The 144179-nt window shown below is 44.2% G+C and overlaps 3 protein-coding genes and 3 long non-coding RNA genes across 13 annotated transcripts in view; 2 read left to right on the top strand and 4 right to left on the bottom strand.

Moving 5' to 3' along the window:
* Nucleotides 1-4415, bottom strand: part of LOC106560248 (cytoplasmic polyadenylation element-binding protein 2) — a 30498-nt gene extending 26083 nt beyond the window's left edge. For 3 of the 4 annotated variants that reach the window (XM_014122909.2, XM_014122910.2, XM_014122911.2), the window contains exon 1: nucleotides 2893-4414. In XM_014122909.2, the coding sequence (XP_013978384.1) occupies nucleotides 2893-3414 (522 nt within the window). In that variant the 5' untranslated portion in view covers nucleotides 3415-4414. Of the gene's footprint in view, nucleotides 1-2892 lie in introns of all 4 variants that reach the window. The other variant, XM_014122912.2, reaches the window with a different exon arrangement.
* A 21652-nt stretch (nucleotides 4416-26067) lies between these two features.
* On the bottom strand, nucleotides 26068-30539 carry LOC123724399 (uncharacterized). 2 transcript variants are annotated; one of them, XR_006756934.1, is made up of 2 exons: nucleotides 29659-30539; nucleotides 26068-29270 (listed from the first exon to the last, which is right to left on the bottom strand). It is a non-coding gene; the product is annotated as an uncharacterized lncRNA (long non-coding RNA). The 2 variants fall into 2 exon arrangements; XR_006756933.1 differs by having other exon boundaries at nucleotides 26068-29182.
* Nucleotides 30540-31400: 861 nt separating this feature from the next.
* On the bottom strand, nucleotides 31401-41357 carry LOC106560252 (uncharacterized). Of its 4 annotated transcripts, none has more exons than XR_006757149.1 (7): nucleotides 41318-41357; nucleotides 40933-41027; nucleotides 39587-39726; nucleotides 39352-39443; nucleotides 38192-38356; nucleotides 32211-32340; nucleotides 31401-31694 (listed from the first exon to the last, which is right to left on the bottom strand). It is a non-coding gene; the product is annotated as an uncharacterized lncRNA (long non-coding RNA). The 4 variants fall into 4 exon arrangements; XR_006757148.1 differs by having other exon boundaries at nucleotides 40965-41027; XR_006757147.1 differs by lacking the exon at nucleotides 41318-41357 and having other exon boundaries at nucleotides 40933-41311.
* Nucleotides 41358-42859: 1502 nt separating this feature from the next.
* Nucleotides 42860-44752, bottom strand: LOC123724606 (uncharacterized). The gene is made up of 4 exons (XR_006757146.1): nucleotides 44649-44752; nucleotides 43352-43396; nucleotides 43204-43264; nucleotides 42860-43056 (listed from the first exon to the last, which is right to left on the bottom strand). It is a non-coding gene; the product is annotated as an uncharacterized lncRNA (long non-coding RNA).
* Nucleotides 44753-64800: 20048 nt separating this feature from the next.
* Nucleotides 64801-77665, top strand: LOC106560250 (protein NDNF). Its single transcript, XM_014122915.2, has 4 exons — nucleotides 64801-65302; nucleotides 71544-71747; nucleotides 72461-72585; nucleotides 75551-77665. Exons 2-4 carry the CDS (start codon nucleotides 71548-71550, stop codon nucleotides 76948-76950), a joined length of 1725 nt encoding a protein of 574 aa, XP_013978390.1. The 5' UTR covers nucleotides 64801-65302; nucleotides 71544-71547; the 3' UTR covers nucleotides 76951-77665.
* Nucleotides 77666-87165: 9500 nt separating this feature from the next.
* LOC106560247 (PR domain zinc finger protein 5) lies at nucleotides 87166-138154 on the top strand. Its single transcript, XM_014122908.2, has 16 exons — nucleotides 87166-87434; nucleotides 88236-88319; nucleotides 90483-90605; nucleotides 91790-91958; nucleotides 93109-93286; nucleotides 93538-93636; nucleotides 93767-93888; nucleotides 96639-96718; nucleotides 98559-98643; nucleotides 98760-98917; nucleotides 101260-101353; nucleotides 104562-104722; nucleotides 113824-113917; nucleotides 130151-130236; nucleotides 135599-135703; nucleotides 137085-138154. The coding sequence occupies exons 1-16, from the start codon at nucleotides 87336-87338 to the stop codon at nucleotides 137247-137249; spliced, it is 1902 nt and encodes a 633-aa protein (XP_013978383.1). The 5' UTR covers nucleotides 87166-87335; the 3' UTR covers nucleotides 137250-138154.
* Nucleotides 138155-144179: the final 6025 nt, after the last annotated feature.

Below are 144179 nucleotides of genomic sequence, written 5' to 3'. Positions count from 1 at the left end.
TACTACGACCTGGTCCTGTGTTTCTCCCTCTACCACAGTCTACTACGACCTGGTCCTGTGTTTCTCCCTCTACCACAGTCTACTACGACCTGGTCCTGTGTTTCTCCCTCTACCACAGTCTACTACGACCTGGTCCTGTGTTTCTCCCTCTACCACAGTCTACTACGACCTGGTCCTGTGTTTCTCCCTCTACCACAGTCTACTACGACCTGGTCCTGTGTTTCTCCCTCTACCACAGTCTACTACGACCTGGTCCTGTGTTTCTCCCTCTACCACAGTCTACTACGACCTGGTCCTGTGTTTCTCCCTCTACCACAGTCTACTACGACCTGGTCCTGTGTTTCTCCCTCTACCACAGTCTACTACGACCTGGTCCTGTGTTTCTCCCTCTACCACAGTCTACTACGACCTGGTCCTGTGTTTCTCCCTCTACCACAGTCTACTACGACCTGGTCCTGTGTTTCTCCCTCTACCACAGTCTACTACGACCTGGTCCTGTGTTTCTCCCTCTACCACAGTCTACTACGACCTGGTCCTGTGTTTCTCCCTCTACCACAGTCTACTACGACCTGGTCCTGTGTTTCTCCCTCTACCACAGTCTACTACGACCTGGTCCTGTGTTTCTCCCTCTACCACAGTCTACTACGACCTGGTCCTGTGTTTCTCCCTCTACCACAGTCTACTACGACCTGGTCCTGTGTTTCTCCCTCTACCACAGTCTACTACGACCTGGTCCTGTGTTTCTCCCTCTACCACAGTCTACTACGACCTGGTCCTGTGTTTCTCCCTCTACCACAGTCTACTACGACCTGGTCCTGTGTTTCTCCCTCTACCACAGTCTACTACGACCTGGTCCTGTGTTTCTCCCTCTACCACAGTCTACTACGACCTGGTCCTGTGTTTCTCCCTCTACCACAGTCTACTACGACCTGGTCCTGTGTTTCTCCCTCTACCACAGTCTACTACGACCTGGTCCTGTGTTTCTCCCTCTACCACAGTCTACTACGACCTGGTCCTGTGTTTCTCCCTCTACCACAGTCTACTACGACCTGGTCCTGTGTTTCTCCCTCTACCACAGTCTACTACGACCTGGTCCTGTGTTTCTCCCTCTACCACAGTCTACTATGACCTGGTCCTGTGTGGGGGGCGAGTGGCTAAGAAGATTTAGGGCTTTATGACTAATACTAAGTATCCCGTCCACACTGACACCACCAACGTCCATTACTCTCTCTCTGTCTGTCTCCACCATACATCCACACTGACACCACCAACGTCCATTACTCTCTCTCTGTCTGTCTCCACCATACATCCACACTGACACCACCAACGTCCATTACTCTCTCTCTGTCTGTCTCCACCATACATCCACACTGACACCACCAACTCTCTCATGCACACACTCAAATGCTGTCATGCAGCAGTCTCCAGCCCTCTACCCTATGCTGTATGTATGTACAGCTCTTGATGTCAATAGCACTTTGGAGCCTGCAATAAGGAGTCCTGAAATCTCCCTTGTGACTGAGAGCAAATCTATTGCTGCAGTGGGGATGTTCTTTCTAGCTGACACAGGCAAGCCACAATATAGCGTCATCACCCCACCCCCATGATGAGGGCTATGTGCATAGCCTCTGGTTATCAGATATACCCCCCCCCCATCAAGTAAAATCCCATGACCCCCAATGTCAGTACAGCCTCTCTCTGCCTCTGTGACTTCAGATAGAGAGCATCAGCCTGAACCAGTGATATGTGAAGCCTATACCCTGCTCTGTGCCAGCCTCAAGCAGAGAACAAAAGTCAGATTCAGTGATGCTCCCTTGTTCGCCTCTCTCCCCTCCCTCCCCTTCAGCCTCCCCCGCCCTGCTACTGAGGGAGAAACTATGCCTACAGATGTAGGATCTTAATTTGATCACCCTGTTGCAGGAGTACTTTCCTGCAATGCAGCACATTTAAAAGTTGTGGTGTATTTGAAGTTTAAAAAGGCTTCAGAAGTTTGTAATTCCCACTTTGAAAATTCAGACTTGATTTTCCCTTAAGAAAAATGTATCAAGCCCTATAAAAATGTCCATAAATTATAATCCACAGAATAATTCCCATTCCCTGTTGCTGCAGGATTATTTTCCTGCTGTAGCAAACTGGCTCAAATTAAGATCCTACATCTGTATAGCAGCAGTTATCTGTATAACAGAGGACACGACACATGCATTACAGATAAAACCTATTTGCCTTCTATGATCATGGGTTTAGATTGATAAAAGGTGTGCGCACACACACACACACACACACACACACACACACACACACACACACACACACACACACACACACACACACACACACACACACACACAAAGAGAGATAGCTGCTTTTCAGGTCATGCCTTATCTCAGCAGTGTCACATGAGAAGGTCCTAGCCATTAGGAGTGCTGGTTGGCAGTTTCTCCATAATGGTGTTGGGGGTTGAGGCAGGCCTGAAACTGTTTGCTGTAGGTTAACTGACAACTGGAGAAGTCAAGCCAGTGTGGGGTTCGTCTATGAATAATGCAGTCAGTCCCTCCCCTGCCCTGCCCTGGCCAGGCAGCTCTTCTACATGGACCTTCTGTCCCAGGAGCACAGGGCCACATTTGTTTTCATTATCATAGCTGGGTTTATGCACTTCTGCATAGTAACATGTAATAACATATATGTATAACCATGGCTTGAACCCAATACAATCTAAGAGGTGTGTATAAGCCTAGTAGCCTATATCAGCTTTACAAAAATGATGACATTAATATCCCCACCTCTTTAACAGCTTCTTTCTATCTGTCATTTTAAAGGCTCAATCCTCTATTCTATGAGGAGGCTGATGTGGGGTTTCCATGTGAACAGGTGAATAGAGAGCAGCTAGCTCACCTGGTGGTGGTGGTTGTAGTTGTTCCTCTGCTGCAGGAAGGCGCCCTGCTGGTGCTGATGGTGCTGGGGGTGCATCTGGGGGCTTACGGGGGACCTGCGGCTCTGCTGCTGCGGCTGCTGGTGGGCGTTGATCTGGGGTGAGAACTGGCTGCTGAAGCCCTGCACGTTAATCCCTGGGCATGGATTAGTCGACACCGGAGAAAAACTCTGGAAGAAGGCCGGGTTGATAGAGGAGGGGATACCGGGATAGAAGCTGTTGTCTGGGTCGGTATGAGGCATCTGATTAATCGCGTTTGAGTGGTGGATAGGGTTGGCCGAGTTGGAAACGGGTGGTGGAGAGCTGGTCTGAACGGACCACGGGGTTCCAAATCCAGGGAGGGGAGGTGAAGCTGAGGCGCCACTCGGGTTCTGCATCTCTTGGTTCTGGAGGTTCGGAAAACCGCCCCCGAGTCCTGCGGACAACATATTGCCGGTGCTACTGCCATTGCCGTTATTTATATGGTGGGTGATGGGGGAGTCCATTTGGATCCTAACCTTGTTTGGATTTACGGAAGTGGGCGATGGCAACGCGGCAGTCTCCACATCGGCTTCAATGTCCTCCACTGGCGAGCGGCCGATTTGTCCCGGTCTGGAGTAGCGCTGCGCTCGGGTTCGGTGGAGACTTGAGCGGTGAAAGGCTGCCTCTGCCGCAGGTGACTGAATTTTCCTTGGGGTGGGGGCGACTCAGTGCAGCCAAACTCAGCTCGCTGACTTAACTGCTGATGTATTTTCCGGTCGTGCTGAAGGTCACTGATAGACTGCGTCGGGCAAAAATGACCAAAATCTGGAAAATCTGGATTCTGGTTCAGGTGGTTGTGAGGGAAGTGAGGGTTCCCAGCTGGTTGTTGGTTTGGTTTGGTTGCTGTGTCCCGGTTTTATTGATTGTGTTGTTGTTGCTGCTGCTGTAGTTTTCCTCTGTTGACTAGGGTCGTTGTTCGGTTGTCACCCCCACAGACTCATTCTGCATGTTTTGCTGATGCGCAGCAGCTGACAGGAACAGTGGGGACAAGGCAGCGAGGCTACTGCGCGAGACCAAGGGCGAGCCGGGGCACAACTGGCCGATGGAAACCGCAGAAGAGGAGGAGCATTAGGATCAGAAAGCTCGTCCTTCGAGAAGGGTAGAGTTGTGTCCAATGGTCGCTGTCTGTAATAAACCGAACCCGTAATCATCCATTTATTTGTGTAAAAATATTAATTTGAACGAAGTTTTTCAATTCTCCGCCTAGAAGAGAACACAGTGCATAATAGATGCGTCGACAAAGTAGCCTAACGAGAGAGGAGGGGTTTGTCTCTGTTCAGTCGGCGTGTTCTACAATTAATATTATTTTCTTATTTTAAAATCGATTAATATAGGCCCCTATTTATAAATATATCCGGTTATATTGTAGCCTGCGCAATCCAATCCTGACTGACCGTGTACCCCTCCTCTCGTTACCGGCCGGGCTGCTGCGGCAGCGGATTAAAGGTCCCCAGTGAATGACGCCTACGTCACGTCCGCATCATGTTCTTTTCTGACCCTCGCTTCGCCCTTTGTAGTGAATGCTGCTGAGCGCTTCTACCGGACCGAGCTGTAAAGAACACCGCATTGTTTACGTCATTCTTTCCTTATTCACAAGGTCCAGTAGTTCATCATGATGTCCTGAATATTAAGCTTTAAATTGCATTTCTGAGTTTGTTTTATCTACTGCAGGTTTGGGCAGAATGAGCACATTCAGTGTAGCTTGACATGGGCAGGAGCTCACTGGAGCAGAGTACCGGCACCTCAAATGTTCTACTGCTTGAGCTCCTATTAATCTTATAGAATATTAGCTCAAAAGTATTGTGGAGCTCCTGCACCTAAATATAAACAGTAGGCCTACCAGAACCCAAAATGAGTACCAGCACCTATTTCAGTCCAAGTCAAGAACTAATCCAGTCCCCTATGTCAGATACCCCAACCCCACCACCGTTAGGCCAAATTCCGGCAGATGGCGATATTGAGTCATTTAATTTTACTGTCCAAAGGGAATATGCAGCTGGCTATACATTCTCCATTTAGGCTGCAAAGGCGTCGATTTCCTCCTTAACTTGATTTAATGGCTAGAAGGGAAAATATGCATACTTTCTTTCTTTAACACAACACACATGATCATAATCATAAGTGGCTATACCTTTTCAAAGCTTTATAAAGTGCTGTTTAATGGATTTAAACATTAAAGTCTGTGTTGATCCAGCCACTGAATGGAGCGTTTCCCTGGGTCAGTATTTGCATTCAATCTCATCAATATGTAAATGATTGCTGGTAGAAACTCTATTTAGTTACTACATCCAATACTGATGGTTTGTATTGATGAAAGGGACCAAGAACTCAAAGGATTGTGAAGATCATTGGGTATCTGTTGCGCTTAAACCTGCATAGAGACTGCATTTAACATGGTATACACACAGAATATGGACTTGGTATTTACCAAATAGGGCTTTCTTATGTATACCACCCCTACCTTGTCACAACACAACTGATTGTCTCAAACACATTAAGAAGGAAAGAAATTACACAAATTAACTTTTAACAAGGCACACCTGTTAATTGAAATGCATTCCATGTGACTACCTCATGAAACTGGTTGAGAGAATGCCAAGAGTGTGCAAAGCTGTCATCAAGGGAAAAGTTGGCTACTTTGAAGAATCTAAAATCAATTTGTATTTGTTTAACACTTTTTTGGTTACTACATGATTCCAAATGTGTTATATCATAGTGTTGATGTCTTCACTATTATTCTACAATGTAGAAAATAAAGAAAAACCTTTGAATGAGTAGGTGTGTCCAAACCTTTGGCTGGTACTGTATATATCTACAGTATATATCATCTGACATAATGAGGAGGGATATCACTGAACCACACTGGTGTGTGTCATAGTCAACGTTCCATTTGCTCAGCACCTAACAACCACCTACATACACATACGTACATACAGGGCTAGTTTCTTAGGTAAACATCTGTCGTTCTGCCCCTGAGCAAGGCAGTTAACCCACTGTTCCCCAGACGCTGATGATGTGGATGTCCATTAAGACAGCCCCCCACACCTCTCTGATTCAGAGGGGTTGGGTTAAATGAGGAAGAAACATTTCAGTTGAATACATTCAGTTGTACAACTGACTAGGCATCCCCCTTTCCCCTTTCCCTTTCTCATTCCATGACCTTTCACCACAAACATGTATTATATCCATGTAATAAAAGTATGAAATCTGCAATAAAGATTTTGTGACAGATATGCAACCTATCAGAATCTGAGGAACTCTTGAGACCAACACAAGCAATGGCTGCCACTACAACACATTGGTATCGGACCGGACCGGACGTATGATGCGTCACTCATTATGTTTTTTTTTTCAAAACAAAGAATTTCTCTCCAGTGATCTCTGTCCTCATTGCACTTTCAGCTGTTTTGTTGGTAAGTAGACACCATATGTACCCCCCCCCATGTGTCCCAGATGGGACATCCCACCAGTGAGAGAAGGGGCAGGTGTGGCAGCCACCGAGGGTACTGAGCAATCATATGGCTGTGATTACCCAGTCTGGGGTAAGTGGTGGGGGAGTGATGATGGGGCAGGCAGGCTGCCAGCTGTTAGTGCATGCCCTCCTACACACACTGATTAGACAGGACCGGGGGAGGGGACCATGGCTGGGGCCTGGAGGGTGCTGTTGCAAGGGTGGCTGGTTGGGGTTGTTCTCTGAGGCTCAGGCCTCCAGCAGCCCTGTCCCTGGGCTGGCAGTGGCACATGCACAATATGACACCTAAATCCCAACCTCTAACCTACACATCTTATTTATTTTGTATTTTTATTTAACCTTTATTTAACGGCAAGAAAGTTCAGAACAAATTCTTATTTTACAATGACGGCCAAACCCTCCCCTAATCCGGACAACGCTGGACCAATTGTGCGCTGCCCTATGGGACTCCCGATCACAGCCGGGTGTGATACAGCCCGGGATTGAACCAGGGTCTTTAGTGACGCCTGTAACCCTGAGATGCAGTGCCTTAGACCGCTGCACCACTCGGGAGTCATCTTAACACAGACAGGCACAAACAACTAACCTGGGATGGCTCACACACAAACTCACATTTACACACAAACTCAGTTTCGCACTGGCACAGTCGTAAAAAAACTAAATTGAACAACATGTAAAAAGCACTTGGTATACTCATATACACCATCAACACTTTCTATTCACACAAACACACACACACGTGTGCAAATGCGACTTACAAAACCAAACAGGTCTTAACATGGTTACATGGTTGGTTATAACGCTACCTTTGGCCATCACAGTACACCTGTCATGTTGATCTAGACCTATCTCAGATTTCATGGTGTGTGTTAGGCAAGCTCAAATTAGGCCTTGGTCTGGGTGGGTTCACTCTGTGACACAGTGCAGCTGCTGTAGTCACGGCAACAGGTCATCTGCATTTCCCTTTGTCAGTTTGATTACTGTATTTGACTCAGGGCTGTGTGTTTGTTTGTGTTGTAAGGGGTGGGGCGAGGTCGGGCATTGATCAGCTCATCCTGACAGACCTGTCCATCAAGCCTGATCACTTTGTTCCTGCATTGAAGTAGCATACCCCATCATCTCTCAGATCCCTCCCCCAGAAAACAATAAGTGTGTCACTTGTGTATCACTCAACACTGACATCTTGTATTTCAGTTATGGTGCTATACTGAACAAAAATATTACTGCAACATGTAAAGTGTTGGTCCCATGTTTTATGAGTTGAAATAAAAGATCCCAGAAATGTTCTATACACACAAAAAAACCTATTTCTCTAAAATGTTGTGCACAATTTTGTTTACATCTCTGTTAGTGAGCATTTCTTCCTTGTCAAGATAATCCATCCAACAGACAGGTGTGACATATCAAGAATCTGATTAAACAGCAGAATCATTACACAGGTGCACCTTGTGTTGGGGACAATAAAAGGCCACTCTAAAATGTGCAGTTTTGTTACACAGTACAATGTCACAGATGTCTCAAGTTTTGAGGGAGCGTGCAATTGGCATGCTGAATGCAGGAATGTCCACCAGATTGGATGCCAGATAATTTTATGTTAATTTCTCTAACATAAGCTGCCTCCAATGTCATTTTAGAGAATTTGGCAGTATGTCCAACCGGCCTCACAACCGCAGACCATGTGTAACCACGTCAGCTCAGGACCTTCACATCTGGCTTCTTCACCTGTGGGATCGTCTGAGACCAGCCACCTGGACAGCTAATGAAACTGAGGAGCATTTATCTGTAATAAAGCCCTTTTGTCTGGAAAAACTCATTCTGATTGGCTGGACCTGGCTCCTCGGTGGGTGGGCCTGGCTCCCAAGTGGGTGGGCCTATGCCCTCACTGGCCCACCCATAGCTGTGCCTCTGCCCAGTCATGTGAAATCCATAGATTAGGGCTTAATGGATTTATTTAAATTGACTGATTTCCTTATACGAACAGTAATATAATTTTGTTCAGTATATATTGGATGGAGTAATACTACACGTATCTGCTTTCTAGGTTTGTTGAGGAGAACAGTATACAAATCGACTGGGAGAATGATGGCGTCAGGGTCTGAATCAGATGATGCATACCTTCCTATATAAAAGCCTACTGTAAATAACTGTACGTTTCTCCTACACCGAAACCCACTCAGTATACACCGTACCAAATATGACTCAATTTCATCATTGCGGTTCCAAAATTGATAAGCATTGGTGTGTTCCTGTGTGTTGCTCAGGGGCAGGGCTAGGCAAAGGCTATATAATACAGTATGTTATGTTCCCTGAAAGTTTGTAAGGTCATCTGGTGGTTTGTGGAAGTCTGTCTGAAGGTTTGTTAAAGGTCTCCTTAGGGTTTGTGGGAGGTTGTGGGAGGTTTTGTTCTGATTTGCAGCCAGCATGGCCTGCAGGAAGTGACTGCCTTTGTTCCTTTAAATTGTCCCTTTGTTGTGTTTCTCTCGCCACTGAATAGTGTCTCTGTGCAGCTGACTGATAAAGCCTCTGCAAACACTCATCCCGCACACACACTGCTGTCCTTCTGACATATTCTCAGCAAAATCTTATTTAGTCAAATATGTGACATTGTAATTGAGTTCATTCAGAAGCAGGATTGTTTTGTCAACAATTTTACAAAGAAACATTCTACAGACATTCTATTTACAAACAATAAGGAAAAGCAATAACAAGATCAGTGATTTTCTAAATGACACATTTTTACAGCAGTAAGGTCTGTCAACTTCAGGGATGTACATTCATGGATATTAAAATGTTCATGTCATGATTAGAGTGAAACATATCCCATCAAGTCACCCAGTTGTGTTTGAACAGAAGTGTGACTTCCCTGAAGACTCAGTTGTTCCTCTGGGACACAGAAGGCTATTCTACCTGACACAGAAACACTGAGTAGCTAACATCAAACCTTGAGTAGAGGGGCCCAGTGAATGTAGAGTGGAATGTGTGTATGAGTGTCAGAGTAGACGTCAGAATTTAGTAACCCTTCAATAATCAATAACATTTTATAAGTACGTGTATAACAGAAAGGTCTTAATTAATAAATAAATTGATTAGAAACTTGTGCAGAACTGATTGGTCGAGGAGTGGCTAATGAGTCAAGTCCCTGGGACCGGTCGAGTGTCTCTGTGTCTTCCAGAGAAATAAGACTAGCATTTTGGTGTGACACACTGAACATGACCCTTCACTTTCTCTCCCTCACCTCTTGTCCTCCTCTCCTTCTTCCAGGGGAGAATGACTGCCCCCTTTCATTTAGGATTTCAGGTTGAAGGCAAACCGGAGTACTGAAGGCAGTATTTTCAGAAGGCAGGATCCCCAATTATAGTCAAAGGTAGTATGGCAATCTTCGTAGTCAATATTTGTGTATAATTTGTATTTATTTTTTAAACACAATCATGGTACAAATACTTGCTTCTATTTCACCAGATGTATATCCTTGAACATATTATTTGATAATTTAAGGATAATTTGTCGCCTGCAGTACCCTTGAGATACTCCGTGAGAGGTAGCAGCACTGAGCTAGCCTGCAACATCACTTCCTAGAGCAGCTCAAACTGCTCATGTAATATTTCCAAAAACTCCTCCATGAAGCAAGATATCTACATGCTAAAATGACATTCCTGATCTTCAAATGCGCCACTGAGACTTCACATAGGAAACAATGGAGAGATGTCCTCTTTGGCTTTGTCCATTCTTTTTAAAGTCAATGTCTTCCTCTCTCCCCTCTTCCTCTTCCCCCATCTCTTCCTCTCTCTCCCCCTGGTTAGTTGTATGTTATTTTATTGTGTAAGTGCTCCCCCTCTTCTCTCTTTTTCTCTCTTCCCCCCACATGTATTTTTATTATTCTTTACATTTTATTCATTTAGCAGACACTCCTATCCAGACGACTTACAGTAGTAGTGAGTGCAGACATTTAAAATCAAATCAAATTTTATTTGTCACATGCGCGGAATACAACAGGTGTAGACCTTACCGTGAAATGCTTACTTGCAAGCCCTTAATCAACAATGCAGTTTTAAGAAAATAGAGTTAAGAAAATATTTACTAAATAAACTAAAGTAAAAAAAACAAACAAGTAACAATAAAATAACAAGAATGAGGCTATATACAGGGGTACCGTGGGGGTACAGGTAAGTCGAGTACATTTTTGTACTTTTTCATACTGGTCCCGTTGGAAAATCGAACCGGTAACCATGACATCCACCAATCACTTAATCATTAGTGGTACTGAGAGGGTGACGTGTAATTGACCTTGACCAACTGCTGTCTATTGGTTAAAAAGATGGTTCTATACAGAGAATGGTTTCATACTGAATGTACTATATATAAGTAGGTTAGGCAAAGGATGAAGTGTAAACCTATAGGAGGATAGCGTTTTACGAGGAGGGTTGGGCATGAAATGATACCAGGCTGTTCAATACTGAGCCATACTGACTGACGAGTGGCATACTGACACTTTTCTTGAGTCTGATTTAGTGCAGTGTTTTCTGACATCTCTCTCTCTGTCGTCTCCTCAGATGTTTGGTTCTCCCAAAACCAATGTGTTTCGAGGCAGGGATGAAATACACTGTTCGCCTGAGCTTGTCCCTTTACTCTGCACTCAGTGATGTCCAGTCCCCATATACAATCATCGACTTGGTTAGTTCCCACACACACACTGTTAAACACCTAGACACAACTGAGACCTTTGCGTTAATCATGCAGTGATGTCACTTGCATAACATTTTATGCTACAAGGATCTCAAATTAGGATTTAGCCCTTCGACGAAAACTAATTCCATCTCCCTTATCTTTCTGCTGTCTCTATAGATTGTGCTGATGCCTCACTGTAAAAACCTGGAGATCTTCACGTGTTCTGAGGGAGGTGACGTGGCCAGAGCAGTGCCTGGGACACATTCCAGCATTACCGCTGTCTGGAGAACAGCCAGAGCGTGGCCAAGACCCCCTCCACAGACATCTGCCGCAACTTCATATTTAGTGCGCCAGCTCTTCTACACCAGGGAGCTAAAAGGTATGGCACCGCACTCCTAACAGTCACGTATGACTGCTTAAACAGGCTTAAACATACAGTACTTGTATTCTAATTTATGTGTTTCTTAACTAAATTTTAAAGAGGGTTTCTTATGGCTCAATGCTGACGAATGGTGTGGATTGTACAGCTCGACTCAGTTCCACGTCTGCCATTCCATATTGAGGCAAACATGCAACAGCTCTGTGCCATTTTATCTTTCCTCGATTCCTTGCATCCTTTTTCCACGACTCAATTGGAGGATCTCAGACCTCCAATGGGTTTTGAGAAGGATGCGAGTAGAGAGGAAGTGAGGATTTGAGCAGAGATGAATTGGGACAAAGCTCATGTCATTGTTTTAGGTGGAATGTTGAATGATACATTTGTTATGTTTTCACGTAAATCTTTGTACTACTTGTGCTCTTTCCACAGATCCCACTGGGCGCAGATGTCAATTCAACGTTTATTCCACGTTGGTTCAATGTAATTACATTGAAATGATGTGGAAACAACGTTGATTCAACCAGTGTGTGCCAAGTGGGATGCCTCTGGCTTGCTGATAACATCTGATGAGACTCCCTATGCGATTTGACTCCTGTATTACTGCCTGACTGTACTCAATAAAACTTCCATTGTCTCAAATTATTTCACTTTGGCAATGTAATTTGATAGACTGTGGCTAGGATTCCATTCAATTGGTGAAAAATTACCATGTGAATATTCAAAAAACTACATTAAGAAAATATGCGCATTTTCCCACCAGTGATGTTTGCACCAAACTGAATTGTTGTGGATAGAAATCAGTGTGTGATAACATAGTACACACAACATGTACCTTTCCTGCAGTCAAATAACCAAAGCGCCCACTAGTGGGTAGTGGGTAGTGCGTACATCACTGGGGCTAAGCTGCCTGCCATCCAGGACCTCTACACCAGGCAGTGTCAGAGGAAGGCCCTAAAAATTGTCAAAGACCCCAGCCACCCCAGTCATAGACTGTTCTCTCTACAACTGCATGGCAAGCGGTACCGGAGTGCCAAGTCTAGGACAAAAAGGCTTCTCAACAGTTTTTACCCCCAAGCCATAAGACTCCTGAACAGGTAATCAAATGGTTACCCAGACTATTTGCATTGTGTGCCCCCCCACCCCAACCCCTCTTTTATGCTGCTGCTACTCTATGATTATCATATATGCATAGTCACTTTAACTATACATTCATGTACATACTACCTCAATTGGGCTAACCGGGCTATCTGCATTGTGTCCTGCCACCCACCACCCGCCAACCCCTCTTTTACGCTACTGCTACTCTCTGTTCATCATATATGCATAGTCACTTTAACTATATCTACATGTACATACTACCTCAATCAGCCTGACTAACCGGTGTGTGTGTATAGCCTTGCTACGTTTATAGCCTCGCTACTGTATATAGCCTGTCTTTTTACTGTTGTTTTATTTCTTTACTTACCTATTGTTCAATACCTTTTTTGCACTATTGGTTAGAGCCTGTAAGTAAGCATTTCACTGTAATGCTGTTGTATTCGGCGCACGTGACAAATAAACTTTGATTTGATTTGATTAGTGGCCTCATGGGTGGAACATTATTTATATTTTTCATAATTTCATAATTAATAAAAACATTATTTATTTTTAAATGCCCCAAATCCATTGTTTCCATATCAAACGCTTTTGTTATATTTCAATCTTCTGTGATGTATATAAAGTGTAATATTGTAATACATTTCAACTCTATATCTGACATGGTACATGCATCTTCTTTTTTTAAGCACATAACCATGTGTGTGAGGTGTATACTTTGTTTCAAAGTAGATTTAAGACTACGAAGAAACACTCTGTGTGACCCTGATTCAGCCCACTGCAGTAAAAGGTTAAGTGTTCATGTACCGAATACAATTCTAATGTTCAATGTGTTTCCATCGCATTTTCAACTCTACCAATAGTTTTGTGTGCACGGTGCATGGTATGTGCCTACTCTGGTCTTGGTTTCCCGAGTCGTAATGGGGGGACCACACACCATGTCATTGTGTGACTCCAAGTTAACTTCGATGTAATGGTTAATATTCCACCGCTATTTTTACCGACACAAAAAGATCCCACCATGTCGAACTAACAAATTATCTGTCAGCATTTCTAAAATTGTACTGAAAACAGCTGTTCTGATGTATTTTTTATATGGTATGACTTTACTGACATAAAAACTGTAGATGGAAACGAGGTTAATGGTAGTTCCCAATCAGACAATTACTACAAAACACATCTGTTTTCCTCAGTGAAGTGTTTGGTGAATGCACGGCGTTGCCTTGTCCTCAGTCCTCCTTTGACTGCTGTGTGTACCATGATGACATGTTAACCTGGTTTTAGCTGGTTAATCATATACATTTCAGTCTACATTCTATTATTTGACACTGGTTATGTACTGTTATAATGTAGCAGGTTCTCCCCTTTGTGTCTCCATACAATTCAAAATCCCCATGTGCTGCCTGTGTGTGTGTGTGTGTGTGTGTGTGTGTGTGTGTGTGTGTGTGTGTGTGTGTGTGTATACCCTTGGGCCTAATAAATACCCTAAATATTGGATCCTGCCTTCATCTCAATTCCTGCACTGTCTTTTAACTAGCCCACTAGTCCTTCCATTCTTTAATGTTATCATTGCTATGCCATTATTATGTACCCACATGTTATTCCCAACAATATATTTTGATGTCCAGAACCTAATGTGTGATCAATGAACTTGTTAGATCACAGCCCCATTATCCCCATACTCCACCTATTCATTGACACATTGGGGTTAACTTGCTCATATCAAGCAAACACATACCAGTCACAAACATTTCTTTGTATACAAAACATTAAGAACACCTGTACTTTCTATGACATAGACTGACCAGGTAAATCCAGGTAAAAGCTATGATCCCTTATTAATTGTCCCTTATTAATTGTCACCTTAAATCCACTTCAATCAGCGTAGATGAAAGGGAGGAGGCAGGTTAAAGAAGGATTTTTAAGCCTTGAGACAATTGAGACATGGATCATATGTGTGCCATTCAGAGGGTGAATTGGCAAAACAAAAGATTTAAGTCCCTTAGAATGGGGATTGGTAGTAGTTGTCAGGGCCACCGGTTTATGTTAAGAACTGCAACACTGCTGGATTTTTCACGCTCAACAGTTTCCCTTGTGTATCAAGAATGGTCCACCACCCAAAGGACATCCAGCCAACTCGACACAACTATGGTAAACATTGGAGTCAACATGCTTCCGACACCTTGTAGAGTCCATGTCCCGACAAATTGAAGCTGTTCTGAGGGCGGAATACAAATTGAAACCCAAACGAGAAAAAATACAAATTGAAACCCAAAGGTGCAAAGACTTGATAGGCATTGCTGTTATGATTTCAGTTGTCCTTGATGTCCTTTGTTTTAAATGTATTATTTTTTAATGTTTTTTTTTTGCATTGTTGTTTTCTGTTTTCTTCTGTCTTTTCCTTTTACTCTTTAGTTCATTCTCTTGGTTGTTGATGCATTGGGGGGGTTCTTGGGGTTGGGGAATGGAATGAATTGTATTTTTTTTTTTTTTATCTTCCGGGGGGGGACTGTGGGAGGGGTCTTGAATGGTTGAGGGGCAGCTATTGGGGAACTTTGGAGGGATCGGGTTTCACAAGATTGTGATCATGAAAAAGGAAACTATGACATATATTTTATATCACTATCATGCACACGCACCCTCACACATGAGGATGGCTCTGTTGCGGAAAGACTGATACATGTTTGATAGTGTCTTGATGCTGTATTGATTGTCCTTCATGTTCTAATACTTTATTGTTACCCCTTCCTTGTGTTTTTTGTAATAAATAATTATACAAAAATATTTTAAAAAGACTTGAGAGAGCAACTTGAGAAATTGGGAGCGAAAACTTGACACAGATATGTGACTATTGTTGGCAGACAATTGAATGCTTTCAAATAAAAAATGTACAAATTTGAATCACGTTTCCTTGCTTACAGTTCTTCATTTTTTCTGTTTAAGACATTTTTCTTTTTGATCTGCAGCAATGATCTTCTGCTCGCTCAAAGTCAAGTTTTATATGCGTGCCACCCGCTGGCCTGTGCACTCGTGGGACTCCTCTCCTTTGCTTGCTCTAGCAAATTCTGTGCTTTCGACTCGAGTGTTTACTTGCAATGGTTAATCTTGCTCGACAGCGCCATCTCGCGCACGCTTGACTTTAGAGTCTGATTTGACTCCATATGCGTGTGTGTGTGAGAAAGTTATAATGCTGTTCTCAATATCTAGTGCATTATGATATTCCATAGTAACTGACCTCAGTGTCTCCAGTTTAAAGTGTATTCTCCAATCCAGCAGAGACCAGCTTCACTCCTGAATCCTGCAGGTCATTATTACTCAGGTCCAGCTCTCAGGTGGGAGGGGTTTGAGCTGAGTCCAACACTTCACAGCATCTCTCTGTGAGTGCGACGGTTTTCGTAAGGAGGAGACCAAGGTGCAGCGTGGTAAGTGCTCATGATTCAATTTTATTTATACTCAGAACACCAAACAAAATAACAAACAAAGGAAAACGAACGGCACGTTCTGCAGGCTTTCACTGAGCTGTACAAAAACAAGATCCCACAACTGAAGGTGGGAAAAAGGGCTGCCTAAGTATGATTCCCAATCAGAGACAACGATAGACAGCTGCCTCTGATTAGGAACCATACTCGGCTAAACACAAAGAAATAGAAAACATAGAATACCCACCCCATGTCACACCCTGACCTAACCAAACAGAGAAAAACGGCTCTCTCAGGTCAGGGCGTGACAGTGAGGTTACACTGATTCAGCCTAAATAAGAGTAAATACATTCTAGAGGTCCTGACTCGAGTCAATGAAACCAACCATGGAAGAATATTGTAGTGAATTCAGGGGGTAGCCCCGATCGGGACTCAAACCCAGGTCCAACGACTGTCAAGTTGGCATTTTATTCTTGTTACTAAGTATTGTTTGTATTGTTTGTACTGTTTGTTTGTTTGTTTTTTCATTTGGATCCTTGAAAACAAGATAGTGTATCTCAAGATATTTCCTCCTGCAAAATGTCTAATAAATAAATACTCACAGAGCTGTTCTGGAGGCTAAGACCACTGGCAGCAGTCTCAGAAGCTCCTCCTCTGATCTGGAGTATTTCTTCACATCTAGCTCCTCTTCCGATGTCAGCAACACAAAAACCAGAGCTGACCACTATGTAGGTGAGAGTTTGTCTTTTGAAAGACTTCCTGAGCTCAGGTAGCTTTGGAACTCCTCCACTAGAGAACGGTCATTCAGCTCATTCAGACAGTGGAACAGATTGATGATTCTCCCTAATTGTCTTCTTGATGTATTTTACTGTTTTCTCATTGGTCTGTGAGCTGCTTCCTGTCTGTGTCAGTAGGCCGTGTAGGGCAGTCTGATTGGACTCGAGTGAGAGGCCCAGAAGGAACAGGTCCAGGTGTCCATTGTTACTCTGTAAGGCCTTGTCCTAATCATAGGTTGGTGTTTCACACATTTCAAAAGTTTGACAAGGGAGTTTTGGTTTGACTGGGTTCTCATTGCTGTTTATGAATGTGAGAAACACATACACAGCAGTAAGACACTCCTGGATGTTCAGATGATCAAAGCTGAACATTGTCTTCTGACTCATCTTCCCTTCCACCTCAAACAGCTCGGTGCACAAAACTGAGTACACTGATGTCTCTCTGACATCAATGGCACACTCTCTCAGGTCATCCTTGTAGAAGATCAGATGTCCCTTCAGCAGCAGGCAGAATGCCAGCACTCAACGTTTAAGGACTTCCTAAGGAACAAATATCTGTTCTCATCCTGTCTATCTGAAAGATCAGGATGTGTAAGAACGCCTCAATCAGTCTTGGGGAAACTTGGGGAAACTCTCCACTCTCTGCTTCAACATGGCTTCTCTAGAACAGTGGCTAAAATCCAACAGAAGACTGTGACATGATGTAGAGGCTCCTTGAGGACTTGAAATGGTTGAAGATGCTGCTGGCCACATCACTGATTTTTTTCCTGAAGTAACCCCTCCTTCTGTGGGTCATTGAACCCTCGTACCTCTGTCCATTGGTGAATGTGCTCACGAGGGATATGATTGGCTGCTGCAGGTCGTGAGGTTATCCAGATGAGAGCAGAGGAGAGGAGCTCTCCTGTGATGAAGTTCGCAATCAGTTTGTCCAGCCAGGCTGGCTTTTTGTTGTCTTTCAGAGCTTTCTTTTTTTATTTAAAGTTTAACGTTTTTCAAACAAACAAAACACATTCACAGATGTGGAAGACATATATAATATAATAAAATATAAAAAACAAAACAAAAAACAAATTTGCAGCAGCACTATCTGTGATCATGTTAGCTATTTTCAGCTTTAACCGAGACAGGTAAATAATGAGTTTTTACAGCACTTTACACAACATGTACAGTTGAAGTTGGAAGTTTAGATACACCTTAGCCAAATACATTTAAACTCAGTATTTCACAATTCCTGACTTTTAATCCTCTGAAAAATTCCCTGTTTTAGGTCAGTTAGGATCACCACTTTATTTTAAGAATGTGAAATGTCAGAATAATAGTAGAGAGAATGATTTATTTCAGCTTTTATCTCTTTCATCACATTCCCAGTGGGTCAGAAGTTTACATACACTCAGTTAGTATTTGGTAGCATTGCCTTTATGTTGTTTAACTTGGGTCAAACGTTTCGGGTAGCCTTCCACAAGCTTCCCACAATAAGTTGGGTGAATTTTGGCCCATTCCTCCTGACAGAGCTGGTGTAACTGAGTCAGGTTTGTAGGCCTCTTTGCTCGCACACGCTTTTTCAGTTCTGCCCACAAATTTTCTATGGGATTGAGGTCAGGGCTTTGTGATGGCCACTCCAATACCTTGACTTTGTTGTCCTTAAGCCATTTTGCCACAACTTTGGAAGTATGCTTGGGGTCATTGTCCATTTGGAAGACCCATTTGCGACCAAGCTTTAACTTCCTGACTGATGTTTCGAGATGTTGCTTCAATATATCCACATAATTTTCCTCCCTCATGATGCTATCTATTTTGTGACATGCACCAGTCCCTCCTGCAGCAATGCACCCCCACAACATGATGCTGCCACCCCCGTGCTTCACGGTTGGGATGGTGTTCTTCGGCTTGCAAGCCTCCCCCTTTTTCCTCCAAACATAAGGATGGTCATTATGGCCAAACAGTTCTATTTTTGTTTCATCAGACCAGAGGACATTTCTCCAAAAAAGTACGATCTTTGTCCCCATGTGCAGTTGCAAACCTTAATCTGAGCGACCTTTCAGGTTATGTCAATATAGGACTTGTTTTACTGTGGATATAGATACTTTTGTACCTGTTTCCTCCAGCATCTTCACAAGGTCCTTTGCTGTTGTTCTGGGATTGATTTGCACTTTTGCACACCAAAGTATGTTCATCTCTAGGAGACAGAACGCGTCTCCTTCCTGAGCGGTATGACGGCTGCGTGGTCCCATGGTGTTTATACTTGCGTACTATTGTTTGTACAGATGAACGTGGTACCTTCAGGCATTTGGAAATTGCTCCCAAGGATGAACCAGACTTATGGAGGTCTACAATTTTTTTTCTGAGGTCTTGGCTGATTTCTTTTGATTTTCCCATGATGTCAAGCAAAGAGGCACTGAGTTTGAAGGTAGGAAATACATCCACAGGTACACCTCCAATTGACTCAAATGATGTCAATTAGCAGAAGCTTCTAAAGCCATGACATAATTTTCTGGAATTTTCCAAGCTGTTTAAAGGCACAGTCAACTTAGTGTATGTAAACTTCTGACCCATTGGAATTGTGATACAGTGAATTATAAGTGAACTAATCAGTCTGTAAACAATTGTTGGAAAAATGACTTGTGTCATGTACAAAGTAGATGTCCTAACCGACTTGCCAAATCTATATTTTGTTAACAAGAAATTTGTGGAGTGGTTGAAAAACGAGTTTTAATGACTCCAACCTAAGTGTATGTAAACTTCCGACTTCAACTGTATATACACTCATTTCCCAAATCTCCCCATTCACTCAATTTGAAATATAGTTGAGTAGTGGAGACCAGAGTCTATCAAACCTGGGCTGTCTCTTGCGGAGGTCATAAGTGAGCTTTTCAAGAGGAAGAAAGTCAACAATCTGGTCAATCCATATTTTAAATGTAGGAGAAGAATTAGAAGCCCACAGTAGGAGAATACATTTCTTAGCAAAGTATGTGATAGTCATAAACACATTTTCTCTGTCTGGATCAAGAACAAAGTCCTGCTGGGCATTAAGAAGATAGAGACAGAGGTCATACCAAACTGTACATCTAGAATTTTGTATGCAGCAGTACGTATAGATTACCAAAATCTGATAATCTCTCTACAACTCCAACATACATGCATACAGGTTCCACTTTCAAAAGGTACATCTTTTACAATCAGGACAAATGTCTGTATTGATTCTGTGGAGTCTCACTGGTGTGTAATAACATTTGTACAAAGAAATTGTAATTAGATTCTTTCATTTTTACATTAGTAAAGGAGCAGTATACCCTGTCGCAAACATCCGCCCATAACTCATCACTGATAGTCAGACCAAGATCCTTTTCCCAGATTATTTTCAAAGGAGTAAAGGAGGAGTCCACATTCTCAGAAAGGAGTCTATAGATATAGGAGATTTTGCCTTTGCTGGGTTGTGCTGTAACAAGAAGGGTCTTAACTTCGTTCAGCTGAGCTCTAAACCTCCCCTTGGAAGTGAATGAGGAATTTACGTGTCTAATTTGAAGATATTACATTGTTTTGGATCTTGGCACATTGAATTCACTGCAGAGCTCTTGAAAGGATTTCAGTGTAGTTGTGTTCTGATGAAACGGGTCTGAAAAGGTCCTGATCCCTAAAGTATGCCAAAGATGAAAGTTGGCATCACTCAGGGATTTTGGCAAGTCTGGGTTGCATACTATAGGTGAGTGAGAGCATATCTGGGAGGAAATGCCACAATATTTCCTAGTCCTTCCATGCTAGTAGGGTGTTGTAAATCACAAAGGTATTGGCTATGTTACCCACTTCACTAAAGTTATTCATGAATCCACATTGAGTTTTGCCTGTTTGTGATCCATGTTAGCATGTTGCGGATTTGGACAGACCAGTAGTACAATTGAAGGCAGGGAAGGGCAAGACCACCCTTAGATTCAGGTTTCGATAAAGTGGAGAACTTGATCCTAGGTTTTTTATTGCCCCATATAAATTTGGTGATGCTTTGGTTGGTTGTTTTCAAAAAATTAACTGGGAGTGTCACAGCTGTCTTCAGGAAAGGACCAAAATGCAGCAGAGTTAGTATTCATCCTTCAATTTAATTGGAAAGAACACTATACAAAAACAAAAAAACAAGGAAACTGACAGCCAACAGTCCTGTCAGGTGCAACCACACTAAACAAGAAACAATTACCCACAACCCCAAAGAAAAACACACACTCCTATATAGGACTCCCAATCAAAGGCAACTCAACACACCTGCCTTCATTTGGGAGTCCTAATCACCAACAACCATTCACACACACACAAAAACCCTGTCACATCCTGACCAAAACTAATCCAATTGCTCCCTCTGCTGGTCAGGATGTGACAGTACCCCCCCCTTCAAGGTGCAGACCCCGTAATGCACCTTACAAAAAGAAAACACAACAAAAAATCCCCAATACCCCAACAAAACCAATAAACAATAACCCCTAAACAATAAGGGAGGGAAGGGAGGGTGGCTGCCGTCAACGACGGCACTGTGCTACACCCTCCCTCCCCAACCCACCTATCCTGGAGGTGGCTCAGGTGTGGGACGTAAACCTTGCTCCACCTTCGGCATCGTCCACTGCGCCGGGCAGATGAGCCACTCGAGCTGACCCTGGCAGACGGGCCGCTCGGGCTGGGCCGGAGGACAGGCGGGCCGCTCGGGCTGGGCCGGAGGACAGGCGGGCCGCTCGGGCAGACCCGGAGGACAGGCGGGCCGCTCGGGCAGACCCGGAGGACAGGCGGGCCGCTCTGGCAGACCCGGAGGACAGGCGGGCCGCTCTGGCAGACCCGGAGGACAGGCGGGCCGCTCTGGCAGACCCGGAGGACAGGCGGGCCGCTCTGGCAGACCCGGAGGACAGGCGGGCCGCTCTGGCAGACCAGGAGGACAGGCGGGCCGCTCTGGCAGACCCGGAGGACAGGCGGGCCGCTCTGGCAGACCCGGGCAGTCGGGCCGCTCTGGCAGACCCGGGCAGTCGGGCAGCTCTGGCAGACCCGGGCAGCTCTGGCGACTCCTGACTGGCAGGCAGCTCTGGCGACTCCTGACTGGCAGGCAGCTCTGGCGACTCCTGACTGGCAGGCAGCTCTGGCGACTCCTGACTGGCAGGCAGCTCTGGCGACTCCTGACTGGCAGGCAGCTCTGGCGACTCCTGACTGGCAGGCAGCTCTGGCGACTCCTGACTGGCAGGCAGCTCTGGCGACTCCTGACTGGCAAGGCTGGGCTGACACACTAGACGCCTGATGCGTGGGGCTGGTACTGGACGTGCCAGCCTGGAGACACGCACCTCCATGCTAGTGCGGGGAGCTGGCCTGGGGCTCCATTCTTGCCCCGCAAAACTGCCCTTGTGCCCCCCCCCCCAAAAAGAAATATTGGGGCTGCCTCTCGAGTTTACTAAACTCTTCCATCGCCCTGGAAACGCTCCTCCTTAGCTCTGCCCATGTCCATCCTTCCTCCTCGTTCCTCTGCTGCTTGGTCCTGGTTTGGTGGGTAATTCTGTCACAGCTGTCTTCAGGAAAGGACCAAAATGCAGCAGAGTTAGTATTCATCCTTCAATTTAATTGGAAAGAACACTATACAAAAACAAAAAAACAAGGAAACTGACAGCCAACAGTCCTGTCAGGTGCAACCACACTAAACAAGAAACAATTACCCACAACCCCAAAGAAAAACACACACTCCTATATAGGACTCCCAATCAAAGGCAACTCAACACACCTGCCTTCAATTGGGAGTCCTAATCACCAACAACCATTCACACACACACAAAAACCCTGTCACATCCTGACCAAAACTAATCCAATTGCTCCCTCTGCTAGTCAGGATGTGACAGGGAGATAGCATGGGAGCATCTAAAATAAATAATTACATCTAGGGCGGATGTTAATACGGATAACATTGATTCTTCTGACTAAGCTAATTGAGAGGGAGATCCAGGTTCGGAGATAATTCCCGATTCGATTCAGGAGTGGGAGATCATTTTCCTTGAAAAGGCAATTCAGATCTGGTGTTACAAAGATCCCAAAGTGTTGAAACCCCTGTGTCTTCCATTGGATCGGGCAGAATGTCTTCATAGAGCTGGTGAGTGGAAGATTGAGAAGACAAACAATGGATTTGTTCAAATGTATCTTATATCCTGACAACTTGCCGTTCTCATGGTTGGATATGTAGAGCAAGACATTATCCGCATAGAGTGAAATCTTGTGCTGAAGGCCGCCTGCAGAAACACCCATAATACCTGGATTGCTCCTTATCAACTCCGCCAAAACGTAAAGCAGGGGGGACAGCGAGCATCCTTGTCTTGTGCCCCGTCCCAAAGACCGTTAGTAGACACCATGGCATTTGGATGAGAATATAGCGACTTAATCCATTTAATAAAGTTTGGGCCCATATTGAACTTTTCTAAGACTGAGAACAGAAAGCTCCACTCCATCCTGTTGAACGCCTTCTCAGCATCCAGTGAGGACAGCAGGACAGGGGTCTTCTGTGAGTTTACTTGAACTATAATATCAAAAAGACGGTGAATGTTATCAGAAGAGTACCGGTCTCTAATAAATCCAGTTTGGTCCGCTTTTATTATTTTGGGAAGGAGAGTGTTTAGTCTTTTGGTGAGCAATTTGGCAGTTATTTTATAGTGGAAATCCAACAAGCTTATGGGCCGGCAGGATGAGCAGGATAGAGGGTCCTTGTCTTTTTTGAGCAACACTAATGTGAGCTGTGTACATAGTCTGGGAGAGCTCCATTTTAACAACACTGTAATGTGGGCTGTGTACATAGAGTCTGGGAGAGCTCCGTTTTTGCAAAAATCATCCAGCATTGGCATAAAAATAGGGCTAAACTGGGGCCAAAAAGCTTTGTAGAACTCTCTGGGCCTGGGGACTTGTTAGGTGGCATGGAGAGAATTGCCTATAGGACTTCCTCAGGAGTGAAGGGGGAGTTGAGATCTTCTTGGTCGGTCTCTGATAGTTTTGAGAGCGAGATTCCCTCTCGGAAGGAACCGAGTTCTGCAACCGTATGTTTTCTCTCAGAAGTATCTCATTTGCTGTAAAAATCATGAAATGTTATTTGGATCATAAATGTCCTCGTCGTCTGCTGTTTGGATGGCCTGACTGCTCTGACTGCTTTAAAAAAATGCGTAAGCAAGCAATCTGGTAGGCCTATTGCTATACTCATGGTATCTGTTTAGTAAATACAACTTTTTTGTTTTTATCCCCAAGTATAGTTTGGCTTTGGCTGCTTTAACCTCTCTAGGGTCGGCGGGACGAAATCGTCCCACCTACGTAACAGCCAGTGGAATCCTGTGGCGCGTTATTCAAATACCTTAGAAATGCTATTACTTCAATTTCTCAAACATATGACTATTTTACACCATTTTAAAGACAAGACTCTCGTTAATCTAACCACACTGTCCGATTTCAAAAAGGCTTTACAACGAAAGCAAAACATTAGATTATGTCAGCAGAGTACCAAGCCAGAAATAATCAGACACCCATTTTTCAAGCTAGCATATAATGTCACATAAACCCAAACCACAGCTAAATGCAGCACTAACCTTTGATGATCTTCATCAGATGACACACCTAGAACATTCTGTTATACAATACATGCATGTTTTGTTCAATCAAGTTCATATTTATATCAAAAACCAGCTTTTTACATTAGCATGTGACGTTCAGAACTAGCATACTTCCGGTGAATTTACTAAACATTTACTAAATTACTCACGATAAACGTTCACAAAAAGCATAACAATTATTTTAAGAATTATAGATACAGAACTCCTCTATGCACTCGATATGTCCGATTTTAAAACAGCTTTTCGGTGAAAGCACATTTTGCAATATTCTAAGTAGATAGCCCGGCATCACAGGGCTAGCTATTTAGACACCCAGCAAGTTTAGCACTCACCAAAGTCAGATTTACTATAAGAAAAATGTTATTACCTTTGGTGTTCTTCGTCAGAATGCACTCCCAGGACTTCTACTTCAATAACAAATGTTGGTTTGGTCCCAAATAATCCATAGTTATATCCAAATAGCTGCGTTTTGTTCGTGTGTTCAAGACACTATCCGAAAGGGTAAATAAGGGTTACGCGCACGACGCATTTCGTGACAAAACATTTCTAAATATTCCATTACCGTACTTCGAAGCATGTCAACCGCTGATTAAAATCAATTTTTATGCCATTTTTCTCGTAAAAAAGCGATAATATTCCGACCGGGAATCTGTGTTTAGGTTCAAAGACGATAGAAAATAAAAACATGGGGTCGACTCGTGCACGCGCCTCAGCCCATTGTCCTCTGATAGAGCACTTGCCAAAAGCGCTAATGTGTTTCAGCCTGGGGCTGGAATTACATCATTCAGCTTTTTCCCGCCTTCTGAGAGCCTATGGGAGCCGTAGGAAGTGTCACGTTACAGCAAAGATCCTCAGTCTTCAATAAACAGAGTCAAGAAGCTCAAGGAATGGTCAGACAGGCCACTTCCTGTAAGGAATCTTCTCAGGTTTTTGCCTGCCATATGAGTTCTGTTATACTCACAGACACCATTCAAACAGTTTTAGAAACTTTAGGGTGTTTTCTATCCAAAGCCAATAATTATATGCATATTCTAGTTACTGGGCAGGAGTAGTAACCAGATTAAATCGGGTACGTTTTTTATCCGGCCGTGCAAATACTGCCCCCTATCCCCAACAGGTTAAATTGACTCTAGGAGGCGCTGTCTGGGGATTGTTTAGGTACTTTTTCGCAGCGTTCCAGCTCCATCAAGATCTAACCTGTGTGCTTCCATTGCTTTTTTCTTAGAGGAAGCATATGCAATTAGATGACCTCAGTGTAGCTTTGGCAGTGTCCTACATTGTGGCCAGAGAAACAAGAGAGTCTTTGCTGTCTTGTGTGTAGTTGTCTATCCATGTAGTAACCAATGTTTGGAATGCTTCGTTTGACAGCATGGAGGTGTTGAATTTCCAGCTCTTTGACCTCGGGATATTTTTACAGAGGTCAAAGCAGACGCAGACAAAGTGCTATGGGTCATATTGTGTAAGTGGTAGAATTAATGAAAATCTTTTGGATAAAAATGTAATCTATACGAGAGTAGGTGTTATGGACATTGGAGTAGTATGTATAGTCCATAGATGAGCTATTAGTCTCTCTCCAGATATCTATCAGTCCCATCTCTTTAGTAAGAGAGTTCAACATCTTCGCTGATCTAGGGTTTGTGGTGGGGACTTGAGATGATTTGTCCAGTTGAGTTGAGGGTACAATTAAAACCTCCAGCCAGCACTCCAAAGACAACACAATGCTCATTGAACAGGGTTTTTATTTTCGACATGAAAGCAGGAGTATCTGTGTTAGGGGCATGTATATTTAAGATAGTAATTGGTTGCCCATACATTGACCCAGAATAAATCTCTCCTCCGGATCAGATATGTTTTTGTCAATTATGAATGGAACATGCTTATGGATAAGTATGGCTGTGCCTCTACTGTTTGATTTGAAAGATTAGAAATACACCTGTCCCACCCAAGCTCTGCGGAGTTTAGCATGTTCAGCACCACAGAGGTGTACCTCTTGTAATAGCGCAATGTCCATTTTTTCCTTTTTATACCATTTTATTGCATGACCTAGTCCATGGCAGTTTCATGTCAGTAGATTTAAGGTACTAGTCACCGTCATCGAACAGTAATCGAACTCTAGTGCAAGTCATCTCTGGGAATATATCAGGTATCAAGGTAAGACCCAGATGCAGACCGTGTCGAAGTAACAATGTTTATTACAGCAACAGGGGCAAAGGTACAGGACGGCAGGCAGGCTCAGGTCAGGCAGAGGTCGGTAATCCAGAGGTGTGGCAAAGGTACAGGACGGCAGGCAGGCTCAGGGTCAGGGGTAGGCAGTGTGGTCAGGCGGGTGGGTACAGGGCCAGGACAGGCAAGGTTAAAAAACCAGGAGGACGAGAAAAGAGAGACTGGGGAAAAGCAGGCGCTAACACAAAAATGCTGGTTGGCTTGACAAACAAGATGAACTGGCAACAGACAAACAGAGAACACAGGTATAAATACACAGGGAATAATGGGGGAGATGGGCGACACCTGGAGGGGGGTGGAGACAATCACAAAGACAGGTGAAACAGATCAGGGTGTGACAGTATAGGTGAATAGTTACAGCTGCGATCACATAAAAGAAAAAGAAACAGTGTACATAAAATAACCTTCTCTGAACACCTAATCCAAGTTCCCAAACAACAACTCGACATATCCTGTCGGATCTGTTAACAATTCTGTGTTCCTGTCGGATCAGTCACAATTCTGTGTTCCGAAAAACATGAACGGTTCGCAACGCACAACGTCTTCTGAGAGAGAGAGAGAAAAAAATGCCTCATCCTCTGTGTGACAACATAGCCCCCATCCACAGTAAAAAAGAAATGGAGAAATGAAGTGAATAAAATCAATAGCCTAGCCTACAAATACATCCCCCAAAGGACATAGGCCTAAATGTTTGGACTAATAAAACAGAAATGAGAGAGCAAATCCCTAAATGACATCTATAGGATAAGTTGTTTGTTATTATTAAAACAAAATAATCAACAGGATAAGGCGGTCATAACCATGGGCAAAAAATTCACACACTGAGCCTTTCGTTACGTCTGTAGATGTGTCGTAATTGACAGGCTATCAATGGTGAAGGCCTGTGTGAAAATGATGAATACAAATAAAAAGAATAGGCTATAGGCCTAATATAAATTGACAGTATCTGATCTCTATCTCTGCCAATTAGCCTATATGTTCTACAGACAAGATAACAGGCTGTAAATGCTTAATTTTCTCACTTGACCTAAAAGAGGAAAAACAAGTAGGCACAAACATTAGAAGGCCTAGGATAAGCTATAGGGCCTATCCATCTTTCAGCTAAAATAAAAAAATAAAAAAAAATAGACATTAGCGGGGTGGGTGGGTAATTGGATGGGGGCTATATGTCGTCTTACCTCCATTAATAATAACAGTAAATCGCTTTTAGTCGTTGGTCCATTTCTCAGTGGCCAGGATTGTCCTTCAAAAAACATTTTGCCTCTTCGGGAGTTTTGAAGTGTCGCAGGGCTCCTTGGTGAAGAATCCTGAGCTCGTTTTGGTATTTGAATCCCCTGAAGATGCCTCGGTCATTGAAGTGTTTCTTCACCTCGTCAAACTCTCTGCGTATTCCAGCTGACAGGTCCTGGTGTAAAGTGAGTTTGGTGTTTCCCACTGTAATGGTGTTGATTGTCGCCGTCTGTAGGACTCGTTCCTTGTTGGTGAATCTCAGGAAATGTATGGTGATTGGGCGCGGTGGTTGTCTGGCTGCTGGTGAGGGCCTCAGTACTCGGTAAGCTCTCTTGAGATCCACTCGGGAAGTTTGTCTTGCAGGTAGCGGATCAGTGGTATGTTTCCCTCTTCTTTTACAGTCAGGTTTAATAGAACAGTTATTCCTTCACCCTCTATTTTCCAGGTCCTCTGTTTTCTCTTCCAGATGCTCTATTTTCTTTTCAGCAGATGCTGTTGTTTCCATGGTAGCAGATGCTATTGTTTCCATGGCGTCTGCCAGATGCTGTTGTTTCCATGGCATGTACCATTGAGTTTTCCATGGATAGGATTCACCCTTCTGCCTCATCCAGGCGCCCCACGTTGATGGTTATCTTGTTGTTGATGCCAAGAAAGGCATTTTCCAGGGTTGTCGCCTTGCCCCCTATCCCACTGTTCTGAGAGTTAATGGCATCTAGTTTGATGTTGAGTTATGTACGTTGGGATCTAAGCTAAGAAAGGATGTCTTCGCAAGAGGCGCTAGCTTTTTCTGAAGCTAGCTATTTCTTGGAGGCTTTTTCCGCAGATATTGCTCGAGTCCAGGTAAAAATGTCACATGTAATGTCACCTTTTGTAGCCGCCATGTTTTTCTTACTAAAGCTAATGGGGTTTAACTTGAAGTGGAGGTAAGATTAAGAATTGGAAATGACTTGTGCGGAGCTCTCAGTTTGTGCAGAGCTTTCAGTTCATGCGGCCATCTTGTTCAAGGGTCACGTGATTCCAAGAGCCTTTTTTTTAAGTCCAGAGAGAGTCGACACTCATCCAGACCATCAAATATGAACAGAACTTTAGAATTTCTCGTCATAGTCTTGATTGGTTTCATTTTAGGGAAGAATTCATGAAGCAGTTCAATCACAGTTGTTTTCCCCTACATAATGATCTTTTTTTGTGGAAAGATCTTTTCCTTCTGCCCAGTCGTGAATAAACTTCTGAACAGAGGCAGTCTTTCCCATGGGCTTGAACATCGGCTGGCTTCAATAGCGGTCTCTCCTGTGGCTGGTGTTCTGGATTCCAGATGTATGACCTCATGCTCATCTCTGACCCTTCCCCAGGCCCTCTCAATCACATGGAGATCACTGTATATCTGGTTTAGATAGATTTAGACAGATTCCCCTTCTTTGAAGTCCCCTCATATACAACCATACTTATTTAGACTTTCAGTTTGTCTTTGTCTGCAAGGAAAATCAAAGTTTATTCTTTATTTTACGGTCATGATTACTATATAGTATGTGTTTGTGTGTGTCTGGATTGGATTAGTCAGAGTGCAATAATAGGGCCTTGCAATAATATCATTATTATGTGTTTTGGTCAGGTTGTTTTTAAAATATATTTTTGGCCAACAGAAAATAATCTGGTTATCTGACCAGATAACAACCAAAATATGACTTCTTTCCCATGATGTCTTGATGTTGTCATGAAAAAATCCATCTTTACCTGGTTGATATCTGGTTATATGACGTCTTCTGAACCAGAAGTTTGCAACCATAATATGGCATCATAATGACGTCACCTGTCAAATTCTGCCTTCTGGGTGCTGTTGTGTTAATTCATACGGCTTACCTCTGACATCTAGAACCTCTGAAGCACTCTGGGCTGAGAGAGAAAGAGAGAGACAGCTTGTTTAGTTCAAATGTTCTTGTTTGGTTGTCTAGTCTGAAAAATCAGTGTCCTGTTATTTGTTTGTGCAGTTGTCATCTTACTTTTTTTTTAATCCTCTAACCTGCTGGTTCTGTTGTCTCACCCTCATCGTACTGATTCTTTACTGTTTCAACCAGTTGGTTCTGGTTAATCTTCAGGATTTCCAGTGAGATCTTCACAGCTCCCTCAATACCTTGGTCTCCACCATCTTATCCACTGTAGTCTATCTGTTAGCATTCTCCAGCTGGCCTTTTGTGATGCAACAAAAGCCTTCTAAACCTTTCAGGAACCACTAGACTCTCTTCAGCTCTGTTTTGAGCAGATCATCCAGAGTGGCCAGCAGCAGCTCAGGAACGGGAGCCATGAGTACAGTAACTGAGGAGAAGACCTCTGCCATTGTAGTCATAGCGTTCTTAAAGATGTAATGCATCCAGGCCACACCCCCTACTGGGGAAAACATTAGTCTCACTGTCTTAGGTAGTAGGTGTATTAGTACTGGGCTGAAACAAGCCTGCACACCTTGTAGCTCTCCAGGACCCAGATTGGTATTTACCTGAGACTTTACAATAATATTTCAAGCTGAAGAGTGTATATAGCTGCCATTACAGGCTAACTGTGAGAGTAAAAACATAACACTTTGAATATACACTACATTACCAAAAGTATGTGGACACCTGCACATCGAACATCTAATTCCAAAATCATGGGAATTAATATGGAGTTGGTCCCCCCTTTGCTGCTATAACAGCCTCCACTCTTCTGGAAAGGCTTTCCACTAGATGTTGGAACATTGCTGCAGGCACTTGCTTCCATTCAGCCACAAGAGCATTAATGAGGTCAGTCACTGATGTTGGGCGATTAGGCCTGGCTCGCACTAGCCGTTCCAATTCATTCCAAAGGTGTTCGATGGGGTTGAGGTCAGTATGGACCTTGCTTTGTGCACAGGGGCATTGTCATGCTGAAACAGGAAAGGGCCTTCCCCAAACTGTTGCCACAAAGTTGGAAGCATTGAATCGCTTAGAATGTCATTGTTTGCTGTAGTGTTAAGATTTCCCTTCACTGGAGCTAAGGAACCTAGCCCGAACCATGAAAAACAGTCCAAGACCATTATTCCTCCTCCACCAAACTTTACAGTTGGCACTATGCATTGGGGCAGGTAGTGTTCTCCGGCATCCGCCAAACCCAAATTCGTCCATCAGGACTGCCAGATGGTGAAGCATGATTCATCACTCCAGAGAACGTGTTTCCACTGCTCCAGAGTCCAATGGCGGTGAGCTTTACACCACTCCAGCCAACGCTAGGCATTGCACATGGTTTGTGTTAGGCTTGTGTGCGGCTGCTCAGCCATGGAAACCCATTTCATGAAGCTTCTGACGAACAGTTATTGTGCTGACGTTGTTTCCAGAGGCAGTTTGGAACTTGGTAGTGAGTGTTGCAACTGAGGACAGACGATTTTTACACACTACGCGCTTCAGCACTCGGCGGTCCCATTCTGTGCGCTTGTGTTGCCTACCACTTGGCGGCTAAGCCGTTGTTGCTCCTAAACTTTTCCACTTCACAACAGCACTTACAGTTGACCGGGGAAGCTCTAGCAGGGCAGAAATTTGGCCAACTGATTTGTTGGAAAGGTGGCATCCTATGATGGTGCCACGTTGAAAGTCACTGAGCTCTTCAGTACGGGCCATTCTGCTGCCAATGTTTTCCCTATGGAGATTGCATGGCTGTGTGCTCAATTTGATATACCTGTCAACAAAGGGTGTGGCTGAAATAGCCAAACCCCCACTAATTTGAAGGGGTATCCACATACGTTTGTATATATACACAGTGTACAAAACATTAAGAACACCCTCCTAATATTCCAGAGCGGCGCTCAAGCTGGAGGTCAATGATGATGACAGGTGTCCTTGAGCTCCAGATGCTCTGTGTGGTCTGGAAGAGCAGGTGCTGCTGGGAGAACACTGAAAGGTAATGGAAAGAGTAATTGGCCTTTGTCATTTACATTCATCCTACAAACAGAGATAGATTTCAAACCAATAACTACTGTATGTACATTACATTGTATAGGGAGGATGCAGCAGTGTTACTCGGGCACATTTTTGTCTTACATCGACATGTAGCAGACACTTGGTGCTGGAGCTCTCACTGAATAATGTACACACACACACACACACACACACACACACACACACACACACACACACACACACACACACACACACACACACACACACACATCTGGTTTTCCATGGAGTAGATATTTACTGTAGGCAAAAACAGACTGCCTATTAGTCTGGCCTGTCAGCAGCAGACACACATATGGGAGTGTCTGTAAAACACCCACCCACACAGATACACAAAGACAGTGTCACACACAACCCATGTTCTCTGATTCTGTCTTTCAAAACCATTGTATTAGCCTCTACATTACACGATTATAGCCAATTAAATTTGATTAGTGTGTGTGTGTTTGTTACCGGCAGGGCCCTCCCCAGTGTTTCCAGAGCGGCGCTCCAGCTGGGGATCGGAGGTCAATGATGATGACAGGTGTCTCTGAGCTCCAGATGCTCTGTGTGGTCTGGAAGAGCAGATGCTGCTGGGAGAACACTGAAAGGTAATGGAAAGAGTCATTGGCCTTTGTCATTTAGATTCATCCTACAAACAGAGATAGATTTCAAACCAATAACTACTGTATGTACATTACATTGTATAGGGAGGATGCAGCAGTGTTAACACTGGGGTGAGTTTGACAAAACATTTGTGGCAATAAGATCATTGTTCATCCATTTCCTACCAATGGATTTAAAATGACCTCAGTGCTACGTAGGTTTTAGGAATCTCATCTCTGGACAGGTTGTCTCAACATGCAGCAGACCCAGCTATTAAAGCACACATGCTGCACAACTCGGATGCAACTAACTAGCAACAACAAACATTATGCTAATGCCAGAGGACTGTCTTAGATCATTGATGATCACTTTCATGACAGCTAAGGAACATTTCAATAATGTTGCAAGTAGCTGTACACAGTGAATGAGATATGAGCGAGACTATGTATTTATTATTGATGTGCTGAGAGGGGTTAGCTGAGGTCAACATCTGGTGTCCAAGAGGTGATGTAACAATACATCTCACCTCACCCAACATCTGTCAGCTGTGCTGGGAATGGTGATTGTGTGTTAGAAACAGACGGAACAATTGTTTAGCAACCCTTTCAGATAGTCATTCACTTTTCAGCTTGAAAGTATACACATTTGTATTGTTAGATAGCTCTGGGTGATTCTAGCCATCCCTTCTGGTTAGTTCTAGTCTGGCAGCTTAGCCTCCCATTCAGATGACCCCCACTTCTGTTAGTGTCTTATTGGTTAAGGTCACACCGACTACTTATCACCACATCTCCTTCAGCCTATCAGTGACCTAGATTCCTGGGACTTCTGTTTCAGTTAGTGTAGGACCCCAGCACACTGTGTGGTCAGAAACGTGCTTTCCCCATCCTGATGAGCACTACCAGTTTTTCTCTCCTGCTGAGAAAGAAAATCCTGTGGGCTGACTCCCTGTCTGTCTGATATATTATTGTGTGTGCTTTTCAATAACCACAATTACTGTCAGAGTGGTGTTGGATGTTCATGTGTGTGTGGATCATTTATTAAACCTCCTTAACATGGAATACTGCTTCCTCCTGTTCTGGACAGACACACTGTGGTGGTTGCTACCGGCCTAAAACCAGCACCTACAATTTCCCCCTATTTTAATGCTCCTTCAATTCTACAACCGACCCATATTTTAATGCTCCTTCAATTCTACAACCGACCCATATTTTAATGGTCCTTCAATTCTACAACCGACCCATATTTTAATGCTCCTTCAATTCTACAACCGACCCATATTTTAATGGTCCTTCAATTCTACAACCGACCCATATTTTAATGGTCCTTCAATTCTACAACCGACCCATATTTTAATGCTCCTTCAATTCTACAACCGACCCATATTTTAATGGTCCTTCAATTCTACAACCGACCCATATTTTAATGGTCCTTCAATTCTACAACCGACCCATATTTTAATGCTCCTTCAATTCTACAACCGACCCATATTTTAATGCTCCTTCAATTCTACAACCGACCCATATTTTTCATGGTCCTTCAATTCTACAACCGACCCATATTTTTCATGGTTCTCCGAGCCAGATCCAGTAACCACTACAGCCCAAGGATGCCCGTTAACAGAGAAGATCCTCCAGAAGATGTGGTCACATGCCACAATATCTCAATAATTACAGCGATGGCTACGAGTCAAGGCACAGACTACCACACACACCACTGCTACGAGGGACAGCAGTCAGATTTTTGATTGTCTTAACTCACTACCACTATTAAGCTGAGCTTCTCAGTCTTTTTTTTCACACAGTTAGTCAACAAAGTCAGTTTTAAAAAATGACCTTGATAATCACCAGGCCTCAGTGTGAGAGAGCAAAATGTAATGCTCTGAGGAACCCATATATCATAAAATACCTGAACACATTTCCCACTGGCTCCGTGAACTCTGAGGGCCCGGAATAGGCTAGTTGATACAATGTTGCGACAGCTTCGGCAGGACCTTCATACGGTCATTGGGTCGGACCTAGTTGACTGATTTGATAGGCTACAATGTTGCACTTCACTAGTGATCGCTCAAGTCAAGACAGATAGAAAGGGAGGTAGACAGGCGGAATTGGGAGATGAATGCAATTGAAAGAACCTGCATTTTCATCTGGATATTTTCTGTTTTTCTGTATTTTTATTTAGTTGACAATGGAAGTTATAGGCCTACTGCTACTTTGGCCTAGGCTCTTAGTTCCATGCCCTCATTTCTTTAGCTGTCAATGGCTCAAGGTGAATCAATGTGTCCAAATGGCAGAGGCTGGTGCTCTGGCATTAGTGGAAATTTTACAGTTAGACTTTTATCATTTTAATTCAGATTTGTATTATTAACCATGTGACAATGATTGAGAAACAAAAACATTATATCATTAAAATGAAACACAAAAATGCCCATATGAAAATCATAAACGGCACGCAGATCAGTAGAAATGGTAATATAAATTGTAAGCGTTCCCCAACTTGAAACTCACATGCCACCTAGGAATACACCATTTTTAACAGAGCGCACATTTCTTTGTACTGCATAATTACAGTGTGTGTGTGAGAGAGATAACGAGATGAGTGTTGTCTAGTAACTAAGATTGTGCCTATTAAAACTGAGCACAAATGGACAGCTATGCGATCCATCGTGGACCACTTACCTCAATCCAGCACCAGCAGGTGGAAAGCACCACTCACTGGACCACGTCCAGCACTGTGTTCCTTGCTAGACTAGTGGGCTAGTACATCTACGTGTTTGGCATGGGCAGGAGCAGGCCTGTGAGCCGAGGGTGAGAAAATGACACGTTCCTAATTTGATATTGTTCCCATTCCTTTTCGCCAAGTTTAGAATTATAAACTAATAGAAAATAGAAGTGGAAAAGTATTGCGAGCATTGCTCCAGATCACTTGATAGCCACCACAAGGGTGAGAGAAGAGGGAGAGAGGGCTAGAGGGATCTTACAGCAGAGCATGTGTCCAACTCCAAATCCCCAACTGAATAGATAAGAGCATATTATGAGCGCACCACTTACAAAACAGAGCTGAGAACTCTCCATGCAGAACGTGGCCCATATATTAATATCCCATGTTTTTTTCTCTCACCTACCCAAATCCCATTGTCATATATATCAAGAATGCAAATTTGTGCCGTTTTACCACCTCACCAACAGGGGGTGCTGCAGCACCTCTATCAGCCATACTTCGTGCTGCTATAAGCTCAGGTGACGGTTAGCTGAGGAACGCTCAACTCCACTCTCTTATATAGAGGCAGAGTTGAGTTTTGATAACTGGTTGCGGGATTTGATAGCAACAACATCGAGTCACCATCAGTTGATTCTTGTAAAAATTTATATTTGGAACATGCTTACCTGTAGCCTAACCTATGTTTGTCCTGTACAACTGCGGTCCTTCAGCAGGGTGTTGAAATTCATGCTTTTAATAAAAACTTTTAGAACATACCAGGCATTTTCACAATAATCGTTTGATGGTAACTCAATGTTGTTGCTAGCAAATCCCGTGACCAGTTATCAAAACTCAACTCCGCCTCGCTATAAGAGAGTTGAGCGTTCCTCAGTTTATGACGGTGAAGGTGGACATAGGACAATCGTCACAGTGTGTTTACTGTAAATAGATACCTCGAGAGACCTCAACTTCACTAAACACTAACCTGCAGTCTCTTGTTTCACATGTTTTTTTGTTGTAAATAACCCAAGATAGACCGCAGCGTGTCATTTCCAATTTGAGCATATTAATCATAGTGGGCAGAACCAAGCAAGAGCTAGCGAGATCGTATTGGTGCATTCTAGCATGTATTTGAATATTTACATTAGAGAATGCCTACTCTGTGAAGTGCGCCTGTACAATAACTAACTGAAACTTTGGCAAAGGGCAAAGCCTACAAAAAGGTGTCCACTCTGTAACAGATTTTAGTTCTGGGTATTGAGATCAAATGTTTCATCTATGAGAAAATTAGCAGAATTTCAGGAGTCATGTCATCGGGAGAGATTAGCCAATCGCGAAGAAGAAAATTGACTACCTTAAAATCAGTGAAGGCTGGTGGGAGGTGCTAAAGGAGGACGGGCTCAATGTAATGGCTGAAATGGTATAAATGGAACAGAGTCAAACGTGGTTTCCATATGTTTGATACCGTTCCATTAATTCCATTCCAGCTATTACAATGAGCTAGTCCTCCTATAGCTCCTCCTACCAGCCTCCACTGCTTAAAATGGAGATAGCCACAATTGCACTGCCCATTTTGTCACAGACGCGATAATGGCACAGATACAAAGATGAGTCCTCTATCTATCTCTATGGGTTGAACAGCGTTCCATCACTAGGACACAGCAACCTTGGTTTGCTTGATAGCATATAATCTTTGACTGCCCTCAGGTGTTTATTAGTGTGTATTACACCAACATGCATCTTGGGTTTAGCGGGTGCAATATACTACTCTGGCCACAAAAGGGTAGTCTCTGTATTCATGACAAAAATACCCTCTGAAAATCTTTGGATATTGACTTCTGGAACCTGGTAGTCATTGGATTCTTTAAGTAATATTGTGTAACACTCTAAGTCTTTGATTGTGTCATAAGAACATGATGTACAGACAGAATTACATGTGGCTTCATACAGTTTGTAGGGTAAAGGTCATGGTTTTTAGTTTGACCATTTGAATGTATTTACTTTTATGTTTCCATATACTGTAGACCTGATTAAAAACTCCATGGACCTTTTTTAGACTGTGTGTGAGTAGACTTATGCGTGTTCATTTCTACCCATTCATATAAAGTAATCCTTCTAACCCCCCCCCCTGGATATCATAAGGTGAATGCACCAATTTGTAAGTCGCTCTGGATAAGAGCGTCTGCTAAATGACTTAAATGTTAAATATATTCCTCAACCTCTTCTTTGACAAGCTATAATGTGCTGTTGATTCTGGACATCTCTCTAAGAGGGTTTTATGGGGCTTTTCCTGTACAGCCTCTCTTTGGGATGGACTGAAAAACGTCTGGCTGAAAAAGATGGACCTCCAATGTTTTGGCTTGACATTTCCCCTGACTGCGACAGAGCAACTCTAATAAAGACTACTGATCTCCGTGGGATCTCAGATATCTTAATGACAGTAACATACTACTTGTTCCTCAAATGACCAGTAGCATATGTGTCCTTCAAATAAACAGACCAGTATTTTTTATTTGTACATGTACACTATGTAGCTTTCCCCTCATGATGCATACTGTATTGTATACCCCTCTGTGCTTCATACTTCAACATACTATATGCACCCTGGGCATCTGATACATCATCACCGTGCTAACTAGTACAGATAGACCTGTTAGTTGCATAGATCTGGAGTTTCATCCAAACTCAGTGTAAGTTCTGTTTGCTTAGTTAGTGCTGATCTGTATGATAGTACAGTATAGTAAGTCCTCCTGCTCTTAAAAAGGTTTCACAAGAAACCGCACAGAAATACACAGTATAGCAGATAGAGAAGGAGCCTCAGAGGAGCCAGAAAAGCACTGTGACCTGGAAGAATGGTTTCCTTTTATTCAAATACTTTTCCGGTTTCTCCACAGCAGATCTCACTTTAAGGGCTGGTTACATTCCTGTCTCTACGCAGAGCGTGTTCTACAGCTTGTGTTATGGGTCTTTGTGTCTGTCTGTGCTTATGTGTGCATCGTGGGGGCTATACGAGATCGTATCTGTGTGTGTACACAGGGATTACAGCACATGGCCGTGTGTGTTGGGGAACGGTCACAGTTCCTGTGTGATCGTACATGGGTCGTTCTCTGTAAGCTTAGAGACTAATATTTGTGTTGAGTGTTTGTGCTGACCTGGTGTGGTCCTGCTCTTCCAGCTGTAGAGGATGACCTGATCCAGTCCAGTTGTCCAGCTGGAGATAATGCTGACCTGGTCCAGGTCCAGTCATTGGCAGCTGTTCTGACGATCAACTAGCAGGGGGCACTGCTCTCCATACACTGCATTGGATCAGAGCTGGACTACAAAGAGCGAGAGAAAAAGAGATAGTGATGAATTACTATAAAAATATTTATCCCACATTAGATTAATCTTGACCTCATTTATGATAATGAAAACTTAAATATTGTTACATGTAATGTTATGCAGTAATGGAAAATGGTTAATGGTTCTCCAGAGATTAACAGTTTATTTACTTACCCTCTGTGTTTGAAATGAAATCATTAATCATTCTAGATCTCATCTCAAATGTTTTTCTCTCCAGAAAACAAAATAAGAACTGGTAAGCTAACTCCCTTATATCTTATTTTCTATCTTCCAAAATATCCTGCTTAGATCAGCCAAGCACAACATGCTCATGTGGTTTCCTATGTACACTACCATTCAAAAGTTTGGGGTCACTTAGAAATTTCCTAAGTGAAGGCTATTCCAGAAATGAAGGCTATTCCATGTGAGAAATTGCCAAGAAACTGAAGATCTCGTACAACGCCATGTACTACTCCCTTCAGAGAACAGCGCAAACTGGCTCTGACCAGAATAGAAAGAGGAGTGGGAGGCCCCGGTGCACAACTGAGCAAGAGGACAAGTACATTAGAGTGTCTAGTTTGAGAAACAGACACCTCACAAGTCCTCAACTGGCAGCTTCATTAAATAGTACCCACAAAACACCAGTCTCAACATCAACAGTGAAGAGGCGACTCCGGGATGCTGGCCTTCTAGGCAGAGTTGCAACGAAAAAGCCATATCTCAGACTAGCCAATAAAAATAAAAGATGAAGATGGGCAAAAGAACACAGACACTGGACAGAGGAACTCTGCCTAGAAGGCCAGCATCCCGGAGTCGCCTCTTCACTGTTGACATTGAGACTGGTGTTTTGCGGCGCGGAATACACGGAGACGTCAAAGTGTGTTTAAAAAAAAAAAAAAATCGTCAAAGAGTAATTATTTTAACTTAAAGCATTTAATAAAGACATTTATAGTACAATATTATGAGGAATGGGAATGAGAGGGCTACTTACACCGTTTTGGGAAGGGACCACAGCAGTGATTGAATGAGGGTATGAGGCATGAGTTGAGGTGTTCAGAGTTTTGACTTCAATGCAGGATTTGACTGGGAAGACAAAAAACAATAACACTACACAGTTAGACAAAATACCTAAGAATGAGTTAGTCCAAGCAAGGAGTAAAATCATTGATGTGCAATAATATGATTGTGTTTGTGTACGTGAATGACTTGAAAATTGATAGGGGTACCCATAGTGCTTAGAGAGGAAACATAAAATGTGCCAGTGGATGAGCGGGCACATGAGACGTGGCTTCAGTTCATGGCAGGAGAGAGTTGATAATGGTAGTGGAGTGGTCATCACTTAGTCAGGGAACAGGAGGGGACTTAGCTGTAAATACAAATACCAGATACATTTCATTACAGCTGCGCCATTGTAGGTTTGAACAACGAGTTTCTCTATGAAGTTAAACACAGACTATGCTGACTAAGTTAAACACAGACTATCTCGCCCACTTGACACATCAAAGTAGCCCAAGAAATGTTCCTGAATAAAGCCCTGATCATCCACATAACTGACGATAACTGACAACTGGAAGCAGACTGGGTCCCAGAGTGGAGGGGGCCATTTTTATCCCCTTGGCCCAAGAGTTTTTCCTTATCTGTTAACCTAACCAGGAAAACTCTGGATCCTATAAGGTATGACAGTGATTAATCAGTTGTAAAAAGGTTTTATAAGGGCTATGATGGGATTAGTTTTTCCTAATCAGGTCACATGGTATAAAACTGGAAAAAACTCCTGGCCCTGAATGTCATGCAGGCCAACTGCATGCAACTGTAGAACCTTCTAAAACATGTACTCACATCTGTCATCATTTTTATGTTGATGGATTCATTCCAGTTAATAACTTTAGATTGAAAACATATAGGCAGTATACCAGCCCAATTTTTATCACATTTTCTACTGACACACAAATTGACTAGAAATACATAACGTTACCCTGACCAAATAGACAGCGCACATAGGCTGTATGCAGTAGCCTACAGTTGATCAGACCTAAAAATGGTCTCGTTTTCATCCCATACAGCATGTTAGATGTCTAATGTTTAGGTGTAGCCTAGGCTGCTGCAACATTTATGTAACGAGCTTTTGCTTGTCTGTCCGGAGCGATTATCTAGTATCATCTTTGCTAAATAAATACCGGAGCAAAGTGAAAAGCCTACTTAAGCGCGCGCGGAAAAATGCGCTGCGTCAACCTCTTTAATCTAACTATTAATGGATGATGCGATGGAAGCAATCAAATCATTCTGAATTGATTTCTACATCCCAGAAAATACAGTAGAGCGTTCCATATGTTCAGCGAGTAAAGCATCGTAACGTGCAATTACCGCTTGTTAACGGAACTTTCCCTCTCTTCGTGTCCTCTAAATGCCAGTTCTTGCATGCCCCAAAACGCAGGGGTGTTGATCCAGTCAAAAGTTTGGACACACCTACTCATTCAAGGGTTTTTCTTTATTTTTTACATTGTAGAATAACAGTGAAGACATCAACACTATGAAATAACACACATGGAATCATGTTGTCACCAAAAATTACCTTTGATACCAGTTGGTACTGAACGCCCTCACCTTTTCATCCTTCTTCATGAAACTAATCCCAGGCAGAGGTCAACGCTCGGTTTTAAATCGCACCTTTTCCGTGTACCCAAGAGAATTAAATACATTCTTCAACAAAAAGTCAACGAAATTTGTGGTAGTGTTGGCGGCGAAAACTGCACACTCGAGCTGGTAACTGAAGTTAGCAAGGCAAATTGAAATAAATTACACTAACTGGACACAAAAAGAAAGTTACAAAACCAAGAAAACTATTTATAATCTACATCCTCCGTCTCCTGTAATTTGAATAAACGAATTTGAATAATATCAACAACAAAAATGCTGAACTATCACTTTTCAATCTCTATCCAATGTCAACAACTCACCAAGCTTCTCAACACATACGTTCGACCTCGCCCACCTTGTTGTCCATCTGAGGGTTGACAGTCACACACTGAATACAAACACACACGTTTGCGCAAGGCACACGTTGAATACAAACATATTTCATTTTTGAAGATCATAAGAAATATTATATAAAGTGGTACTAGGAGATGTGTTGTAACACTTTTTGCTTCATGTTATATTTGAGACAAGCTGATATTGTTGCAGTGAACAACATACTTATTATGTATGTCATGTACTGTTAAAATTGTGTTGATAAATGTTCTAACTTTGTAATTATATTATTTCATTGAGCATATATATACACACACACACACACACACACACACACACACACACACACACACACACACACACACACACACACACACACACACACACACACACACACACACACACACACACACACACACACACACACAGTTACTACCTATCCTGATTTATAATGCTATTTACTTTCCTCATGAGAATGGAGACAGACTATACCATATTGGTACCATATACCATAAGCTGAATGTGCTTTGTACATTAAGTTATACCAGCTCCAGTAAAGAGATCAGAGACTTGGGTGACTTCTACGTCATCTTTACTAAACAACATAACACAATTAACAATTAACACAGCAGACAAAAACAAGGTTTGACCACTCCTCAAAAATGGCTTCACTCCTGCTCCTCAAAAGAGGCAAAGACAGTGATGTTCTTCTTGTTAACTGCCTCCACATAGAACATCTCATAATCTCTCTGGAACTGGAACATGAATGGTTCCTTGAGGATAATATTTTCCTCTTCATCCAGGCCATCATACAACCGTAGTTCTTTAAGGGTTGTAATGCTGTCTTCCCTGTCCATCATACAACCATAGTTCTTTAAGGGTTGTAATGCGGTCTTCCCCCTCCATCATACAACCGTAGTTCTTTAAGGGTTGTAATGCGGTCTTCCCCGTCCATCATACAACCGTAGTTCTTTAAGGGTTGTAATGCTGTCTTCCCCGTCCATCATACAACCGTAGTTCTTTAAGGGTTGTAATGTGGTCTTCCCTGTCCATCATACAACCGTAGTTCTTTAAGGGTTGTAATGCGGTCTTCCCCCTCCATCATACAACCGTAGTTCTTTAAGGGTTGTAATGCGGTCTTCCCCGTCCATCATACAACCGTAGTTCTTTAAGGGTTGTAATGCTGTCTTCCCCGTCCATCATACAACCGTAGTTCTTTAAGGGTTGTAATGTGGTCTTCCCTGTCCATCATACAACCGTAGTTCTTTAAGGGTTGTAATGCGGTCTTCCCCCTCCATCATACAACTGTAGTTCTTTAAGGGTTGTAATACGGTCTTCCCCGTCCATCATACAACCGTAGTTCTTTAAGGGTTGTAATGCGGTCTTCCCCCTCCATCATACAACTGTAGTTCTTTAAGGGTTGTAATGCGGTCTTCCCCGTCCATCATACAACCGTAGTTCTTTAAGGGTTGTAATGCGGTCTTCCCCCTCCATCATACAACCGTAGTTCTTTAAGGGTTGTAATGCTGTCTTCCCCCTCCATCATACAACCGTAGTTCTTTAAGGGTTGTAATGTGGTCTTCCCCCTCCATCATACAACCGTAGTTCTTTAAGGGTTGTAATGCGGTCTTCCCTGTCCATCCCAATTACACTAGGGAGGGAAACTGTGCCTTTAAATGTTTGGAGTTGCTGTCTCTAGGGTGTCCCTTAGAAGAACATCTGCTTCCTTGAAGAAAAAGACATCAGACCTTAGTGAGTGAATGACATACATTACATACATTCAATATGAACATATATTCAGGTCAGTCTGGCTACAGTGAAAAAAGTGATTTTAAGGATGCAAATGAAAAGTTTTATAATGTTCAAGACTTACGGCATGGGAAAGTTCTGCAGAAGAACTAGGCACCACCATCACCCAATTTGCTGCATGTTTTCTTTTGAAAAAGAAAATCACACAATCAGATGAGTATCCAAAAAACATTATATCCACTAGTGATGAGAATTTCATAATTTTTACATACCTCAGGGAAATCACACGATGCTTCCATTGCAATGTACAGAGCGTACTGTAAGTTAAGAACGAGTAGGTTGTTAAGTTTGATAGTTATGATAACAACAATAATGATACTAGTAAATAATAATAATACCCCCCCATATATTTCAATATGTAGAAGACCAAGTATTTTTCACAACATGTATGGGTGTTGCTGGACCATAAAATGTATTTTCGACTGCAAACACACCATATCTCACATCAATGTAGTCACATGCTGTAACGCCCTGGCCATAGAGAGGGGTTTTTTGTTCTTTATTTTGGTTAGGCCAGGGTGTTACATTGGGTGGGCGTTCTATGTTCCTTTTTCTATGTTTTTGTATTTCTTTGTTTTGGGTCGTGTGTGGCTCCCAATCAGGCACAGCTAAAGTTCGTTGTTGCTGATTGGGAGTCACACATAAGGAGCATGTTTTTCCTTTGGGTTTTGTGGGTAATTGTTTCTGTTCAGTGTGTTACCTGTCAGTACTGTTTGGCTGTCGGTTTTCCTGTTTTTTTTGTATAGTGTTCTTTCATCAATTAAACGTCTATGATGAACACTAACTCCACTGCACCTTGGTCTACTCTCTCTTCAGACAGCCGTTACACATGCCAATGATCTTTCCTTGGACATTGTTTATAAGCTTTCTTCGTAAATGTGTTTTTAAGTTTCTTATTTAACATCAGTTTGCAGTGTGGACATGTTACAATGCCTTTTCTTGACTTGCCAAGTATGTTGGGACCAGGTGATTTCATTATTGTAAATATTATGTGTAGGCTGTGTAGACTCGCTGTGTAACTGGGAATGGCATCAACGATACACACTTATAGTCAGCCAACCATAAGGCATACATTGAAGAAACACAGAAAATCAACATTCAAATCGATTACATAACGGTACATGTAAACCTAAGCTTACTGCTCAAGTAGGCAAATTTGTCCATAAGATTCCCTCATTGTGAGCAATTAGCTAGCTCACGTGCAAATGGGTGCTAATTAACATCGGTGTGTTAGTTACATTTTAGTCATTTAGCAGACGCTCTTATCCAGAGCGACTTACAGTAGTGAATGCATACATTTCATAAATTTTTTAATATTTTTTTTGTACTGGCCCCCCGTGGGAATCAAACCCACAACCCTGGCATTGCACACACCATGCTGGCATTGCAAACACCATGCTCTACCAACTTAGCCACAGGGAAGACAGTTGGTCATATAAAACTATATCACTGCACTGGTATAGCATGAATATTACAAAGTACATTATGCATAATGACAGTCTCACTTACTTCCATGGTTTATAGTTTTATCCATGTAGGTTATGTTCGATTAAGATTTGCTTTTGTTGACGTTGATACCTTCGACGTTTACCTCAATTTGGGTGATCTTGAACTTGGACACCGGAAGGGTTCGGGTTAAACAGTGATAGACATTTGGGTGAGAACTAAACCAAAAATCTGACATTGTTTTTCCATTGGACTTTGGTTGTGCTTTTAGATGGTTGAAATTACACCAACTTTTGGCTGTCTTTATGAGTGGGTGAATATAGGTTGTAATCTCATTGATCAACGTCTCAACCAAATATTGCCCAATTATCCACGTTGAAATGATGTGGTGTGTGCAGTGGGATTCCCCCTGGGTGCAGCCAGTCATCCTTAGGAGGGTGCGGTCCACACCCCAAAATCACTTGGAATGTACAGTTCCAGTTACACTACAACACTACCAGGTTGTTATCTGATCAGTCGCTACTATTCATAGGCTCATACTTTTTATTCATTATGTTGGTAAATGCTGCAATAGTAACAAATCGTCTTATATTTTTGGGTGTATTTGACAATTATTCAGTAGACATCCAGTGACTTCCTGTTGGCAGCTCTTCAACAACAATGTTTTTTTGAACTTTATATCTAAATTCTGAAAAGGGTGAGTTGTGTAACCATGCTGCTGTGCTGCCAGTGCTGCAGTGTTTCTACTGAGTGTGTCCTCCTGTGGCCTAGACAAGAGGCAGAGTAGGAAGTCAAGCTCTCCTCCACTTGTCTCTCGCTCACTCACTTTCCGTGGCTGTGTTTACAATACACATACCATGCCTCTGGCTGCTGAGCTCTAGATTCAGTAAAAAGGCCTGGAATAGACTGTGTATGTGTGTGTATGTGTGTGTGTGTAGGGGCGTGTATGTGATTGTGAATCCAAACTTTGGGCTATGTTTATGTCTGCCGTCCCCTGGGGATACCACTGACATGCTGCTTCCTTATTGGATAATAAGATGAAGTCGAACGCTGACACACCGCGCTCTTATTGCATAATGAGAGGAAGTTAGACTCTATGACATTCACTCTTCACTCTTGTCTTCTTTCATCTGGCTTCAATTGTGGCATTTTGTCTTCTTCCTCCCCGTGATTGAAAGAGCTTTTTAGAGAGAAGGAGAACGGGAAAGATATACTTTTAGAAACAATGAACACCTCATGTCACCAGAACGTCCAGTGATGTTTATCTGTGTGTATCTGAGCATCTTAAAGTGGCTCAATGCCACAGACTCTAAAAGAAAAGCCAAACCTTCCAAGGAAAGTCCCAGCCACAAGTTCGATTGTTGACAACCAGAGATACTGTATATAAAAACTGTTATTCCAACAGAGCGGGCTCTTCCACATAGTGCATGTTCATTTACAGGTGGCTTTCATGAGAGCGGTATTTACTAGAAGACAAGTTGTGTTCAGATAAGGCTTACTTACTGCTACAGCTATAGGATGCTTGATCACATTCTCTATTTCCTCTCTCTATCATCTTCCCCTCCCTCTGTCCTTACCTTGAACTGCGACCCTGTTTCTTCTCTCCCACTCTCTGCTCTGCCAAACTAGTCTCTTCAGGAATGATCAACTTTATCAGTTTTACTTCTTTGGCAACTCTGTGACAATACATTTTGCTAATGTCTTTGAATGACTGGATGAAGAAGTAGTGACAGTTGGACATCAGAGTTCAGCCATTATGCCTCTTCCTTCCCTGGTCCCTGTTGTTCTGTGACAACACAACAGGACAACAGGAAGGGGGAACTATGAATGGCGAAAGCTGTTTACACATCAACTGTTGCCATGGCACAAGCTCTGTCCAGAGTTAATGATTAGCTGAGATGTGTAGCGGAGTCAAAGATATTTATAATTAACTCAAGATAGTTAATCTGTGTTTTCAATGGGAACAAATTAAGTCATGGATTACAGGCAACATCTGCATCGAGCCAAAGGCTAGAGCTGCCGCTTTCAGGGAGCGGGACACTAATCCGGACTCTTATAAGAAATCACGCTATGCCCTCAGACGAACCATCAAACAAGCAAAGCGTCATACAGGATTACGATTGAATCCTACTACACCGGCTCTGACGCTCGTCGGATGTGGCAGGGCTTGAAAACTATTACGGACTACAAAGGGAAACCCAGACGTGAGCTGCCCAGTGACGCGAGCCTACCAGATGAGCTAAATGCCTTTTATGCTCGCTTCGAGGCAAGCAACACTGAAGCATGCACGAGAGCACCAGCTGTTCTGGATGACTGTGTGTTAACGCTCTCTGTAGCCGATGTGAGCAAGACCTCGTGAAGAGGGCACGACAAAACCTTTTCCCCCTCAAGAGACTGAAAAGATTTGGCATGGGTCCCCAGATCCTCAAAAAGTTATACAGCTGCACCATCGAGAGCATCCTGACCGGTTGCATCACCGCCTGGTATGGCAACTGCACGGCATCTGACCGTAAGGCGCTACAGAGTGTAGTGCGTATGGCCCAGTATATCACTGGGGCCAAGCTTCCTGCCATCCAGGACCTTTAAAATAGGCGGTGTCAGAGGAAAGCCCATAAAACTGTCAGAGACTCCAGCCACCCAAGTCATAGACTGTTTTCTCTGCTACCGCACGGCAAGCGGTACCGGAGCGCCAAGTCTAGGACCAAAAGGCTCCTTAACAGCTTTTACCCCCAAGCCATAAGACTGCTGAACAATTAATCAAATGGCAACCGGAATATTTACATTGACACCCCCCCATTTGTTTGTACACTGCTGCTACTCGCTGTTTATTATCTATGCATAGTCCCTTCACCCCTACCTACATGTACAAATTACCTCAACTAATCTATACCCCCACACACTGACTCGGTACCAGAACCCCCATTATTGTTATTTTATTGTGTTACTTTTTATAATTTTTTTACTTTAGTTAATCTGGTAAATATTTTAACTCTTCTTGAACTGCACTGTTGGGCTAGGGCACTTTTTCTCAATTTCCGCCTGAATGACGTGCCAAAAGTAAGCTGCCTGTTGCTCAGGCCCTGAAGCCAGGATATGCATATAATTGGTACCATTGAAAATAAAACACTTTGAAGTTTGTAGAAATCTTAAAATAATGTAGGAGAATATAACACAATAGATATGGTAGGAGAAATACCAAAGAAAAACCAACCAATTTTTTTTTTGAGAGACCATTCTCTTAAAATGGCAAGTATAAATCTTCTTAAGGCTAGGGGGCAGTATTCGGAAGTTCGGATGACTGACGTGCCCAAAGTAAACTGCCTGTTACTCAGGCCCAGAAGCTAAGATATGCATATAATTGGTACCATTGGATAGAAAACACTCTGAAGTTTCTAAAACTGTTAAAGTAATGTCTGTGAGTATAACAGAACTGATATGGCAGGCGAAAACCTGAGGAGAATCCATCCGGAAATGTGTTTTTTTGAGGTCACATGCCATTCCAATGCTTGTCTATGGGATATTCAAATGAATTCCTCCCAGATTGCAGTTCCTATGGCTTCCACTAGATGTCAATAGTCTTTAGAAAGGGTTTCAGGCTTGTTTTTTGAAAAATGAGTTAGTAGTTGTAGTTTTTCAAGGTGGCTCTCATTTGGACTGTAGTCTTGTGGTGCGTGTGGATGAGGGCGCACACTTCGTTATTTATCTCCGGTATTGAACATACTACATTCAGTCTTAAATTGAATCATTTATTTACATATTAGGATACCTAAGGATTGATTAGAAACGTTGTTTGACTTGTTTGGACGAAGTTTACCAGTAACATTTGGGATTCCTTTGTCCGCATGTTGAACGAGTGGAACGGGTGGATTTACTGAATCAAACGCGCTAACTAAACTGACTTTTTTGGGATATAAAGGACTTCATCGAACAAAACGACCATTTGTTGTGTAGCTGGGACCCTTGGGATTGCAAACAGAGGAAGATCTTCAAAGGTAAGTGATTTATTTTATTGCTATTTCTGATTTTTGTGATGCCTCTGCTGGTTTGGAAAATGTTTTTAATGCTGGTGTATGCGGGACGCTGTCCTCAGATAATCGCATGGTATGCTTTCGCCGTAAAGCCTTTTTGAAATTGGACAAAGCGGTTGGATTAACAAGAAGTTAAGCTTTTAAACGATTTAAGACACTTGTATTTTCATGAATGTTTAATATTACGATTTTTGTATTTAGAATTTTGCACACTTTAACAATGTTTTTAATTACAATTGGCTATAGGTAGTATAATGCTAAAATGTGTCTAATAGTTTACTGGAATGTGCTTGGAATGCTTTTGTCAGTGGGTGTGTGTGAAAATGAGATACACTATATATACAAAACTATGTGGACACCCCTTCAAATTAGTGGATTTGGTTTTTTCAGCCACACCAAAAACACACAAGTGTATTTTTTTTATACGACAAGGACATGAGGGGAAACAGAGGGTTAAATACACAAGTAATTAATGGGATTGGAAACAGGTGTGATGGAAGACAAGACAAAACCAATGGAAAATGAAAAACTGATCAATGATGGCTAGAAGACTGGTGACGTCGACCGTCGAGCACCACCCGTGCAAGGAGGGGCATCGACTTCGGCAGAAGTCGTGACAGTACCCCCCCGACGCGCGGCTCCAGCAGCGCGTCGACACCGGCCTCAGGGACGACCCGGAGGACGAGGTGCAGGGCGATCCGGATGGAGACGATGGAACTCTCGCAGGGAAGGATCTAACACATCCTCCACCGGAACCCAGCATCTCTCCTCCGGACCATACCCCTCCCAGTCCACGAGGTACTGAAGGCCCCTCGCCCGACGTCTCGAATCCAGGATGGATCGAACGGAGTACGCCGGGGCCCCCTCAATGTCCAGAGGGGGCGGAGGAATCTCCCGCACCTCATTCTCCTGGAGCGGATCAGCCACCACCAGACTGAGGAGAGACACATGGAACGAGGAGTTAATGCGGTAATTGGGGGGAAGCTTTAACCTATAACATACCTTGTTCACTCTCCTCAGGACTTTAAACGGCCCCACAAACCGCGGACTCAGATTCCGGCAGGGCAGGCGGAGGGTCAGGTTTCTGGTCGAGAGCCAGACCCTGTCCCCAGGTGCGAACACCGGGGCCTCACTGCGGTGACGGTCTGCGCCAATTTTCTGGCGTCGAACGGCGTGCTGAAGGTCGACGTGAGCGGCGTCCCAGGTCTCCTCCGCACGCCGGAACCAATAGTCCACCGCAGGAGCCTCGGTCTGACTCTGATGCCAAGGGCTGATACCCCAACACACACAAAAAGCGAGAGAGGTTAGTGGAGGAGTGGCGGAGCGAATTCTGAGCTATCTCTGCCCAGGGCACGAACGCTGCCCACTCCCCCGGCCGGTCCTGGCAATAAGACCTCAGAAACCTACCCACATCCTGGTTAACTATCGCCAGTTTTTGTACAGCGCGACTCAGACCAGAGCATACCGGACCTATTCTCTCTCCTTTCCCCGATTTCTACCGCAGGCTCTGGACATTTACACCTGGATCTTGCAGCTAACTAGCTGCTACCTGAGTGACTATTGGCAACGTCGGTCACGGAATTAACACACATTATTACGGAGCTAGCCAGCTAGCCAGCTGAAGAGTTCCGTCAGCCACTCCTGGGCTATTCCTGAGCTAGCCAGCTGAAGTGTCTCCTGGGCTACAACTCACCTATCCTGACCCGTTTTACTGCCGATGCGGAGCCCCATCGGGTCTTCACGACTGGACCACCGACGTTATCTGCCCGAGGGAGTTATCCAACTGGCCCCTCCGTCGCGACGTAACCTGATCGCCCATCTGCGGCCCGCTAATCGTTAGCTGTCTTTTCGGCTGCGATCTGAATAGGTCTATCGGACACTTTTCTTGGGCCACTATAACTAACTATTTTGCCAACTTGGACTGGTCCCCCCTTCCACACGGAACCCCACTAACCCACAGACGGAAACGCACGAGGTGGCTAAAAACAGACCTCCCTCCCATCTTCCACCAGCTTGCTACCTATGGCCCGGCTAGCTGTCTGAATCTCACTGGACCCTTTGATCACTCGGCTAAGCATGCCTCTCCTTAATGTCAATATGCCTTCTCCATTGCTGTTCTGGTTAGTGTTTATTGGCTTATTTCACTGTAGAGCCTCTAGCCCTGCTCATTATACCTTATCCAACCTCTCAGTTCCTCCACCCACACATGCTATGACATCTTCTGGTTTCAATGATGTTTCTAGAGACAATATCTCTCTCATAATCACTAAATGCCTAGGTTTACCTCCTCTGTACTCACATCCCATTGTCTGTACATTATACCTTGAAGCTATTTTTATCGCCCCCAGAAACCTGCTCCTTTTTCTCTCTATTCTGGACGTCACAGACGACCAATTCTTATAGCTTTTAGCCGTACCCTCATACTTATTCTTCTCTGCTCCTCTGGGGATGTAGAGGTGAATCCAGGCCCTGCAGTGCCTGGCTCCACTCCTACTCCCCAGGCGCTCTCTTTTGATGACTTCTGTAACCGTAATAACCTTGGTTTCATGCATGTTAACATTAGAAGCCTCCTCCCTAAGTTTGTTTTATTCACTGCTTTAGCACACTCTGCCAACCCGGATGTCCTAGCTGTGTCTGAATCTTGGCTTAGGAAGTCCACCAAAAACTCTGAAATCTTCATCCCTAACTACAACGTTTTCAGACAAGATAGAACGACCAAGGGGGGCGGTGTTGCAATCTACTGCAGAGATAGCCTGCAGAGTTCTGTCCTGCTATCCAGGTCTGTACCCAAGCAGTTTGAACTTCTACTTTTAAAAATCCACCTCTCCAAAAACAAGTCTCTCACCGTTGCCGCCTGCTATAGACCCCCCTCGGCCCCTAGTTGTGCTCTGGACACCATATGTGAACTGATTGCCCCCCATCTATCTTCAGAGCTCGTGCTACTAGGTGACCTAAACTGGGACATGCTTAACACCCCAGCCATCCTACAGTCCAAGCTTGATGCCCTCAATCTCACACAAATTATTAATGAACCCACCAGGTACAACCCCAAAGCCGCAAACACTGGCACCCTCATAGATATCATCCTGACCAACGTGCCCTCTAAATACACCTCTGCTGTTTTCAACCAAGATCTCAGCGATCACTGCCTCATTGCCTGCACCCGTAATGGGTCAGCGGTCAAACGACCTCCACTCATCACTGTCAAACGCTCCCTGAAACATTTCAACGAGCAAGCCTTTCTAATTGACCTGGCCCTGGTATCCTGGAAGGATATTGACCTCATCCCGTCAGTAGAGGATGGCTGGTTATTTTTTTTAAATGCCTTCCTCTCCATCTTAAATAAGCATGCCCCTTTCAAGAAATTTAGAACCAGGAACAGATATAGCCCTTGGTTCTCCCCAGACCTGACTGCCCTTAACCAACACAAAAATATCCTGTGGCGTTCTGCATTAGCATCGAACTGCCCCCGCGATATGCAACTTTTTAGGGAAGTTAGAAACCAATACACACAGGCAGTTAGAAACGCCAAGGCTAGCTTTTTCAAACAGAAATTCGCTTCGTGCAACTCCAACTCTAAAAAGTTCTGGGACATTGTAAAGTCCATGGAGAATAAGAACACCTCCTCCCAACTGCCCACTGCACTGAGGATAGGAAACTCTGTCACCACCGATAAGCCCACTATAATTGAGAATTTCAACAAGCATTTTTCTACGGCTGGCCATGCTTTCCACCTAACTACCCCTACTACATTCAACAGCACTGCACCCCCCACAGCTACTCACCCAAGCCTCCCCCATTTCTCCTTCTCCCAAATCCATTCAGCTGATGTTCTGAAAGAGCTGCAAAATCTGGACCCCTACAAATCAGCTGGGCTTGACAATCTGGACCATTTCTTTCTAAAATTATCTGCCGAAATTATTGCAACCCCTATTACTAGCCTGTTCAACCTCTCTTTCGTGTCGTCTGAGATTCCCATAGATTGGAAAGCAGCTGCTGTCATCCCCCTCTTCAAAGGAGGTGACACTCTTGACCCAAATTGCTACAGACCTATATCCATCCTACCCTGCCTTTCTAAGGTCTTCGAAAGCCAAGTTAACAAACAGATTACCGACCATTTCGAATCCCACCGCACCCTCTCCGCTATGCAATCTGGTTTCAGAGCTGGTCATGGGTGCACCTCAGCCACGCTCAAGGTCCTAAACGACATCGTAACCGCCATCGATAAGAAACAATACTGTGCTGCCGTATTCATTGACCTGGCCAAAGCTTTTGACTTTGTTAATCACCACATCCTCATCGGCAGACTCAGTAGCCTTGGTTTCTCAAACGATTGCGTCGCCTGGTTCACCAACTACTTCTCTGACAGAGTTCAGTGTGTCAAATCGGAGGGCCTACTGTCTGGACCTCTGGCAGTCTCTATGTGGGTACCACAGGGTTCAATTCTTGGGCCAACTCTTTTCTCTGTATACATAAATGATGTCGCTCTTGCTGCTGGTGAATCTCTGATCCACCTCTACGCAGACGACACCATTCTGTACACTTCTGGCCCTTCTTTGGACACTGTGTTAACAACCCTCCAGATGAGCTTCAATGCCATTCAACTCTCCTTCCGTGGTCTCCAACTGCTCCTAAACACAAGTAAAACTAAATGCATGCTCTTCAACCGATCGCTGCCTGCACCTGCCCGCCTGTCCAGCATCACTTCTCTGGACGGTTCTAGCTTAGAATTTGTGGACAACTACAGGTACCTAGGTGTCTGGTTAGCCTCTATGGGCTAGGTGGGACGCTGGCGTCCCACCTACGTAACAGCCACTTGCAGCCTGTGGCGCGATTTTCAAAATCTTCAAAATCCTATTACTTCAATTTCTCAAACATATGACTATTTTACAGCTATTTAAAGACAAGACTCTCGTTAATCTAACCACACTGTCCGATTTCAAAAAGGCTTTACAACGAAAGCAAAACATTAGATTATGTCAGCAGAGTACCAAGCCAGAAATAATCAGACACCCATTTTTCAAGCCAGCATATAATGTCACCAAAACCCAGAAGACAGCTAAATGCAGCACTCACCTTTGATGATCTTCATCAGATGACAACCCTAGGACATTATGTTATACAATACATGCATGTTTTGTTCAATCAAGTTCATATTTATATCAAAAACCAGCTTTTTACATTAGCATGTGACGTTCAGAACTAGCATACTTCCGGGGAATTCGCTAACATTTTACTAAATTACTCACGATAAACGTTCACAAAAAGCATAACAATTATTTTAAGAATTATAGATACATTACTCCTCTATGCACTCGATATGTCCGATTTTAAAATAGCTTTTTGGTGAAAGCACATTTTGCAATATTCTAAGTACATAGCCCGGCATCACGGGCTCGCTATTTAGACACCCGGCAAGTTTAGCACTCACCATAATCATATTTACTATTATAAAAGTTTGATTACCTTTTGTTGTCTTCGTCAGAATGCACTCCCAGGACGTCTACTTCAATAACAAATGTTGGTTTGGTCCAAAATAATCCATCGTTATATCCGAATAGCGGCGTTTTGTTCATGCGTTCCAGACACTATCCGAAATGGTTAAGAAGTGTCGCGCGCATGGCGCAATTCGTGACAATAAAATTCTAAATATTCCATTACCGTACTTCGAAGCATGTCAACCGCTGTTTAAAATCAATTTTTACGCCATTTTTCTCGTAGAAAAGCGATAATATTCCGACAGGGAATCTCCTTTTCGGCAAATAGAGGAAAAAATCACAAAGGCGGGGGCGGTCGGGTCACGCGCATAAGCCCAGAGTCCCTTGATCGGCCACTTGAGAAAGGCGATAATGTGTTTCAGCCTGGGGCTGGAATGACGACATTCTGTTTTTTCCCGGGCTCTGAGCGCCTATGGACGACGTGGGAAGTGTCACGTTAGAGCAGAGATCCTTAGTAAAAGATAGAGATGGAAAAGAAGTTCAAGAAATGGTCAGACAGGCCACTTCCTGTAAAGGAATCTCTCAGGTTTTGACCTGCCATTTGAGTTCTGTTATACTCACAGACACCATTCAAACAGTTTTAGAAACTTTAGGGTGTTTTCTATCCATATGTAATAAGTATATGCATATTCTAGTTACTGGGTAGGAGTGGTAACCAGATTAAATCGGGTATGTTTTTTATCCAGCCGTGTCAATACTGCCCCTAGCCCTAACAGGTTAGACTGTAAACTCTCCTTCCAGACTCACATCAGTCATCTCCAATCCAAAGTGAAATCTCGAATTGGCTTCCTATTTCGCAACAAAGCATCCTTCACTCATGCTGCCAAACATACCCTCGTAAAACTGACCATCCTACCAATCCTCGACTTCGGCGATGTCATTTACAAAATAGCTTCCAATACCCTACTCAACAAGCTGGATGCAGTCTATCACAGTGCCATCCGTTTTGTCACCAAAGCCCCATATACTACCCACCACTGCGACCTGTACGCTCTCGTTGGCTGGCCTTCGCTTCATAATCGTCGCCAAACACATTGGCTCCAGGTCATCTACAAGACCCTGCTAGGTAAAGTCCCCCCTTATCTCCGCTCACTGGTCACCATAGCAGCACCCACCTGTAGCACGCGCTCCAGCAGGTATATCTCTCTGGTCACCCCTAAAGCCAACTCCTCCTTTGGTCGTCTCTCCTTCCAGTTCTCTGCTGCCAATGACTGGAACGAACTACAAAAATCTCTGAAACTGGAAACACTTATCTCCCTCACTAGCTTTAAGCACCAGCTGTCAGAGCAGCTCACAGATCACTGCACCTGTACATAGCCCATCTATAATTTAGCCCAAACTACTACCTCTTCCCCTACTGTATTTATTTATTTTATTTATTTAGCTCCTTTGCACCATATTATTTATATTTTATCTCTGAACTTTCTTCAAACTACAAATCTACCATTCCAGTGTTTTTCTTGCTATACTTTATTTACTTTGCCACCATGGCATTTGTTTGCCTTTACCTCCCTTATCTCACATCATTTGCTCACATTGTATATAATCTTATTTCTTTTTATATATATTTTTTTTGTTCTTTTTTTTTCTTCTACTGCATCATTGATTGTATGTTGTTTTACTCCATGTGTAACTCTGTGTTTTTGTATGTTGTCGAACTGCTTTGCTTTATCTTGGCCAGGTCGCAATTGTAAATGAGAACTTGTTCTCAACTTGCCTACCTGGTTAAATAAAGGTGAAATAAATAAATAAATAAAAAATAACTCTCTCCACCTGCCCGTTACATTCAGGGTGAAAGCCCGAGGTAAGGCTGACCGAGACCCCCAGGTGTTCCATGAACGCCTTCCAGACCCTTGACGTGAACTGGGGACCCCAATCAGACACTATATCCTCAGGCACCCCGTAGTGCCGAAAAACATGTGTAAACAGAGCCTTCGCAGTCTGTTGGGCCGTAGGGAGACCGGGCAAAGGGAGGAGACAACAGGACTTAGAAAAACAATCCACAACGACCAGGATCGTGGTGTTACCTTGTGAAGGTGGAAGATCGGTGATAAAATCCACCGACAAATGTGACCACGGCTGTTGTGGAACGGGTAAGGGTTGTAACTTACCTCTGGGTAGGTGTCTTGGAGCCTTGCACTGGGCGCACACTGAGCAGGAGGAAACATAAACCCTCACGTCCTTAGCTAAGGATGGCCACCAGTACCTCCCAGTAAAATAGCGCATAGTCCGCCCAATCCCAGGATGACCAGAGGAGGGTGACGTGTGAGCCCAGTAGATCAATCGGTCGCGGACAGCAGACGGAACGTACAGACACCCAGATGGACACTGAGGGGGAGCGGGCTCTGCACGTGACGCCTCTCAATGTCCGCGTCCAGCTCCCCTACTACCGGTGCCACTAAACACGAGGCTGGGATTATGGGAGTGGGATCCATGGACCGCTCCTCTGTCTCATACAGCCGGGACAGGGCGTCTGCCTTAACGTTCTGGGAACCTGGTCTGTAAGAGAAGGTAAACACAAAACGGATGAAAAACATGGCCCACCTTGCCTGGCGAGGGTTCAGTCTCCTCGCCTCCTGGATGTACTCCAGATTGCGGTGGTCAGTCCAGATGAGAAAAGGGTGTTTAGCCCCCTCAAGCCAATGTCTTCACACCTTCAAAGCCTTGATGACAGCTAACAGCTCCCGGTCCCCCACATCATAGTTTCGCTCCGCCGGGCTGAGCTTCTTGGAGAAGAAGGAACAGGGGCGGAGCTTAGGTGGCGTACCCGAACGCTGAGAGAGCACAGCTCCTATCCCAGCCTCCAACGCGTCCACCTCCACTATGAATTGCAAAGATGGATCTGGATGAGCCAACACAGGAACTGAGATAAACAGAGCCTTCAGTTTCCTAAAAGCCCTGTCCACCCCAGCCGACCACTGCAAGCGCACCGGACCCCCCTTCAGCAGTGAGGTAATGGGAGCAGCCACCTGACCAAAACCCCAGATAAACCTCCGGTAGTAATTGGCAAACCCTAAAAATCGCTGTACCTCCTTCACTGTGATGGGAGTCGGCCAATTACGCACGGCTGCAATACGGTCAACCTCCATCTCCACTCCTGACGTGGATAGGCGATACCCTAAGAAGGAGACGGACTGTTGAAAGAACAGGCATTTCTCAGCCTTGACATACAGGTCATGCTCCAACAGGCGACCAAGCACTTTGCGCACCAGGGACACATGCTTGGCGCGTGTAGCGGAGTAAATCAGAATGTCATCGATATACACCACTATCCCCTGCCCGTGCACGTCCCTGAAAATGTCGTCTACAAACGATTGGAAGACTGATGGAGCATTCTTCAACCCGTACGGCATGACGAGGCACTCATAATGACCTGAGGTGGTACTAAATGTTGCCTTCCACTCGTCTCCATCTCGGATATGCACCAGATTGTACGCACTCCGGAGATCCAGTTTAGTGAAGAAGCGCGCCCAGTGTATTAACTCAATCGCCGGGGCGATCAGGGGTAGCGGGTAACTGTACCCCTCCATGATTTTATTGAGACCTCGATCATCAATGCATGGGCGCAGACCTCCATCCTTCTTCTTCACAAAAAAGAAACTCGAGATGGGTGAAATGGAGGGCCGAATGTACCCCTGACGCAGGGATTCAGAGACATATGTCTCCATAGCCACCGTCTCCGCTTGCGACAGGGATACACGTGACTCTTGGGAAGTGCAGCATCTACCATGAGATTTATTGCACAATCCCCCTGTCAATGGGGTGGTAATTGAGTCGCCTTCCTTTTACAGAAGGCGAAAGCCAAATCGGAATATTCGGGGGGGAATGCACACGGTGGAAACCTGGTCTGAAATTTCCACCGTAGTAGCACCAACGGAAACCCCTACACACCTACCTGAGCACTCTCGCGGCCACCCCGTGAGAGCCCTCTGTGGCCAAGAAAAAGTGGGGTTATGACTAGTTAACCAAGGTAGGCCCAGCACTACGGCATACGCAGGAGTGTCAATAAGGAAAATAAAATAAAAATCCTTGTGACCCCCCTGCGTCACCATACTCAAAGGAGCTGTGGCCTCCTTGATCAACCCTGACCCTAATGGTCAACTATCTAAGGTGACCATTAGTCAATCACCACCTTCCGGAGACACCTGAAACCCCACCTCTTTAAGGAATACCTGGGATAGGATAAAGTAATCCTTCTAACCACTGGATATCATAAGGTGAATGCACCAATTTGTAAGTTGCTCTGGATAAGAGCGTCTGCTAAATGAAGTAAATGTAAATGTAAATGTGTGCATGGGGAAAGGCACATCCAAGGGTACAATAGGGATCCCTAAACTATTAGCAAAAGCTTGATCAATGAAATTCCCAGCCGCGCCTGAATCTACTAGCGCCTTATGCTGGGAACGCAGGGAAAAATCAGGAAAAGTAACAGACACAAATATATGTGCAACAGAGGGCTCTGGATGAGAATGGTGCCTACTCACCTGGGGTGGCGCCAGAGCGCCCTGCCTGCTACCGCGATTCCCAGAAGAACCTACCCGGCACCGACCAACAGTGTGCCCTCTGCGGCGACCGATGGTGCACGAGCGGGAACCCCCTCCGGTCTCCCTGTGCACCCTCTCTCCCGGCTCCCTGGGTATAGGAGAGGGGGTGCGGGAGGATGAGCCACCAGACCCCGATCTGGACGTCCGCAAGCAGCCAGCAAGTTGTCCAGCCGGATGGACAGATCCATCAGCTGGTCGAAGGTGGTGTCTCTGCAAGCCAGCTCCCGACGGACGTCCTCACGCAGACTGCAGCGATAATGGTCGATCAGGGCCCCGTGATTCCATCCCGCACCGGCTGCCAGGGTCCTGAACTCCAAAGCAAAATCCTGGACGCTCCTCGTCTCCTGCCTCAGATGGTAGAGAAGCTCACCCGCCGCTCTGCCCTCGGGTGGGTGGTCGAAGACTGCCCGGAAACGGCGAATGAACTCCTCATAACGGTCCAACGCCGCCTCTCCTCCGTCACACACAGCGCTGGCCCATTCCAGGGCTCTCCCGGTGAGGCACGAGACGAGGGCGAAACTCTTCTTGCGGTCTGATGGAACTGGGTGGACCGTGGCCAGATAAAGGTCTAATTGGAGGCGGAAACCCTGGCAGCCGGCAGTATTTCCATCATACCCCTAAGGCATGGATATTCAGATTCCACCGGGTTCAGGTTGAGAAGAGGCGTGCAGTATAGACCCCGCCCGGTTGGGCTGGTGGAGGCGCTGGAAGAACTCCCTGTCTCTCCCAGCGGTCCATCTTCTGGACAACGCGATCCATGGTGGCGCACAGATGGTGAAGCTTCTTCGCTTGCTCCTGGACGCGCTCCTCCACCTCCATGTCCGGGGTATCCTCTCCTGCTGACTTCAATATGTGGGTCGGTGATTCTGTCACATTCGTGTATGTAGGTAGCAGGGAAGTCAGACGCAGGAGAAATCAAGTTGGTTAATATGGAGTATTTAATGAAAAACAAACTCCAAAACCAAAGTACAAAATACAATGGGTAAAGGATACCCGTCGCACACCGATACACAAACCCACGTAACATAACATACAAACAATCACCGACAAGGACATGAGGGGAAACAGAGGGTTAAATACACAAGTAATTAATGGGATTGGAAACAGGTGTGATGGAAGACAAGACAAAACCAATGGAAAATGAAAAACTGATCAATGATGGCTAGAAGACCGGTGACGTCGACTGCCGCGCACCACCCATGCAAGGAGGGGCATCGACTTCGGCAGAAGTCGTGACATGCGACCTGGCCAAGCAGTTCAACACATACAACAACACAGAGTTACACATGGAGTAAAACAAACATACAGTCAATAATACAGTAGAAAAATAAGTCTATATACAATGTGAGCAAATGAGGTGAGATAAGGGAGGTAGAGGCAAAAAAGGCCATGGTGGCAAAGTAAATACAATATAGCAAGTAAAACACTGGAATGGTAGATTTGTAGTGGAAGAAAGTGTCAAGTAGAAATAGAAATAATAGGGTGCAAAGGAGCAAAATAAATAAATAAATAAATAAATAAATACAGTAGGGGAAGAGGTAGTTGTTTGGGCTAAATTATAGATGGGCTATGTACAGGTGCAGTGATCTGTGCGCTGCTCTGACAGTTGGTGCTTAAAGCTAGTGAGGGAGATAAGTGTTTCCAGTTTCAGAGATTTTTGTAGTTCGTTCCAGTCATTGGCAGCAGAGAACTGGAAGGAGAGACGGCCAAAGGAGGAATTGGCTTTGGAGGTGACCAGAGAGATATACCTGCTGGAGTGCGTGCTACAGGTGGGTGCTGCTATGGTGACCAGTGAGCTGAGATAAGGTGGGACTTTACCTAGCAGGGTCTTGTAGATGACCTGGAGCCAGTGGGTTTGGCGACGAGTATGAAGCGAGGGCCAGCCAACGAGAGCGTACAGGTCGCAGTGGTGGGTAGTATATGGGGCTTTGTTGACAAAACGGATGGCACTGTGATAGACTGCATCCAGTTTATTGAGTAGGGTATTGGAGGCTATTTTGTAAATGACATCGCTGAAGTAAAGGATCGGTAGGATGGTCAGTTTTACGAGGGTATGTTTGGCAGCATGAGTGAAGGAGGCTTTGTTGCGAAATAGGAAGCCAATTCTAGATTTAACTTTGAATTGGAGATGTTTGATGTGAGTTTGGAAGGAGAGCTTACAGTCTAACCAGACACATAGGTATTTGTAGTTGTCCACATATTCTAAGTCAGAACCGTCCAGAGTAGTGATGCTGGATGGGCGGGCAGGTGCGGGCAGCGATCGGTTGAAGAGCATGCATTTAGTTTTACTTGTATTTAAGAGCAGTTGGAGGCCACGGAAGGAGAGTTGTATGGCATTGAAGCTCATCTGGAGGGTTGTTAACACAGTGTCCAAAGAAGGGCCAGAAGTATACAGAATGGTGTCGTCTGCGTAGAGGTGGATCAGAGACTCACCAGCAGCAAGAGCGACATCATTGATGTATACAGAGAAAAGAGTTGGCCCAAGAATTGAACCCTGTCACACCCCCATAGAGACTGCCAGAGGCCCAGACAACAGGCCCTCCGATTTGACACATTAAACTCTATCAGAGAAGTAGTTGGTGAACCAGGCGAGGCAATCATTTGAGAAACCAAGGCTATTGAGTCTGCCGATGAGGATATAAAATATATAAAGTATAAAATTGAGCACACAGATATGCAATCTCCACAGACAAACATTTGCAGTAGAATGGCCTTACTGAAGAGCTCAGTGACTTTCAACGTGGCACCATCATAGGATGCCCCCTTTCCAACAAGTCAGTTCGTCAAGTTTCTGCCATGTTTGATCTGCCCTGGTCAACTGTAAGTGCTGTTATTGTGAAGTGGAAATGTCTAAGAGCAACAGCAGCTCAGCCATGAAGTGGTAGGCCACACAAGCTCACAGAACGGGACCGCCGAGTGCTGAAATGCGTAGCACGTACAAATCGTCTGTCCTCGGTTGCAACACTCACCACCGAATTCCAAACTGCCTCTGGAAGTAACGTCAGCACAAGAACTGTTAGTCTGGAGCTTCATGAAATGGGTTTCCATGGCCGAGCAACCACACACAAGCCTAAGATCACCATGTGCAATGTCAAGTGTCGGCTGGAGTGGTGTAAAGCTTGCCGCCATTGGACTCTGGAGTAGTGGAAACGTGTTCTCTGGAGTGATGAATCCCGCCTCACTATCTGGCCGTCCGACGGACGTGCTTTGAACTTTGTGGCAACAGTTTGGGGAAGGCCCTTTCCTGTTTCAGCATTACAATGCCTCCATGCACAATGGGGGGTCCATACATAAATGGTTTGTCGAGATTGGTTTGGAAGAACTTGACTGGCTGCACAGGTCCCTGACCTCAACCCCATCGAACACCTTTGGGATGAATTGGAACGCCGACTGCAAGCCAGGCCTAATTGCCCAACATCAGTGCCCGACCTCACTAATGCTCTTGTGGCTGAAAGCAAGTTCACGCAGCAATGTTCCAACATCTAGTGGAAAGCCTTTTACAGAAGAGGGGAGGCTGTTATAGCAGCAAAGGGGGGACCAACTCCATATTAATGCCCATGATTTTGGAATGTGATGTTCGACGAGCATGTGTCTACATACTTTTGGTACTGTAGTGTACGTCTCTGCCCTGTCATGTGCTGAATTACCATGGAGAGAATTAAGCCATGAACATTTTTCACCTCATTAACCTCCTCCAGTCCTTCCCCCATTGGTAGTAAATTATCCCTAGTGTGGATGCGTTTCAAATACTGTACTTTGGCATGTAAATAGCCCCCCAAAAATCTGGGTGTTTTGTGAGAGTTAGAGGAAGAGAAAAAGTGTGTTTGAGTGTGTCCCTCCTCAGAGTGGATTCATTCCCACAGCTCTGTGGTGTAGTTGAGAGCAGATGGAATTTGGCATATATTTTAATCTCAAAAACACAAGAGTCACAGCACAGCAGTCTAATCACCGTCAGAGCCATGTATGTGTGTGTACGTGTGTGTGTGTGCGTGCGTGTGCGCGTGTGTGTGTGCGTGTGTGTGTGTGTGTGTGTGTGTAAGAGAGAGAGAAATAAGGTCAGAAAGACAGGGGTCTGGAGCTCTACATCTAGTTCAACACAGGATCTACAGGCTCAAGACAGTCCAGACCATGCGCAGAGCCATGAGTGGACATGACCTACCACTGTGGCACCATGGTCCTGGGCCGAATGACTCAAACCCATTAAACCCTGTGCGCTGACTAGACCACATAGTCATGGCGGCAGCCCTGTGCCTGGAGAACCGTTAACTTACAGTGGACATAACAAGACCCAAGTTCATAAACGTCGTGTTCTTTTTGCTTCTCCCTGGAAATATTATTGATATTCATAGTCTCTGAGCAGTCATAGAAAGTCCCTCGGTAATTCACCAGCCAGCGCGATAACCAGTGTAGGCTGGTTTGAGCGGATTTACTTCTCCAGAATGAACACTGACGCTAGATGATGCTGTTGTACCAAGGCTTCTCACTCAATAGTATTTTCTGTTACTTATGGATGTTTTTTACTGGCTAAAAGTAAGATAACATAAAGGCGAATGAATATGCTTAGGGAAAGGGGCATGTCTAGTCAGTTGTACAACTGAATGTGTCTTCCGCATCTAACCCAACCCTTCGGAATCAGAGAGGCTGCCATAACCGACATCCACGTCTTCGGCGCCTGGGGAACAGTGGGTTAACTGCCTTGCTCTGGGGCAGAACGACAGATTTTTACCTTGTCAGCTCAGGGATTCGATTAAGTTCAAAGCGTAGGCTAATGCTTGGGCATAATGCACAATTACGAAGTTTGTACTCTTAATTGGCTGAAACAATATCTAATAGATAGAACAGGCTAAATATTGAATTACCCTGTATTCAATTATATGATTAGGCTAGAGGTCAGACTGGAAAGGTTAGGCGCTCTTTTTAAACAGTGTTATAACATTGCCATGCTCTCTCCTATCCAACGTTGCTTTCCTCTCCCTATCCCCCTTTAATAATGTATCCCTTTATATAGCCTATGCATCATTGCTACACTTGTTCCTGCTCATGAGTCAAGGGATTGGGGGTAATGAAACAACTGTTTAAAACGGTAACTTGAAGCTCCCATCTATATCCTTTAGGGCAGGGATAACGGCATCGTTTTAATCCGGCTACCCATCATAGCTCAGCAGCCCCATCAAGTCATAAATTCCGTGCAATTCAAATAAGCAACATAATTTTGTCAATGGCCCTTATCTTGGATAATTATTTACTTCCCTGAGTTACCGCCCGGGAACAGACAAAAACATCCCTGTCCCACCGGCGTTTTCACACATTTAAACAGAATAACTTTGAGCAACAAAAACACATTGGACCCAGTGAAATTAGTTTCGGGTAAACACTACGGACAAACGAGAGCAACCAGGAGAACTCACTCTTTATTTTACACATGAATTACGCACGGCAGATAAAGCAATAAAATGGTTCAGCTACCATGACAAAACTAGCCCACACACAGATCATGTAACCCCGAGGTTTGCGTGAATTTGAAAAGGGTGGTACCCAAGCGTGCCCGTTTTCACGACGTAAACAGCTCCCAACAAGAGAACTATGAGGGGATCCCCGCGCTTAAACAAACGGAGGCGAAGACACGATATTTATGAGTTGTTTTGCTTTGCGGAACAGACACCTCTGTAAAGTACTTCGAATCAGTTCAACCTTAGTGCTCACATTTCAGGGATATTACCTTTGATTGAAAAAAGTTGTAAAAGTAATATTTTGAATTAATATATATATTTTGTAAATGTATAATGTAGGCTAAAACGTGTGTATGCCTAATTGCGATCAATTGTATATACATTAGGTCTATACTTCCCACTGGGCATAGACTTCAGTTCAACGTCTAGTTTTACATTTGGTTGAGTTGTCACCAAACCTAAATTCAACGTGAAATCAACAAAACATTTCACCATGTCATTGGATTTAGGTTAAAAGTTGGTTGAAAAAAAGACAACATTTCCTTATATTGATTACTTTTTTCAAATCCAATCAGTTTTCCACACTGATTCAACCTCACCACGTCGATTTTTTTTGTTGTTGTTGAAATGAGATGGAAATGACGTTGATTCTGCCATTTTTTGCACAGTGGATTGTCTATGGCTATAGCACTTCAAAGTAGTCCTAAAGGTGCTTTTGAAATACAGGTTTTTCATTCATAAAGTGATGTCAGTTTGAGTCCGTGTCTGTGATAGGTCCGTTGCTGGTTCTGCCTGGTCTCTGGTTGTTTTTTTACTTGTTGGGGCTGTGGTGTCCAGGGGGAGGAGTGGGCCGGTTCTCGGAGTGCTCCTAGGGAAGCGCATAGACAGAAGTTCGCATCAGTTTGTCTTCCAATTCAGTCGGTCCAATCTCAATAGCAGCCACACGGCAGGGACGGACGCGCTGCCAGAACTCAGGATACCCAGACAAGGTTCAATCCTCCAGAACTGCCAACACGCACCACAGCTGTAGTCCGATTATCACCACACCAGAACTGACTCGAGGAATCTATCGAACACTGAAAGGACACATTTATTGTATTTTTTGTTTGATTTAGTTTTTTTATTGTGTTGGTCACAGAAGTGTTGAGCTGGTTGAGAGAACGTTCCAAATTGTTTTATCATCCCTAAATCTGAAAGGTAAGACGGAGGCTCATTCACAAAACATTGTATATTTAGGCTATCCATATGATCACTGCTTTATATACATATTCCATGAAGTGAACTTATGATAAACCACATCGATAAAAAACTGTTCTATAAAGCAATAAGCTTGCGCTTTTGTAGCCTATTAAGTCTAAATGGTTTGTGGAGCGCTTTTTGGAGAGACCGTTCCATAAAAAAGAAAAACAGAGAGGGACTCTCCGAATAAAGAACGCTTGCCTTTGAAACGTCTGCCAGATAGAGGGGAAGGGGTTTTGTGGTTTACAACTCCGGGAAGTTAAGGATTTCAAAACACATTTCAATCAAGCCTGGGCTCGCATGCTCTTTTAATTTGGTTCCCTTAGTTTGGCTGTATTTCACAAGGCACGATGAATGTCGCGTGAAAAGTATGAACCTTTGAGGGAGTTGAAAAGGACACGCGGAAGGCAGTGTCCGCGCACTCGGGGTTCTGAGTCTGAGGAACCCTGCTTTGTGCCCGTAACGGAGTTCCCATGCTCTCAGGGGTGACGGAGCACCCTCTAAACCCGCCAGACCCAATTCATCAATATGCGTTCTCGCCCCCTTCTATAGTACGTGGCATACGTTCTCTTCACTGGCCCTTTTTTATAGTGGTGCTGCGGATGAACATGACACAAATTTTGGGAAAATGTTAGACTGGCCTGGGGCGTCAGATTTACAATAGGAGAGTTTTCGTTTTACCAATGAGCAAGCCCGTGCACCTGCAAGTAGCCTACCGCTATCCTGCTCTGATTCCTCACCCACACACCCTCTCACATTTGGGGAGCCTACACAAAATCCCCTCTTAAAATCAGGACAAAGTGCTATTGAAATGTATGAAAAGTAGTAAACATAATTTTTTGTTGCATTTTTACAAAGTTACTTACTAATTTCTCTCTCGCGATGTTTTTAGACAGGCTACTATCTTATTGTAGATAATAACATGTATTTGAGTTGAAAAAAATATATATTATTGATAAAAAGTGTTATTCGTTTAAAAAATATATTTGTAGCCTATATAAAATATAGGCAATATATACTGTGAATTTGAATAACTGTATTTAGAAGCAGAGAGAAGCCACACTGCCTCCCGTACTTTCTCAGGAGAATGAATAATGAACAAAAGTATGAAAATGGGAAGGTCTGTGTTGCATACCGTAACTAAACCGTGATTTGCATATGAAAACTCTGGGCTGAAAGAATTCCGCCAGTGTTGCTACAGCCATTTATGCCTCCGGAGAAGTGACGGGCTGCAGTGTATATACAGTCTCCTCATTGCCTTCGCTTTGTGCGGACCGCTGGAGTGGGATGTCACGTCCAGAGTCGTTGCTGGAAGATTAAGGCCATAGCGACAGGTTTTTATTCCCTTCCTTAAATTATTCATCATATCCACACCCTCTCCCAGTGTCCAGGACATTCACTCTGCGAAGCCCTCATTATGCCTCCTCAGATGGACACAAGCAGAGACAGTGCCATCAGACTGGTGGCCGTCTCTCTCCTGAAGAAGGGGTCTGTGCTCTCTGTCCAGCGGATACGTGATTGACTCATTTTCCATGATGCTGGTCTGTGCCCTTATCGTTGATATGCTGATTGGCAGAGAGTGGACGATTTCTTTCCCATTGTGCTTTTTTTGGGCTAATCTTGTGTGATCTGCCCTTCATTCCGATGACAGCAATGAATTGCACATCAGTCAGAGCTGCACCCCTAATTTGAATGGCTCATTTGTAGCGCAGTAATATAAACTGCCCCTGCGACCTGACATGCTCCACCATGCATCATTCCAGGATGCAGTGCTAACTGCAGGCCTCACTCAGAAATGGACCATAAAACAGAGAGACAGAGAGCGAAAGGCAAGGATGGAAAATACAGTAGACTACCCTTTCTGAACATGCTATTTTGCCAGGAGCAGCAGCATAGTCTTTGTGGGCTGATGATGATGTAGATGGTTTAGAGACAGAATGTGAGTGATAATGTAGATTTATACACACTCTGGGTGAGAGGAATTTGACGGTTTAGAAGACACATGCAAATAAACTCTCATTCTGCGCAGACAAAAGTTCTGCTCCTGGACAGAGGCCCTAAACCACAGTCTCTACCAATTCATTAATGAGCTGTTTGGCTCTCCTAGAGCACCAGACCTGCTCTGGGTTTGGCTGTCCATCAGCATGGGCCCAGGTTATGTGTGATTGGTTCCATCTCAGGCTCTGAGCCCTCAGCCCTGCCTGCCTGTATGTATCCCCAATGCCCCGGTTGGCACTGAAGTGACAGCACATCAGTGATGGAGTCTGCTACTGAAGACCTACTGACCATAAATCTGCCTTCAGAGAGGTTTTAAAAAAACACAAAGCGGCTCCAGGTCCTGTGAGCCCTGCCAGGCGTCTCTTTGGGAGGAATCCCAAATGTCTCTTTATTTGTGTTGAAATTAGTGTCTTTTTCCCTCCCGTCCTGCTAATGAGCTCCATGTGGGAGCAGGCAGGAGGTTCACCCGTCCTAACAGAGAGACATGGAGCTGGGGCCGGCAGGCTGGAGGGAAGATGGAGCTGCAGGACTGGGGTTGGGGTTGGGGTTGGGGTTGGGGCTGAGGCTGCAGAAGGAGGGAGGCAGGGCGACCCAAAGAACACATTGGAGGGATGGAGAGATGGAGGGGGGATGTGGCAGTGTAAGGGGTGCCTAGTATACACACTTGCAGGCGCGCATGGCCGTACAGACACAGGCAGGCAAGCACACAGACATGCACACGCACAATCTTCCTTTACATACACATGCTTATACATTCACATGTGAGCACATTCATATACACATGCACGCAGAGGTCCTCACACACACTCCACATGGTTCTTTTATGTTGGACAGTTGGAGGGTAGGACTACTGTAGTGCCCTGTGAATGACAGGTGTAAGCTGCTCTGTTGTGCATACATGTTCGCTGTCACTCAGAAATGGCTCTATACACAGATTATATGTGCTAGTCATCAGTGTGTGCTGGCTTCACATTGACTGACTGCTGGAATCCCAGCTCAATCACGCACACTGACTCACCAACTGGTATCAAACAGCACACACACCAATGACCACAACAAACACCTACACCCTACAACCAAACTGACCATTCACGGGATGACTTCTTCAACATCTCAGTTGTTTGATGTATGGATTGATTGAGTATATGGTTGATTGATTAGTTGATGAGATTATTCTTCACTTTGCTTTAATCTTAGTTGATGCATTTATATGAACTAGATGATTTGGTGCTATTCCAACGACTATCCACCTGGGAGGTGATAGTATAGTTAGTGTATTGTGTTAATATTGTTATCTGGCTGAATTGTCATTCACGTAGTTCTGTTAAAGGCATGATAAAGGCACAGAGTGAACACTGCATGGTTCATGTTGTTGTTGCCATATAGGAATTCAGGTGGAACTAACTGTCATTTAGGTGGTTATTACATAGTTATTACTACAGGTTATACAGTTAAATTGTGACAGACATACTTATATTTCTATCATTAATTATTCTTTCTGCATAAGCTGTTCAGTATTATTCACTATGAAGAAAAACAATGCACAATACAGTATTTGAGTACATTGAGACATCAAGTTGTTTATGATGAAGTGATGTTATTATGTGGCTCAGTTGCTAGGCTTGTGGGTTCGATTCCCATGGGGGACCAGTACGAAAAAGTATGAAAATGTATGCACTCACTACTGTAAGTTGCTCTGGATAAGAGCGTCTACTAAAATGGAAAAGTCATGAATAGACCATTTCAGTTTTCACATAGAAATAAGTTGCATTTGCAAAGTATTTGAAGAAACTGGAAAACATATACCAAGCAAGTATTTTTATATTCAACAAGTATGATCAGATTAACTGTTTTGTACATTATCAGACTCAAGTTACAAATACTGGTAAACACTCAAATAGGCTTACATTTAGTCCAATTTTATTCACAAAAGTAGTGTATTGTATTAGCGGACAGATATAGACGTCTTCAGCGCGGGCAATATTTGTTTTTTCTCCCCCCTTGGCAAAAGAATCGCAGCACCCCCACCCCCAAACTACTTTCCGCGGCTATGCACAACTTCACATTTATTATGCATTAGGCTTTTTTCTTTAATGACCAACAGTGTTTCAAGTTTTGAACAAAGTTCCAGTCAGAGTGAAACTGAAAAATAAATGAATATATAAATAAATAAAAAACGTCAGCAAAACAAAGTCGGCTCTGCCTTCAAATTATCCTCCCCCAAATTACGATCATACATTCTCCCTCACTCTAATTAAACATTAGGCTTTATTTGTTCCAGATGCAGCTTTTTTGAAGTTTTATTTTGGTAAAGAGAGCTAACTCCATGGCCTGAGCAGTCTCATGCATTCACAACCATTCCAGATTCCAGCCTGTCTGTGCTGCTCCACACAACCACATGGCCCAGACATTAGCACAGTCAAATCCAACTATATTAATGTGAAGGTGTCATCTTTCAGCAGTGGCTCATACATGGGATCTGAGTCTGGATGGAGGAACGTAGCATTTAGTGGTAACACTTCTCAGACTTGGGATACTGCAGCACTTTGACCAACTCTAACCAAAGCCATTGGTTTGAATCAGTATTACCACACGCGGTGGGCAAGTTGCTTACATTGGAAACAGCACATCAAGTGCATGTTGGGTTATGCTAAATATGTTGGCAAGCAAATCTGATGGACGATACCACACTAACCATTGAGAGAGCACATATCCCATATCGGATTACATCAGTCTGATAGTGTCATTGCGTGGGCTTAGTGCAGAAGGGACTGGGAGAGTCTTCTGGGAGCCTCTGTTCTGTGTATTGGGGTTCCTGTAGAGCTCTGTACATACCACCTCAGCGCTGTCTTGAGTATTAATAGACATTTCTTTGTTCCGCCCAACACGCTTCTGAAATGGAATGAGACAAGCTGAGGAGCTAAGGATCTCCTCTCTGTGAGTCAAACCTCAAAGTACCACTTAGAAGGCTTTCCTCCGCCTCTCTGAAGTCTGACAGGATGATGGGAGGCTCAGCTCAGGCACGAGGGGAGATGGATACACTGACATGAGCTGTCGAGGGCTTTTCTCTGTATTGTGTTTTAAAAGGAAGATAATGTAGTAATGAAGCCATGTTTGTAGCATGGAAGCATGACCAGCTTTGGGTTCTCTGGTTTGACTTATGTCTCTCCAGAGGGAGGGAGGAGAGGAAGGAGAGAATGTCTGTTTGACAAGGACAGAAAGAGGGTGGGATAGAGATTACTGTACATGTGTGTGCGAGAGAAGAAAAAAAAGATGAGCTATATTTGTGGGGAAAAAATACATGGAGAGCTAGGGTGGAAGACAAAGACAGAGAGAGAAAAGGAGGACAAGGAAGAGCGAGAGAGAGAGGGAAGAGGGGTCATTAAAAGGACACACTCTCACTTGCAGTAAATGGCAGTAAAGTATCTGGCTAATCTGCCATCATTACCCTGATTAAATCAGCCGGGATTTGGCTTTCCCATCAGCTGCAATCAATGTGGTCAAATCAATAGACAGAGGATATCTCTGTGTTCCTGAGCCTCAGTAAGCTGCATAGACCCATGTACTGAGCCACATCCCATAGCTGTTAGAGATATCTACTGAACAGTACACTGTAGCTACCAGTGCCAATCTTTCCTCCTCTTCTATCCCCTTAAATGTAGTTTCTTTGACCTTGGGGAACCATTCTCACACTAGCCACTGTCTTTATCTTCTCCCTCTTTCTTGTCCAAAGTGTCTTCTCTCTTTTTGTCTGCCTTCCACTCTCTTTTTGCAAGAGATGGGGCATCTATCTCTCCATCTCTGTCTCTCACTTTCCTCTCTTTGGCAGCGTGTTACTGGTTTCCCTTCCATTCTGTGACTTAACAGGCAAAATTGGAAACACATTTTCAAGTTCTTCTTCCACGTATTGATTGAAAGATTTCCAATATTCACTACACTCTTAAAAAAAGTTGCCATCTAGAACCTAAAAGGGTTATTCGGCTGTCCCCATAGGAGAACCCTTTAAAGAACCCTTTTGGTTCCAGGTGGAACCCTTTTCAGTTCCATGTAGAACCCTTTACAAAAGAGTTCTACCTGAAATCAAAAAGGGTTCTGCTATGGGGACAGCCGAAGAACCCTTTTGGAACCCTTTTTTCTAAGAGGGTACTTTGGCGTTTCTAACTGTTCTGACATTCCTGCATGACTATTTTGTGTGTTACAGGAGGATGAGGCTGTGCTTGGGACCTCAGCGCTGGCCTCTGGGCCTGGCTCTGGTGCTGGGGGTTGTAGTTGGCCAGAAGCTGCCCACGCGAGATGAGGGCCTGTTCCAGATGCAGATCAGAGACAAGACCCTGTTTCATGATTCCTCCGTCATCCCAGACGGCGCCGAGATCAGTGGATACTTGTTCAGGGACACACCTAAAAGGTAACGATTCCAGGTCTATAGCAATATGCAAGATGACGTTTATTGCCATAAGTTTTGTCCTGGAGGCAGAACTGAGCGATTTCCCTGTAGATAAGCCAGCTACAAAGTCAAAATTGGCTTTGTAAAAATTCAACAAAGCTTTTTGGTGTTCATTTAAGGTTATGGTTAGGCATTAGGGTTAGCAGTGTGGTTAAAGTTAGGGTTAAGGTTAGGGTTAGGTTTAAAATCAGATTGTATGACTTTGTGGCTGTGCTAGCTGGTGACCTCCAGAACAAGATTCATGACAAAAAACACTAACCTACTATAAATACAGCCATCACTATCAACAACCATTACCAACATGTAGGTCTACTGCTCCAAACATCTACATGTACTGTATGTCTTATCCTACCAAATACATGAGACCAGGTTGTGTTTGATCGAAAACAAACAGCGCTGTAGCCTTCCCATACTAAATAGCACTGTAGGCTCTGTATGATGACTTACTGTAAGTGGATGCATTGGGAATATGGAATACATTGTAATGGATACCAGGATGAGGAAATGCATTATAGATGAGAAAGAGATGTTCAAGTAATTGAGATAATGTCTGCTAAAAGAGACTCAGGTCATTAGCACTCGGAGACAACCATAAAGTGACCATAGATGATTTCAGTAGTTAAACCTGTAGTTAACCCTATCATTTACCTGGGCACTACTTCTTGTTCATGCAGGTACTACTTTGTGGTGGAGGAGGACAACACCCCGCTGTCTGTGACGGTGACACCATGTGATGCTCCTCTGGAGTGGAAGCTCACCCTGCAGGAGCTGCCTGATGAGGCCAGCGGAGAAGGATCAGGTAAACACCAATTAGACTATATATACAAAAGTATGTGAACACCCCTTAAAATTAGTGGATTCGGCTATTTCAGCCACACCTGTTGTTGACTGGTGTATAAAATTGAGCACACAGCCATGCAATCTTCATTGATGAACATTGGCAGTAGACTTTCAACATGGCACCGGCATAGGATGCCACCTTTCCAAGTCAGTTCTTCAAATTTCTGCCATGCTAGAGCTGCCCCGGTCAACTGTAAGTGCTGTTATTGTGAAGTGGAAAAGTATAGGAGCAAAAACTGCTCAGCCGCGAAGTGGTAGGCCGCACAAGCTCACAGAATGGGACCGCCGAGTGCTGAAGTGCATAGTGCGTAAAAATCGTCTGTCCTCAGTTGCAACACTCACTACTGAGTTCCAAACTGCCTCTGGAAGCAACGTCAGCACAATAACTGTTTGTCGGGAGCTTCATGAAATGGGTTTCCATGGCTGAGCAGCCGCACACAAGACTAAGATCACCTTGTGCAATGCCAAGGGTCGACTGGAGTGGTGTAAAGCTCACCACCATTGGACTCTGGAGCAGTGGAAACTCGTTCTCTGGAGTGATGAATCATGCTTCACCATCTGGCAGTCCTGATGGACGAATCTGGGGTTGGCGGATGCCAGGAGAACGCTACCTGCCCCAATGCAAAGTGCCAACTTTAAAGTTTGGTGGAGGAGGAATAATGGTCTTGGGCTGGTTTTCATGGTTCGGGCTTGGCCCCGTAGTTCCAGTGAAGGAAAATCTTAACGCTACAGCATACAATGACATTCTAGACGATTCTATGCTTCCAACTTTGTAGCAACAGTTTGGGAAAGGGCCTTTCCTGTTTCAGCATGACAATGCCCCCGTGTACAAAGCGAGGTCCATACAGAAGTGGTTTGTCGAGATCGGTGTGGAAGAACTTGACTGGCCTGCACAGAGCCATGACCTCTATCCCATCGAACACCTCTAACCCATCAGTGCCCGACCTCACTAATGCTTTTGTGGCTGAATGGAAACAAGTCCCTGCAGCAATGTTCCAAGATCTAGTAGAATGCCTACCCAGAAGAGTGGAGGCTGTTATAGCAGCATAGGGGGGGACCAACTCCATATTAATGCCCATGATTTTGGAATGAGATGTTCAATGAGCAGGTGTCCACATACCTTTGGTAATGTAGTGTATATGGGAATTCACATAGATATGATTTATGGAACTATTCGCTAATGTAAATGGGACTATTACAATGTAATTAAGTTGTAAAACGTGCAATATATGATTAAGGTACAACAAATACATAAACAATAATTTCAGAAGTATATCAGGATCAACAATAACTAACATTAACATTTGATTGATGTGGTTTTGAATAAAATTGGAAAGACACTCTACATTTTGTTGTGTTTGGGCAGCGTTGGTGGTCTGCTTTTTTGGTGTGGTTGTGGTATGGTTATTAACTTACACAGTGTATGAACTGACCACACTTGATGTCTGGATTGACCACACCTGATTTCTGTAGTCTGTGAAAAGATCACAGAGCTCTGAGTAGAACAGACTGCCCTTGGCTGATTGGTTGGCTGGTTGGCTCATTGGCTGGTTGGCTGGTTGGTTGGCTGGCAGACAAATACAGTGTATAAGTAAAGAGTTTAGAATGTGATTAAGCCTTCTACATGAATCCCCCATAAACATCTTTAGATAGCTAGGTACAATAATCCCCTTGTCCACTACTGACATATACTCCTTTTGCCCTTCAAATTGAATACTCCCCCCCCCCCCTCTCTCTCTCTCTCTCTCTCTCTCTCTCTCTCTCTCTGTCTCTCTCCTCTCATTCACACACATTCAGACACTCTCTCTCTCTCTCCCTCCCCTCTCATTCACACACACTCGGACTCTCTCTCTCTCTCTCTCTCTCTCTCTCTCTCTCCCTCCCCTCTCATTCACACACACTCGGACTCTCGCTCTCTCTCTCTCTCTCTCCCTCCCCTCTCATTCACACACTCGGACTCTCTCTCTCTCTCTCTCTCTCTCTCTCTCTCTCTCTCTCTCTCTCTCTTTCTCCCTCCCCTCTCATTCACACACACTCGGACTCTCTCTCTCCATCTGGACAGTGTTTTTGAAACACAAAAATGTGATCAACTCCCTCAAGCCCAGTCCCATTAGAGCACATACATGGACTGCAGTGGTGGTTTTAGAGTGTACATATGTGAGGGTGTGAAAGTACATGTGTACACGTGTATGACTATATGCATGCACATGTGTCTCTGCCAATTAATAAATGGGCTTTTTGCCTGATACTGACTACTTTTTTGATGTTCACTGTCCTAATATATTACAGAATAGAGACTAAATACTGTAACACAGTAATGTGCTACATGTGCTACACATGGCATCTTAACATAGACCAAGGAACCATTCACATATAGGTAGAAGGCGATGTGTGTGCACGAGTTTCCAGTGAACACTGTAAATATACAAATGCACAACTTCTCTATCTATTCATTTGTTTACTCCTCTGTTTGCTGAATGTCTCAGGCTCAGATTGGATCTTTTAGCATTTCTTTAGAACACCGTTGAGCCCACTCTCTGGATGACAAAGATAATATTATGGTTCTAAGCACAACTGAAATAAGGCCTGGGCCTCTTTGTAGCACAACGTCCCAGGAAGGGCCAAGTGAATATTGGCCTGTGATCTTTTGGGATGTTTAGAGATGTTTAGAGTGAAAGCATGGCTGCTGGTTTGTGAGGGGCTAATTGTCTGCCTCGGAGAGAGCTTCACCATGACTTCACTAGGATCAACACTTTAAATGGGTAATTATTTACCACCTATGGAAATTATTTTACTTCAGGGCCAAACATAAAAAACAAAAACATTAGGGGATGTTAGAAAAACATATCTCAGGAGAGGATGTGGTTGCTGTGATATGAAAAGAAGTAATGTTAAGTCTTCCTGTGTCTCTGTGTGCTTTCCAGGTAAGCCGGAGCCCCTGGACCAGCAGAAGCAGCAGCAGGTGACAGTGGATGAGGGCACAGAGCTCTTCTCCTACAAGGGGAATGATGTGGAGTCTTACGTGGCTACCAGCTCTCCCTCCGGCCTCTACCAACTGGAGATGCTCTCCACAGAGAAGGACAGCAACTTCAAGGTGTACGCCACCACCACCCCAGAGTCTGACCAGCCCTACCCCGAGCTGCCCTACGATCCCCGGGTGGACGTCACCGCCCTGGGCCGGACCACTGTCACTCTGGCCTGGAAGCCCACCCCCACGGGCGTTCTGATGGGCCAGCCCGTCCAGTACTGTGTGGTCATCAACAAGGAGCACAACTTCAAAAGTCTGTGTGCTGCCGAGGCTAAGATCAGCGCTGACGATGCCTTCATGGCCGTTCCAAAGCCAGGCCGGGACTTCAGCCCCTTTGACTTTGCCCACTTTGGCTTTGTCCGCTCAGACAATGACTTTAACAAGGACCGAGGTCTCACCAGCAACAAGATCTCCCGCTCCTACACAGCCAAGCCCAAGGCCTCGGACATACAAAAAGTCTGCATCGGCAACAAGAACATCTTCACCGTGTCGGACCTGAAGCCGGACACTCAGTACTACTTTGACGTATTTGCTGTGAACTCTGCCACCAACACCAGCACCGCCTATGTGGGCACGTTCGCCCGCACTAAGGAGGAGGCTCGGCAGAAAACAGTGGAGCTGAAGGATGGCAAGGTATCTGATGTCTTCATCAAGAGGAAGGGCAGTAAGTTCCTACGCTTCGCCCCGGTCTCCTCTCATCAGAGTGTGACTCTGTTCGTGCACGCCTGTCTGGACTCTGTCCAGGTGCAGGTGAGGCGTGACGGCAAGTTGCTGCTCTCCCAGAATGTGGAAGGGGTACGACAGTTCCAGCTGCGAGGGAAGCCTAAGGCCAAGTACCTGATCCGTCTGCGAGGCAGCAGGAAGGGAGCGTCCACCCTGAAGGTGCTGGCCACCACAAAGCCCAGCAGCAAGCAGCCCTTCCCCTCGCTTCCAGAGGACACGCGCATCAAGGCTTTTGACAAGCTGCGTACCTGCTCCACTGCCACTGTGGCCTGGCTGGGAACGCAGGACCGCAACAAGTACTGTGTCTACAAAAAAGAGGTGGCCGAGAGCTATGGCGAGGAGCAGCGGCGGCGTGAGCAGAACCAGTGTGCCGGGCCCGAGACACGGAGGAAGTCAGAGAAGGTCCTCTGCAAGTACTTCCACAGCCCCAACCTGCAGAAGGCCGTTACCACGGAAACCATCACAGGGCTGGAGCCGGGCAAGACCTACCTGCTGGACGTTTATGTTGTGGGCCACAGCGGTCACTCAGTCAAATACCAGAGCAAACTGGTGAAAACAAGGAAATACTGCTAAAAGACTGCATAGAATAAATCTATTATAAATATATATATTAAAAAAGTTTTATTTAACTCTAAGTGATATTCTACTAAGGAGTGAATACAGACTGACTACTCACACAGCTGATGGGCCTGTGGCAGAGACTGAACTGTTTGTAGAGAGAGATATCAACCTGTATATTTATGTTTACATTTCATTGTTGGCACGTTTTTGGGCGATCCATAGCGAGGTGCTCTGTCGCCTTTGCTTGGGGACCTAGCATCTCGTTGCCAACAGGGAGACCTCCAAGCGTCAGAAAAGAGACTGTTTCATCTTGTGTGTTTCTTTGTTGCTGCATGACTCTTGCGTTTGTCAAAATGGTTTGTTCCTTCAGTTTCAATTCACGTTGACCTGCAGAGATACAATAGCTACCGGCCTTGTATAGTTCTCTCAGTGCATTATTCACATTTAGGATAGTTTTAAATTATTTTATACTTCTTTGCCTCTTTTGGTTTGATTGTTTGATTTATTGGTGATGATGACTATTACATTTATGAAGAAATAATTCAAAATCTATGAGGAAATTGTCGTTGTGGAGACATTCCCTTGTGCATCTCAGCCAGGGTGCGCTCTAGAGCCCGTCTGTAAATGTGTTCTGTGCTGGAGGTCTGTGTTATCACTGTGTTTGTCACATGTACAGATTTGTCCTGCCAATATTCATGTACATAAACACTAAATATAGAACAAGTAATCCCTGTGTCACCCTGGGTGTCATGTTCTTCTGTGGGCTAGTTAACATCACATAGATAGACGCAGGGTGTCAGACAGCAGTGTATCAGCAGAAAGGAGGGTATATAGTGTTTATAGATTTTACATTAGTCCTGCGGTATGTCCTTGTAAGCATAACATGATCATTGACATAAACGATTACTGACATGTAAGAACATTTTAGTATGGACATAATGCATCAGATTAATGGGACTGACGGAGTGAATTATTTGGAGGAACGTATTTGAATGACGGTAAATGTTGTTATATTGCCAGTGTCAAAAGTTATAAAAGGTACAGGTGTAGGATCGTAATTTGATCAACCTGTTGCCGGAGAACTTTCCTGCAATGCAGTGTATTTGAAGTTTAAAAAGGCTTCTGTAGTTTGTAATTTCCACTTAGAAATTTCAGACTTGATTTTCCCTTACAATTTTTTTTATCAGCCCCTACAAAAATGTCCATTAATTATAATCCACATAATAATTTTGTATTTATTTTATTTCACCTTTATTTAACCAGGTAGGCCAGTTGAGAACAAGTTCTCATTTACAACTGCGACCTGGCCATGATAAAGCAAAGCAGTGCGACAAAAACAACAACAAAGAGTTACACATGGGATAAACAAACGTACAGTCAATAACACAATAGGAAATCTGTATACAGTGTGCAAAGTAAGGAAGTAAGGCAATAAATAGGCCATAGTTTATCTGTTGTTAAACTGTCTCAAATTAAGACCCTACATCTGTAGTGTCTACACAGGTACAATGTAGAACTTATGTCACATTAGTGTCTGCAATCGTTTAGTTTTCATGTGTTTTACGATATAGGGTAACACAGTTTTAACCACACTTACAGTATACTTGCCACATGTAAGAGACGAATAGGAGTTCAACATGCACTGACTGACACAGACCTGATTCCACACACATCCACACGTTTTAATTAAGAATGGTCACAAGTGAGTGGAGAAATCGTCTCTGTTGTGGCCAAGTCAAACAGCTGTTCCTTGTGAGTCTCCATGTTTCCATCACAACCTGATCCTGAGCAGCAACGCTCCGATTCACTACCACAACTCCCTGTCAATCAAACGACCTCATTCAGAGGAAGCGCGGGGGAGGCTCCACCTGGCTTACATTAACCTGCTGTTGCCCTGGAATAATGTGGAGGAGCTCCCAGAGAGCTGTGGGAATGTCATGGACAGGCCTGTAAACTCCTACTAATAAAGCCAGTAGGTAGGGACTGCTAGAGCTATGCTCTGGGGGTCAACACAGTCATGAATAAGGTCTGAATGGGAGTAGATGGGTTTTTAATGAAGCCAAGGCACTCCTTCATTCTTTCTGTACTAGTCACTCAGGAGGTATAAGCCTGAAACAAATATAAACCCTCACACTTTGTTCTTGATATACACACAGATACATGCAGGCACAAACCACAAAGTAAGATACACAGGCACATGCAGGCACAAACCACAAAGTAAGACACACAGACACATGCAGGCACAAACCACAAAGTAAGACACACAGACACATGCAGGCACAAACCACAAAGTAAGACACACAGACACATGCAGGCACAAACCACAAAGTAAGACACACAGACACATGCAGGCACAAACCACAAAGTAAGACACACAGACACATGCAGGCACAAACCACAAAGTAAGACACACAGACACATGCAGGCACAAACCACAAAGTAAGACACACAGACACATGCAGGCACAAACCACAAAGTAAGACACACAGACACATGCAGGCACAAACCACAAAGTAAGACACACAGACACATGCAGGCACAAACCACAAAGTAAGACACACAGACACATGCACGCACAAACCACAAAGTAAGACACACAGACACATGCAGGCACAAACCACAAAGTAAGACACACAGACACATGCAGGCACAAACCACAAAGTAAGACACACAGACACATGCACGCACAAACCACAAAGTAAGACACACAGACACATGCAGGCACAAACCACAAAGTAAGACACACAGACACATGCAGGCACAAACCACAAAGTAAGACACACAGACACATGCAGGCACAAACCACAAAGTAAGACACACAGACACATGCAGGCACAAACCACAAAGTAAGACACACAGACACATGCAGGCACAAACCACAAAGTAAGACACACAGACACATGCACGCACAAACCACAAAGTAAGACACACAGACACATGCAGGCACAAACCACAAAGTAAGACACACAGACACATGCAGGCACAAACCACAAAGTAAGACACACAGACACATGCAGGCACAAACCACAAAGTAAGACACACAGACACATGCACGCACAAACCACAAAGTAAGACACACAGACACATGCAGGCACAAACCACAAAGTAAGGCACACAGACACATGCAGGCACAAACCACAAAGTAAGACACACAGAAAAGCCTCTGTTCTGGAGCTCACCCTCTGGTGGGCTGTGTGTGTTTGTTTTCTAACACGGTAATGATCGTGGAGCTTTGATCTGTGCGTTACGTATATATACAGCTGAATGAAGAGTGGAGACAGACATCCATGACCCTGCAGGAGTGGTGGAATGGCGAGACTTGTTCGCCAGAGACCCAGCTTTGATCACTGGCCAGGGTTAGCATGACTCGCCTGCCCCTCAAATTCACTATGCTGGTATGGGAAGTTTGCTTGTCCAGTGTGAACCATCGCAAACTGCTCTGGAGCAACAGTCAGAGTAACGACCACCGGACTGCTAGTTGAGCACAAATGCAGCAGGGACAGACACTATAATATATTGTCAGAGCCACAATTGCTATGGGATGTATTATGCTAGATGTACAGTGCATCCTGCTACTGACCTCAGAGCTCAGTGACACTTGGAAAGAGTTTGTGAGGAAGAAACAGTCGCTAGTGTGGCAGGCATGCATACAGGCCCAGAGAGACAGACACCCATGCACCACACACGTACATAGACACACTAACACACAGCCTCTGTTCATGACACTCTCATGAGATTTGAAAGTAAAGAAGACCACAGAGCGCATCTCAGAGATGATAATCCCTTTGGCAGAGAAAGCAGTGAAACGGTAGACACTGATGACTATCACACACTTTGTGGAGCAGAATGAGGCTAAGGCACCTTGGCTACTATGGGAAAAAAAGATGTGGACGGAGTATGGATTTAGTCAGACATTTCAGCTCCACACAACCTTCATCTACAAACCCCAGCTGAAGGACTCAACCAACGTGGCTGCTGTGATAATACACTAACACTGAATTCACTGTTTAACTGCCAGTAATTTACCATCTAGGAGTGTGTGTGTGTTTTAGTGTGTCTATGTATGTGTGCAATGTGTACTAAGTCTATGTTGGTTTTGTGTATACGTATGAATGCACATGATTTTTCCTTGTTGTGTATGATTGTGTGTGTGTGTGTGATTGTAATACACGAACATGAAAGGCAACATGTGAATGTATACGCTTATTACAGTATGAATGCCCTGTCCCCAGTAGGACCCTCGTAGGGGTGGTCCCTCAGTTCTCTGGTGCTCATAAAATCACTCCTAAGTGCCTGTAATTTCTCACGCTTCATCAGTACTGTAATCTCTGTAGACTCCCTCAGAAGAACATGCTATAACAGGGTACATTGGGGACCAGGGGCTGGCAAACAAAAACATCATTAATCCAGTGACCTCGTAGCTGCAGGAACTGGTTTGCTGGCTGTTTGATGACAGACTTGAAATAGGGGGTTGGGCTGGTGGGGGGACTGGGGAGGGTTGTGAAACAGGAAACAAAAGGTGGCCTGGTCCCTAAACCTACAGTATCAGGTTTAGGTATTTCAACAAATGCACAGACATTTGGAAAATCCTGTATGGAACCATTTGTGTGTTTGCCAAACTGAGGTTTCCCTGTAGTGAAAATATTTACTTAGAAAAAAAGAAACTCTGAAAGTATTTATTTCAGTGCAATCCTCTGCCATGTCCTAAATGTGGGTTATGTGCTTTTTGGCACTCTGAGGCACCATTGGCAGCACAGTGAGCGAATGGTTGGATCCAAAGTTCCATGGCTCAATACTCTTTGGGTTCTAAGTCCTGGTCCTGTTGTCGTGTTAGTGATCCTCTGGTCTTTTTATGAACCTTTTTAATGGTCTGATACAGGGTCTGATATGGCCTTGTTTCTGATCTAACCTGAATATAACCTGAATCTAACAGATAAATGAAATGTTGTTGCCACCTACTGAATAAGGTACATCAACATAAGACCTAATGAAAAGCTCAGGAAAATATTTCTGATTGTGTGTGTGGTCACTGGTCAACAGTATGAGACCAGGATTGGTCTGGATCACCTGGGGGTAGTCAAGCTGAGTGAAAGTTAATGGGGTAGGGGGTCTATAGAGGGTATGGGGGAGAAAGAGGTCATGGCCTTTAATCGTCTCGGTCCTGACTCCCCAGACCATGGTGCTGACAGGGAGGTCAGGAGGGGACAGGAGGGGTAGGGGGGCTGGGGGCACACAACGACCGTCTCAGTCCTCTTGTCACGTCATCCAATAGGTCCACCTAGACTTCCTACTGGCACTTCCATAGGCCTGTTCTTATATAATGTCAATGGGTCTTAGAGCACCGCTGGAACATGACACAAGGCTACTGGTTAGACAACCTCTAATACAAAGGTGAACTGAGAAACAAATACACAAACAGACGAGGAGAAACAGATAAGAATTTGAAAGAATATGAAGATGAGTTACTTCAAGTCTGGTGTGATACAGAAATAAAGGACAATTTCCAGTCTGTCTAGGCCTAGCCTCCTACTAGAATATACTGTGAGAAAAAAAAGTGTTGTAATAACAAATTAAAAAGGTTTGGTCTCTTTAAAAAGAGAAATCTACATAAATAAGACACAGTTTAAATGGAACATGGAACGCAGAGCCATAATGCTGAAGGAAGTCATTATGATAAGCAAGAGTTACAAACACTGTAAACAACACTATCACAATGCGGACACAATGCTGATTAGAAAGAAAGGAGATTTGTTCAAGGTCTGCATCCAACAACATACACAGTCCTTCAGACAGTCAATACACACAAACAGACACAGTGTACCTGAATACTTGATAACACTAATCTCTGTTGTGCAGGGTGAAAGTCAACCAATCGAGGTGGGTGATGTATTTCTCCCTCATTAATGGTCAGAGATTGAGTTTGAAAGGACGCATAATGTATTTTTGTATACTCTCTCATCCAGCATTCACGTGTGAAGTTACTAAGACTGTGTGAAGTCCTCCTGCAAAGATGGTTTCTAAATACATAAAGGTATACTTTTTAGTTAATTCATCATACTCTGACATAGATAGGAAGATCGCAAGGCTGCTGGCCCACACGGCATCCCAAGCCGCGTTCTCAGAGCATGTGCAGGCCAGCTGGTTGGAGTGTTTACGGACATATTCAATCTCTCCCTATCCCAGTTTGTTGTCCCCCACTTGCTTCAAGATGCCCACCAGGGTTCCTGTACCCAAGAAAGCGAAATAAATGACTATCGCCCTGTAATAGTCACTTCTGTTATCATGAAGTGCTATGAGAGGCTAGTTAAGGTTCATATCACCTCCACCTTACCCGACAAACTAGACCCACTACAATTTGCATACCGCCCCAACAGATAAACGGATGACGCAATCGCCATTGCACTGCATACTGCCCTATCCCATCTGGACAAGAGGAATACCTATGTAAGAATGCTGTTCATCGACTACAGCTCAGCCTTCAACACCATAGTGTCCTCCAAGCACATCACTAAGCTCGGGGCCCTAGGTCTGTACACTGCCCTGTGCAACTGGGTTCTGGACTTCCTGACGGGCCGACCCAAGCTGGTGAAGGTAGGCAACAACACCTCCACTATTCTGATCCTCAACACGGGGGCCCCACAAGGGTGCGTGCTCAGCCCCCTCCTGTACTCCCTGTTCACCCACGACTGCGTGGCCACACACGTCTCCAATTCAATCATCAAGTTTGCAGACAACACAACAGTGGTAGGCCAGATTATCAAAAACGACGAGACAGCTTACAGGGAGGAGGTGAGGGCCCTGGCAGAGAGGTGCCAGGAAAATAACCTCTCCCTCAACGTCAACAAAACAAAGGAGCTGATCGTGGACTTCAGGAGACAGCAGAAAGGGCACGCCCCCATTCACATCGACGGGGCCGCAGTGGAGAGAGTGAAAATATTCAAGTTTCTCTGCGTGCGCATCACTGACAACAGTGCCTCTTCAATCTCAGGAGGCTGAAGAAATTTGTCTTGGGCCCCCAAGGAATGGCCTGTTCCCCCTGCTACCATCTAGAAGCTGGAGACAGTACAGGTGAATCAAAGCTAGGACTGAGAGACTGAAAAACTGCTTCTATCTCCTGGCCATCAGACTGTTAAATAGTCTCCACTAGCCAGCCTCCACCCAGTACCCTGCCCTGAACTTTAATCACTGTTACTAGCTGGCTACCACCTAGTACTAAACCCTACACCTTAGAGATTGCTGCCCTATGTACATAGTCATTGAATACTGTCACTTTAATAATGTTTACATCATGTTTTACCCAGTTCATATGCACATAATGTATCCTAGTCAAGGCTCATCCTATATAACTAATGCTATACACACCTTTACTATTCATATACTGTCCATAATGCCATCATATACCTATATATATTTTTATATTCCGGACTCTGACATTGCTCGTCCTGATGTTTCTTAATTCTTAATTCCTTTCTTAAAATGTTTTGTGTATGTCTGTATTGTTTTGTATTGTTAGGTATAATTGCAATGTTGGAGCTAGAAACACAAGCATTTTGCTGAACCTGCGATAACATCTACAAAATATGTGTACACGACCAATACAATTTGATTTGATTTGAGGTTAGGAGGTATATGAGATCTTCAACAAAAAAAGTGCAATCCCACTGGATAAAAACTGGTTTAATCAACATTGTTTCTAAATAATTTCAACAAAAACATTTAATGTGATGATGTTGAATCAATGTGGAAAACTGAATTTTGTATTTTTTCACCCAACTTTTAACCTAAATCCAATGATATGGTGAATGTTGGGGGGGATTTCACGTTGAATTCACATTATTTGACAACTCAACCAAATGTAAATCTAAACCAAATGTTGAACTGTTCCCAGTGGAATATGTTTAGCTAAGGATAGCAAGGTCATCATATTCTTGTGCACATGCACGCACACACACTTGCACATACAGAAGCAATAAAGGGAATATGGGGGCAGCAATTGGATCAGAGTACCATAGTTCCTTGAGAAGTTATTTTAAAGTAGTGGAAACACAATTGCTGATTTTGCTCAGTGTTGGCCCTACAGCAGTAACTGATATTATACACCCACCATGAGTGGGTTCCTACTGTTAGACCAACACTTTTAGCTTCTATCATAAGCGGTTCATAAAACTGTCATTATAACTGTCACAGCGGCATGACCCAAACCATACCCAGGTAAGCTAGTTTGGTAGAGGTACAGTAGGTCAACCCAATTAGCCTAGCAGAAGTGTATGTGATGCGTCAAAGGAGTGCAAAAGGGGGTCCATTTCCTGTAGTCCACAATCAGCCCCTTTGTCTTGCTGATGCTAATGTGGAGGTTGTTGTCCCTTCACCACACTGCCAGGTCACTGACATCCTCCTTAAAGGCTGTCTCATCTGCATCTGTGATCAGGCCTACCACCGACGTGTCGACAGCAAACTTAATGATGGTGTTGGCGTCGTGTGTGGACACGCAGTCATTCCTTTTGTCCAGGTGGGAGAAGGCAGTGTGGAGAGCAATAGAGATTGCGTCATCTGTGGATCTGTTGGGGCAGTATGTGAATTGAAGAGGGTCCAGGATGTCTGGGATGATGGTTTTAATGTGAGCCATGACCAGCCTTTCAAAGCATTTTATGGCTACATATGTGAGTGCTATGGGGCGATAGTCATTTAGACAGGTTACCTTGGCGTTCTTGGGCACAGGGACTATGGTGGTCTGCTTGAAACATGTAGGTATTACAGACTGGGTCAGGGAGAAGTTGAAAATGTCTGTGAAGACACTTGCCAACTGGTCAGCACATGCTCTGAATACGCGTCCTGGTAATCCGCAAATCTTAACCTATTTAAAGGTTTTACTCACATCGGCAATGGAGAGCGAGATCACACAGTTGTCCGGAACAGCTGGTGCTCTAATGCATGGTTCAGTGTCGCTGCCATCAGCTGCCATGACTGTTTATGACAGTATGTTATATAATTATCTGAATTAATCATAGATAAAAGCAATGTTATGGTGGAAATGTAATAAAGCTTTCAACTAGTCCTGTCAAATAGGCATACATTACACTGTTTATATATATATATATATATATATATATATATATATATATATATATACACTACCGTTCAAAAGTTTGGGGTCACTTAGAAATGTCCTTGTTTTTTAAAGAAAAGCACATTTGTTGTCCATTAAAATAACATCAAATTGATCAGAAATAGTGTAGACATTGTTAATGTTGTAAATGACTATTGTAGCTGGAAACGGCAGATTTGTAATGGAATATCTACATAGAGGCCCATTATCAGCAACCATCACTCTTGTGTTCCAATGGCACGTTGTGTTAGCTAATCCAAGTATATCATTTTAAAAGGCTAATTGATCATTAGAAAACCCTTCTGCAATTATGTTAGCACAGATGAAAACTGTTGTCCTGATTAAAGAAGCAATAAAACTGGCCTTCTTTAGACTAGTTGAGTATCTGGAGCATTAGCATTTGTGGATTTGATTACCGGCTCAAAATGGCCAGAAACAAAGAACTTTCTTCTGAAACTCGTCAGTCTATTCTTGTTCTGAGAAATGAAGGCTATTCCATGTGAGAAATTGCCAAGAAACTGAAGCTCTCGTACAACGCTGTGTACTACTCCTTTCACAGAACAGCGCAAGCTGGCTCTAACCAGAATAGAAAGAGGAGTGGGAGGCCCCGGTGCACAACTGAACAAGAGGACAAGTACATTAGAGTGTCTAGATTGAGAAACAGACGCCTCACAAGTCCGCAAAACACCAGTCTCAACGTCAACAGTGAAGAGGCGACTCCGGGATGCTGGCCTTCTAGGCAGAGTTCCTCTGTCCAGTGTCGGTGTTCTTTTGCCCATCTTAATCTTTTCTTTTTATTGGCCTAGAAGGCTCTGCTTAGAAGGTCAGTATCGAGCAGTCGCCTCTTCACTGTTGACGTTGAGACTGGTGCTTTTCTTTCAAAAACAAGGACATTTCTAAGTGACCCCAAACTTTTGAACGGTAGTGTATATATACATAGGCACATTGAAGATATAAAAATAAATAAATAAAAATAAGAAGAACCAAAGTAAAGACCTGATCAACTTTAGATTTGCATATGTTTGTGGTTACTGTTAGTCATCCAAAGTTAGAGGACAGAGGGACTTCAAAGTGCATGAGCATCCTTCACAAAATATGTAGCTTCTGGTAACAAACTTTGAACCAATCAGGACGCCTGCTAGTCTTGCAGCAAGAGTGGAAATTTAACCTGGACCGAATTACAGAGAACACCCCGCTGCAAACTCTCGTGTCTGTGCGAAAACAGACAATAGTCATTACTTTCCCCGCTGGCATAGTTTCTAATGATCACATTAGGGATCCGTTCAGAGCAATGACAATGTTGGGAATGTATGTGCCAGATAGATTTGCTTTGAAATCGTCTAATGTCCAGGATGGAATCGGGCTTTACACGGCGAGACGAGTGAAAAAGGTTTGTTTTTTTGGACAGGACAATTTTGTATGTTTTGGGCATGAAGAAACGTACCAACGTGCAAAACCCATTCGGTGAATGGGAGAATTTCTGTTCGTGTTTTGGGATCTTTTTACGAGTCGCTCCCAAAATCTCAAGCCATAGCCTACTTTAATGCTGCTCTGAGGTGCAGTGCCACGTAGATACTGTAACTAGCTCACTCCATAACAATGTTCACTTAGATCTCAACTCTCGTGTGTTACACAGTAACACGTGTTGATACATATTGAACACTTACTAATTTACGTTTCCTATGCTGTCATTTAACTTGCATACTCAAAATGTACACTATTGTAACCAAGTTAACAATGTTACAAACAATGGTGGTTGAAAATGGTGCAAACAATGTTTTTTACTGAAAGTTATTAAACACTGCAAATGACCAGGTTACCAAACGTTATTCATTAGGCAATCTCACATTGGTCAAAACTTTGAACATGAAGGCTTCATTCATGAGGAGCACATCTTGACCACACCCCCTCTTGTAGGGTGTTTGAACTAGGCTACTACAACTAGTGGGTCCAAAGTGAAACGCATAGGATGGATTCATGAACAATACTATTTATTATAATACTATAGTCCTATACTGTTTTACAATGTTTACTACTACATTATTTTTGGCATCTATTCCATCGCACAATTTATATCTGATTGCCTTCACATAGCCCCTGACAATTCTGGAAAATACCTCCAGTAAAAAAGAAAGACAAGAAAATGAATATCTTGTATCCTCAAATTCTGACAACGTGTGTTTTCTACAAGGGGGAAAAGTTTGGCCCTTTTGCTGGAGAGAAGAAACTACCGAGTGAGCTGGATGAGAGCACAGACACCAGACTGATGTGGGAGGTGATACTAAAACAGACTACCTACACTCCTTTAACTCTGCAGTCACAGCACAGCATGTTTCTCCTCATAAGCACAATAAATGGATGCTAAATGAGTATACTTTTATATAATACAATAAATAATATTTATTTTCATTGTAGGCCTACTATTGAAATGAAAGGGTAAATAGTTGAATTCTGTGGCAGTTCAGATACAGCACAGGTGATGCTTAATTGGAGCTTCTAGTTTGATGCACATACACTTGTTGACTGTAGAGTCTTGTTTTTGTAATGAATCTTGGTTTGGCAAACTCCACCCGCATCGTGTGCCTTTGTTATTCAAAGTGCAATTATGTTTTATCCCCATCATGAGGTTTTGAATTTATTTGAGATAAGGGACAATTTTAATTAATTTTAATTTCAGATCAGTGAGATGATGTTTATTTTCTGTGTAGTTAAAAGTACAAGTAATTGATTATATGTCAGCCATAAAGAATTCAGGTGTGGTCTGAAATTGTACACTGAACAAAAATATAAATGCAACATTTAAAGTGCTGGTTTCATGAGCTGAAATAAAAGATCCCATAAATGTTCTATATGCACAAAAAGCTTATTTCTCTCAAATTCTGTGCACAATTTTGTTTACATCCTTGTTAGTGAGTATTTCTCCTTTGCTAAGATAATCCATCCACCTGACAGGTGTGGCATATCAAGAAGCTGATTAAACAGCATGATAATTACATAGGTGCACCTTGTGCTGGGATCAATAAAAGGCCACTCTAAAATGTGTAGTTTTGTCGCAGAACACAATGCCACAGATGTCACACGTTTTGAGGGAGCGTGCAATTGGCATGCTGACTGCAGGAATGTCCACCAGAGCTGTTGCCAGAGAATGTAATGTTAATTTCTCTACCATAATCTACCTCCAACGTCATTTTAGAGAATTTGGCAGTATGTCCAACCAGCCTCACAACCGCAGACCATGTGTAACTAGGCCAGCACAGGACCTCCACATCTGGCTTCTTCACCTGCCTGATGGTCTCAGATGAGCAACCCGGACAGCTGATGAAACTGTGGTTTTGCACAACCGAATCTACAAACTGTCAGTTGTCCTCACCAGGGTCATGACCTCACTGCAGTTCGGCATCGTAACCAACTTCAGTGGGCAAATGCTCACCTTTGATGGCCACTGGCACTCTGGAGAAGTGTGCTCTTCACGGTTGAATCCCGGTTTCAACTGTACCGGGCAGATGGCGTCGTGTGGGCGAGTGTTTGCTGATGTCAATGTTGTAAACATAGTGCCCCATGGTGGCGGTGGGGTTATGGTATGGGCAGGCATAAGCTACGGAAAACTAACACAATTGCATTTTATCGATGGCAATTTGAATACACAGAGATACTGTGATGAGATCCTGAGGCCTATTGTCGTGCCGTTAATCCATCGTCATCACCTCATGTTTCAGCATGATAATGCATGGCCCCATGTCGCAAGGATCTGTACACAATTCCTGGAAGCTGAAAAAGTTCCAGTTCTTCCATGGCCTGCATACTCACCAGACATGGCACCCATTGAAGTGTTTGGGATGCTCTGGATCGAAGTCTACGACAGCGTGTTCCAGTTCCCACCAATATCCAGCAACTTCGCACAGCCACTGGAGAGGAGTGGGACAACATTCCACAGGCCACAATCAACAGCCTGATAAACTCTATGTGAAGGAGATGTGTCGTGCTGCTTGAGGCAAATGGTAGTCACACCAGATACTGACTGGTTTTCTGATCTACGCCCCTACCCTTTTTTAAGGTATCTGTGACCAACAGATGCATATCTGTATTCCCAGTCATGTGAAATCCATAGACTAGTGCCTAATATTTTTTTTTTAATTGACTGATTTCCTTATATGAACTGTAACTCAGTAACATCTTTGAAATTGTTGCATGTTGCATTTTATATTTTTCTCAGTGTAGTATAATCATCTAGTAATCTATAACTGTCATGTTATATTGGATAGAACCACATTGTTTTATATTACAGGGTTTTTCATGGCAACTGTGATTTAGTTTGTAAACAGCATCTCCAGATGAACACAAAGCTAGATCAAGAAGCTAGGTCTGTATGGAAGTGAGATGTTAATTCCAGCCAACAGTATTTCATGTCCTTGATAGGCATGTCTGTTTTCCGTTTCAGGTCCGAGGTAATAAAGGCGATGTGCTCTATGTTTTGGATGCCAGTAACCCTCGCTATGCCAACTGGCTGCGTTTTGTCCATCAGGCGCCATCACAAGAGGAGAAGAACCTGGCAGCAATCCAGGTACAGCCCCACGCTGAAGATAGTAACACCTTCAGACATATCTACAGGGAGAGACACAGATACAGCTGGGTATCAGCACATATCTCTGAGAGAGAAGGGGAGAGAGAGAGAAATAAAGAGAGAGAAGATGGACATCAGAGAGAAAGACTAGAAGAGAAGCGAGGGAAAGTTAGTGAGAGTGAGTTGAGATGGGTAGTGAGAGTGAAATGAAGGGGAATGTGGATTTTTTTGTTTTGTCTGCCGTGCAGACAGCTTGTAAGATTGCACCATGTGTTACTGATCAAGCCTGCCATATCAGAAGTAGATGTGATGGTGGTTCTGTCTGATGACTGTATGAGATGAGGCGTCTTTCACAGCTGTAAGTAACTCTCTCTCAAAGTGTCTGAACTTCTTATGAAAATCTTCTCTAGTGCTTTGTGCATCCCTTACATTAAAATGTAACAAAACATGTCAGTCTGTGATTAAGATCAGATGAATTATATCCATAAACCCACAAACACATACAACCCATACACAATCAGATCTATTGGCCAAAGTCGTGAACACACACACACACACACACACACACACACACACACACACACACACACACACACACACACACACACACACACACACACACACACACACACACACACACACACACATAAGTCAGGGCTTGGCCTGGGACATCTCAGCTAGAGGAAAAAGAAAAACCGTGGTAGAAGGGAAGTAGAACAGAACCTGTGATCTTCTGGCTGACTTTCTGTCATTAATGCCAGAGTGCTAAAGTGATCACTTTTTCAAAGGTCATTCATGTGTGTTAGAGCTCTGTGTTACATCAAAAGTTTCATTTATTGTGTTTCTCTGTTAAATTAATATAAATGTGTATTTATAAATGCCTTAGCCAAAAGAAAATGACGCTTTGATTTGATTAGACCGTGACCTTTAGGATGTGGAAGTTAATGACGACATGTTTAGGAGTTGGAGTGTTTGACCTTCGACCTTAATCAAGCCTCAGCAGACGAATGTCTAGGTTTATTGAGTTCAACCTTCAGCTACCCCTTTTTTCCTGTGTGTGTGTGTGTGTGTGTGTGTGTGTGTGTGTGTGTGTGTGTGTGTGTGTGTGTGTGTGTGTGTGTGTGTGTGTGTGTGTGTGTGTGTGTGTGTGTGTGTGGGGGGGGATTATGGTTCTGATCTCTCAGGACGGAGAGAATATATTCTACCTGGCAGTGGACGACATTGAGACAGACACAGAGCTGCTGATAGGCTACCTGGACAGTGATATGGAGGAAGAGTCAGAGGAGGAGGAAGAGGAAATCATCAAATATGAAGATGAAAACAGCAAAGATGCCAAACATCTCGTTGAAATGGGTAAATGCCTAACAAAGTTTTACCTAAACCTTCATAAACAGTGTTTTGTCAGTCCAACTGTTTATGCTTGAAGTGTGTAATGCTTGCACACAGCTTATACTCACACATAGCTGATACTTGATACTCACACATAGCTGATACTCACACACAGCTGATACTCACACACAGCTGATACTCACACAAAGCTGATACTCACACATAGCTGATACTTGATACTCACACATAGCTGATACTCACACACAGCTGATACTCACACACAGCTGATACTCACACAAAGCTGATACTCACACACAGCTGATACTCACACATAGCTGATACTCACACACAGCTGATACTCACACACAGCTGATACTCACACAAAGCTGATACTCACACACAGCTGATACTCACACAAAGCTGATACTCACACACAGCTGATACTCACACAAAGCTGATACTCACACACAGCTGATACTTGATACTCACACATAGCTGATACTCACACACAGCTGATACTCACACACAGCTGATACTCACACACAGCTGATACTCACACACAGCTGATACTCACACACAGCTGATACTCACACACAGCTTATACTCACACACAGCTTATACTCACACATAGCCGATAATTGATACTCACACACAGCTGATACTCACACACAGCTTATACTCACACACAGCTTATACTCACGCACAGCTGATACTCACACACAGCTGATAATTGATACTCACACACAGCTGATACTCACGCACAGCTTATACTCACACACAGCTTATACTCACGCACAGCTGATACTCACACACAGCTGATAATTGATACTCACACACAGCTGATACTCACGCACAGCTGATACTTGATACTCACACACAGCTTATACTCACACACAGCTTATACTCACACACAGCTGATACTCACGCACAGCTGATACTTGATACTCACACACAGCTGATACTCACACACAGCTTATACTCACACACAGCTGATACTCACACACAGCTGATACTTGATGCTCACACACAGCTGATACTCACACACAGCTGATACTTGATGCTCACACACAGCTGATACTCACACACAGCTGGTACTCACACACAGCTGGTACTCACACACAACTGATACGGCTACATGTGTGTGTAATGTGTAATAATGACTGTATGTGTGCAGAGCTGGTGATCAAGAAGGAGGACCACCCGTGCCTGCTGTGTGAGAGCAGCTTCCCTAGCGAGGAGATCCTAGCAGCCCACCTCCAGAGCCTGCACCAGAGACCCAGTACTGAGGAGAAAGAGTACAAGTGCAGGAACTGTGGCAAGAAGTTCCCCATCAAACAAGCCCTGCAGCGCCAGTGTGTAGCCTACATCATCTCTCTACTCTACTTACCTGACACTCTATTGAGTTCCACAGAAGTATGCTACCAAGTGGATCATATAGTGGAACTGATAGATTTGCACACACGCAGTACATTTTCTTACACCTGAAACAGCCTCTTTATTCGTTTCCTGGTATAGGACACCTGGAAATGTAGTAGTATTGCTGTTCATATCTTTATAGCCTACTCCTATCTGACTCTGTATACCTCCTTCATTTTGCCCTCAGTGTTCTGCACTGTGCAGAGACCCTGGGTCCTTCAGGAGACTCTTCCAGAGCACACCACCAGTGTTCCCTCTGCTACATCACCTTCAGCTCAGAGTCCAGGTAGGCTTACATAACTAGATACGAACATACACACTAGCATAATATATATACAGGGGCTGCCATCTGTTCCTGTCTGAGTTCCTGTGTATTTGAGTGACTGTGTCTGTATTTTCTGTGTGTGTGTGTGTAGTTATGACCAGCACAAGGAGGCGTGTAGAGGAGACGCCAGGTTCATCTGTAAGGCTGAGAGTTGTGGGAAGAGGTTCAAGAGCAAAGACTCTCTGAAGAAACACAAAGGGAACGTCCACACAGGTTGGTCTCCGTCTCACAGACATGTATACAGACACATAGTCCACACTGGTGATGAAGTAAACTCAGCAAAAAAAGAAACGTCCCTTTTTCAGCACCCTGTCTTTTAAAGATAATTCGTAAAAATCCAAATAACTTCACAGATCTTCATTGTAAAGGGTTTAAACACTGTTTCCCATGCTTGTTCACTGAACCATAAATAATTAATGAACATGCACCTGTGGGACGGTCGTTAAGACACTAACAGCTTACAGACGGTAGGCAATTAAGGTCACAGTTATGAAAACTTAGGACACTAAAGAGGCCTTTCTACTGACTCTGAAGAAGAAGAAAAAAGAAAGATGCCCTGGGTCCCTGCTCATCAGCGTGAACGGTGCCTTAGGCATGCTGCAAGGAGGCATGAGGACTGCAGATGTGACCAGGGCAATAAATTGCAATGTCCGTACTGTGAGACGCCTAAGACAGCGCTACAGGGAGACAGGACGGACAGCTGATTGTCCTCACAGTGGCAGACCACGTGTAACAACACCTGCACAGGATCGGTACATCCGAACATCACACCTGCGGGACAGGTACAGGATGGCAACAACAACTGCCCGAGTTACACCAGGAATGCACATTCCCTCCATCACTGTCTGCAATAGGCTGAGAGAGGCTGGACTGAGGGCTTGTAGCCCTGTTGTAAGGCAGTTCCTCACCAGACATCACTGGCAACAACGTCGCCTATGGGCACAAATCCATTGTTGCTGGACCAGACAGGACTGGCAAAAAGGGCTCTTCACTGACGAGTCACGGTTTTGTCTCACCAGGGGTGATGGTCGGATTCACGTTTATCGTCGAAGGAATGAATGTTACACCGAGGCCTGTACTCTGGGGCGGGATCGATTTGGAGGTGTAGGGTTCGTCATGGTCTGGGGCATTGTGTCACAGCATCATCGGATTGAGCTTGTTGTCATTGCAGGCAATCTGAACGCTGTGCGTTACAGGGAAGACATCCTCCTCCCTCATGTGGTACCCTTCCTGCAGGCTCATCCTGACATGACCCTCCAGCATGACAATGCCACCAGCCATACTGCTCGTTCTGTGCGTGATTTCCTGCAAGACAGGAATGTCAGGTTTCTGCCATGGCCAGCGAAGTGCCCGGATCTCAATTCCATTGAGCACGTCTGGGACCTGTTGGATCGGAGGGTGAGGGCTAGGGCCATTCCCCCCAGAAATGTCTGGGAACTTGCAGGTGCCTTGGTGGAAGAGTGGTGTAACATCTCACAGCAAGAACTGGCAAGTCTGGTGCAGTCCATGAGGAGGAGATGCACTGCAGTACTTAGTGCAGCTGGTGGCCACACCAGATACTGACTGTTACTTTTGATTTTGACCCCCCCTTTGTTCAGGGACACATTATTCCATTTCTGTTAGTCACATGTCTGTGGAACTTGTTCAGTTTATGTCTCAGGTTTTGAATCTTGTTATGGTCATACAAATATTTACACATGTTAAGTTCTCTGAAAATCAACGCAGTTGACAGTGAGAGGACGTTTCTTTTTTTGCTGAGTTTTGAAACAAGTATCTGCCTTGATCTTTTAGCAGTCTGGTCAGTATAGGAGTGTGTAGGTGAGGGGGATGTGATGTAGGCTCTATAAATGGGGCACACATGACTCGTAAATAAATGGGTCGTCCCATCAATTCTGTGCTTTTTGAGAAGTGTAACTTGGTCCAAAGAAACATTTGATTTCACAAAATGTTAACATTGTTATAAAGAGCACATGGTTATCCTAATAAAACATGTGTTTTCCCATTTCGAGGTTAAATTAAATGAATTACAAAAGTAAGTGCCTATTAAATGCCAAATAAAGTAACGGGGTTGATCGTAACAGGGTGAACCTTAAATCAACTATGAGTCCCGTCGTGACTGGGGGAATGGAAGCTTGTTGTGTGCAACAGGCAGTGGCAATTGAATGCAAGCTTCACAAAATATATATAAACAATTTATATTTAAAACATTTCTAGCCTGTGCGTAACATGGTTGACGTGTTATGCTCGACCTGCTCAGTTTTACTCCACAAAACACCAGAAAATGGCCGAACAGAGTAGAACCAGCTCACCTGCTTTTACACTATAATTTTCAATGTTTCTTACATTTTTCTTTTTTTAAATGAAAAGTTTTACCATATTAAATTGAGAGTTCGGTTCACGTAACAGGGTTGACTTTAAAATGAGGGACAGATGTAAATTAATCCCTAATCACATGAAATAAATAATCATCTTCAGAAATTAATTTGTCTAAGCAACAAAATAACTAGGGATTTACAATCATGGTGGGAACTTGGAGAAATGTTGGGGTTAAGTGGGTTAGAATCTTCCTAGAAGTCACAGAGGGTGCATGGAGGGACATAGAAATTCAAAATGTTGTTGAAATTATGTGGAAACAACGTTGATTTAACCAATGTGTGGGCAGTAGATGCAGACAGCCTTCATTAGTGACCCTGTCATGTTTATGTTACATCTTGGTTGCCCCCGACAGTCAGAAGAGAACATACATCTGGTAATTAAACTTTGACCTCAAGTGATTATCTGATAGAATGTGTGTATTTTCTTCCGATGGAATTGGCTTTGCCATGAGGTGAGTGATTATGCTGTTCACTAACATGTGGAATGCCCTAACCATTGTTGCTATTGCTAGCCACCACATCATCACAATGTAGATTGAGGCATGAAGAGCAGGATTGGTAACTCTGCTTGTCCAATCATTGTTTCAGGAAGTTCCAGGCGGAAACTCATGTGCACCATCTGCAACAGGAAATGTTCCTCCTTACTGAACCTCCAGGAACATCGCAAGGTCAGGCTCCTACCTACTACCTCACTGTCTCACCTTTTCACTGCCTCTGTTTTACATGTATTCCTAGACACGTTTTGATCCTTCAGAGATCTGGAAGGACTGGATAGGTGTAAGGTGTATGTTGTAATGGCTCCCAGTCCACTTAGCCCTCTGGTGTCTGGGGCCAGGGGCGTGTGGTTGGTTTCAACTGGCCATGTCTGTTCCTTTAAGCTCTATTTCCACCATATCCCTCCATCTCTTTTTGTTCCATTCCTTTGTTCCTGTCCCTTAATCCCACGCTCTGTCTCCTGTCTCACTCTTCTTCTCTCTCAGTAGGAGGTTGGCTTTATGTTCAAGATGTTACATTTTCAGACCGTGTGACAGTAGAGAAAGGTTGGTTTTTATTTCACAAGCTCATCCCCACAGACTCTCATGAAACTTAAGAGGCATGGTGAGTAGACAATAAGGCTTTAACCGTGGCGGCAGGATTCTACCTCTCAGAGATGGACCCTGAAAAATGACAGAACCACAGGACCATTATATTATATTACTTTTAGAGATTAATGGAGGTAAGGTATTTCTATCACAAACTAACTCACAGTGAAGCATCTTTATATGCTTGAAGTGAATTATCTTGGAGAGTATATTTGCAGTGAGTTATTTGATTGTCTTGCAATTGGTTTCGCTTCCCATCCAAATGAGTATTTTATATTTATGACCCGTGAACCCAGCTGGTGTTTGGGTGAGGTTTCATGTTCCCTGTCAACTTTGATCCAATAGATTAATCAGAAGACATTAATCCACTCTAATGAACTGAACAGGGTCATAAGAGATTCATAATGAACACACTTCATCAGCAAAGGTTGTGTTACTGTTAATCACTTAGACGTTTTTAGATAGTTCTGGAACAGATCAACCAACCAACCTATCAGTCAATCAATCAGGTTTTTCTTATCTCCAAACTTCCACCCAATGTATTTGAAAAGGGAGAGTACATTGCCCTATTCTGACCTTTTCATGCTGCCAGTGCCAGTCCTATCAATTCTATATATGGCACATGTGAACTTGAAAAAGGTTTAAGCAAGCTTTTCTGTATTACTGATGCTCAAATCATCAGTCTTTGTCTGTGAGAGAGGCTCTTTCCTCATTGACAGTAGACACCGAAAATGTGTATTGATACAGGGAGATTTGTGTCAGTTGCCACCCGAATTCAATCAATGCTTCATTCTTCTCTTGTATGAAGTAGTTTATTTAGTCATACTTACACAGCTCATATGTTACAGATGTCATTGGAACAGTCATGTGCTGAGGTTCAAAAGACATGAAGCAAAGAAAGAGAAAACATTGTTGGGCCAAAGTTCTATAGAACAGAAGACTTGTCACAGCTGAGCGAGAGACAGACACTTCAGAACCCAGCATTATGATTCGCACAAGAGCACTCAAACTTAGCATAATGATATGTTTGCACAAAAGCTACTTAAACCAGTCATTATTAGAATTAGCCTGGACTGCTCAATCTTTGAAGCTCTGAGCAGAGGAGCAATTCAATCTTAGCATATTGTAGCATTAGGCAGAACAGCTATCAAATGTGCTATTATTCAAATCATGCTGAGAGCAGGAGAAGGATTCAAACTTTTCAGCAGTTTAATTATATTTCTGTGTGCAGACGTAGTTGAGCAAGAAGTGAAAGAGTGTGTGTATGTGTGTCTGTGAATACTCCTCTGCCTGCAAGTGTGGAAAAGGTTACACATCAAGGTCATACATTGTCATTTACAGAACACAGCGTGCAGCGAAATCCACGATGTCTGTCTCTTACATAACCCCCTGTATCTGGTCTGTTGGCTAATTTATGTATCTCCAGGTACATGAGATATTCGACTGTGCTGCCTGCGACAAGAAATTCATCTCGACCAATCAGCTCAAGCGCCACATGATCACTCACTCAGGTAAGACAGCACACACACACACACACACACACACACACACACACACACACACACACACACACACACACACACACACACACACACTGTATACTCTCTCTCTCTCTGTTCCTGGTTAGAGAAACGTCCGTATACCTGTGAGATCTGCAATCGTTCGTTCAAGCGTCTGGACCAGGTGACGGCCCATAAGATCATCCACAGTGAGGAAAAGCCCTACAAGTGTAAGCTGTGTGGGAAGGAGTTTTCCCACAGGAACGTCTACAAGAACCACAAGAAGGTGAGCAGGGAACGGGGAGGGTCAGAAAGCTGTAGTCTCTTTTCAGAATAAAAGGTGGATGTGACAGATTTAAATGGGTGGTTTTTAATATGCAAGTTTTACTGATGGAGATAATGCTGAAACTTAACAAGCACATACATACACAAACTAACATACAAGCATACTCTCACTGCTTCAGAGCTAACATTGTTAGACGTCTCTTCAGTTTTTATTGGGTTTCTGTGGCGTCTGTGGCCTGTCTCCCCCTGAAGACTCCCATGTTTACTTAAGGGAACAGGGTGTCACTCAGACAGACATGTGGGGGGCAAAGCGGGGTACACATAAACAAATGTACTTTGAACCTTAGCCACTCAAACTACTTGTCTTCATCAAGTCATCATACCAAATCAGCCATGGAGCCTAACCCTAACCCTAACCCTAACCCAAACCCTAACCCTAACCCAAACCCCAATGCTTACACATCTGATCCCACATCAACACAGAGACAGGAGACAGCGCTCAGATTGAACCAAGAGAAGAGATGGAGGGGAGGTTTAGAGGGAGTGAGAGAATAGATGAGATATACAGTGCATTCAGAAAGTATTCAGAGCCCTTGACTTTTTCCCCATTTTGTAATGTTACAGCTTTATTCTAAAACGGATTAAATTATTTTTTCCCCTCATCAATCTACACACAATACCCCATAATGACAAAGTGAAAACAGGTTTTTAGAAATTTGTGCAAAATGATTTACAATAAAAAACAGAAATACTAATTTAACAATTCAGACCCTTTGCTATGAGACTCGATATTGAGCTCAGGTGCATCCTGTTTCCATTGATCATCCTTGAGATGTTTCTACAACTTGATTGGAGTCCACCTGTGGTAAATTCAATTGATTGGACAGGATTTGGAAAGGCACGCACCTGTCTATATAAGGTCCCACAAAACCAAGCCATGAGGTCGAAGGAATTGTCCGTAGAGACAGATTATGTCGAGGCACAGATCTGGGGAAGGGTACCAGAAAATGTCTGCTGCATTGAAGGTCCCTAAGAACACAGTGGCCTCCATCGTTCTTAAATGGAAGAAGTTTGGACCCACAAAGAAACTTCCAAGTGCTGGCTGTCCGGCCAAACTGAGCAATCGGGGGAGAAGGGCCTTGGTCAGGGAGGGGACCAAGAACCCGATGGTCACTCTGACAGAGCTCTAGAGTTCCTATGTGGAGATGGGAGAACCTTCCAGAAGGACACCACTCTCTGCAGCCCTCCACCAATCAGGCCTTTATGGTAGAGTGGCCAGACGGAAGCCACTCCTCAGTAAAAGGCACATGACAGCCGCTTGGAGTTAGCCAAAAGGCACCTAAAGGACACTCAGACCATGAGAAACAAGATTCTCTGGTTTGATGAAACCAAGATGAAACTCTTTGGCCTGAATGCCAAGCGTTAAGTCTGGAGGAAACCTGGCACCATCCCTATCGTGGTGGCAGCATCATGCTGTATTGATGTTTTTCAGTGGCAGGGACTGGGAGACTAGTCAGAATCGAGGGAAAGATGAACGGGGGCAAAGTACAGAGAGATACTTGATGTAAACCTACTCCAAAGTGCTCAGGACCTCAGACTGGGGTGAAGATTCACCTTCCAACATGACAACAACCCTAAGCACACAGCCAAGACAACACAGGAGTGGCTTCGGGACAAGTTTCTGAATGTCCTTGAGTGGCCCAGCCAGAGCCCGGACTTGAACCTGATCGAACATCTCTGAAGAGACCTGAAAATTACTCTCCCCATCCAACCTGACAGAGCTAGAGAGGATCTGCAGATAAGAATGGGGGAAACTTCCCAAATACAGGTGTACCAAGCTTGTAGCATCATACCCAAGAAGACTCAAGGCTGTAATCACTGACAAAGGTGCTTTAACAAAGGATGAGTAAAGGGTCTGAATACTTCTGTAAATTCGATATTTCCGTTTTTTATTTGTGTTACATTTGCAAAAAAATTGCTTTGTCATTATGGGGTATTATGTGAGGGATGAGGGAAAAAATAATTTCATCAATTTTAGAATAAGGCTATAATGTACCAAAATTTGGAAAAAATCAAGGGGTCTGAATACTTTCCAAATGCAGTGTATTTAGGGGGTGTCAGGGCCACACATTAGCTCTGTTAGCTGTTCTCACGAACTGACTGCATCATTAAATACTTATTTACTCTATATTAGTCAATTAAATAGAAAGGAAAGAAGGTGTATGTTTTGATGGTCAGCTAACTGGTATGTTTATACCAAGATATGTAGAGAGGGGTAGTCAGAGGTAGTTTTCAGTGATGCTGTGTACCTTAACCGTAAATGCTGTCCTGTTCTTTCTCCAGACTCACTCAGAGGAGAGGCCGTTCCAGTGTGAGGAGTGCAAGGCCCTGTTCCGCACCCCCTTCTCTTTACAGCGCCACCTGCTCATCCACAACAGTAAGTATGAGTTTGTTTGTGTGTGTATCTCTGTGTGAGACTGTACGGACAAACGGACGGACGGACGGACACAGTGGTCCTCCTAGTCCTGAGTGTCACAGACAGACAGACAGACAGACAGACAGACAGACAGACAGACAGACAGACAGACAGACAGACAGACAGACAGACAGACAGACAGACAGACAGACAGACAGACAGACAGACAGACAGACAGACAGACAGACACAGACAGACAGACACAGTGGTCCTCCTAGTCCTGAGTGTCATAGCCAGACAGACAGACACAGTGGTCCTCCTAGTCCTGAGTGTCATAGCCAGACAGACAGACACAGTGGTCCTCCTAGTCCTGAGTGTCATAGCCAGACAGACACAGTGGTCCTCCTAGTCCTGAGTGTCATAGCCAGACAGACACAGTGGTCCTCCTAGTCCTGAGTGTCATAGCCAGACAGACACAGTGGTCCTCCTAGTCCTGAGTGTCATAGCCAGACAGACACAGTGGTCATTGAGGACTGAGGAGCCCTACAGACAGTTGGTCTTGGCAGGATGGAGTCCTGCATGGTCTCCCAGTCTAGACTGATGACACAGAGATTGTGAAGCTCAAGGCATTTCCTGCTTGTGTCTCTGGAGACAGATCACTATTCACACAAATCACTAGGATACTGGGCCATGAGGCTGAGACTGGTATTATGTATCGTGTGTGCGTGCGTGCGTGCGTGCGTGCGTGCGTGCGTGCGTGCGTGTGTGTGTGTGTGTGTGTGTGTGTGTGTGTGTGTGTGTGTGTGTGTGTGAAGAGAATAAGAGAAACAGCATGTGGGAAGAAAGTATGGTAAAGTCTGGGGAGCCAGGCCCAGCCAATCAGAATTCGTTTTTCCCCACAAAAGGCCTTTATTACAGACAGAAATACTTGGTTTCATCAGCTGTCCAGGTGGCTGGTCTCAGATGATCCCGCAGGTGAAGAAGCCGGACATGGAGGTCCTGGGCTGGCATGGTTACATGTGGTTATGAGGCCAGTTCGACATACTGCCAAATTCTATTAAACAACGTTAGAGACGGTTTATGGTAGAGAAATGAACATTAAATGATCTGGCAACATCCCTGGTGGACAGTCCTGCAGTCAGCATGCCAATTGCACGCTATTGTGTTGTGTGACAAAATTGCACATTTTAGAATGGCCTTTTATTGTCCCCAGCACAAGGTGCGCACCTGTGTAATGATCATGCTGTTTTATTAGCATATTGATATGCCACACCTGTCAGGTGGATTATCTTGGCAAAGGAGAAATGCTCACTAACAGGGACGTAAACAAATTTGTAAACAACATTTGAGAGAAATAAGCTTTTTGTGCATATGGAACATTTCTGGGATCTTTTACTTCAGCTCATGAAACATAGGATCAACACATCACATGTTGTTTATATTTTTGTTCAGTATATACCGTAAATTCCCGACTATAAGCCGCAACTTTTTTCCCACGCTTTGAACCTTCGCGGCTTAAACAATGACGCGGCTAATATATGGATTTTTCCCGCTTTCAATTTTCTTTTCTCCAAAAAAACACATTCTGTGACGTGCTCAGTTTTTTGGCGGCATGAAGCTTTCATTAGACCAATGAAATTGCCGAACGGGTTAAGGTCAAATTACTTTTTTGTTTACTGTTTAGATTAAATCGAGCGCTCTCAAATTTCCCATCATTCTGTTTACGGTAGTCATTTTGTCACCCTCATCATGGCAAAGACACGGAGAAATGCATATGATGCAGCTTTCAAGTTGAAGGCGATTGATCTGGTTGTTGGAAAAGGAAATAGAGCTGCTGCATGGGAGCTTGGTCTTAATGAGTCGATGATAAGACGTTGGAAACAGCAGCGTGAGGAATTGACTCAGTGCAAAAAGACAACTAAAGCTTACTGCTAATTTTTTATTTTTTGTTACAAGCCGTGTTTCGTTAAAGCCTATTTATTTTTGTTACAAGCCGTGTTTCGTTAAAGCCTGTGTAAAGTTAATTTGTTTCAATGTACCGGTAGGCACCTGCGGCTTATTTATGTTCAAAAGAAATTTTTTTTAAAATTCATTGGGTGCGGCTTATATTCAGGTGCGCTTAATAGTCCGGAAATTACGGTATACGGAGAGAAAGAGACTAAATCTCTGTGTATTTGTTTGTGTGTTTATGTGATGTCTCTGTCCACTTATGAAGAACAGCTATCATATCATTTTCACTTGAAATAAAGATTACACCTTTAAGTAGGGTCAAATGTCACTCAGTCGTAAGCCCTCAGTGTGTGTGTGTGTTTGAGTATCCGTGTGTGTCCACGTGTTTCTGAAGGCTTTATTGAATGAACAATAGCCCTTCATCTCTTCTCATAATCAATCATGTTTGTGAATGACTTAAAACCTCAGCATTAATGAAGCCAGTATTTAAAGGAATCCCTGACATGAATATTCATGGAGGGAAGGTTTTTATTGGACCACTAGAGCGTTAATGGACACAGGCGTCTACTTGTGTCCCACTTTATTGTTCTGACCATCATGTTCGTTGTTCGTAATGGGAGAATTAACACACGTCTGGAGCCAATGCTCACCCTGCCAAGCAAACACACACTATCCAAACCACTGATCCCCCTGTAAAGCACTTCTCAACAATAGCATCTGTTGTATGGAGTCACTGAGTTAAGGCGTGAGGAATAACATCATGCTGTAGTTTATATGGCTCTGGTTGGGAACAGCTGAGAGTTCTGCTTTTGTTTAATGTCAGAGTGATGTCTGGTGTTTTTTACGTTTTTAAATGAATGAATCATTTAAGTGCTGGTTGCTATTTTTTGTATTTTATTGCTGTTAAATAAGAGACCCATTCAAAGAGCAGGCAGCTGTGTATGTTCAGCGTCCGTCTGTTTCTGTCCTCTCCTGCAATCTGTGTTACTAGGGAAGGATTCAAAATGAGTGTCATTTTAGAAAAAGGTAAACAAATAAGTACTGTCCAGAACATTTGAAAATAACATTGTGGGGAGCAGCAGCGTAACACACAGTGTTCTTTAGCCCATACAATTATCCTGTAGAAATAGTTCTCAGTCCTACTGTGAGGGATAGTTCTGCTTTTAGAAGCAGAATAATGGATCCATCTCTTTCTTCTCCCTAGAAAATAAGAGGGTGCAGAAAAGAGACTATTGGAAAGTGTCTCTTTCTTTACTGTCATCTTTTGTCACTTCTCCAGGTGAGAGGACATTTAAGTGTGACCAATGTGATGCCACCTTCAAGAGAAAAGACACGCTCAACGTGCACATCCAGGTGGTGCACGACGGACACAAGAAGTACAAGTGTGACCTGTGTGAGAAGGCCTTCGTCACCCCCTCTGTTCTCAAGAGCCACAAGAAGGTGAGTTCAGCAATCACAGCCAGTCTGACACACTGTAGAGCAGTCCAGACATTGTCAATCTTTCCCAGAGAAAATCCTCTTTCAAATAATTATCCTCTGTGTGTGTGTGTGTGTGTGTGCGCGCTTAAAAAAAAAAAAGAATTATATGTATGAATGTCCTTCAAAAGTTAAAGGAAAGTATAGGAAATTGAGATTGCTGTTCTTGTTATCTCTCTTAGGAACTAGGCTACAGTATATAGTCATCCTCCACCGTTGTTCCCCATGCAGCCCAGGAATCATCCGGTCTCTGTTTGTAAATGACACATGGCATTTAGTCCATTAGCTCCACAGGGTTTCAAAGCACAGGACAGATCCCAGAGCAGATTACCAGCCTCAATATAACATTGTCCGCTTTAAGAACTGTTTCTTGCCACAGAAAGACTAAAACATAATATGGCCTTAGTACAGTAGGACTGAAGACAGACAGGCACATGAGTTGTCTCTCTCCGGTCGGCCGATGTTCAGAAACTGTGGACTTCTGAGAGAGAGCTCTGCTCTGGCAGTGATTAAAGACAGGTGGCTGAGCCCAAGAGACCTGGCTGGGACTGAACACTGGGTGTCCCAAATGGCACCCTTTGTCCTATATAGTGCACTACTTTTGGCCAGGCCCTGGTCAAAAGTAGTGCACTATATAGGAAATAGGGTGCCGTTTCAGACGGGAAAGACACTGAGTACATGGTGCACTGTGTTGTACTACACTGTAGAGAGCACAGTCTTTATCCTCCATTTTCTATTCTGCTCATGACAGGAGAGTAAGGATTGTCTTGTTCCTGTCATCTGAGTTTCTTTTCCTCCAGGTGCTGTCGGAGTGTCCTCCACTGACAGGTTGATCTGAACATCAACAGTAATGATGTGTTTCTCTGGCAGCCCTAGTTTAGTCTTCCTCTCAGAACATCCTGCAATTGGCGTAAACATTATTCTTGAAGTCAGAGTTGTGTATAGGGGAGACCGGGGACAATTGTAAAATGTTTTGTATTTTAGGCCAGTCATTTTTTGATATAAGAAACATACATATGTCTCCTAATCGTTCATACCCTTTATAGGTCTGTACATGAAGCAGTCAGATAACAATAGTAGATTTTAATCTGAAAAGTCCAGACGTTACATTTGCCCCTTGCCAAGGGCTGGGGCCAAATGTAACACCTAAAAAATAAACCCCAAAAATCACTTCACTTCAAAAACATTCATGTTTATGAATGATCATAGACATATGTAATGATTTTGCAAGAAATATTATTATTTCTATTTACGTAACCAATATTTACAGTAACACCCCTGTTTGTGCATGGCCATTGGGTTCCTCTCAAAACATTTGAATAGTTTGATGGTGCTCAGTGATATCTGTTTACAACTTCTTTGGCACTCTACAGGAACCCAAGGCTAAAGTTAGTTTTTGTATAATGAATGTGTAATTCATACAATCCTAAGTAAAAAAAAATGTAAAAAGCATAATTTGGCTGCTTGGCTCAGGTTCATTTTAACACTGCGTTACAATTGCCCCCAACCCAGCAGCCATGACAACACCTCATGTGCCTAGCAAGAGACAACAATAGTGACACATGTCAATCATGTCAATGTTTAGTCAACATACAGTATAGTGATACAAATTATGCTAGTTTGAATTCTTGAACATTAATGCTCAGGACAGTAAAAGAAAAATACAGCTGGTCGAAAAAACTAAAACAAACATTTGCTGATAAAGGTGCACATAGTGAGAGCAGGGAGAGAACCTGAATGGCATGTAATGATAGACTTTCATCACTCTAGCTTGTTTCTGTGGAGAAATTCAAGGTTTAACATTTGCCCCCTGTCTCCCCTACATGGAGCATGTGTTTTCTCGCTCTCTGCCATGTAGTGTGTGCCGTCGCCACTGTGAACCATCAGATCCTCCTCTCCACCCTCAGGGCTGGGCGTCTCAGGCTCTGCACACTCTTGGATTGCATCCTACCTGGCAGGCTGCTCCTACCAGGTGACATGGAGAGGATCTGTGTCTGCACCACGTAGTCTCCTCACTACTGGTGTCCCCCAGGGCTCTTGGTCATTTCCTTTTCTCTCTCTACACCAAGTCCCTCGGCTCTGTCATATCCTCACATGGTCTCTCCTATCACTGCTATGCGGATGACACTCAACTACTTTTCTCCTTCCCCCTTCTGACACCCAGGTGACGACACGCATCCCTGCGTGCCTGGCAGATATTCAACTTGAATGTCGGCCCACCACCTCAAGCTCAACCTCGACAAGACGGAGCTGCTCTTCTTTCCGGGAAAGGACCTGCCAGCTCAAAGACCTCTCCATCACAGTTGACAACTCCACAGTGTCACCCTTCCAGAGTGCAAAGATCCTTGGCGTGGCCCTGGACAACACCCTGTCGTTCTCTGTAAACATCAAAGCAGTGACTCGCTCCTGCAGGTACAACATCCGTAGAGTACAACCTTTCCTCACACAGGAAGTGACGCAGGTCCTAATCCAGGCACTTGTCATCTCCCGTCTGGACTACTGCAACACGCTGGGCTCCCCGCTTGTGCCATCTGTCACGTCCTGATCAGTAATAGGGGTTATTTGTTATTGTAATTTGATCAGGACGTGGCAGGGGGTGTTTGTTTTATGTGGTTCGGGCTATGTATTTAGGTAGAGGGGTGTTTGGTTTATGTGGTTTGGGGTTTGTTAGTCTATGTTCTATGTTAATGTATTTCTATGTTCTGTCTAGTCTATTGTAGTTCTTTGTTTAGTTAATTGGGGTTGGACCTTCAATTGGAGGCAGCTGGTTATCGTTGCCTCTGATTGAAGGTCCTATAATTAGGAGTTTGTTTGTCATGGGATTTTGTGGGAGATTGTTTCTTGTTTTGCGTTATGCCTGACGAGACTGTCTAGTTCGTTTGTTTTTGTATACGTTGTATGTGTTTTCCTTCTTCACTCAATAAAAAGAAGATGAGTATACATTTTCCCGCTGTGTTTTGGTCTACACCCTACGACACCCGTGACAGAATCTCCCACCAAACACGGACCAAGCAGCGGAGGAGGGAGCTGCAACAGAGCCCAGTGAAATCATGGACATGGAGGAAATTCTGGACGGGGCTGGACCATGGCACCAGGCTGGGGAATATCGTCGCCCACCGGAGGAGATAGAGGCAGCCAAGGTGGAGCGGCGCCGGTATGAAGCTTTGTACGCGCCGATGGGGAAGCACGAGAGGCACCCCCAATAAAAAATTTGGGGGGCACACGGGTAGTTTAGCTGGGCCAAGGGTGAGCCCTAAGCCAGCTCCCCGTGCTTATTATGGGAAGCATTTGGAGTGGAGAGCGCCGGAGTATGCGGTAGTGCGCACGATCTCGCCCATGCGCACGCACAGTCCGGTTCGAGCGATCCCAGCCCCTCGCAGGTGCCGTGCTGGAGTGGGCATCCAGCCTGGAAGGAGGATGCCTGCTCAGCGCATCTGGCCACCAGTGCGCCTCCTAGGCCCAGGCTACCCTACGCCTGCTATGCACGGCAACCATCAGGCCTCTTCACAGCCCAGTTCGCCCTGTACCAGCACTCCGCTCGTGCAGGGCTGCTATTTCCATCCAGCCAGGACGGGTTGTGCAAGAGGTGCGCTCCAGACCTCCAGTGCTTACCCATGTCCCGGTGTATCCAGTTCCTGCTTCTCGTGCTGACCCTGAGGTGCGTAGTCTGGCGTCTCCTAAACCAGCACCAGGCTTCCAGTGCGTCAGCCCAGTCCAACTGGTCCTGTTCCTGCTCCCGGCACTAGCCCTGAGGTGCATGTCCCCAGTATGGTACATCCACTACCAGCCCCACGCATCAGGCTTTCAGTGCGTCAGCCCAGTCCCGAGCTTCCGACGAAAGTACCTCGTCCAGAGTGTCCGGCAACAGTGCCTCGTCCAGAGTTTCCGGCAACAGTGCCTCGTCCAGAGTGTCCGGCAACAGTGCCTCGTCCAGAGTGTCCGGCAACAGTGCCTCGTCCAGAGTTTCCGGCAACAGTGCCTCGTCCAGAGTTTCCGGCAACAGTGCCTCGTCCAGAGTGTCCGGCAACAGTGCCTCGTCCAGAGTGTCCGGCAACAGTGCCTCGTCCAGAGTGTCCGGCAACAGTGCCTCGTCCAGACTGTCCGGCAACCAGGAGAGACGGCCCACTGTCCGCAACCAGGAGAGACGGCCCACTGTCCGCAACCAGGAGAGACGCCCTACGGTCCGGAGCTCCCAGAGTCGCCCTACGGTCCGGAGCTCCCAGAGTCGCCCTACGGTCCGGAGCTCCCAGAGTCGCCCTACGGTCCGGAGCTCCCAGAGTCGCCATACAGTCCGGGGTTGACGGAGAGGGACATCGCTGTAGAGACGTTATGTGAGTGGAGTGAGCCAGGGGTGGAGCGGGGTCTGCGTCCAGCTCCTGAGGTACCTCCTGAGGGGGGAGTATTGGGGAAAGGGGGGGTGTTGCAGGAGCACCGTCGGTGACGGTGGCCACCCTCCCTTCCCTCCCATGTAGTTTTGGGATTTATTTTGTTTTGGGGGTTATTTTGGGTTATTTGTGTGAGTTGCATCCGGGGTCTGCAGTACCGGTATATTATTTTTGTTTTGTGTGTGAAGAAATGACAGCGGTGTCAGCCAAGTTATTAATGTCACATCCATATTACAAGGATGGTTTAATGATTACGTCTAACCCCAATACCTTGAAAAGTTTTGTTTTGGAACATTATGTTCCATAGGGAAAACTATATGAAGCCTTTTAGGAAGTAAGAATACCAGTGATATTTCTCCTTGTCCTACAAACAACAAACCAAACAATTGTACATTGAGGCATCTGGAAGACATCTGTCCGTGTGTGTGAGAGAGGGAGAATGAAGGAAAGGGCTTATGTAACATAACGCCGGTGGCGTGGGATGCAGGGGGTGATGGGGGATGGAGAGAAGAGGAGGATAGAAAGGGGGTACTCCTGTCTATATTGTTGTACTGCTGTTTAAACTGTCACTCAGCATTTGAGCATCTTATACTTGTGTTTATTCTGTGGAATTGACATCAGGCCAGCAGCAGAATTCACAACATACCTACCTTTCAGCAGAGAGTAAGAAAGAGAGGGAGTGAAGGAGAATGAAGGAGGAAAGAAAGAGGGTGAGAACATTTAGGCTTGCTGGGGGGGTGCAGCACGCTCCTCTCTTTGTACACATTCTCCTTTGTGCGTACATATAGTGCCTCCCAGTCTGGAGCTCAGAGAAAAGACTGACCTGAGTGTGTTTGAGGAGCAAGGGGAGAAAGCAGGATGAGAGGGAGGAGGAGAGGAATGCAAGCAGAGCAGATCTATCTGGTCTCCATCCTGCCCCTCACCCTCCTGGCTCTTTGACTCTAATGAGAGGCCTGCATTGTTTGGATTCTTTAATCCAGCTTCCAGGAGAAAGACTTCAATGAAACCACTAGTCAGCCTGTAGGGTTCCCATGTAGAGCCTGTAGAATTCTCATTGGAGAGCCTGTATTATTATTTGACCCTGCTGGTCATCTATTAACATCTTGGCCATGTTATAATCTCCACCCCTCATAGCCAGGTTCCTCTCTAGGTTTCTTAGGTTCTGGCCTTTCTAGGGAGTTCTTCCTAGCCACTGTGCTTCTACACCTGCATTGCTTGCTGTTTGGGGTTTTAGGCTGGGTTTCTGTACAGCACTTTGTGACATCAGCTGATGTAAGAAGGACTTTGTAAATACATTTGATTGATTTAGTTATTGATTGTAGAGTTCAGAGCCTGTATAGTTCTCATTGGAGAGCCTGTAGAGTTAGGAGCCTGTATAGTTCTCATTGGAGAGCCTGTAGAGTTCAGAGCCTGCATAGTTCTCATTGGAGAGCCTGTAGAGTTCAGAGCCTGTATAGTTCTCATTGGAGAGCCTGTAGAGTTCTCATTGGAGAGCTGCAGAGTTCAGAGCCTGTATAGTTCTCATTGGAGAGCCTGTAGAGTTCAGAGCCTGTATAGTTCTCATTGGAGAGCCTGTACAGTTCAGAGCCTGTATAGTTCTCATTGGAGAGCCTGTAGAGTTCTTATTGGAGAGCCTGTATAGTTGTCATTGGAGAGCCTATAGAGTTCAGAGCCTGTATAGTTGTCATTGGAGAGCCTATAGAGTTCAGAGCTTGTATAGTTCTCATTGGAGAGCCTGTAGAATTCAGAGCCTGTATAGTTCTCATTGGAGAGCCTGTATATTCTCATTGGAGAGCTGTAGAGTTCAGAGCCTGCATAGTTCTCATTGGAGAGCCTGTAGAATTCAGAGCCTGTATAGTTCTCATTGGAGAGCCTGTATAGTTCTCATTGGAGAGCTGTAGAGTTCAGAGCCTGCATAGTTCTCATTGGAGAGCCTGTACAGTTCAGAGCCTGTATAGTTCTCATTGGAGAGCCTGTAGAGTTCAGAGCCTGCATAGTTCTCATTGGAGAGCCTATAGAGTTCAGAGCCTGTATAGTTCTCATTGGAGAGCTGTAGAGTTCAGAGCCTGTTGTCGTGTCTTTGGCTATGCCGGATTAAGTGATATGACATGCTAACTTATGAAATTATTTCTCTGTAATTAATATTACCTGATTAAGCTAATCATGTAAATGTAATTAACTAGAAAGTCGGGGCACCACGGAAGAACGTTTATAGAGCCGTTATCTTCCGAATAAACTCTTAAAATACTTTGTAATATTTTACATCGATAGCAGTCAATATTAACCCTTGTCTTATTTTCAGTCTCATAATGAAAGTTGTAAATTCTTGGCTATCTTCACGAACCCTGGCTAACAAGTTGAATCAGCAAAACAAAATTGGGTTTAATTATTTATTTACTAAATACCTAAACTAATCACACAGAATTACATATACACAGAATACAAATGATGTCATACAGAAAACGTCCTGGTGGACGGAACCTGTATCATGGCTGGTTACACAAAGGAAAGGGGGTTGGGCTTGAATGAAAGAGCGGGAAGATTTAGGAACAGAGAAACAGCAGCTAGGCTATCGTAAATACATTATCTTATGCATTCTAAATTACCGCCCATTTGGAAAAGGAAAATGCAATAAATATTTACTCTGAGCTGCGCTTCGGTAGATTGGTCGTAGATGCTGGCCGGGTTGGCCAACAGATCTTCCTGTAAACTCTTAAGAATGTCTCTGGTGGTAAATTGGATACGTGGTGGTATCTTCGTCCGTCTGTTAGACTGGATCCGTCGTCCGTCCTTTCCTAGCCCACGTCTACAGCGGCTAGGAAGTATCACTTCTGTAGTGAATAAGCTCAAAGTTCATACCATTCGTACCATAGCTCACGCCGAGGTTGGCTTAGTTGACATGTGTGTCCTTCTAACGTAGAGGCTGCAGACCTCCCGTACTGGAACCACCTGGTTATCTTTTCGTCAAAAGCTTATATAGTGGAGAGGGGGGAAGGATGTGTTTCATCGTTTATAACCCCTCCTCTTCACAGGGGTGGGCCACTGATCAAGCAGGGCACTTTCCTTATGAAAACCCAATTCTCTCATTTGGAAGCTAAAATTACATTTAATCTCCTAACAAACAATTTCAATATCAAACATTTCAATTGCATAACAATTCCATGTTACTCTGATAACTAGAGAGTGTATACTTTCTCAGGTACCGTTTATGTCGTCCTGTCATCAGTCATAATGTCTCAGATGACAAGCGAACTGACATACATACTCATTACGTTATCAAGCATATTTCCAACTGGTTTTATTACCAAAATATGGTTCCTTTCCCCATTTGTTTGATGTTCCCAGACTCTCTATATTTAACAGGACAGCAGTCCTTCAGTAGGGTCAGTAAGAGAGGGGAAGGGAGAAAGGTATTTATGGGGGGGGTCATAAACCTTACCCACAGGCCAACGTCATGACACTGTATAGTTCTCATTGGAGAGCCTGTAGAGTTCAAAGCCTGTAGAGTTCCCATTGGAGAGCCTGTTGAATTCAGAACCTATAGAGTTTAATTGGAGACCTGTAGAGTTCAGAGCCTTTTGAGTTCCCATTGGAGAGCTGTAGAGCTCAGAGCCTATAGAGTTCTTATTGGAGAGCTGTAGAGTTCAGAGCCTGTATAGTTCTCATTGGAGAGCTGTAGAGTTCAGAGCCTATAGAGTTCCCATTGGAGAGCCTGTAGAATTCAGAGCCTGTATAGTTCCCATTGGAGAGCCTGTATAGTTCTCATTGGAGAGCTGTAGAGTTCAGAGCCTGCATAGTTCTCATTGGAGAGCCTGTAGAGTTCAGAGCCTGCATAGTTCTCATTGGAGAGCCTGTATAGTTCTTATTGGAGAGCCTGTAGAGTTCTCATTGGAGAGCTGTAGAGTTCAGAGCCTGTATAGTTCTCATTGGAGAGCCTATAGAGTTCAGAGTGTATAGAGTTCTCATTGGAGAGCTGTAGAGCTCAGAGCCTATAGAGTTCTTATTGGAGAGCTGTAGAGTTCAGAGCCTGTATAGTTCTCATTGAAGAGCTGTAGAGTTCAGAGCCTATAGAGTTCCCATTGGAGAGCCTGTAGAATTCAGAGCCTGTATAGTTCCCATTGGAGAGCTGTTGAGTTCCCATTGGAGAGCTGTAGAGTTCCCATTGGAGAGCCTGTTGAATTCAGAACCTATAGAGTTCAGAGCCTTTTGAGTTCCCATTGGAGAGCTGTAGAGTTCCCATGAACACCAGTGTCTAGCAGCAGTGTGGTCTGGTTTTTCAGTGGGGTAGATGCTCCCAGTGCTGAACAGGGTCTCTGGTTAAATGACTGACATCAAATATTTGTCAGAAGACCACCCTTGAATTCACCCTGCATACGGTCGACTTTGTCTTTTTTGTTGTTGTTGACAATATACAGTACATTAAACAACTTTGATCATTTATCCAACACTTTATTAAAAATACTTTGTAAATGGTATATAACCATGGGGCATTTAACTGGACTTTAAGAGCTTCTCTGTTTAGTATCCAAGTGTATTAGCAGTGCTCATAGTATCCAAGTGATGGGTATGCTCTACCAGTGATCACTGTGTGCTCTGTAATGAGGCAAAGTTGTACCACTTCATGTTCCAATTGTCTTTCCTAAATACAAACAATATGTTTTCTGATCTTTTCCATACCAGACGCACACAGGGGAAAAGGAGAAGATCTGCCCATATTGTGGACAGAAGTTTGCCAGCAATGGAACTTTGAGGGTTCACATCCGCAGCCATACAGGTCAGTAGGCCTTCCATAACCGGTCATTTGGACAATTTCAACTATATTGTCCTAATAGTTTGGTTAAATTCATCAACTGTCATTGAACGTCACAAACTGTAAAACGGTGTGAGATCGACCAATCCAGTCTACCAGATCCACCCTACCAGCCCGCTAGCCTGCTCCCCAGAGCCCAGAATTGTAACAGTGTCCCAGAGTGTATGTTCATTAAACCGCCTTGAACTGGAGAGCTACACATTCCTGTGTGTTTCCTTACCAACAGACTAGTGCACAGACCTGGCACAGTCACACACTCCTTCCATCTACCCCTCCCTCCCTCCCTTTCTTTTTATTTCTCTACTTCTACTTGTCTTTTTGGCTCTTGCCTCTCTCCCACTTAGACTCTCCCCTGTCTTTCCCCACCGATCTTTCCTGTTCTCTCCCCTGTCTTTCCCCATTGATCTTTCCTGTTCTCTCCACTGTCTTTCCCCACCTATTCTTCCTTTTCTCTCTCCCCTGTCTTTCCCCACCTATCCTTCCTTTTCTCTCTCCCCTGTCTTTCCCCACCTAGCCTTCCTTTTTCTCTCCCGTCTTTCCCCACCTATCCTTCCTTTTCTCTCTCCCCTGTCTTTCTCCACCTAGCCTTCCTTTTCTCTCTCCCCTGTCTTTCCCCGCCTATCCTCCCTATTCTCTCTCCTCTGTCTTTCCCCACCTATCTTTCCTGTTCTTGTCACGTCCTGACCCTAGTAAGATGTCATTTTCTATAGTAGAGTAGGTCAGGGCGTGACAGGGGGTGTTTTGTGTTTTTCTATGTTTTCTATTTCTATGTTTAAGTTCTAGTTTTTATATTTCTATGTTGGGGTTTGTTTGGGTTAATCTCCAATTGGAGGCAGCTGATCCTCATTGCCTCTGATTGGAGATCATATTTAAGTAGGGTTTTTTTCTCTTCCTGTTTTGTGGGTTATTATCTTTTGAGTAGTGTTTGTTTCTCTCTGCGTCACGGTTTGTTGTTTTTGTATGTTCAGTTATTTAGTGTATTGCATTACGTTTCACGAATAAATACAAATGTGGAACTACAAACACGCTGCATTTTGGTCCGATCCTTCAGACAGCCGTGACAGAATAACCCACCATAAAAGGACCAAGCAGCGTGGGAGAGAATGGACCTGGGAGGAAGTTCTGGACGGCAAGGGATCCTGGACATGGGAGGAGATCCAGGCTGGATGGGATCGCCTTCCATGGGAACAGGTGGAGGCAGCGAGAGCAGAGCGATGACGAGAGGAGCCACGATACCAACGGCGAGGCAAGTGCGAGAGGCAGCCCCCAATTTTTTTTTGGGGGGGGCACACGGGGAGATTGGCAGAGTCAGGTTGGAGACCTGAGCCAACTCCCTGTGCTTACCGTGGGGGGCGAGTGACCGAGCAAGCACCAAGTTATGCTGAGATACGCACTGTGTCGCAAGTGCGCAGCTACAGCCCGGTGCGCTCGGTGCAAGCTCCTCACAGGTGCCGTGCTAGAGGTGGCATTCAGCCAGGAAGGAGTATGCCTGCTCAGTGTTCCTGGTCTCCGGTGCGTTTTCTCGGCCCTGGTTATCCTGTGCCAGCTCTACGCACGGTAACCCCAGTTCGCCAATACAAACCTGTGCGACCTGTCACAACGCCTCGCGCTTGTCGGGCTACGGAGGTTATCCAGCCAGGACGGGTTGTGCCAGCCATAAGCTCCAGATCTCCAGTGCGCCTCCATGACCCAGTCTACCCTGTGCCTGCTCTGTGCACCTGGCCTCCGGCGATGCTCTCCAGTCCGGAGCCTCCAGGGACGTTCCCTAGTCCAGAACTCCCAGCGACGTTCCCCAGTCCGGTGAGACCTATTCCAGCTCCACGAAGGAAGCCTCCAGCGACGTTCCCTAGTCCAGGACTCCCAGAGACGTTCCCTAGTCCAGGACTCCCAGCGACGTTTCCTAGTCCAGGTCTCCCAGAGACGTTCCCTAGTCCAGGACTCCCAGCGACGTTCCCTAGTCCAGGACTCCCAGAGACGTTCCCTGTAGACCCAGGACTCCATAGTCCACGAAGCCTTCAGAGATGATCCCATGGTCCACGGACTCCCAGAGACGGCCCGCTAGTCCAGGACTCCCTGAGACGGCTCCCCGCAGCCCGGAACCTCCTGAGACGGCGGCTCCCGCAGCCCGGACCTCCCAGACGGCGTTCCCGCAGTCCAGGACTCCCGAACCTCCTAGTCAGGACTCCCGAGCGTTCCCGTCAGGACTCCCGGAACCTCCCTGTCCAGGCAGCGGCGTTCCCGCAGCCCGGACTCCCAGAGACGCCGTCCAGGACTCCCAGCAACTTTCCTAGTCCGGCGAGACCTATTCCAGCCCACGAATGAAGCCTCCTGAGACGGGCCGGGCCCGCAGCCCGGAACCTCCTGAGACGGCGGGCCGCAGCCCGGAACCTCCTGAGACGGCGGCCCGCAGCCCGGAACCTCCTGAGACGGCGGGCCGCAGCCCGGAACCTCCAGCGATGATCTACAGTCCGGTTCCTCCTCCGAAGATCCACGGTTCGGTGGTACTAGAGCGGAGGGATCAGCGGGTGGAGCGGGGAGTACGCCCAGAACCGGAGCCGCCTCCTATGCTGGAGGTTAAGGTTATGTGGACTGCATTTGAGCCGCCATAGACAATTATCACCCTCCCTACCCTCCCTTTTGTTTTGTGGTGTTTTTTTGTTGGTTTGTTGCATTCGGAGTCTGCACCTTTGGGGGGGGGGTACTGTCACGTCCTGACCCTAGTAAGATGTCATTTTCTATAGTAGAGTAGGTCAGGGCGTGACAGGGGGTGTTTTGTGTTTTTCTATGTTTTCTATTTCTATGTTTAAGTTCTAGTTTTTATATTTCTATGTTGGGGTTGTTTGGGTTAATCTCCAATTGGAGGCAGCTGATCCTCGTTGCCTCTGATTGGAGATCATATTTAAGTAGGTTTTTTTTCTCTTCCTGTTTTGTGGGTTATTATCTTTTGAATAGTGTTTGTTTCTCTCTGCGTCACGGTTTGTTGTTTTTGTATATTCAGTTATTTAGTGTATTGCATTACATTTCACGAATAAATAAAAATGTGGAACTACAAACACGCTGCATTTTGGTCCGATCCTTCAGACAGCCGTGACAGTTCTCCTCTTGTCTTCCCTGTATGTGAGATTGAATCCTCACTCCAGTCATGCCACATACATGCTCTCAGGCTACGTAGCTCCCAACAAACAATGGTGATTTCTCTTCCCCAATCCCCTTAATCTCTAGAATGTGTTTGCAGCTTTTTAGTACAAAAGATTTTCCATGGGCTTTTCTGCCATTGAGATCCAAAGCACACACATCACTAGTGCATCAATCACTATCACGACCATCACTACTACCACTGACCACCATCCAATTTAATGAATTATGTCCCATCTTCCAGTCATATCTACCTAATCAGGGCTCTATGATTAAGCAATCAAATGCCTTTTGACTGTTTTTATAATGTGCTAATTTATCTATAACTAAATATCTATTAACCTAATGCCTATTCCTACTTATTTAGGTAAGGATTTAGTCTGAAACCATTTCATTGCTAGCTCAGTTCTACTCACCCTCTCTATAGGTTCCAAAGGCACAAAATAAAGAGTGTGTGTGTGTATTTGGTGTGTGTGTGGAACATGGATGAGGCTGTTTGTATTTATATAGAATAAACAAAAGAGCGGGGCTGTGGGGGAATGCAGCGGGAGGGGTGGGAGCGGAGGGGACACCTCAAAGAAAGAAAAGAGGAAGGAGAGAAGAGAGAGAAGACCACTCCAAGAAAGCATACAGCGGGATGACCCTTGACCCTGACTGGCTGTAACTCTGTCCTCTCTTTCTATAGCCCAGAACTCACTTGCCCAAGCTTTTGTTGTTTCTTGTGTAAAGAAAGTTTAGGAAAAGTGTGTTATTCCCATTAAAAAAACCTCAACAAGGCTAATTTTGTTCTCTCACATTGAGGAGTTATTTGTTGGACATACATACTGTTCTTTCCAGAACAGCTTTGAAGTGTTCGTTAGTGTAGCATTATGCATGAAATATACAGGGAATGCATAGTGTGGGCTTACAAGTGATGCTGTATGAACTGAACCAGTAGTGGGCGTATTTTAATTAGGGTAGAGATTTTAATTGGGGTAATTGGGGTAGAGGAAGACAGAGGCATGACTAGTGCATGTCTATTTGGCTTTGTTAAGTACAGTTAAAAAGGAAGGACACTTATCATGTTCTGTAAGACAAACTGTGTAAAAAAACAAGACATTTATGAAAGACTTGTGTTGTCTCTGTACACTACTAGGTGTCGTTTTGTTCATGTGGCTGCTAGTTCTGTAAATAAACCTTTAACGTGGCATCTCTCCCTGTCAATCATCTCCTTAAAGGAAGCCCCCAGCTGAGGTTAAAGGCCTGTATGTTGACAGCCTCTCTGGATGGTACTAAGTTAAAGCCTGGTATCCTTTGTTTTACCAGTGTCCCTTCACAGGAACATCACAGCTTCACTTATTTACCTGATAAACAATAAACACACTGGATGCTTTGCAAGGTTTTGTCACAGCAGGTTTTTTCCCCCGGGAGCAGTTATCACTGCACACTGGTAATCACTGTTTCACTGGACACTGGTAATCACTGTTTCACTGGACACTGGTAATCACTGTTTCACTGGACACTGGTAATCACTGTTTCACTGGACACTGGTAATCACTGTTTCACTGGACACTGGTAATCACTGTTTCACTGGACACTGGTCATCACAGAATTGCAAAAAATATTTTGGAGAGGTTATGTATAAACTCTAATAATTGAATTTATAGCACACTTTGAATTGAAAAACCATCGAAGTGCTCCATTGAATGCGCTAATAGTATGGCCTGTTTATGAGGAAATGAATGGCCATCCCATTAATTTTGGATGTTGTTTGGCTAACACATAGTAACATGGAATTTAGCTGTTGATTGATTCACAAGCATTATTCCAGGCAGACAGAGCGGGTGGGACACTTCTCCCCAGAGTACTGCTGGTGATGTCATGGGCATCCAGGGGACCTCCTCCACCAAACTCCATGTCTGAAAGTCCCAATCAGAAATCCTTCCATTCTAAATTGAAAAGTGGAAGGGGGTGGGGACATTACAGGTGACTCCAGAGAAAATTAAGTATTAATTCACCAGATGATTCATCTTGGCATAAAACTGGTGTAAATGCAAATGAGCATAAATAGATAATTGGTCAGTGTGACTGAGTTTTCTACAGTGTGCAGTGATGTTATATGGTAGTCCTGGGGTTGACCAAGGTGCTTACGCCAAAAGAAATGTTTACAAAACCCAGTGGCCTGAGTGTTACTGACATCATAGCAAATGTCATAGTTTAACGCTCGCAAATTGTCACTTATGGAATTACCCAGTTCAACTATTTAGTGTCTCTAAACAGAGAAGTTCTTTGTGAGATTTTATATTTTGGATTACGTTTCTGGAATTGTAACATTTAGGGTTCCAAATGTATGATTGGCTCAACCTACGTACATTAAAATGGTGAACTTTACAGTTATTGGTTAAACATAGAGATTAATTAGTAGTTTAGTTTTAAAAAATCTGTGTCCTCTGTGCAAGATACAAGAGAAGTAAAATGTTTGAGTCATTCCACCCATGATCCATCCCTCTGCATGATGTGTGTAAAGATATGGTACTGTATGTCATTATAAAGACAGTGAAGCAGATGTCTTGAGTTTCCCTCTCAGAGTCCAGACCAGAGTGAGGAGTGGCTCTGTGTCTTCTGGACTGAAAACGATGGATAATTCTACGGGAAATGTACTCTGCTGGAGACCAGTGTCTTGACAGTTGTTAAGTATGCAGTAGTGTCTCTGGTCACAACATGCAGTTCAAATGTACATCTGGCAGACCTCTGCAAAACACTGAAGGACCACTTATTTATGTCTGTTTGTCTCTGTGTTTTTGTCAGCCTGTAGGGACATGATGTCATGTTGATATCTGAGGTCCCCTGGTTATAATAGTACAGTCTGTCCCAGAGACAAGTTTCTCTCCTCATCTCCTCCTCTCTTAAGGCCTAAGGAGGATAGTTTCCACTGAAAAAGTTAAATGGTGAGGGTAGTTTTAAGGTATGGATCATTGTGGTGTGTGGTAGAGCCGAGGGCAGAGCGTGAAGTTCTGTGATACAGGTACTCTCACATGGGCCAGTTTAAGAGAAATGTTTGAGGAAGTAGAGCAGTCTTTGGGGGCCCTGGCCATAATGGCAAGGCCAAGTGTAAAGTTGTTGAGTGTTTCTGGGGCTGATCAAAGGCAAATTGCTTATCGGATAAAACAGATCGATATCACATTACCTCAGTGGCCCCTGCTGGCATGCAGAGAGAGAGAGGGGCCGGGGAGCGCCAGTGTCTTGTTGGACTGGAGGAAGCCAGGAATACATTTCTGATGGACAGCGATAATGTCTTTCAGACTAGGGCCTGGAGCTACAAAGCGTTCTCCGTAACACGAACGCTGTGTGGCAGACATGCGACGAGCAAGACCATCTGCTTACCAGACACACACACACACACACACACACACACACACACACACACACACACACACACACACACACACACACACACAGGCACACTGTTAGGGGTGCCAAACGGATCGATTAGCAGACAAGGGGTGTAAGGAGCACAGTGGGGGGTGGGTGGCAGAGAGACACCCAGGGTCACAGAGAGATGGTGTCCCATTTCAGCGCATACTAAATCAATTACCATCTCCACCACACAGATCCCAGCCTCACCACATAATCCCCAACAATCTAGATAATAAGTGAATGGTTTCCAGTTACATTAGTGTTCAACTGAAAGGACATAGCGCCTCTCATATGAACCATGCCACCTCAAGGAAATGATTCCTGAAATGATCGCTATTGGTTCTGGTCCATGTTTGTATCCTGTAAAGGATTGAGCTGATCTTTTCGGGGGTATTCTGGTCATCAGGCATGTGTTAGAGAGAGCTGGTCTGGTTTGGTGTGAGTGGTGCCAAAGGGTTGGGGTTGTGTGTCAGTCAACTGTGGAAGGAGGATAATGTTACTGAACATTTACGTAAGTTTGATCATAGTGACCACATTGTACCCTGCTGTTAACAATGGTGAGGACTAATGCTCCGTTTGCAGAGTGGGGTGTCTGTACAGTATATCAGTTTATACTCAGCCTGCTCCTCTGCCCCTACTGAGAGGGATGCGCTGCAAGCCGCAGAGCAGAGGCAGTCAGAGCACACTACCACACTGTATCAACCATATTAGAACACACGCCTTCTCCAGGGCTCCCCAAGGAAAGGACCAGCCTTAACCTGATACCCCACTATGCTACATAACAGACAGATTCTCTCTCCTCTGTGAGAGATGGCTCGTCTGGGATTCTGATTTTCCTGTTTGTCAACAAAGGCATCCTAGAGGCTGAAATTGAGCAGAACAGGGATTTATTCGGAGGTTGTGATTTTGAGCTCTCCTCTCTGCTCATGTTTCTGAATGTGTGATCATTCCACACTTTACATGAGGCCTGTTGTTAACCCTTTACAAGCTATATGTTGGATGGATAAGACAGGACGGTCTGGTGTGCCCATTCTACCTCTGTGGCCACTCCTGGTTTATGGGGTTTTGGGTCTCCCGAGCGGCGCAGTGGTCTAAGGCATTCAGTGCCAGAGGCGTCAATACAGACACCCTGGTTTGAATCCAGGCTGTATCACAACCGGCTGTGATTGGGAGTCCCATAGGGCGATGCACAATTGCCCAGCATCGTCCGGGTTTGGCCGGTGTAGGCCGTCATTATAAATAAGAATTTGTTCTTAACTGACTTGCCTAGTTAAATAAAGGTTAAATTAAAAAAAAGAACATTTATAAGGACAGCAAAGTGATAGCTAGCCTGGTTTTAATAAAAATGTACTGGGTTGGAAGAAATGGGCAGACACACAGACACAAATGAAAACAAACCAGTAAAATCCCACCCTTGAGTTAGAGGAGACTTAAACAGATTTGACACTCTGAAACATGACAAATATATATTTTTTCCTCCCAGAAAATGAGTGAATCTGTAAAAGATGCAGACTTGCTGGCTAGTCCACTCCCAATGAAGTCTGGTAATGGAAGACCGACAGCAATAGTGTTTAACCCAAAACCACATCATTTCGTACAGCACAAGGTGGATGTGAATGGCATTCACCTGGAAGCTCAGTTTAAAACCGGTCTAAGTTGTGTCTGTGGTGAAATAGACCCAAACAGAGCTAAATGTTTGTTATGGGTGATATTTCTCTGCTGTGTACTCTTTCTCTCTCTGGGTGGTTGTGGTTCCTCTGATTGAATAAGCATCCCTGCATGTTAACTCTCCGTCTCCCTGGGACACTCAGCTCATTAACCTTATTACATACAAGAGCAAAATATCTCCCCCATCAATTCCTCCTCTATCTGATTAAAGAAACTCTCTTTTTCTCTTTGACAATTAGTCACTAAAGAGAGATTATGCTACAACAAAGTGAATGAGAAATTAGATTTTGGTACCCGCAAGGACACACACACACAGAGTAATCTGTATCCCTCTTAAGGCAGTGTTTTATTAAGTTACCATTTAGCTGTTTCACGTCTCCCCCTGGATCTGCTCCATTAACACCAGCAGGAGCAGCTCTTGTTCAGAAGGGACTCATTCTGTCCAAAATACCCTGATTCCATTACCCCAGAAATGAGCCAAATTTCACTGTCTTTAGTTTCATACCTTGGTGTTTCCTTGTGTTACCTGGTCGTGACTGTTGAGGTGTAGTTAACAATAACTTACTGTGAGCCTCTGTGAAAGGAATATTCTGCCTCTGACTTCAATAGTTCAGAACCAGTAACATAGCTGTGGTGGAACCCCAAAATACTTCTTTACATGTATTGTACTGTATTTTCCTTTGGAACGGTTATTTTCGTTGCGGTTATATGGGTTACCTCATCTTCCATATATAGGTTGGTAATCAGTGCTGGTAATCAGTGCTGGTTGTGCTATCTGGGCTGAGGATCAGCTCTGGGGTAAATACATCCACGTGTCTGCTGGCTCTTTGACTGACAGCCTGTCACATCATCTTTGCCATCTTACGGAGCGTGCTCAGATAGGAACTCAGGGAGTTAGGCTGGCCTGCCTTTGATCCATTGGGCCCAGGCTCAGCTCAGCTACACTGGGCCAGGCCAGCTTGTGTATGGGTTGTAGGGATGTGACAAATGGATAATTTTTCTTTACGTTTAAACAGGATTTAAAAATATATTTTTACTATTAAAACGATAAGAAAATGTCATAAAATAAGGGTGACCCGGGATGAAAGGACACTATATATAGAAAGGTATGTGGACACCCCTTCTAAATTAGTGGATTCGGCTATTTCAGCCACACCCATTGCTGACAGGTGTTTAAAATCGAGCACGCAGCCATGCAATCTCCATAGATAAACATTGGCAGTAGAATGGCCGTACTGAAGAGCTCAGTGACTTTCAATGTGGCACCATCATATGATGCCACCTTTCCAGCAAGTCAGTTCGTCTAATTTCTGCCCTATTAGAGCTGCCCCTGTCAACTGTAAGTGCCGTTATTGTGAAGTGGAAATGTCTAGGAGCAACAACTGCTCAGCCGCAAAGTGGAAGGCCACACAAGCTCACAGAATGGGACCGCCGAGTGCTGAAGCGCGTAGGGCGTAAGAATTGTCTGTCCACGGTTGCAACACTCACTACCGAGTTCCAAACGGCCTATGGAAGCAACGTCAGCACAATAACTGTTTGTCAGGAGCTTCATGAAATGGGTTTCCATTGCTGAGCAGCCGCACACAAGCCTAAGATCACCATTCGCAATGCCAAGTGTCGGCTGGAGTGGTGTGGAAACACTTTCTCTGGAGTGGTGAATCATGCTTCACCATCTGGCAGCTCTGATGGACGAATCTGAGTTTGGCGGATTCCAGGAGAACACTACCTGCCCCAATGGATAGTGCCAACTGTAAAGTTTGGTGGAGGAGGAATAATGGTCTGGGGCTGTTTTTCATGGTTCGGGCTAGGCCATTTAGTTCCAGTGAAGGGAAATCTTAACACTACAGCATATAATGTCCACATACTTTTGGTCATGTAGTGTTACACGTTCCTAATGTGGAGGAAAACCTCCCTGCAAAAAACTGCCCAGTCTGACAATGTTTCACCGAGTTATCAACAAAAAGGGGTTTCGAGCGATGTAAGTTTAAAAAAAATGAACTGGAAGTGTTTTTCAGTTGTAGAGTTGGGTTTAGTTGTTTAAGGTTCGAAACATACAGTATGTAATTTTCTTAACCTATCTAGTGACTAAATGGCAGCACAGGTATCAAGTATCATGCTAGCTAGCCTTGGGTGTCAGCCTGAGAGAAGTTACAGGAGAGAAGGGTGGGACGAAAGTAACACAATATAAACCGATGATCTGTAATAAAATAAATACAATTTAAGCACAGGCCATTGTCTCCTCTAGTTCATATTGCTTTTATAATGTTAGCTAAATATCAACAAGTGAGTGTTTTGGAAAATTACACATGCAACAATTTCAAATATTTTACTGAGTTACAGTTCATATAAGGAAATCAGTCAATCTATGGATTTAATATGACTGGGCAGGGGTGCGTAATGACCTGTGTAATGATCATGCTGTTTAATCAGCTTCTTGATATGCCTTGAAGGGCATAGGCCCACCCACTTGTCAGACAGGCCCACCCACTGGGGAGCCAGGCCCAGCCAATCAGAATGAGTTTTTCCCCACAAAAGGGCTTTATTACAGACATAAATACTCCTCAGCACCCCCCTACCCCCACTCAGACGATCCCGAAGGTGAAGAAGCTGGGCTGGCATGATTACACGTGGTCTGTGTTTGAGGCCGGTTGGACGTACTGCCAAATTCTCTAAAACAACGTTGGAGAGAACTGAACATTCAATTATCTGGCAACAGCTCTGGTGGACATTCCTGCAGTCAGCATGCCAATTGCACGCTCCCTCAACACTTGAGACATTTGTGGCATTGTGTTGTGTGACAAAACTACACATTTTAGAGTGGCTTTTTATTGATCCCAGCACAGGGTGCACCTATGTAATTATCATGCTGCTTAATCAGCTTCTTGATATGCCATACCTGTCAGGTGGATGGATTATCTTAGCTAAGGAGAAATGCTCAGTGGGGTCGTGCATTAAAATGCTTAAACATGAGGTGATTTACAGTTGGACGCAATCGGTGTACGAGTCTTAAGACATCTGGAATCTGCTTCGTTGGTGCAAAAATGGGCAGGTGAAATTTTGTCCCGAAGACAACCGTTAATTCACATTGACTCGTGTTCCTTCCATTTGTTATGTGCATTACCGACTCACAACAAAAAAGAAACCTAGCCAACTTCTCCCTACATTCTCTTTTCCCTCCGTTACGTGTCTCTCACTCAATTTCGATTTGACCGCTCCCTCTACACGCATGGGTGCTGCGTACACAAGCTCTATAGGGCTACAGAAATGACTGTCTATAAAAACCAATCTAATTGATGGGATACGCAAACCAAACTGTAGACAAGCAGCATTCCTTGCCAAATCATTACACCTTTATCAGAAATTCAAACTGGACTGTTTGATTGAAGTATGGAATTATGTGTTCCAACCACAAGCTGCAGTTTTGGAATAATAGATGACTCGTCTATTTTAGTATTTTTTTGCAAACTGCTAGTGTGCCATTTAGAATAGGTTAGAACGTAGGTAGATTCCAGACTGAAATATGCAACAGAAACATGGTTTTGATGAAGACAAATAGCATATTCATTAGTCTAGGGGCCTACTTTGTTTCATGTTTAACAAAAGCTTAAGCTCACAAATCAAACACAGGGCAAAAGAAAACACATGCGGGTATCACCTGGTAGAAAAGTGAAGAATTTTTACTTTCTAATGTTAACTAATTAACATTTAATGAAATTGTATTTGTCACATGCTTCTTAAGCAACAGGTGTAGACTAACAGTGAAATGCCCATCAATGCAGAGAGAAAAATAGAAAAATAATAACACAAGGAATTAATACACAATGAGAAACGATAACTTGGCTATGTACACAAGGTACCAGTAACGAGTCAATGTGCAAGGGTATGAGGTAGATAGGTACATATATAAACTCAGCAAAAAAAGAAACGTCCTCTCACAGTCAACTGCATTTATTTTCAGCAAACTTAACATGTGTAAATATTTGTATGAACATAAGATTCAACAACTGAGACATAAACTGAACAAGTTCCACAGACATGTGACTAACAGAAATTGAATAATGTGTCCCTGAACAAAGGGGGGGTCAACATCAAAAGTAACAGTCAGTATCTGGTGTGGCCACCAGCTGCACTAAGTACTGCAGTGCATCTCCTCCTCATGGACTGCACCAGATTTGGCAGTTATTTCTGTGAGATGTTACCCCACTCTTCCACAAAGGCACCTGCAAGTTCCCGGACATTTCCGGGGGGAATGGCCCTAGCCCTCACCCTCCGATCCAACAGGTCCCAGATGTGCTCAATGGGATTGAGATCCGGGCTCTTCGCTGGCCATGGCAGAATACTGACATTCCTGTCTTGCAGGAAATCACGCACAGAACGAGCAGTATGGCTGGTGGCATTGTCATGCTGGAGGGTCATGTCAGGATGAGCATGCAGGAAGGGTACCACATGAGAGAGGAGGATGTCTTCCCTGTAACGCACAGCGTTGAGATTGACAACAAGCTCAGTCCGATAATGCTGTGACACAATGCCCCAGAGCATGACGAACCCTACACCTCCAAATCGATCCTGCTCCAGAGTACAGGCCTCAGTGTAACGCTAATTTCTTCGACGATAAACGCGAATCCGACCATCACCCCTGGTGAGACAAAACCGCGACTCGTCAGTGAAGAGCCCTTTTTGCCAGTCCTGTCTGGTCCAGCGACGGTGGGTTTGTGCCCATAGGCGACGTTGTTGCCAGTGATGTCTGGTGAGGAACTGCCTTACAACAGGCCTACATGCCCTCAGTCCAGCCTCTCTCAGCCTATTGCAGACAGTCTGAGCACCGATGGAGGGATTGTGTGTTCCTGGTGTAACTCGGGCAGTTGTTGTTGCCATCCTGTACCTGTCCCGCAGGTGTGATGTTCGGATGTACAGATCCTGTGCAGGTGTTGTTACACGTGGTCTGCCACTGCGAGGATGATCAGCTGTCCGTCCTGTCTCCCTGTAGCGCTGTCTTAGGCGTCTCACAGTACGGACATTGCAATTTATTGCCCTGGCCGCATCTGCAGTCCTCATGCCTCCTTGCAGCATGCCTAAGGCACATTCACGCAGATGAGCAGGGACCCTGGGCCTTTTTCTTTTGTTGTTTTTCAGAGTCAGTAGAAAGGCCTCTTTAGTGTCCTAAGTTGTCATAACTGTGACCTAATTGCCTACCGTCTGTAAGCTGTTAGTGTCTTAACGACCGTTCCACAGGTGCATGTTCATTAATTGTTTATGGTTCATTGAACAATCATGGGAAACAGTGTTTAAACCCTTTACAATGAAGATCTGTGAAGTTATTTGGATTTTTACGAATTATCTTTGAAAGACAGGGTCCTGAAGAGTTTGGATATGGGTAAAGTGACTAGTCAACAGGATAGATAATAAGCAGTAGCAGCAGCGTATGTGATGAGTCAAAAGAGTGAATGCCAAAGGGGTCAATGCAGAAAGTCTAGGTAGCTATTTGGTTAACTATTTAGCAGTCTTATGACCTGGGGGTAGAAGCTGTTCAGGGTCCTGTTGGTTCCAGACTTGGTGCATCGGTACTACTTACCATGCGGTAGCAGAGAGAACAGTCTATGACTTGGGCGCCTGGAGTCTTTGACAATTTTTAAGGCCTTCCTCTGACACCGCCTGGTATAGAGGTCCTGGATGTCAGAGAGCTCGGCCCCAGTGATGTACTGGGCCGTATGCGCTACCCTCTGTAGCGCGTTACAGTTGGATGCCAAGCAGTTGGCATACCAGGCGGTGATGCAGCCAGTCAAGATGCTCTCTATGGTGTAGCTGTAGAACTTTTTGAGGATCTGAGGATCCATGACAAATCTGTTCAGCCTCCTCGGGGGAAGAGATGTTGTTGTGCCTTCTTCACGGCTGTGTTGGTGTGTGTGGACCATGTTAATTCCTTAGTGATGTGGACACTATGTCTCAACTCCCATTATGTAGTGAATAACACCCTGTTGAAACAGGAGTAAATGGTGAAAAGCGATATTGATGAGAAAGACGCACCTGTTTCAGTAGCGCAAGTCGCATGTCAAATGGAGCTTGCAGTCCTCCATTTAGCAAATTACCTTGAAACTATAGTAGGCCATTGACATTGGCTGCATATCAACTATAGTAGGCCATTGACATTGGCTGCTTATCAACTATAGTAGGCCATTGACATTGGCTGCATATCAACTATAGTAGGCCATTGACATTGGCTGCATATCAACTATAGTAGGCCATTGACATTGGCTGCTTATCAACTATAGTAGGCCATTGACATTGGCTGCTTATCAACTATAGTAGGCCAATGACATTGGCTGCATATCAACTATAGTAGGCCACAGACATTGGCTGCTTATCAACTATAGTAGGCCACTGACATTGGCTGCTTATCAACTATAGTAGGCCATTGACATTGGCTGCATATCAACTATAGTAGGCCACAGACATTGGCTGCTTATCAACTATGGTAGGCCACAGACATTGGCTGCTTATCAACTATAGTAGGCCACAGACATTGGCTGCTTATCAACTATAGTAGGCCACTGACATTGGCTGCTTATCAACTATAGTAGGCCATTGACATTGGCTGCATATCAACTATAGTAGGCCATTGACATTGGCTGCTTATCAACTATAGTAGGCCACTGACATTGGCTGCTTATCAACTGCAATCATTCCTGTAATCAGCGCTTTTTTCCCCACATTTTAATGACGATGATTTGTGGAACGCTTTATATCCGTGGCAAATTATTTGAAAGATACATCCACTTTTCCTAACGTTACACCATTGTTGCGTTAGGTTGGCCTATATGTTACATTTTTCCCCTTTATGATGATGATCGGGACCTGTTAGTGGTAGTTTTGTGATAACGACAATGTGATTTAAATTTTGAATTTTTTTCTTAACGTTAACGATTCAATTTGGTTTAAATGTTTTAACGTTCACACCCCTAATGGATTGTAGTGTGTCCTTACTCTTTGACTCTGGTCTTTCATGTGACAAGCGGTACTACTGATTGTGGGGGCTTTTCTCACATGACTAATAATAATACTTTTCTCAGATTAAACTCTAGGCAGATGTGTGTTACATTTATTAAGATAAAGTGGTATTTTACTAAATCTGATTCTGAGAAGGCATGTGGGGGTTCTGTTAGCTTTGCTTCATCATTGGACGATGAGGGTCTTCTCAGAACACATCTACATTAAAATAACCTCGACCCCAAACCTGAGACCCATAGAATCCCATCGTCGTTAGTTCCTGTGAGGACCTACATCCGGGAGAAGAAGAGTTTCCCTGCATGGAGGAGCATCAGAAACACATCAGAGGCAGCATGGCTGAAGGCTTTTCAACCAGATTTATGCTCTAGCTAGCAGGAGGCTCAGTGGCAGAGTGCAGTGTAGTGCATCGGGGCAGGGCTGGCATAAGCATGTAGACCTCAGCTCTCTCGGTGGTGCTGCATAAGAGCTGGAGGCCCTGCTCTGTATGTGGCCGGCCGCAGCACAACACCTTAGTTTTTCTCCCTCCCTTTCTTCATACCTCCAATTCTTCTTTTAAGATCTGCTCTATTTGGGGTGTGAATATTTATGTAAATTCGATATTTCTGTATTTAATTTTCAATACATTTGCAAAAATGTCTAAAAACATGTTTTCACTTTGTCGTTATGGGGTGTTGTAGATGGGTGAGAAAAAATATTTAATTAATTTTGAATTCAGTCTGTAACAACAAAATGTGGAATAACTCAAGGGGTATGAATACTTTCTTAAGGCACTGTATGTACTGTATGTCTAATGTTTGATCATCATATAGTATTTTGTGTTTCAAAGAGTTTGAAGTGTGTAGTGTGTAGTGAGTAGTGTGTAGACAAATGTATGTCTTAACTACTTATCTTAACTACTTAAAAGCATATGTACACTGTCTTTGTAGTATGCTCTGGGTCATTTTTTTGTTTCCTTCTCTCTGATGTGTGTTGATCCTTCTGTTTTCTCCGTAGGTGAGCGCCCATACCAGTGCCCCTACTGTGACAAAGCATTCAGCAAGAATGATGGTCTGAAGATGCACATCCGCACACACACTCGGGTAAGTCTCCACACCCACTCCTCCCACACTCCCCCCTCTTTTTGTTCCAGGAACAGTTTGAGGTGTTGGTGTTATCCTGCCCACATGGAAATTATTGTATTTCCCTCGTCCTCCCGACAGCACTGTGTGTGTGTGTGTGTGTGTGTGTGTGTGTGTGTGTGTGTGTGTGTGTGTGTGTGTGTGTGTGTGTGTGTGTGTGTGTGTGTGTGTGTGTGTGTGTGTGTGGTCGCATATGTATGTCTTTATGTATGTGAGTAAAAGAAAACTGTCATGAAAGCCAGGGAATAGCAGTAACATTTTGGAGCTGTTTTCGTTGACGGGGGTTTTTAACCTCTAAACCAGCTGGCCATTAGGAAATAACTTCTGACCACAACATGATTTATGATCTATTCAATAAGTCACATGAAATATCCTGAAGCATACTTTTCTCTTTTTATAGATGTAGGAAAATCTGCACACGCTACTGTTTTTGTGTGTGTGTGTGTGTGTGTATGTTGAGTATTTCCTGACATACCAACTCCTAGGTTTCCATAAAGTCTTATCTCTCCATCTCCAGTACTATGCTTTGGTTGATGTGCTCAGTGCTCAGCCAAGCTGTAGAACGTAACACACCCAGGAATAGAGGTTCACACACCTCTGTTAGGCCGCCAAGCAGGGAGGGAGCAAGAGAGGAGTCCTGTCTTGCCAGTCATGGTCTAGCTCTGCAGACATGAATGCTGAAGGTCTTTTTTCCAGTGTGGTGATGCCAGGACCCTCACTTAGGCTGCTCCCACAGTGAATTTCTTTATGACTGGGGAGGATAATGAAGACTACTTAGAGCTGTAGATGGTAGACTAGAATACATCCACATCTCATATCAATCTCATGCAGTCTTATTGAAAGACAGTCATTGGGTTCCTGAATGTATATGAGCGGAGAACATGACAGGTATCGTTGGTGTTGATATGATGAGCAGGTACAGTGCATTTGCAAAGTATTCAGACCCCTTGACTTTTTCCACATTTTGTTACGTTACGGCCTAATTCTAAAATGGATTCAATTGTTTTTTTCCCTCATCAATCTACACACAATACCTCATAATGACAAAGCAAATAAAAAAAACTTAATACACATTTACATAAGTATTCAGATCCTTTACTCAGTACTTTGTTGAAGCACCTTTGGCAGCGATTACAGCCTAGAGTCTTCTTGTGTATGACACTACAAGCTTGGCACACCTGTATTTGGGGATTTTCTTCCATTCTTCTCTGCAGATCCTCTCAAGCTCTGTCAGGTTGGATGAGGAGCGTTGCTGTACAGCTATTTTCATGTCTCTCCAGAGATGTTTGATCGGGTTCAAGTCCGGGCTCTGGCTGGGCCACGCAAGGACATTCAGAGACTTGTCCCGAAGCCACTCCTGCGTTGTCTTGGCTGTGTGCTTTGGGTTGTTGTCATGTTGGAAGGTGAACCATTGCCTCAGTCTGAGGTCCTGAGCGCTCTGGAGCAGGGTTTCATCATGGATCTCTCTGTACTTTGCTCTGTTTATCTTTCCCTCGATCCTGACTAGTCTCCCAGTCCCCGTCGCTGAAAAACATCTCCACAGTATGATGCTGCCACCACCATGCTTCACCGTAGAGTTGGTGCCAGGTTTCCTCCAGACGAGACGCTTGGCATTCAATCTTGATTTCATCAGACCAGAGAATCTTGTTTCTCATGGTCTGTGAGTCCTTTAGGTGCCTTTTGTCAAACTCCAAGCGGCCTGTCATGTGCCTTTTACTGAGGAGTGGCTTCAGTCTGGCCACTCAACCATAAAGGCCTGATTTGGTGGAGTGCTGTTGAGATGGATTTCCTTATGAAACGTTCTCCCATCTCCACAGAGGAACTCTAGAGCTCTGTCAGAGTGACCATCGGGTTCTTGGTCCCCTCCCTGAGCAAGGCCCTTCTCCCCTGATTGCTCAGTTTGGCGTCTTGGTGGTTCCAAACTTCTTACATTTAAGAATGATGGGGGCCACTGTGTTCTTGGGGACCTTCAATGCTGCAGACATTTTTTGGCACCCTTCCCCAGATCTGTGCCTCGACACAACCCTGTCTTGGAGCTCTACGGACAATTCCTTCGACCTCATGGCTTGGTTTTTGCTCTGATATGCACTGTCAACTGTGGGACCTTATATAGACAGGTGTGTGCCTTTCCAAATCATGTCCAGTCAATTGAATTTACCACAGTTGGACTCCAATCAAGTTGTAGAAACATCTCAAGGATGATCAATGGAAACAGGATGCACCTGAGCTCAATATCGAGTCTCATAGCAAAGGGTCTGAATATTTATATAAATACTTTTCTTTTGTATTTACATTTTTTGGGGGAAAAACCTGCTTTCGCTTTGTCATTTTGGGGTATTGTGTGTAGATAGATTTATTTTTATATTTTTTTCAATTTAAGAATAAGAATGTAACTTAACAAAATGTGGAAAAAGGGAAGGTATCTGAATACTTTTCGAATGCACTGTACGTGTGACCTGACTCAGAGCTCAGTGTTGTAAGAGGAAGGGCATGGTCACACTGGTCTCTCATGAGGTCATTTCCTGCCTGTGCCTCTGCACTACTTCTCTACCCACTGATGTTCTCCACCACTTCACAGCTTTCCATGAGCTATGTGTGTTGAAGTGTGTGTTTGTGTTTGTGGTTATAGCCATATGGGGCTGTATATTCATATATACAGTATTTATTTATGACTTTTAACATGATCATTAATTCATATGGGTATGGCCTGAGGGTTTTGTTGACATGTTTCAAGTACATTTCCTGTTTGCTCAAGCACAAACCATTTCATTGCACCTTATGAACCTGAGCTGCAGGTACAGTATAAAGCTTCTGGCCTGAAACGGTACAGTGGAAACAGGCAGCTGGCGGGACCGGGAAACTCCTATCAGTTCCAATTCTCTAGAGAGGACTTGATGAAACGTTAATGTTTGAATTGAGACATGGCTTTGTGTGTTCCCGGCTCTGTCTTTGCTCAGTGTACGGTGACTGCAGTAGTGAAATATGGGCTGAGCTGTGATACACAGCAGAGAGCTGGACGATGACATCACTACTCAGCAGAACAATGCCATTTGGCTGAAGGAGCTCCAGCTCAGTGTTAATGTATAGTTTAGAGATGGATCCATTTAGAGTTGTGTGTTTATCCCACATCCCAAACCATCTGCAACAATGAGAATACATGTGATTCCTATAAAGCTGCTGACATGTTGCCTGGTCAGAGATTTTTATTAATCTCTTTAAGGTTCTGTGATGTGACAAGAGTGATCTGACTGAAAACACACTGATTAACATTCCACTGGTTCTCTCTGTGGGGTTGCCTGTTCGGTTTTGTTTGACTTTGGCCTAGAGTTCTGATAGTTCCAACATAATCTTCCAAGCACTTCTGTTTTCAGTTTGAAAACCTCTAAAAGGGTTTTACTGTAATACTTTTCCATTGGTCAGTTTCAGCTGGCTCCTATTGATCCAGTATAGCAGTCTCTGATTGGTTAATCACAGCATTAAGTGATCGGACCAGTTGAAATGGGTATTAGCAATATGGTAGGTGCTCCGCTTTGCCCTCTGGTAGGCTAGGTGAATTATCATCATATAGCTAATACCTCTCCAATCCTTTCAGAGCTATACGAAGTGCCTAGTGGTATAGGGGCAAGGGTTTCATTTTGTATTGGGTAACAGAAGATGAGGACATCCCATGTGGCCATGTTGGTTTAGAGATGACCATTGACCACACGTTTGATATGAAATGTGATCCTCCTGCCTCTCTCAGAGTAAATAAACAGAGCTTTATCCCTCCATTCATAACCCTGCTGACTCCTGAGGGGCCAGATTCAGAGGTGAGCCAGTCAGAGGGTCAGGTCAAAGGTCACTAGGGTGGACAGCTGCTGAAGAGCAGAGGTCACCAGGTACAGATGTTAGATGTTACTGGGGCCACAGTGATGCATTCTGCGTCTTCCACATCACCCCTCTACATCCATGTGTTTCCTAAACTCTGAACTTTAACCCTTTTTGGGGTTTTTGTATGTCATTCAGGGGGGAAGATTTCCCCAAAGTGGGAAAGTGATGCTTTATTAGAAAAGCAATACCTGTTAAACTAGCCGATTTTACTGGTGGTTTACAATACACAGACTGTCAATAATGTTCTGGTTTGACCTCCACGCCCAAGTTTCTCACACACCCCCATATACTCTGTTAGGCGTCTCTATTTTTCTTTCTCACTCACACACACAAACATACTCATGCAGACATGTGCATTGAACCTGATCTGTACCTCCTTTTGTGTCCTGTGTCTCTGGGCACTAACTGTGTCCCGCCCACATGATAGCCCTTTTCCCAGGACCCTAACTTCCTGCATTCACCTCGTACCCTTGACGACTGATCCATAAATGGGTAGAAATTTCGCTATCAGTGAGTCTTGTCAAAGACTGACACCCAAACAAGAAGTCTTGCTATATGTCTGTGCTTATTATTTAACTCTAACTAAGCTTTCAAGTGTCAAAAATATTTCCCAGACACACACCTAGATTGAGAAACACACACACACACACACACACACACACACGTAACACACCCACAGAGCGATAACTGCTTTTGAGTGACACCCAGACAGGCCTCTGAAAGGCACAGAGGAAATGTTCTTTGGTAAACTGATGAGGTGTGGAGACAGGAGTGATATTCTACAGCCCGTGTGAGCCAGTGCACTGATATATGTTCAAAGGGCTTTTCTGTGCCATGTTTTGCTTACGCTTTAGAGGATCCATGTGTTCCTTAGGGATCCATGTGTTCCTTAGGGATCCATGTGTTCCTTAGGGATCCATGTGTTCCTTAGGGATCCATGTGTTCCTTAGGGATTCAAAAATCAAAAAGATGTGTTCCTACGCTGGTCATTTCTTCCCTACTGCAGGGGCTGTACAACCTCTCATTTCATATCTTCATAAACTCACTGGGGAGCGGCGGGGTGTGAAGTGAGAGGATATGAAAGTGTGTGTGTGTTGGTACTTTTTTGGGATGCTAAATGTTATCCAGGTTTCTTCCATGTGTGAGAGAGTTCATTTGTGTTTCAGTATTTGTGTACAGTATACAGCAGGGGTAGGCAGCTAGATTCAGATGTTCAAATACAGTAATTTCATTGAGACACGATCACATATTTTTTTGGTACTTGGGAACAGATTTCCAAAATTAAACTCCTTTTTAGCTGAATCCTTGGTGATTTTACAGTTTATAAAAATAAACATTTGCAGGCCAGTTTTGGCCCGCGGGCCACCTGTTGCCGACCCCTGGTATACAGATTAGCTGTGTGTTGAGAGGTGATCTGTCTGTAAAGTGTGTGTTTGTCTGTGTGTCCCTGCAGGAGAAGCCATATAAATGCAGTGAGTGTAACAAGGCCTTCAGTCAGAAGAGAGGTCTGGACGAACACATGAGGACCCACACCGGAGAGAAACCCTTCCAGTGTGATGTGAGTCTCAAACCACCTTATTCTGGACTCTAACCCTAACCATAACTCCAAGTGGTGTGTGTGTGTGTGTGTGTCCGTGTGTGTGTGTGTGTGTGTGTCCGTGTGTGTGTCCGTGTGTGTGCGTATGTTTATGTCCATATATGTCACAGTATGTGTGTGCTGATGCTCTGCTCAGCCAGACTGTGGCACGTGGCCAGATGTGGGCTAAAACTCAATATGAGTAAGATAAAGATCTCTCTCCTCTGGAGAGGCATAGTCGGCTGATCTCAAGTAAACACAGTGAGAGGATCAGAGGATCAGAGGATCAGAGGATCAGAGGGAGAAATGACCCTCTGTTTATAATACCACAGGAGTAATAATGATTCTCAGAGAGAGAGAGGAACACGCGACCATGGATCCTGATGATGCTCTGGAAGAAACTTTTAAGTCGAGTTAAAGTTTCTGGATCCTCCTCACTTTCCTCTAACCATGTCTAGAAATTGAAAACATCTTTCCTTCCACTGTTTTTATTTTGTTTCATGGAAGAACCACACTTGTGTCTTTTTAAGTTAAGAGAGTTTTAAATCCTTAAGCCAATCAAATTGGCTGTTTCCTTAACCCTCAGAACTGTCTGACATGACGGGTCCTTTAAGCTCAAAATGGCTGGGTTAGCACTAGGGGTTTTGGGAAACGAAGGCTATCTCAGTTAAGGCCATTTCTTTATTGTAATAATTTCCTGGCCATGTTGGAATTCAGTTGATGAAATTCTTTGTTGATTCAGTATTAAATGTATTGAGCGCTATTTTTCTTTGGTATCTCCAGCCATCTATGTGTGATGATGTGTATCACAAATTTGATTAAACCGGGTTGATGACGTAATCACAGAAACACACACACACTCGGTCACAGAAAGCCGTAGATTCTCTGCAGGTGGACTTTAGGGTACTTCTCCATGGTTTGTATTTTGAATGGAGAATACAGTATTTGAGTGTGAAGAAGACATGCTGGGAAGTCCATGTGGGGAACTGCTGTGCTCATGCCAATGCAGGATTAATATGATTGATAGTTTGACATGGAGTCATTTGTAGGGTGTAAAATGTATCATTTGTGATGGATGTTTAGTTTAATTTATTTCCTCCTTGCTTTACTGGGAAAATATGATTTCTGCCTTGAAGCCTTCTCTCATGTAATTGGTTCAATTAGCTGGCTGTACCCATAATAGGGATTTGATAGCTTAATATTCCTCTGCAGCATAGTCCTTTAGTTTAGGACTAAATTCATTCAATATGATCCGCCAGAGACCTACTAAAACAGAGATTTGTATGTACCGTATTTTAGGTGTGATAATTCCCATCTCTAACAGAGCTAACTAACACACTTCTCTTTCCTCTGCTCTCTGTAGGTGTGTGATCTGTCGTTCAGTCTGAAGAAGATGCTGAGCAGGCACAAGCTGACCCACAACCCCAACAGGCCCATGGCAGAGTGCTCGCTGTGCCATAAGAAGTTCACCAGGAATGACTACCTCAAAGTACACATGGAGAACGTTCATGGAGAGACCGAGGGCTAAGGAACCCATCTATATCAGACAGTTTACTAAAGATAAAGATACAGTATACCATATTTACAATGTTATACACTTGCTAGGCATTTCATATGTAGCAATAAGCAGTGTTTTTTGCTATTAAATACTGTATTTGCAAATGCAGAATATGGAAAAGATACATTTAAATATTGAAACAAATCCTGTACGTATGAATTATGGAGTATGAACATTAGATATTAAATTCACAGGGGTTTTTGGATGAGGCACAAGACCCACACAGTTCTGATCTGCTTCCAAACTGCCCTTATCTCCCTGTTTGTAGTTTACATTCAATTTCATTTTGATATGAAAGTTTGGGATTGACATTTCCAGACAATGCAGCACAATACAATAACTAGCCTAGCTCAAAAAGTCTCTATCCCACTGTCTGCATCTAGGTTCCCACCTCGTGCCAACCATACAGTGCCTTTGCCACCTCTGCTGAGGTGTCTTAGTCTGCCACAACTATTGTGACCAGGTAAAAACTTTCCAAAGAGTTTCCAAGCCAAAGATGTTTACCAAACACAGCCAGCCTACTCCCTTCCTCCAGCCCACACATTGCCTGGAAATGCATTTCATTACCGTTGTCAAAGTTACTGTTACGGTTTGTCAAAAGAAGAATGTTTTTTATGGTTATTTCATATTCTGAGGGACCAAGTAGTTTCTTTGTGTTTACACTCCTGTTTTTGTAATCCTGTATGTTAAATGGGAAATGTATTTAATGGATGGTGCAGTTATGTTTGTTTCTCTGTAGATTTTATATGACCAGACCATAGCCTTCCTGTATTCCACAGACTGTTACACATTCCCTCTCTTTTACTATTCATCTCAAACTGTGAATAATTCACATCACACTTCCATGTTTTTACTTCATAAAAACCTCATTACCTACAAAACAGACATTTACTCTGTTCATTCTAAGTGTGAGTTGGTTAACTGTTGACGTTGGGGTATTTCGGAAACGCTTTGGAGTTGGTTAAAATGGTTGACTTTGTTGTTGTTAATTTAACCCTTATTCTTGGGTTGGCTGGGAGTCTGCTGGGAACCTGAGGTAATTGAAGTGTTTTTTTCAGAGGCCACAGTCATCACACCACCTGATCTAAAGCCACCCACTAAAGAGTCTCTCTGATGTTTGCTCTACTCTCTGCTCTCTCTATAAAGGGACTCACTCTGACTCATTTCTCAAACTCATCCACTGCTGATGCTCCTGAAGGGCTCAACAGCATTGGTTTGTAGCGTTTACTGAGTCTGTGAGAATCTCCTGAATGGCAGTTGGATGCTTGAGCTGGAAGTCTCTCTAAACTTGTCATCAAATAGGCTGCGGTGCTGTTGGAGTGGCTATAAATCCTGTCATGTTTGACATTCAGTCTCCTCGAAATCACACTCCGGTTTATAAAACCAATAGTCGGTATGTCTATTTTCTGTGTTTGGGTGCTAGTTTATGTGGATATGGTGTAAAATCAATCAATATATCAATGTAGAAAACTAGTAACACTTATCCCCCCAGAGACTGATTAGGCCTATGCTGCTTTTGCTTTGCTAAACTCATGGGAGATCATGGATATGGAATGAGACACATGTGCCTCTACAGGCGCATCTCCACCACTCACACACCCAGTGTCCCTGAGGACTGTGGCGGCTGGCTGCTCTGCAGTGTTCTCAAATCAGATGTGGCCATGTTAACCTCTACTCCCTCTGGAACTGGTTTCACCACATGGTCGTCCAGGCAGGGAGTGGCTCAGGCTGCACACAGGGCCCTGGCCCACGCTCCCCACTGGTCCAGCTGTGCCCGCCGCCTGTGCCCGCCGCCTGTGCCCGCTGCCTGCTCTTAGTGGTCAGGCCTCAGGGCCGCGCTGACGCTCTCAAACACAGTGGCATTTTAAAAAAAAACATCCAAACAAAGTATAGATGCTTTTTTCAACCGTGGAATACTCCTTTCCTTCTACACCTCAACGCAGAGGGTTAATGGCTCTAAAAGATGTTGGCTATTCCCTTTTCTTGGGACAGCCCCCACCGCCACATACAGAGCATGCACACCGGGGCTCCCAGCGACTCAATGTGTTTCTAATTGCATGTTTTTACTGGAAGCCCGAGTTTCCTGCTGTTCCTCCCCATCTGAATATGGCCAGACTGGGACCAGACCAGCGTCCACCCACTGCTCCCCGCACCAGTCAGCCACGCCCACCGCCCTGCTGCACCGCCATGGAGTGTCATTACCACGCCAGCCGGGGTTTATGGCAAAACCACAGTCATGTTGGGAATGACACGGACAAAGTTGTCTCAACACTGTGTTTGGCCGCTGTTGCCGTGGTAACAGATAGTCTGGAACACTTCCGTGACCAGGGGAATGCACAGTTGGTGGGTGCCCTGCGTGAAGGGTGCCATCCATGGGCATTTTATATGTATAGGGAGGGTGTGCGGGTCTATTCTGGGTGTCCGTTCCAACATTCCTGGACATTCCTTTAAAGCTGAGGGCCTGCGTCCATGGAAACCAAGGGAGTGGTACTCATGGGTAGCAACAAACCCTTATGACCAAAACCACTTAGAGGTCAAGAATTTGACAGTGAGTAACACAACACCAGCAGAAAAAAGAGTAATAGAAAAATGTAGTAAAGATAATTGAAAGTTATAGGTGGAGAGAGATGGAGAGAATAAAAAACAGGTTGAAGTTAAAGAACAGATTGGAAGTGAAACATCTCTGGTTTTACCTCAGAGCCTCTGCTGGTTTAAGAAAGCACTGCAGCAATACAAACTCATCACACTAGTATGAATCTGTCCTTGTTGTGCGTGTACGTGCATGCGTGCGTGTGTATGTGCTTGCGCATTTGCTTGTAATCCAAATCCTCTAACATAATTCAGCCCAGTATCACAAGCATGTTGCATTTCAGTGATGGTCTTGAAAAGCCTTCAGTTTAAAAGGAGGATGCAGAGAACTGAGATACATTAACAATTATTTTCCTGCAAATAACCTGTGAGAAAGGAATAGGGGTTTCTCACATTGTTTGAGAAGATGCAGATTGGAGGGCAGATATTGTGTCCTTATTCTTTACCCTGTATCTGCCAGGATGTGATTTGAACAAATTGTCTCAGACTCCAGGCTGAAGCTGGGGCCCGTGAGAAACGCAATGAATGTGACAATGTACAGAGAACAAATCTGAACAGGCATTGTCCCAAAACAGAATGTTAAAGTTCAAGAATTTCAGCTTATATACAACTGTTTCCCCTGTTCTGTCACATATTATGTTCCTTCTGAGCAGTAACTGTATTTGAGGCCTGGGTTATACACAGGCTCTAACCAATATCTGGCAAATGTGTTGAGGTTTCTCTTGATCCAACAAACTCTTCCCCTCTTTTTCTCACAGTGGAGAGAGGGAGATGATGAAAGAGGAGAATTGGACAGAGGCAGGATGAGAGAAAAGCAAAATACCACAGAAAACCTGGATGTTGATAATGAATGTTGGGAGAGTAAAAGGCATCAGTCAGTAAGTCCACCTCTATAGCCCCAGTGGTCTTCAGTCCTGTCATCAGGTGCATTGAGTCTGCCTTCACCGTGCAGTGTCATTAGTGACCACAGCCCTGTCTGCACCTTACAGGCGGTTGACTGGGAGACACTTGGGAAATGTAGTCAAGCACACTACTGACTTGCCTAGTTAGTTAAAGGATAAATAAAAAAATTACAAACAATTATACCTAAAGAAAAGGAAAATCTCCACTAACTCAACTCTATTCATTTTACACTAACAAAGACATATGTGTCCTTCAAGATAAGATCTTTGTGGAGAAAACTACATACAGTATATAGATAAAATGACAAGGGTTCAGACATCACATAACACGATTTAAGTTTCTCCATCCAAAATGTCCTTAACAACAAATCCACTACTTGAACAGAAGATCCTATCAAATTCTGACCGGTTGCCAAGGTTCGTTGTAGCTCAGGAAACTAGAAACAAATGTCAAGAGCCGCCGCATAATCTAATTCAACGCGTTCTTTAATTCATTTTGAATGCTGCTGCTGTGTAGTGGATGGCTCTCCTCTCTAAACCAGAGCCATCTTTCAGGAATCCCCTTCTTATTCCCTTTCCACCGAGGTTCACTCATAGCTGTTCTGGGATTTATCGCTAGGTGATTGGTGATGACAGAGATGTCTTCAATGGTCTAGTCAAAACATTTGTGTGAACGTGGTGAGAGATCCACCATATTTCTTCTCTTTTGCTTTGGTCAGACAGTTACTCGTCAATTTACCTTCCTCTTCCCTCTCCTTCATTCTTCCCTCTCTCTTTCTTTCTGTTTCTCTGCCCTCCCAAAACCGCCTTTTAAGGTTTGGCTACATTGAAATGCCCAACACAAATCTCCTAAGAACACACACAGAGACATACACTGAGGCCCTTGGGCTCACTCACTCATACAGACATGCACAATAGCACTGGTAAATATAGTCCTTGACTGACTCGCACCATTTGTGCCTTGATACATGATCAACACAGGAGCGAGCGCACAAACAAATAAATACATGTCATGTTGTGTAGTAAACTACACATATAGGGTTGTTGTTGTTTGAGAGTGGCAGGAACGAAAATGTAGAGAGTTGTATGTTAACACTGACAATGCTGTAGTTGTCCCTTTGCAGGAGGAAGTTCTCTTTTTCGGTTTGTTTTTGTGTTTGAAAGTTAGCTGGTTTCCCAGAATCCCACCGTGTGAGATTTACTTAACACCAGACTGAAGGTTTGTTTCAGAGCAGAGAGAAGCGACCCTGGGATACACACCTTTCATGTGCTGATTTACCCTGTGCTGAAAACACACACACACACACACACAGAGACGCTGAGAATGGCCTCCAGTGTCTCTGTTCTTTATGCGTGGCTATGTGAGGTGAGACAGGGTCTCTGTCTGAGCTCTTTACATTAGGCATGCTGAACCTGCTACTCCCAAACCACACACAGGCAGACACATACGCACACTGAATGGTAATTCCCCCAGCATACAGGGACATCGTGCAAGGGGAGTGACTCTGCTGTCAGAATGAACACCTGCCTGGGCCATCTTTCACAGGAAGTTATTGGTCAAACAAATGTAATGGATCCAGTGTTCCTGTCTTGTTGTTTGAGCCATTTAACTGTGACCGTATCTGTCTAACATATTCAAACACAGTTCTCACACGATTCACATAAACATAAATGCACACACACACTCGTGCAGACACGCACAAACACACAAACACACAAACACGCGGTAACAGCTACTGTGGAGTGGAGACAGATGAGCAAGGCCGAGGTCCTGCTTCATAAAAGATGCCTCACTCCCACACACATTGTGGCTTCAGTGCTTTGCAAACACAGCCTGCCTCTGTTGCACTGAGAGCTGCTTGTCTAAACACACACAGTGCTGTTTATTCTGGGGACGTCAAGGGGGACATGACATTATGACGCCAGTATCGTCACATCAGATGTGAGTTGGCTGCCCCATACTCAATATTCTACTTTAGCCGCCATATTGAATTTGGGGCCAAATCCATGTTGGCCCCTGGACATAATTTAAAGACTATGAACTAAAGATGCCAAACCAACTGAGAGACTTTCAACAGTAAATGGCTGGCACCTGTTTATTACACTCCAACTAAAGATAACAGTACTGCAAAATACATCACTATAACAGTACTACAAAAGACAACACTATAAGAGTACTACAAAAGACAGCACTATAACAGTACTACAAAAGACAGCACTATAACAGTACTACAAAAGACAACACTATAACAGTACTACAAAAGACATCACTATAACAGTACTACAAAAGACAGCACTATAACAGTACTACAAAAGACAACACTATAACAGTACTACAAAAGACAGCACTATAACAGTACTACCAAAGACAACACTATAACAGTACTACAAAAGACAGCCCTATAACAGTACTACAAAATACATCACTATAACAGTACTACAAAAGACAGCCCTATAACAGTACTACAAAAGACATCACTATAACAGTACTACAAAAGACAGCCCTATAACAGTACTACCAAAGACATCACTATAACAGTACTATGAAAGCCAGCACTATAACAGTACAGTAGAAAGGTAATTCTCTCACAGTACATTGACAAGGTCAAAAAACAGCAGCAGCACACATGAATGAGATCAGATAGTGCTCTCCCTTACTGCCTCTGTTACTTCCATAGTGAGCAGGATTCATGAGACAGAGACAGAGAGAGAGGCTGACCTGGGGACAGAGTGGCCGGGCCCCTCGCACAACCATCCATTATCCCCTTGTTATAAATACAAACTTTGTCCACACTCATCAACTGGAAGAAGATGTGGAAAATATCAAGCTTCTGTGTACTACAAACCACAGTCAATAGCTGATAGCATCATGTGAATCATGTTGGCAAGGAAGGAAAGAATGACACACAACAGAGCACAATGAAGGGTTTAAATACAGACAAAAACATGAAACAGCTACTGTTGTTTGTGTTCATCAGACGACAACATTGAATCTGAAAACAAATGAAAGACGCCCTGATTCCATCCTCAGGTTTCAGCGGTTGTGACTGAGACCATCTATGTCCTTGAGATAGTCTTTGATGAGGTGGTGTAGACCAGGGCTCTGACCGTTTATGTCTATGTCCTTGAGATAGTCTTTGATGAGGTGGTGTATACCAGGGCTCTGTGTCTAAACCACAAACTTCACTCGCTCTGCTTCAATAACTCACAATGGTGTGTTTGTAGGACTTTCTGCTTGTTTCTCCCCGTGAATGTGGGCAACCCATATATTTAACCTCTGCAGCAAACCTTTACAATCGCTGATCTCACATCTCTCTATCCCGCCACTCAGTTTAAACTGATACCATCACCAGTTTACTCATGTACAACACAACTGTGCACCGTTCACACTGGGCAGCACTATACCACT

The sequence above is a fragment of the Salmo salar genome, chromosome ssa10, assembly GCF_905237065.1.
Source record: "Salmo salar chromosome ssa10, Ssal_v3.1, whole genome shotgun sequence".
Taxonomy (NCBI): Eukaryota; Metazoa; Chordata; class Actinopteri; order Salmoniformes; family Salmonidae; genus Salmo; species Salmo salar.
Note: the sequence above shows the minus strand (reverse complement) of the source record. Positions and strands in the feature narration are given on the sequence as shown.

Coding starts and splice junctions, on each gene's coding strand:
- LOC106560250 (XM_014122915.2), top strand. CDS start 71,548: ATGAGGCTGTGCTTGGGACCTCAGCGCTGGCCTCTGGGCCTGGCTCTG. Junction 71,748..72,460: donor TTCAGGGACACACCTAAAAG/GTAACGATTCCA, acceptor TTGTTCATGCAG/GTACTACTTTGTGGTGGAGG. Junction 72,586..75,550: donor GGCCAGCGGAGAAGGATCAG/GTAAACACCAAT, acceptor TGTGCTTTCCAG/GTAAGCCGGAGCCCCTGGAC.
- LOC106560247 (XM_014122908.2), top strand. CDS start 87,336: ATGACAATGTTGGGAATGTATGTGCCAGATAGATTTGCTTTGAAATCG. Junction 93,637..93,766: donor ACCTTCAGCTCAGAGTCCAG/GTAGGCTTACAT, acceptor GTGTGTGTGTAG/TTATGACCAGCACAAGGAGG. Junction 113,918..130,150: donor TCACATCCGCAGCCATACAG/GTCAGTAGGCCT, acceptor TTTTCTCCGTAG/GTGAGCGCCCATACCAGTGC.